Raw genomic sequence first — 144,179 nt, 5'->3', positions numbered from 1 at the left:
TGCTTTTCAGGCAGCACCCAGAAGGACTTTTTGCTCCAAATGCAAAACTTAATGCAGATCTTTTCCGGATACAAATGCAATATAAGCCAACATATCCAGTGATGTACGGAAATCTGTTTCGTAGAAACCCAATTTACAGATAAGAATTTCATTTCGTGTAGTCAGGAACTATTCAATAAGAAGTGGGGGCGAAAGAAATTGAAAGAATTAAAATAATTGCATTTAGCTATTTTCCTCCTCTCCAGATACCCCATCATCTAATCTCTTACATTTCTAATAAGCAGTGATCAGGCACCTAGTTTGCCCATAGCTGATATTCTATGGAAGAATTTCAGCTAACGGACAAATAGTAAATCTTCTATAATAAAGTCTTCAAAAATGTGATTTGATGTGTGTGGCCATAAAACACATTCTGTTTTTACAGAAAGAGGTGACGAAAATGTGTGTTTCACATCAGAATTAACCCCCTGACAGGTGGACTTTTGCAGGCAAAAATCAACCCACTCAAGTTTTCAGCCAAAGACTTTTGCCTGAAAGCTAACATTTCTGAGTTGCCTTTCTGGTAGAAGGAACATAAAAGCCTGAAGTACCCAGGAGTGTCACCAAGGAAGAAAAGCAAGAGCAAAACCCTGCAGACACTGCAGCAAATAGAACAGTGAATGGCAGGATCACACCTGGTGCGTGTCTTGGTTTGGCAGAAGGGGTGCAAAACCACAAAGTATGCAGGACTTTCACCAAGGGAAAAAGCAAGAGCAACACTTGGAAGATACTGCTGTGTATTTGATTTTCAGGGAAAGAGAAGAATGTGCAGCTTTGCCTTCTGAAAGAGCACTTTTCTTCCCAACTTTTTAGAACTATGAATGCACTCTTAAGTAAGGGGAGTAAGAGGAACATTAAACCTAAAGGCTGATTTAAGAAAGACATAATGTCCTTGTTAAACCACGACACATAACTTTCAGAAGGATGATTTTGGCATTACAATGTTTATAACAGCTTTTAAATGTAAGAATGGATAATGAGAAGTTCTTACTTCTCACTTTATGAAGAGAAGTGTATGAGGCTTATTGCAAAAAAAACCTCAGGAAGTTATACTTGTAGCCAGAGCAACCTACAACCTGTTAAACTTGCATGAGGTAAAAATCATAGCTTTTTCGCATCATTTGAAGGAAAGGAGCGATTTGTTACTGAAAGACTGATCACAGGCTGCATCTGGTATATGACTTGATTTTCTATGAGAAATCTTAACTTTTCAACTAAGTAAAAAATAAAAAGAAATGAATATTTTTGGTTTTGGGATGCTCAGAGTTTAATGAAATATTTAACATTTCCATTGTGAGCATATCTTCTCTCACAAAAAGAATATATTTATTTCAGTTTAAAAAAAAAATCCATTGCTATTAAAATACAGTCCCTTTAACATCACCACCACTGCCAGCAGCATCCATAGTCTTGGCAAAGAAGAAATCCCTATCCAGAAGACTGTCTTCAACCCTAAGAGCAAGAAGAACTCTTCTCCTCCCCCTGCTAGGTTTCCAGGAAGAAGGAAGGTTAAAAACCACCTCTGATGCGTTGGGCATGGAGGTATAGGAAGCTGCTATGGACTCACAGAAGTTAATTCTGTTGCCACAAAACCTCTTACTCAGCCCATTTGATTACTAATGTGAGAAGAGAAGGCTGCAACAGAAGAGAGCTCAAGGATACTTAGCTCGGGAGTTGGCTGCCATAGTGGTTATCATTTACCCTTTTGCAGGGTGATTGCAGTTGATCACTTGCCCACAAATGTGAGGGAACGTAAATCTGGAATTTGTGAATTCGTCGGCTGTGTTTTGACAGGAGAGAGGCTTTTGGCAGCCAGTTAGTGGAAATAAACTCTCTCTCCAGGGCTCAGAGCCATGTTGCAACTGCTGGAGTGTATTTATGCCCTCTCATCCACTCTTTCCAGAGAGGCTGTAGTTCAACCAGCTGCAGGGCTCTAAATCGGAAGTATTGTTTTAGCAAGAGGGAGAAGTCCTTCAGCTTGAGAGATGGAGCTGCCAAATAATTGTTTCTGAAAAGTTTGCTGTCTGGTTTTGAACATAGGCTCTTTTCAGGTACTGTAGGAGGATGTAGACACAAAACCTCAGTAATTGATGTTAGATCAGGTCTAATCCTTGATGTCATCAGTTTTGTTTCATGTGTGGGAACACTTCATCCTTTTGGTGAAAAAAACCCCACACATAAAAAACAAAGTACTTTTCACTTTAATTAAACCTATGATTACTGAACTACATCCTTAGTACTGCAGAGCAGTATCACTGATGAGGGAACATCAAAAGCTTGCCAAGCTCAAGCCAATTAGATAAGCACCCCAAGCATGGCTGCTAATCTGAACCACTTCAGAACTAGTTTTAACTACTTGAGACTGAAAATGAAGCTCAGGATTCATACAAACAGGTGGTCCCGTGTGAGTTCCCATACTTTTTGCTTCCAGGAAGAACAAAAATCCCAGAGGAGCTAGTCTTGCGCATTTTGGTATCTGTTTCCACTGAAAAATGAATATTACCTTAAAAAAAAAAAAAAAGATAGCTTGGCTCAATTTAAGTTTAAGTTTAAAATAAAGCTCTGTAGGGTGTGAAGCTCTGATGTCCTCGGGACTTGTTACAATAAGATATAAGATAGTGCCAATAAAGAACTTCAAGTATTCAAACTGCACTCTCTATAAGCCCAAAGAGAAACAAAGTAGAAAGGTGGAGTGGATTCAAAAGGATAAGCCTGGGACTGGTCTGAGCTGGCCTTAAAAAAGCAAAGATGCATTGATCTAAAGATAATTTCTAACTGTAGACTTTGAGTAGTTGGTCTGGGCCCCATAAAGGGGCTTAAGCCCATATGCAAACATTTTCTGTTGCTGTTTTAAATCTTCTGATGGGGCGAGCACCCCATGGATTGGGCTGTGACAAGTGGGCTGGCTTTCAAGGCTTAACGCTTGCCAGCAGGCTCTGGGTGAGGCCAGTACAGCTTGCTGCATGGTAAGGAAAGGTTTTCACACTTGACAACAGTATGTTATTTCTGGGTTTTATTACATGTTTATTCTCCAGGCTCAGCAACCTTTGGGTGGACTCATTGTGTCCCTGGGTAAGAAGGACCGCCTTGCACTCCCAGGCAGGCTGTTAGCTGCTGGCAGAAGAGAGGGACCCCCAAGCCACGGCTTACCCAGCAGATCGCAGCGTGGGGCAGGGGACTGGGGGAAGGGAAAGGCTGGGGAAGTGCGCAGGCAACGTTCTCCAGGCAGGCTTTAACATTTCAGCAGCTCTATGGAGCAGCTGCCCCCTTGTTTTTGTGCTGCTTGCTCAGCAGATCCCCATTTGTCCCTCCTTCTGGCTCTATGCCAAGAGCCATCATTTCTGCATGGCAGTGGGAGAGATGGACAGGGACAGACGTGCAGTTGTGCGAGCATGTGTGTGTGGTGCAGGTTGTGCTCCTTCTGGTGTGGGCTCTCACGCAGGAAAGCCCAACCTAGGATGCGTCTAAACACTCTGAGTGTGAGTGTCTGCGTCTAGCTGAAAGCACAAAAGCACACAAACGGCGGCACCCATTCAAACCAAAAACTGAGCTAGCCCAGTATCCCCTCCCTATCAGCGGCTGTAAGTGAAGTGAAGAATAAGAGCAGGATGAATGTACATGGCATTTGCCCCAGATACCCAAAATGGTACTCTCCCAATTTCAAGATATTTTCTGTCAGGAACTTCCTGAGATAGATGGGGTTTCTCCGTATTCACTAGCTTCCAAAGGCTTTCCCATCCACAAGCTTCTCCAATGCCCTCTGAACATATCGTGGCTCCTTGTAACTCTGTATTAACACCACCCCACCCTCCCTTGCCCTTGTGTTGGAGAAGACAGCAACTGACTGATTTCTGAGCATCCTCACCATGCCACTCTTCATGCTGTAGAGTAATTTCATTAAGTTGTCTCTTCCAGACTGGAGCATCCTGTCCTGGTAGAGTCATTGCCAGTACTGAAGCTCTCTGTAGCTGATCAGATATTGAAGCTGATCATACTTGTTGCTTTCCTCTGAACTTTCTCTGGTTTTGCTGTACCCTTTTTGAGATGAGAAGACCTGAACCGTACAGACTGTTCACAATATGGGTCAGTCATGAGTTTACACACTAGCATAATGTTCTTCCCTCTTTTGTTCTTTATTCCTATCGTACTAAGAGCTAATATTTTATTTGGTTTTTTTGACCACTACTGAGTGCTGAGCTGGCATATTCATGGAGCTGCCAAACAGGTCCCAAGATCTTGCTTCTGAGTACTAATGGTCAGTTCACAGCATGTAATTTTAGCTGTGAAATGGATTGTTTTTCTGCTCTATGTATCACTTTATATTTATCTACACTGCATCTCATTTACCATTTTATTGTCTAGTCACTTAAGTCTCATAAAGTACTACTAAAGTACGACTCATAAAGTTAGCCCTTGTCCTTAACAGCATAAATATTTTGCTGTTGCCAACAAACTTTCTCTCCTCTCTGTTCACTCCCTTTTCCAGGTTGCTTGTGAATACCCTGACAGCAAGGGTTGCTCTATGCAGCCCTGCAGAATTTCTCTAGTCCTTTCCTCTGTTTCCTATCTTCTAAATGTCTTTTTATCATGCAATGACTTTCCTTCTCATGATGTAGCTTCTTGATTCCCTTAAAAGCCTGTAGTGGGGAATCAAGGGACAAATTTGCTGAAAGCCTTTGGAAATCCAAGTAGACGATATCAGCTGAATTGCTCTTATCTGTATGTTCGCTGATCTCATCAAACAACTCCAATATGTGAAAATGGCAAAGGTCATGCTGACTCTTCCCAGGTAAATCAAATTTACTGAAGTGTCAATGAATTTGGTTCTTCATTACATTTTCTACTAATTTGCCTAGTACAGATTTCTGACTTTCAGGTCTGCTGTTTCTCACATCTCCCCTGGAACCTTTCTAAAAAAGTTGGCCTGGTATTTGAAAGTTGATAACCACTCTTTGCATATCAAGGGAGTTTTAAGCACAGAGCTATAATCTGCTATTAGTAATTTAGTGATTTCATCCTTGAGGTCCATTGAAACTCCTGGGTGATATTATCCAGGTTTTGGCAACCAGTCACTGTTCATTTCGCTACAGTTTTCCCAGACCTGGTTCCTGGACACAGCTATTTCAGACAGACTTGCTGATGAGGGTGACCCCATCCCAAGAAGGTTTCTGATATGGGAATCTACTCTTCTACAGTGAACAAAATGATGCAAAGGATTCATTTAGTTTCTTTAATAGCTTTATTTTCTCTGAGTGCTTCCTTCAAACTCTGGTAATCAACGGACTCCACAGATTTTCTGGCAGGCTTCCTGCTCCTGATGTGCAGGAAAAAAGATCTATTACGAGTTTTGATTCCTTTTGCTAGAAACTCATCAAACTCCTTTTTGGCTGTCTAATTGTTTTTGTACGTGTAATCTTCCAGAGTGTCTGTTACTTTCTAACTTATTCATTTGGATCCAACTTTAGCTGTTTGAAGGATTTGCAGTTAGTCTTTTAATAACCTCCCTTATCTTGCCGTCTTGCAAAGCTACCATGTACTGCCCATTTTCAAGCCTACTTGATGAATAATGTGCACTGGCCTTGTGCTTTCAGCACAGTCTCCTTTAGCAGACTGCTTGCCTGGAGGAAAGAATTAATTTTCTTTGTTGTCCCATTTTGCTTTTTTTTAAACAAAATTCCTTGTTTATATGTGTTTCTCCTTCAAGCCAGTTCCAGAATTGCCTCTTTTCTGATCAATATCCCTAACCAGTTCCTCCATGCAATCATTATTGACTGTTTCACGTTACATCCTTGTGCAGTATCTGGCCAATTTGCATGGAAAGAATTGAAGTCCGATGTTTGATATTGCCTTTCCTGCCTCTGGCATCTCAGAATTCCCCCATATACTGCAGCTGGTGTCAATATCCTGGCCGCAGAGGCTGTATCATACACAGTGTTCTTCCTGTGCTATAGCAATAACACTATATTCTTCCTATCTCAGTCGGGAATTTCAATCCACACAGATTTTATGTTTCTTACTGATGTGGTTAATCTGTTAATTTTATTGGTTGTAGCATGGCCTACTCTAAACTTGCTGAATATTGTATTACAGTGTCCCACTTACTGTCCTCTTTCCAGTGTATTTCTGATGTCTGTTATGTTGATGCCTTCACTCAGAGTACACATGCCTGTTCCTTTATCTTATTTCTCAGCCAGGCATTAAATGTTCTGCCTTTCTGCCTCTCTTTCCCTGGTAGCGCGTGGGTACCAGGAGCATTTCAGACACAGCTACTGTAGAAATCCTGGTTGTCAGCACCTCAGAGCTTCAGCTTTGCCTCTAGCACCTTGCATCACCTCTCTCCCACTCTCCCCTCTCCTTGCCTTGCCTTTCCTACAGTATTGGTATCCACATGGACTACAACCATCTGGTCCTCCCCAGCACTTCCTAGGAGCTGATCAAGGCTCCTCATGAAGTCCTCCCCCTTTCTGCTGTATGCTGTCTCCACACAGAGGCTGTGGCTCCCTAAACAGGCTTTCTTGTCTGAATGACCCCACTGACCTTGATTTCCTTCCCTGGCTTTGTCCAAGCATCATGCATACCTCCTGTGGACTGCAGGCTGCAGGTGCTGCAGGAGGGCACCTGTTCATGCCAGCATGGCAAAAGCTGCAGAAATACGAGCGGAGCCAAGTGCATCCCAATTCCGAAACTCAGATGCACCTGGGGCACTTTGAAGAGCCTGCAGGTACTTCTGTGGCATCTCTGTCAGTGGAGTAGCCCTCCATAGCAACACAACTGGGTAGCTGTGGCCCCTGAGGGGCTATTCCAGTATATAAAATTAAGCGGGTGCACAGGAATTTACAGGATTTGGGTCTGGACGTGAAAATTTAAGGCAGGGCCTTGCCTTCCTCTCTTCTGTTAATTAAGCAGAACAACTCCAGCAGCTCAAATAAACATGTGTGATTTTAATAAAATGCACAGTTACTGGGATAATAATGGCAAATGCCATGTAAATATTTTAAAGCATTTCTCTGACTCAGGATTTTTCCTGCATTCAATTTTCCCTGGCAGAGGGATGGGATGTCTGGGCAGGCTGATCATTACAGAAAGATTACTAAGGACGATTGAATGCTTTGCGTAAATTTTCATATGCAAACTCTGTGTAGAATGGGGGGGAGACATAAGGAAGTAGTAGGCAGTTTTGTAAACATCTTGTTCTTTATCATACATGGAGCTGCTCATTCTGGTAACATCTGAGATCAGTCTTAAACACGAGCTACAAGGCGAGTTGTTGATCCTGAAAGCTGTCGTAATTTGTGTTCATTTAATTAGCTCAGTGTTGGTGGTGTTGTCCTGTGTATGCTGCTGACCAAGCCACATAATCTCCTCCGTGGTTGTGCCGTAGCACTTTTAAGTCCTGTGATGAGATTCTGCAGAAAGCATTAACCTTCTTTGTCTGACCCTGACCCTTTTATTTGTGCTCCCCCTGGGCTTTCGTTCATCTCCTCTGCCAGTTCAATTAAGAAAGGAGAAAAAAAGTGCATTTTCATTGGCTAGTCTGCCAGCATATATGTGCCTGACGTGAGACATCTTATAAAGAAATGCTTATAAATGCAGTGAGAGCTTGAGTACTATGGGGTACATTTTAAAGACAGTGTTCAGAGGTTTAGCAGCCTGATTCCCACTGACATTAATGGCAGGCATGAGGCTAAATCATAGTGCATTGCGTTCAAAACCGACCCCAGAAGACATTTCCTGATGGGAAGGGGCACAGCCTAAGAAATAAAAGTTTACAAAACCAGAGAGCTGAAATAATTGGATAAAAACTAGGAGGCATAGGTGCAAAACTGAACAAGTTATGGTTGTGATAAGCTTGCGTGTAAGCAACAAATCCCTAAGACAAGCGGAGAAAAGAGAGAGTTTAATCACAGTGGCAATATTTATGTATTTTCACTCAGTGGAAAACGTTATAGGCTTGACCTCATTTTTATTTACCAGATTTCAAGATGTTGATGTCCTATGACAGTGAACACTGATTGACAGGCTGCAAAGCCAACAAGCTGCAGGGCACACAACTTCCCAGCAGGTGGCTTGGGCAGAGCAAACCAGGCTTGGGCTTTTGGGAAAAAAGGACTTAAAATAGCTACAAAAAAGCATCAGAGAGTTCATTCATGGCTTATTGATGCAACAGATCTCAGTTACATTTCAGGGACTGAGGCATAAGGTGAAAGACCCTTCCCAGCCCTAAGCACTGCCTCAATATTGCATGACCGTTTGGTCTAAAGTATTACGCTTTTTTCTATCTTTTATGATTTTTGAGTCAGCAACGTGATGCCGGTTTACATAGCTGAGCATCTAGTCTGCAAAATCTGGAAGACGAATTTGGCCTCTGCTTGGGGATTGGTGAGAGGGAACGGATCCTACAGAGACAGCAGGCAGAGGAGGATGGATTTTGTGGCATGCAGCTCAGCGAAACGAAAGGCATTAGCACGCACCCGCTGCGGGAGATCGCGTGAGCTGACACTGGGACAGCAGCTAAAGTGGCGGCTTCTTTGAGGCTGACAGTAATGTTTTCAAATGCTGTTGTAAATTAGCAGCTCAAGTATCTCAAGTTCCTTAGGTATTTCTCCCGAGTCACTTGGAAGGATTTTAAAATAGTACCGCCCTGGGTTTAGGGAGGCAGAGCCTGATGGAACAGCAAGACAGTTCAAGCAGGCAGGAGACTGGGTTTTTAAAACAAAGAAACACAAAATCCTTCCTTCCCTCTGTTCATCCCACCCACTTTTCTGAAATACCAGGTTGTTTTTATAATTTGTAGTTTACACCAAGCCACAAGAAGGGATTGCTAGCATAAAGCAAGCAAAATCCTAGGATTCAAAATATGAGCAAGTCACCATAAAAGTAATAAAGAGCCAAGGAGAGAAAATAATTTTTTGGAAAAGGGACAAAAGAATAATGAAGACCAGACCTAGCCTGCTAACATTTGTGACACTAGCTTACAAAGAAAAAGCATAATCATGTATAAAATAGGAAGCCAACAAGAAGTATGCAGAGAAGGACGTACAGAAGATTACCCGAAACTGCAGAGTTTCTCTCTTCCAGCCAGAATAATAAACGGAACAGATCAGCAATCCTGAGTAAGAGCAACACCTTGTACCAGCTCTGCACTGAAAGGAAGGCTGCATGTCGCAAAGTGGGGGAAATGCCTGCTAGACCATAAAACAAACAGTTGTTGCAGCCTTGAATGGTAAGAGCAGGAAAATGAAGTTGTTTGATGTGTTTCCTCTTCAGCAAGAGCCCGTGCTGCTCTTTCCTTCTCTAGTTATGCGCTTAGGTGGGAACGAGTGCAGGATTTATCTGTGATTTCACCTGATGCAATAACTGAGCTTCAAGGACAGTACTGCTCACACTTAAAGAAGAGTGTCTCTCATCAAGGGTGGGAATGTTTAGTAGACTATAAAAATATTCTTTTAAGTTGCAACCATAGAGGCATGATCATTACCATTATGCATAATGAAATGACTCTGGATCCTGCTCTATGTTTAGCAGTCAGAATCGGGGCATTAATGTTTTAGACAAAGATAGGATTTGACTTCTCTTCCCACAGTGGCTCCTCATTCCTCTCAACTGAGCAACCACAACATCCATATTCATATACTATTTTTTTCTCCAAAACAGTGCCCTTGGTCTTGCTTATTTCTGTGTGAAAACAGCTTGCAGTCTCCTAACAGCCCCACAAAATTTCCTACCCTAATTACAAGTGTGCTCTGGAAAGAAGCTCTGCCACAGCCACTATAAACAGCATCAAGGCAGAGCTGAGAAGCAAAAGCGACATACCTAAGCAGAAGGGAGACCTTTCTGGTCATAAAGTGTTTTTGGAGGCTCTGCCGAATCCAAGAGCAGTGCCTGATTTGACCTCTTATGTTAATAGCCTTAGCATTTACAGTCTTTTTCTGACACTGCTTTCTGGTGCATCTGCTGTAAGTGGTTATCTATTTAAATGAGCATTTTTTACTTGGAGTGGATTGGGTTTAGATCTTATGAAAAAAAAGCAGCTCTTTCAAAACAACAAGAAAAAACTCAGGAAAAAACCTCTGTGTGGCAGAAGTCCCAAAATTCATCTCTGAAAACACACAGAGATGCACTCTTTTGAAAGTGCCAGTTCTGTGAAATCCTTGGCAGTCCCTGCAGGGCACTGAGTGCCCTCAGTTCTCAGGATAGTGCTTGCAATTTAAAGCTGCTCAGGAGGCTGCAGGATCAAGCTACTAGCTGCTAAAAAGTATCCCCCACTTCTTGCCCATGCACATACCCGGCATGCCGATGCTGCAGTCATTAAAGAATTACAGGCTCTCACAGAAGGCATGATCTTATATCCTTGGGATTAAATCTGGTGCTTAGCCTTATTTTCCAAACAGAAAGATAAAACACCTCTGTAATAAAACAGATTAGCTGAGAAAATAAGGAGTTGCTAAAATAAGTGACAACGTAAACCAAAAATAAAGCAATGCAGAGCTCACTGGTGATATTTCTGCTTCTAGCTTCTACAGTGACACCAAGTGAGAAATTGCATCTGGTGATGACATCTGTGTATGTTCAGTGGTTATTTATTCCACTGAAGAAAAATTAGCCATATAATCATTCTGAAAACACTTTCTCATAAGCATGAAGATGTTGCTTTGCTTTCTAGGGATGAACAACTCAATTTTGCAGGGGTTGAGCAACGTCCTTCCTCGATGAGCTTACCTGATGCTAGCTGAGGGTGCCTAGCACATCACAGAAATGCATTTCACTCCCAAGCAGTGAAATCCTGACTCTTTTGAAGTTAATGGGAGTTTTGCCATCAATCTGGCTAAGATTTCATCCTAGGTCTATAAAACAGATCTGTCTGCTGTCTGCATACAGATTCTTTGACACTCTGCTGGCCTTGGCCACTGTTATGGTGTATATAAAACCATATTTTATAATGATGACAAGGAACACTTTTTTTTCAAGGAGCTCCAAGAAAATATAAACCTCCAAGAAGCCTGAGCCCATCTTCCATTCACAACCCTCTCTGAAGTGTGGAAAAATGAGGAGGAGAATGTTTGCCATGACTTAGACATGTGCCAGCCTGCTTTGATGTGCCTGCAGAGGGATTGGCCCAGTAATAGACAGGAACATATTAATCTGAATGTGTATAAACATAAACAATGCTCAGAAGCTACTGCCCAGTTTCATATCCTGCCCTCCCTCCTCCACATATTGAATTAGTGCATTAAATAATGGCATCTCTGTTTATTTAATAAATCTAAATTTCAATTAGAGACCACTAACAATTAGTCATACAGACTAGATATGACAGATGGGCCTCATCCATGGTTGATTAGACTAAAAAATGTTATGTGAGTCTATTTTTAAAATACTATCATTCTAATACCCTTGCTGCATGCAAATAGCTGAGAAGTCCATAACATATTAGTAAGAAATTTAGCTTCCTGATAATATTGCAATTTGCTCAGAATGTGGGGTTCATATTTTAAAAGAGTTCATTATTGTTTCTTCTTATCTTGGGTTCATTACTAAAAATTACGGCAGTGTTTGTGTAAAGAAATGTAGCACAGTGTGATAATTTAGTTAGTCTTATTTCTCTACATGGTCTTGATTTAAAACATCAAACCAGAAAAAATACCCAAGATAGACAAACACTTGCATGGATCATGGCAAGGGCATGCCTGAATCATGTAAGGGGTTTTATATCTGCCTTTGGCTCCTTTGGATGTTTGGTATTTTAAAATTCAGCCATGAATGGACAACTATTTAAAAATATCTCTGGTGATGAAAAGGATTCCCCCCTGCCTCCCAGCATGAAATGTTGTATGTGTTGTTCCCTTTGATATGCTCATGTAAACTCATGGAAACTAAATAAATAGAGGATTTTATGTTCCATCAAAAGGACTTTAACTAAGAGTTATATATTAAATATATAAAAATTGGTATATTTTTTATATATATATATATTTTTTTTTTTTTTTATAGCCTCTGAAACTCCCATCTAGTCCAACAGAAGTAGGGAAAAATTATCACAAAAATGTTACATAGAGTAGTATGTTTGAATGGCATTAGACTTCTGGCTTCTATTCTCTTGTCCTTTCAACCCTATTCACAAATGCTTCTTTTTGTAGCTGGCTAGCAAAACTGAATTATAATGCCATGCTACATGGAATGATTCTGACAGAAAGCAATCTTTCTCTAAAAAAAGCACCACTTTTAAAAAGTGATTTATCCGCTTTTCTTGAAACAATTTCAGGAAAAAAATCCTGTATTAAAGAAGACAAAAAGGATAGGAGAAAATCCTTTTGAGGAACACCATTGAGAAAATCAGGAAAGGGCATATCAGATAACACAAAACTACCCCAGAGAACCACTGACCTTGAAAGATTTAAGCTAAAATCAGAAAAATTAAGGAGAAAGGGACATTTTAATCTAAGATGTGAAAATAACCTAATTCAATTGCACTCCGTGTTTCATATTTATAGCATAAACCTTTGTCCTTTTCATTTATTTGTATCAGTGGCACTAAACCTTTAATATCTGGAGAGCCAGTTTGTCATCTGATAGAGTCTCCGACGGCTGTGAAAGATGAAATATAGACGGAATACAAATATCAGACCAGAACATTAGTCTCACAATATATATAGCACTTCTGCAACTCCAGCATGACAGAAAGGCCCATAAAGCAACTTAACTGGTCTCCCGAGGAGCCTTTCCATCCCGACAGGACCCCAGGTGACAGCTCTTGCCAAGGAGCAGCCAGGTGAGGAGGAGGAAGCACGATGTAAATGCTACTACAGGCCAGTGACCCCTTGCTGTTGCAACAGCCCCTTTATGTTTGACCATAACTGAGGTTCTTCCTGAGGCCGGTATCTTTATGGTACCCCTTGAGGACACCAAAAGAAAGGAATAAAGAGACAGTGGAAAGTCCCTCTCTCTTTTCTCTCTCTTGCATCTGGTACTGTGCCGAGCGCAGCTTAGCTACAGCGGTGGTAACAGGCTAGTATGTGTAACCCTATTCAGAAAAAAATCATGGCTGGTAATTCTGTTAAATCACTTTATCCCTGGGTAAAGCAAACATCAGAGCAGATTTTTGTATTCTTATTTTTACAGTTTGCTTACTTGGCTGACAAAATAAATAAAGTTTATATGCCTGTCTGTCCATCTGAGTCAACGTGGGTTTTCATGTTTAAGCTGGCTGCGTTCCCTGAAGTAAATGCCATGTTGCCATTAATCACTATGTGATGATGTGCACTAAAAACAGTGTCTGTGTATGTGGCAAGAGAAGAGCTGCATACTGCTCTGGAATCACATGCTGAATTCACTCGTTTGCATGGCTTACAAAAATCTCTTTTTCAGGAGGGAAAAAAATGCAGCATATGAAGGGAGCTCCAGGGGTGTTTCCAGGACAATGTCTAACTCAAGATTTGCTCAACATCCCTCAGAAGTTCTTCATTCTGCGTCAGCGGAAGAATTTGTGCTGTTACGTTACTGATGATTGTAAATTTTAACAAGTTTGAACCGGGGCTCCATGGGCGAAGGTTAACCCCTTGGAACTGCTGGGGCAGCTCTGGGCTGATCTGGGCTTGACACGCTCTGGTTAACTGGAGGTCCAGCACTGTACCAAGTTCCTGGTAAATAGCTGTTGTCTTGTTCACAGGGCAGAAAGCATCCATCTCTCTGCAAAGGGGAGAAAACATCTAGCTAAGGGGTATGTTGCCTGCAGTTTCTTGACACCTCTCAGCCCACCCGGGTTCTGGGAAGGGCTATTATTCTGGTCCGAAATAATATATTCCCCATCTGACCTCGAGAAATACCTGTCTGTCTGCACTCTCCTTGATGACAGACACCATAGGACCAGCTGCTCTTGCCTGGGAGGAGGTCCTCCTGCCTGGGAAGCCAGTGAGGTTGTGTGATGTGGGCCCTGCCTCCCTGGGAGGGACCTGGGGCTCGGTGAAGCTGCAGAGTGATCCGAGGAAATCCCAGGGGCTCCACGCCATGGGGGTCTCTCTCACATCTTGGTGCAGAGGTTGGAGCCGTTTTGCAATATTCTAGGTATAAGAGTTCCTGTTACCATTCTCCACTAGAGAGATATGTGCATCTTAAATTAGCAAATCTACGAAACAATGACTCGCACGTAAAAAGTAAGGTGATAAAATGATTGAGAAGGAAACCATTGTTACGCTCTTGAGTGGTGCTAAATTGGTTATAACAGATAAAACACTTTCTTTGGCTTGCAATTATAACAGAGAGAAAGCAGTGCTATACATATGTTTGAAATCTGAAAAGGTGATGAAACTCAAGTTTATTTTCTAGTTCCTATCCAAATACACAAGCAGGAAGGAAGATACAGAACTGCTGTTTTTTGCTGCAGACCATTGTTATTCCTGTGGGCAAGATATGGGAGATATATGATATCTATACAAGTTTAAACTATGGACTCTCCCTCAGACTGTACCCTATGGGGCTGAAAGATGGATCTTTTAAGGGATCCCCCTTTCACGCTTCTCCTCCATCTTCCTAGTCTTTCTCGCAGCCTGACCCTGTGGGGAGCACACAATCCAACTCAGGTATTTTTTTCTTCCATGGCAGCTCTGCAGAAGCAAAGAGAAGGCCCTGGGAGAGTTAATTCTGTGTCAAACAGCATTAGCCGTAGCTCTGATTTCCAGTCGGAAATCCCTGGGGTCGGCTGAGGACAGTGCTATAGACACGAATCCTGCCTCACTGATTACCCCAGGCCCACTGAAATACCTCGGGGCATCTTATTTTGTATCCAGCTGATGGAGAGACAGTGCTATGGAGGAATTATGGTCCCTGCCATTGCCCCAGATTATGTCAGGTTTTCATCCCTCCCACTCAAAGTCAGAGGGAACAGTTTGATACTGAGGCTTGTAGTACAGTACTTCAGCAACAGAAATCCAAGTGGTTTTCCTCCACATATTTTTTCTAATATTTCTTTGGGGTTTTTGCCATTATTAATATGTTGACATGTGAGCCAATTCATACAGAAACTTCTTCTGTATGAAGCTTCGTATCTCATACTCTATGAGCAGTAATGTCCCCACAAAGCTGCATGGCTGCATTAAAGTTTTTCTATGAAGGAAGCAGCTTGGATTTCCTACCATGACTCTCTCTTCTGTTAACATAGGCACTTCTGAAGATCTATTCCAGCAAACCCCCCCCCCCCAACATTTGCTGCAGAAGCAGCCAGGAATATAGACGTTTCTCTTCAGTCTGTGCTGGGGAATCTGCAGGGCTTTCCAAGCCCTTCCTCTGACACAGCCTCCAAGAGTTTTGCCACTTCAAGCACCTGTAGCTCCTGAAGCTCTCACTAGTTGATGGCAAAAGACATTTCATGGTCACCTGATAACCTTGTTTATATATGTACATTACTTTTAGAAGTGATTGACAGTTCAAGCTCAATCCAGCGTTTCTAACAGCAGCCTATTATGATTACTCTAACCACCCTGTTAAATCTCAGGCTTTTCTTAAATCCTGGGAACTGACAGCAATCTAAATACATGAACATTAACCTCAGGTCACTAGGGCTTAAGTTTTTACAATGCACAGGTCTTGCATTAAACATCACTAATTTTACTGGTAAATAGCAGCAAAACATAATCTGATTCTGTTTAATTGTAGTTATTATTCTTCTGGTTGGATATGGAACTTCCACAGTACCAAAAATACCATTTCTAACACTAATTTTACTAATGTAAAGCAGGGTGCCCCTATCTCTAAAAAACCAGCGTCTTGTGTCTGGTAGGAATTTTTCTACAGGAATGTATAATTTTTCCAAGGAAAAATGCCCACGTTCTCTGCTGGTTTAACTGTGGTGGAGTCACGTCATCAGGGAACTGCTAACATTTTTCCTCTGTAGGTCTTTATCTCCCCATCCCACAGAAATGCAATTACAATCACTTGTTCCTTCTGTTGTGTCAAGAATGGGCAATGGTTTCAAACCCATGGTGACCATGAGGTAAAATTCATGAGATCTTCAAAATAGGATTTAAATGCTATCTATCTAGTTCTCATCCTACCTGTTTACCCAGAAATATTTTCTGTCTTTCAAGACAGGAGTACAAAGGAATTGAAGTAATCATGGCAGTTCTGATTTAAAAATAAAATTAATTGGGAAATTGCTATTTCTCATTCCCTCTCAGGTATCTTGTTATGTAGACCTGGAAGTTTTTAACGTGGTATTTCAGAGAGATCTTACTTCTTCCTATACTAAAGTCTGTTTCTGAGTAATCTCAGCAATGTCCAATTCTATGGAAAAAATTTGTGATCTGCATTGGTGACACAAACAGCTTTGTAGTGTTCATTTCTTGTTATCTGCTGGAAACGGACAATTAAGTTGCCCTGACAATACCCAGGCACTTCTTTTCAGGAGCAGAAAATTGTAATCTTCCCACGAATTACTCAGTTTACCTTTCATCAAATAAGAAGGATTTTCACTTTTATTCTCTATTCTAAAATTCACACAGGATTCATCCTGCAAATGTCAGGTGCTTGATAACAAAAGCACATATTTACTCTGAAGCCAGAAGCAGCTGATATTTTACATGAGACTTGGAATCGTGAGAAAACTGTGATTCCTCTTTGACTGAGCTGTAAGTCAACTGGTTAGTAGCGTTTTTATTTGTAAATGGTTAGATATTTCCAGTAATTTATTTTGATCCTGGCTGTGTGTACATGAGAAGTACCACTGGCGATGTTCAGAGATAACATGCTGTGTTTTTCAGATTTCTTTCTTCTGGGTGATGAGAAGAGCATGGCTGAATGTGCCCTTTTGAATAGCACTTTTAGTTGTGTACCTTACTCCATTGACATCATACCCCACTAGCTGATGATGATCCAGGCACTAGCTACTGTCCTCATTTAATTTGGCAACTGTAAAAAATTGTGAAAAAACTGTTAAAGCAAACATTGTCAAAAGCAGCCTCTGACCTTGGGGTACGGTGCAGATCAGCACAAGTTTGGTAATGTGGGTCTCTGTCTGGAGAAACTGCTCTTTAGCCACCGGAGCACAGGCAGCTGTGATCTCCCCACCAACTTCCTACCATCTCCACAGGTGCAACTTGAATTAAATGATCCCTCTGTCTACTGTGACTCTTGAAAAGTAAGTATTAGCAAGAGCTGAATCTGGACCACAACCACATCCAGACGTGTTCAGCTGTAGATGCAGGTTCAAGAGTCTCAGTCTCAAGCTGAAAATACACATATACACACGCACGCATGCACTCGCACACATGCATTCACACACATACACACTTTCTTATTAGTGACATTTAGGACAAAATATTCTATATGATTATATATTCAATTGCATTTAAACTGCCATTCAGCAACTGGCTAGCTCATTGCCTTTGTTTCAAAGTCCTTGCTTGCACTCTGCTGCTGCTATTAGAGTATTGTCAACAAACTCAATTAAAACTTCAGATATGACATACTTACACTTTAATTTCCTCATTAAAATACTTTCCTTGATAGGAATCTAAAGTTAAAGGAAATTTCAAAGAGATTTATAGAGTTCTTAAGGGTTTTTTTTTAACAACTCAAACTAGTAACTTGTGTATGAATCTCCATTTCTCTTTAAGTAATTGCACTTGCTTGAATAAAAAATAATAAATAGAGCATAAATCCACTGCCACTAGAATGAATTTCATTAGCATGCTTAATGTTTACTGGAAATTTGTTTTTCATTAACATTAAATGATCAAAATTCTCTTGCTTGCTAGAGTTAGGTCCATGTTCTTTGAGGTGCTGATCAACTTTTTTGAAGTGCTGAGGGCTCTGACGTTCAGAAATTATTCAGCAGTAGAAGCACACCGCCCACAATACAGTTAGGCTCTTAGTTAAAAAAAATGCTTTTAAATTAAATGAAGAGCCACCCTCAACTTTCTATTTAGATTTTGACTCGGATCTTTTAATGGGTTTGCACATTGCTGTGAATGTAGCCAAATGACTCTATTAATGAATTTAATTCTATTTATGATTCTTGTACATATAAACTGTAAATTACATTATTTATATCTTTGTACACTTTCCAGTATAGGATTATTTCTGTAAACTCCCTGAAGTATCACACAGGGGAATTAGACCAGTTCTACCAGCTATACAGCATGCAACACCAGGCTGATTCAACGGAGAAGCAGCCCAGATCAGAGAAGGATATTTAGCGGCAAGCTGTGTAGTTCCTTTCTCCAGTGAGCAGTGAATTGGCATGTTTCTAGGCGTGCATTGAAAGAGGCATCTTTTAAACATTGTAATGTAGTGGCGAGAGTGCTAAGGAGTGTGATTTTATTTAAATATTTCTGTGATTAGGAAAAATGTGCATCTGAAATTTTGATAGAGAGCTCCTGGGTACCTTGCTCTGCAAACTTAAATAATTGCATAAGAGTCCAGATCTGTGAGCTGTTCTGTTTCGCTCAAATCCTGCACGGTGATTCTAATGGCCTTCATACAGATCATCAAATCTCTTCACAAAGACTCATCTGCTCAAGAATCGATGGCGTTATATATATTTGTGTGTTATGCCCTCACTTGTAGAATCATTTTAAATTTAGTGTTTGTAATGGTTAAATGGTTAAACTTAGTGTCTGCATTGGGGTTATCTGGTGAAAGCCAATGATGTCCACAGATGGCAAATACGTGTAAATATCTGTGTTCAGTATGTACGAGAAATGGGGGAATGCTACAGCAGTCAAATCAAAAGTAGATAAACCCCAGCTATATCACCATGACTCCACTGAAGTCAGTAGCAAAACTCCCATTGATCTCAGCAGAGATAGCGCTTTACTGGCCCTGCTGTAATAGCAAATTCATGTAGCACAGGGATCAAACATTTGAAAATAACACAGGCTGTAGGGGCCATCTCCTGAAACAGGCTGATTAAAATCAGGCAGATCAGAATATTCTCTGCCTCTTAAATCAGTCTGATTTTAATCAGCTGCTTTGGGGAGTTGCTCTGAGGATTTTTTTGTATGTGCCTAAGTGCTTTGCAGACTTAGGTCCCCCTGTACCAAAGACTGTAAAACACACTGAGTTTTACAAAGAGATGGAAGAAATAAACACATAATACTACTCCTCCATTGACTTTGGGAGAAGGAGAAATCACAATTTATCGAAAAACCCAAAGCATGCTTAATATCCCCTTAGCAGTTCAGCTGAAAAATGTGACCCTGGCAGCACTGGATGTTTTTCAGCTTTATTTTACTGCTTATTTCAGTGTAAGAATTAAAGCTAATGTAAGTCCATAAACTCAAGCAGCATAAACATGTAATTTAAATAGAACAGTCTACACTAATAAGACTCCTTTGTTTGAACTAACAAAAGAGGTATGCAAGGTAGCACATTTTTAGAAGTTAAGCCAGCCACATCTCCCTTACTATAGAGTGGGCACGAATGTCTCAAGGGGCGGTGGTACAGCAAAAGCAAACAAACAAACAAACACTTGGAAAGGAAACAGACTGAGCATCCAAAATAAAAAGAGTGCTGGTGTTCTCTACAGGAGTGTTTTCACTCTTATCCTTGCTACATAAACAACGTAAAACTCTTCAGCTAGCAAACAGTCAGAGCTTTAGAGGGACTTGGATGGCTTAGAGGATTGCTTTTGGGATACAGAAGCTTTCATCTCTACGTCATTGCTTCTGGCTCTCATCCAAAGTGGGTAGTGATCAAAAGCTGCTGTGTGATGAGACCTTCAATACTGCTCATGAAACAGGTGGAGGGTCTTGTGCCTGCTTACCTGCACCCGCAGCCCTCAGCTGAGACCTCCTTCAGCTTTGCTTGTAACACAGGCTTGGGGTCCCCAGCGGGGGCATGGGGTGCCTGTTCCCACCACCTCTCCACTAAGGATTTGTTCATGCCTGCAGAAGAGAGCTGCACCCACGGGATTCGCAGCAACGGGGGTACCAGAAGAGTGTGTGTACCACCGCACTGCATTGCTCCCAACCCTGGAGTCTGGTAACGGGCATGAGGAAAGAGATCCAGAAACACATGTCCGGATGGATGGGGCTTCAGGCAGCAACATGCAGAAGGCTGTCCTTCCTCTCACAAGTGCAAGCAATACCATCAGTTATGCTTCTCATTAGGCAGAAATAGCTAACAGGGGAGGGAAGGAAAGGAAACACAAACCTCCTGCTTAATGCTAGGACTATCTGCAATTATGGCCGAACTTCTGGCAGTCCTCAGTAGCATGGTTCTTGGATGAGATGTTAGGTTTCAGAGGGTATGCAACATTTTCTAAATCAGATACGATATACATAACTTTTTTTTTCTTGTGTCAGAAAAGCAAAGAGCAGAGCTATCTGCTGGGTTCTTCAAGCTATATGGAAACAAAGCTTATCTTGGTAAGAGAATGCAAAAAGTTCGAAGGACCAGGCCAGGCTGGAGAAGGAAACTGAGTTCCTCTGATCAAAAGAGAGTTGAAACTCTTGGTGTTGTCACCCTGAAAACTTACCGCTGGCAACTGTGAAATTGCTGCTATATCAACAGAGACACAAATACATGGTTTTAAAGGGAGTTACTATTTTAAGTACGAGAAAGTCTTTGAGGAAAAATAAATGAATGTGGGTTGACTCTGCTTTATAGACCAGATTTTGAGAAAACTTCATTTTACAACAAACAGAGCCCTCTGCATAAAAAAGAGGAGCTGGTTTCAGTCACATTATCTGCAAAGCTGTAAATCATCCTTTACATGGATTAAAAAAATGGTTCTCAGAATTACGATCTTATGAAATGACAGAAATGTTTGGTATTAATTACCTTATGAAGGAGCTGGAATTTATGCTAATACATACTCTTTGCCAAGTACGAATGCATTTGTTACAGGCTGTCACCCACTAATGTGGATGAACAAGAAGTGGAAGAGAAAAATCACCTGAACTACTGCCACTAAATAGGTACAAGAATCCCATGCAGGCCAATGATTTTTAAGTCTCATACGGAATTCATATGACTGATGAAACTGATGTATAGGGAGAAGACAGTTCCTTCTCAACCAGAAAAATATGTGAGGCCTCAGAGGATTAAGAGACACAGGAAAACAGAGCAGGAGTTAACCATAAGCGCTGTAAGGGAGGGAAGCTTAGCTAGCAGGCAGTCATGTGCAAAATAGCAACTTTAAGGTGGCAGCTGCTTTTCTCTCCCAGTCAGAAAAAGCAGCGCTGTGGGATGGGTTTGCATCAAACATGGAACTAAAATTGGAGCATCCCCAGGGGGCCGGGCAGCTGCACAAACCCAGCTCCTTCATTTATATCCTTGCTCCTGGAGGATGTGTCTCAGAGCCTCAGCAATGTGCTTGCGGTGTGCACCTGGCTTGCAAGACCGTTATCATCCACTACATTTTACCTGTCAAATCGGGCATTTTGTTTCTCTTCCCATCACATTTTAGCTCTGCTGGAAAGGGTAGAGTGGTGGCAAAAACTTGGCTCTTCACCTTTACAAGTTGGTGTGTGCATATAATCACTTGACTTGAGGAGCCGAGACTTCAGGAAAAGCACCAAATGTTTATATGCCCTGAGATAAAATTGTGAGATTTGGCAGCACTGCTGCTTGGAGTGCCAGCAGTTGGTGAGGAGGGCACACCCAGGCTTCTACTGATGCAGATTAGTGTACTTAAGATGACAAGTCTGATACAACCCCGAATTCAAGCTTCTTACCTAGAACACCCTCAAATCTGTTATCATGCTATGCCAAGGAAAGGGTGGCCTGGAGCCGCTGCGCAGCCTCCCAGCAGAGTTCCCCTGGGAGACAGATTTGTGGCAGAGCCAACATACACAGGGCAAGGTATAGGGGTGAAATTGGCCTCGTGGACTTTTTTATTTGCTCTGTTGTCCTCCTTATGGGATGAAAAGTGTGTTGCTTTTCAGACACCAGTGGCTTTTGGTGCTCAAGTTAAAAATTCTCTTATGAAAAGAGCAGATGGAAGTGGCTGATTGTCAGCAAATGGCACAATCATGGGCAGGAACTAGTCACAGGCAGGAGCTAGTCACAGGCCTGCAGAGTGGCTTTGGGAAGTGGGTCTGCTCAAGATAAGGCTTTCGGCTGCAGGCCCTAGCCAGGGGGGGCTCGGGATGTGGAACAGCTTAGAATCAGAGCCCCAGTCTGAGTGGAACTGGATAGCTCTTGAATTATAAATGCATTAAAAATACCAAGCATTTTTCAGAGTCGTATTTCAGAATTTTTAATCTATCAACACAGTAAAAGAGGTGAAGAAAGATTTTGCAAGGTGCAGGGTAAAACAGAGCAGAGAGTAATAAAATACTACTTGTAAACGAGCCCAGTTGGAATGAGAGGCTCTTTATGACAGCTTGCCGAGGCTGTAGTGTTTTGTAAAACTGTGTGATAAACTCCAAATAGCTTCTCTGCAAATCTCTGGAGGCAGAACTGAGCTAAGGCTGGCTGCTGTTGCTGCCACAGCTTTCAATGAATGAGCTCAAAATGGACCCTCTAGTGACAGCTCTGACAAAGAATAACAATCAGATGCTCTCAAAGACAACAACTTCAACATATATATTTTTGTAAGTATAAATGAACCTTAACGTGCTGGCTTCAAACGGAATGAAAAGCTCAAAGTTTTTAAGATGCGTAGTTGGACTATGAACAAAATAAAAGCGAACACAGATAGTGCTGCATTTTTTCTCCTCTTTAGTTTGCAAAGCACGATTCTCACTAGAATTGAGATGAGAACAGAATACAAAAATAGGTGGTGTTGGTGGGGGGAATGACTGGTTAAAGGTAGCTCTGCCATCACCTTCAGAAAGGAAATGTCAAGGGAGTCACCATCACCCAACAGTTCAGGGGAACTGACTCCAAGAGGGAGGGCCCTGATTTCATAACACCAATAAATTTTGCATTTGGAGACTGCATTGTGTCTTCTCTTCTGAGCAGAATAAACCAGGAGTGTCTGCCTCTGAAAAGCATCAGAAGCTTTTCAGCAATGGCGTGTGGTGCAGGTTAGGTGAATCTTCACACTTACAGTTCCATTGGCTCAAATAATGGTTGTACTGTGAGTTACAGTCAGTTTTAGCTGTGTGACTGTCAGGAGGACTCCCCTGGCACTGCAGTACCGGGAGCTCTTTCACAGCCACCGTGCAAGAATTAACATTTCTGTGGTGGAAGCAAGGTGTCCTTTTTGGATTCTGCTCAGGTGTAGCTGCTTGTGCAGTCTGAAGGAGCTACTGCTGTAGCCAAAGAAAAATTAAAACAAATCTGGCTTGGCTTATAAAAGGCTATGAGTATTAATGGCTTTTTCTCCAATTGCCAGGAAGTTTCAGTCTCTGATGTGATGAAGACAGAGTATGTACAGACTGGTGTTGTCATGCTATTTTTAAATGTTGGTGTGCTAGAGATTGTAGTCATTTGCCCTGGTCTTTTGGCAAACAAATCTGTAGGGAGCGTAAAAGTCACAATATTGTGAATAAAGTGATTGTTATTTTCAAGAGAGGAAAGGACAATTCTTAGGCATTAAGGCTATTAGTTTGGACAGTTATAAAAACAACACCACTTTATGGACCCGGGTCTCGGAAGTGCTGATTGTTCACAGCTGAGTAAAATCAATAGCCTCTACTCAGGATAACTTAAGTCTAGAACATACCAACATTCAGTGCAATTTAATACCCATTACCTATTAGCTTTTAATGACTGTATATATTTTGACAAAACTGCTAAGATATGTTGTTACAAATGGGAGATTCTTAACTGTGCCACACAGTGGAAAATAATCCACCCATAAAAGGAAAATTATATTAACACATGGCGCTAAGAGCAAACATATTTACAAACCAAAGCTGAGCAACAAACACATATACCAGATGTTACTGAGATATAGATAGTCTGAATTGCTCAGCTGAAGTAGCTGAAGTTCTGCAGAGGGATTTTTTTAGAGCATCTATTTCATGATGGATATCCTTGTTCTTGAGCAAGTTGTCATGGAAGTCAGAACATGGCAATTTTGAAGTTGTCTTTAAGATTCAGTGGTAAGTAAAAGTTTAATAACCTCAGATAAATTTTCCCCTTTTTCTTCCACATTTATTGTAAGAAAGGATCTTCAGCCATACTTATGATAACTTGTTATGAATGGAAATTTTGGAAAGGACTTCACTCTGTCAAATAACCACTTTCATCAAGAGGCAGGATTATCTGTGAAGTGACAGAGGAAGGCCTTCCTTCCCCGTTCTTCAGTCCAGAGCTAACTAGCTGTTTCCCTTGCCTAAATCTCCTTATCTTTTCAAGTCCCATGTTTCACAGTGGTTGAGGTAGTCAGAAGGTGCACCCACACTGTCATGTTCATTCAGGGCTGTGGCTGCACTTCCCCCAACACACATTCCCTTCTTGTCTACGGCTGTCCGTAATTTTGTCTCATGCTCTGCCTCCAGCTTGGAGAAAGCATCCTGGTTTCCTGGCAGGAAAATCCAAGTGTAGAGACAAGCCCGAGCTTTGAGCTCACAGGCCACAAGGATTCATCAAGCTCAAGCCACTTGGCTCTGGAGACTCAGCTCAGAAGCAGCAGAGCCATTTGCAGGGGTATTTGCCTTGTCTGTATCAGATAACTTCTTCAGATAACTTTTACCGCAAATCCTCCTTCTCAGCTTTCCTTCTTGCAGGCTGTTTCTGAGAATACCTCAATATTTCTTGTTGATGTTTGTTTCAACTCCATGATAACCAAGGTGAAAAATACCAGTTTTTATAAAAAAAAAAATAGTCCAGCCTCAGAAAGTGAGTCCCCAGACAATTCCTGCAGCATGTAAGATGGTTTTCCTGAGACATGAAGTGTTACTTCAGGCCAGCATAAATGCCTTGCATGTCCTCAGCAGCTGAGAGCTGCACTGATCTGTCCCTCAACATTGTACACCACACCTCAGTGGATGTGTAAAACTCCTCCAGTTTTCATACTTAACCAGGAAACAGCTAAAATTGTGAAATTTTATGATTGCGTTCCGCATGAGCTGGCAACAAGTCTGCAGCGGTTTGTCTAGATCAGCAATATATCCAGAGCCATTTTTTTTGTTCTCTGATAGTTTTTACCTTGCATCAAATGTTGTCTGGTTGTATTAAAGGTCCCACCAAAACTAGTAGTGATATTGTTCACAGAAAAGACCCGGCATTTTACTTATGACGGAAAAGTTTCTTGTTAGGATGAGAGAAGCCACAACTTTTACTGCTGTTTTCCTTCAACAGATCGATGAAATCCAGTAAATTTGCAGAATGCTCCTGGCGTGAATCAAGCACCGCACCAGCAAGATAGGCGTCTTGGGGTTCCTGTGCTTAAGATGGCTGCCCTGGGGATGCCCCTTCCTTGCTGAGCAGAGATTGTCAGCAAAAAGCCACTGCCCTCTGATTGCTGGGAGGCAGAGCATGGAGACAGGGAAGGTGGAAGTGCTGCAGGTGCTGTGGAGCTGGTATCTGTTAACTGGTGGAGTTACAACAACCCCTGAGGGTGGCCGCAAAAAAATGGATTAAAAAGAGGATCACTTGTAAAAACTGGGACAAGGCTGACGTTGGGGGACACTGGGACACGTTAACTAAGAACAGGCTGTCAAGGAAGTCAGTTAGCAGCTTTGACTTCTGACCTTCCTGCACAAATCCAAAGGTGGTTTTGGATGGCTTGCCAGCCAGGTAAAAGAAGCTGTCACTACTAAAAATATGCTATTATTTCTGCTGTAGCTTATCATACAATGTGTCTTCAGGGATTCAGCTGATGCTAGAATAGAATTGCACCAGAAGAGAAGAGGTTTATCTCTGAGGTGGATCTCAGTGTTGGTAATTTGCCATCCTTGAGCTGCAGTGCTGTCAGGATGGAGAACTGAGCCAGTACTGATATGGTTAGGAAGCCCTGAAGAAGCTAGGTTGTTTCTTAACCAACCCCCAGCATCAGTGTCCTCCAGCCTTAGTGGGGAGAGAAGCTCAGTGGGGAGTGACTCAGCCATGCTGCTTGGAGCAGTGAGCATTAGGGCTCAAATTCACCGTGCCAATTGGGTTCACACAGTCGTGTCCACACTGCAGTGCCTCATGTGCAGAGCTTGCTTCAGGCCCACATCAAACACATCCACGCAGCAGCTCAAGCTCTGCAGCTTCCTGTGCCCCTTTGCACTACCACAAAGATATGAGGGCATTTGTCACCTGATTTATCTGTCCCACGCACTTCTTGTCAGCCTCCAATACACTCAAGTGAGGAGTCCTCCACGTTGCATTCACTCTGCAAACACATTGCAGGTTACTGGTTGCCCTGCTGCTGACATGACATGTGATACCACAGCCAGGGCTCAGGAGAGTTTTCTCCCTGCCTGATAGTGCCACCAGCAGCCATTAGAGTCCTACAAGGAAAGGGGAGACTGTGATATGGTGTGTGTCTGTATAAGTTGGTGATAAAGGGCACTGCATGCATACGTTGTAGTCTCTATGCTCTCAAGCGTTGCTTTTTTCCAGATGCCTCAACCATCTCTTGCCCCTGCTGCTCCTAATTCCTCTTTCAGAGTCAGCCATTCCCTTGCCACTGTATCCCATGAAGTCTCCTTAAGCAGCTGTCCTCCCTTCCACACTCCCCTGCCCAGTACAATATACACTGGGCTTTAAAATCCTCCACGTATCCTGTCCTAAACCTTAAAATAACATTTCCCTGTCATGAAGAGCTACTGCAGTCTGGCAGTTTCCTTATCCCTGTGCCCCACACCCAGCCAGGCTTTTCTTCCCACACTGAGATAACCCCGTAATGCGTGTGCAACCTCCCTGGTATAGACCCTGCATCCACATGTCCTCAGGATGCTCAGCAGAAGTCCAGTGGAAGCAGATCACATTGCACCCCAGCTGGTGGCTGGGATAAATAATAAGAAAACCTTCAAGAAGTGAGACAGCATTCAGCTTCAACAGGCTGAATATATTTATTCCCTCAGGAACATTGTAAAATATGGCTAGTCTTGGCTTGCAGTAAGAACACAAGTAATTAGGAAATCTAGAGCCTATAAGTACATTACATGCTAGCACAGAAAGTGGCAGCAGCAAGATGTGACCAATGCAAGCTAACTAGCCTCTCTCAGGAGTCCGGAGAATAGAATGAATCACCGTGTGTTTGGAACCAATATAGATCAGCCCCTTTTACCCAGGCATCCAGGAAACACATTTAATTTTTTGGCCTAATTTAGCACAATATATATTCTGTTTTATAGCAGAACAAGTTAATTAATAGAACGTAAATAAGAACTCTTCCTTCTCCCCTGCAACACACCCATGCAGACAGCACTCCAAAATATATTCCTTGAGGTTTCTTATCCTCAAGCAGATGTCATTCTGAAGTGAATATGTCAGGCGTCCTCATCCTTCTGAGCAAAGCAAGAGGTGGCTAGCTGTTACATTTATATCTCCAGGAGTTCAGTTTACAATTCAAACACCCAAACAAAAACCCTCACAGTATTACAGCAATATTGTCAGTAAGACTAGGAGGACCTATAGCCCTTTCAAGCTGTACCCACCCCAGAATTGCTCCCCATATCCCCATGCATGCTTCTCCACACGCTGCCTGACCAAAGGAAAGCTGGGCAAAGGCAGATAGGGGGATGCTTTTGTGCCTCTACACTTGCTGTTTTCATTCCTCTGGGAGGTGGCTGAGGCAGGAGAGCATCCAGCAGGTAAGTGCAGGAGAGAGACATGGGAATACGGTTCTCAGACTGTGGCTACAGGTGTTCCTGGGAGGCTTCCCACCCAAGTGCTAATCTGCCATCTCCATTCCTCTGAGGTATGATGAGCTCAAAACTCACAGCTGTATTCTTATCACTGGTTTCTGCCTGAGGAGTCAGTTGTAATTCTCTGGAAGTATCAGTGATAAATCTGCCCCATTACTTCCATTTACTCTTTTGCCCTGGTGCTTCTCAGTCAGTATGGCTCAGAAATGTCGCCTCCCCAGAGCACTGCCAGCAGAAGTGGAGAGACGGACTGTGAGCGCGAGCACTGAGTCTGGCAAAGAACACATTGTGTAACAGATGACTCTAGGTTCTTTTACTTTGATGATCATAATAATACATTTTATTTATATAGCACCCATTTGCATGGCAATAACAGCAATATGTGTGCTTCAATGAAATGAGAGATGACAGCAAACAGATTAAAAACTACGATTCATCTTGAAATGAGGGAAAACAATCAAATGAATCACAGAGCCAAGCAATGGCAAATCATTATACTTAAAACAGCATAATAGCAAAACAAATGAAAAATACACTGTGTAACACTTTTTCCTTGTCTGACGGCAAATACTGAGTGACATTGCCAAGCTTATGCAGAAACAGAGCCCAGTTCACCATTTAAGTTTCATGGAGACTGTCAAAAAAGAAATTATTTAAGTGGGACTTCAGTCGTGCATTAGCTGTGTGCTAACCCCCAGTATACACATGGGTTTGGACCCTTGCAAAAAGTACTGTCTCCTAATCCTTGCATTATTCATCATGTCACAAGAATGAGAAAATGTGTTTTTCCAAACTTTAAGACCCTTCAAATTTAATGGATTTAAAATTGGACAATAATGGAGCAGACCCTATTAATATTCAAACTCCATTTTCTCATATGGAATTCATCAGCTTCCTCAGTGCTAATTAGTTTTCCTGAGGCTGTCAGTCGCAGGCAATATCAATACTCTAGCCATCTCTTTTGCCTTCTCCTCCCATCTCCTCACCCATATTCATTATTTTTATTATTCCTATCCTCCCCATCCCAGAGTGTCAAGCCTTCTCCACGTTCAAGTTTCTCCTAATGACTCATCTTCCTGTAAGGAACCAAAAAAGTGATACAACAGTCTATATACAAATGGAAGAATCTTAACTTCAAGACATGAAAGAATCTGATTTTTTTTCAAGTGGGAGGGTTATGCATCTGATGCCCCATCAGATGCTGGCTGGCTTGCAGGACCGGAGTAGTCTCTAGTTTAGTGAGAGAAAGCCTTCATTCATTCAAATTTTTAATAATTTGACTTCAGCTGCTCTGTGAAGCTCTCTTCATAGGAAAGCTAGTTTTTTCCCTAGAATGTGCAACTTTAGACTTGTATGTTTTTGTTTATTATGTTTTTCTACTGACAAAGCTCTTCCTTACTTATTTTGCTACATAAATATTTCAAATAAGTAGTGGAATATAAGGAATAGATATCCTCCTGGCAGGTGACAGGATCTGCCCCATCTTAAAGAGCAGCAGCGAAAGTAGCACTTCTGTCAACTTAGAAGAGACACACTGTAATTCAGATTAGCAAGGCTGCCCTTTGCTGGGCTAGTAAATGTACACATCTGGACATCATGAAAATGTATTAACACATGGACATGTTTTTACCTTGTTGGCAGCTGGCCAGCTACAGTTCAATCATGCTGCACCAAAGCTGATGGCAAAACTCTCCTTGACTTCATGTGTCAGAATGTTTAGTTCTGATTTTAATGTATATTCTCCCATTCCTTAGAGAGAAAAAACCATCAGCATGTTTCAGGATATTTTAGGAAAACAACGTAAGTGCCTTAAGCCCCTGGGTGCCCTCTGTTCCCTGTCACTCCGCTACTGTTAAATTAGGTTCTGACATACAATCAATGGAAAGATGTGGGAGCCAATAAATAAGTTGGGTAATTAAATCGAGGTATTGAAATGCCTGTCTTTCCCGAACTTGGCCCAGAGAGTGGGAGGCTGTACTCTGTGGTAAGTACCTGAGCTCCTCAATTTGGTGCGGGAGCAGAGGGTTTGCTTGGAAAGGATTTGCAGCAGCAAACAGAGAGCATGCAGGCAACTGGGACTAGCTGATAGGAAATGCTCTGGCCATGCACGAGTCTTTCACACCACATGCTTACATCCCTTGCCCAGGTGTCTCTAGCTGCTTTACAGGGACATGAGCAGCACTCAGTATTTTCCATTAAAATAAGAAAGAGGCACCAGGAAGAAACCAGCTTGTTGGGAGGAAAGTCTCAGATGAAAGACCCCAGCTAGAAAAGCTCACTGAAAAGTTGAGCTGAGTTCTCAGACAGGTTGTAGGAAGACTTATGTGGCTACTTTCAGCCAAGCTGAATTTAAGCCCAAGCTTGGCTGAACTTGGGGGTGCAGTCAGCTGGTACCTGGTCCCTCAGGGGCACAGAATGAGAGCTGCTCATTTGCAGATGTTTGTATGGACCAGGTACCTGCAAACTGTCAAACGCAAATAAAAGACGTTTGCAGTGCTGCTGCACAAACATGACTGCAGTGCTTCTCCCTGTCCAGCTGCACAAGCACTGAGCTGCTGCCATCTCACCTGAGAAGAACACTCTGATTTGGTGCAATCACCTTTTCCAGTATTTTGCAAATCCAGTGGAGCCATTTCCTGACGAGGTTCATCAGACCACTAGTTTGGAAAACATTGTTGAAGAATCCTGTAAGAAATATGACGTGACTAAGGTGGAATCTTAGTTTAAGCATTTTGTTGTGGGATTTTTCAAGCAGTTTCCAGCACAAAAGCAGTCACCATCTGCCTGCAAGCCCCTGCTGAGCCACAGAGGATTGTGCTTTGAGATGCCCTTCAGTAACGAGCCGCCACGTTAAGCAAGGGTTAACTGTTTAAATGATCAATTTAAACAAGACACAATTCGAGCTAACCTAATGATCATGCCCAGATCAAAACCATCATACGTAGTAGGGTTGAAGAAACAAAAGGAAGAGTGTGGTGTATGAGGATATTTGTAAGTCTTCTTGTTGATTGACATTAATTAACTTGCCAACTGGAGAAACTCACAATGAACCAACATCCTACAGAATTGCAATGTTCCACCCAAAGTGGGAATATACTTTGCTACTGAGCTGTCAAACACATATTTATAAGACACCACAACGTTAGAAAGTGGTTCTGCATTGTGAGGCAGTGCAGATACAAGCCATACATCTTGGCATGCAGTATTGTTTTTTTACTCATTTGGTTATTTTTATGTAGGCCACTTCTTGCCTTTATATTTGTCTTTCAAAAAGTAGTAAATACAGTAAAAAACTTGTATTAGAAAAAAATGTAAGGGACATCTTGGTATATGTGTTCGTAATAGCAACACTATTTGGTGCTACTGAAATGTATGAAGGATAGATACTGTTACTGCTCAAATGTGCTAGTTTAGGACAACACATTAGGGAATTAAAAGATAATGTTTTGACCATAAGAGGCGTTCTATATTTTCCTATTAAACCAACAAAAATGTTTTGAAAAACTTTAACAGGCTAATTTCAATATTAAATATAGACATTGTTCATTCCGTACTTTGCCCATTCTCTATTACCTGCCAAAATCTACACGCAGACTCACTTTAATGGAACATCTTTCTTAATAGCCTGTATTTTGACTCCTGAAAGAGGAGAGTCAATTGTATGTTATTAACATTCAGATTATTTTGGAATGAGCAAGATAATTACAGGCCAATCCTGCCTTCAGTTTCCTATCAACTTAAAAGTGCTGATTCTGATTTCCATTGGTACAAAGCAGTTCAAATAAAAAAATCTGGAGTAAAATACTTTTTAAATAGGAAAGAGTTTTTTGGTTGTTTTTTTTTTTACAGGAGCAGATGTATTTTGCATAAAACATCTCTTCTGGAAATGAATTTCCTGATCCCAAGAGATGAATGGAGTTTGAATCTCCTACTGAAACTGATGAAAGCTGGTGTGGTTAGGCCACTAGCAGAACTAGAAGTAGAAGATATAGAAAAAGAACAAGATGTAGAAGCATTTGGGTGCTGTCCATTCCATAATATCTACCTTGGACATTGCCTGTTTTCAACACTTGGTAAGAGTTGTTAAAAATTCAGAAGGATTAGATCCTTGTTTTGTCTGCCAAAGTTATTGGTGAAATTTGATAAAAGAAATTTGAAACATGGTAAAAACTATTTCAGGTTATTAATAAAAAAAGGTAAGAGAGAGATAATGTTTCTCATGTGCCATGTTCTTCATGTCTCAAAAGCTGCTAAGTGCTCTTCTCTCCTTCTAGGGTAGCTTTCAGCTCTCCAGAGTATAAATGAAGCATTCTCTTGTTGAGAACAGTGTACTGTTTTCTCAATTAATAACAGCTGTAAACACCCACATTTAATGACAACTGCAATTCATTTTCAGCTTCAAAACAGAATTTGTGATTTTCACTGTGAGAACAATGACAAGAATGTGAAGAGGATGAAAAATACAATCTATCTTGCCCATACATTTTTAATAAATGCAGCACATATTACAATGCACTATTTTTAAAGCTTTTTTGTCTGTGATGTTAAAGTGTGTAGGTACAAAATCCATCAAGATAATACGTTAATGTTTAACAGTTAGCACATCAAACTCTGTTCTGAATAAACAGAGAAGCTTTTTTACTAACTTGATTCCAATCTCTCCAACAGTTCTTTATACTGTCATAGCTTATTTACTCCACTCTATTTTTGAAGCACTAATGTAATCTTTTTTTAATGCACTAGAAAACTCAAAAGCATTGCCATATTTGTAAGTTATCACAGCATACCAGTTTGGGATCATTTATTGTTCTGTGTTTATTAAGAACTGATAAAGTACTAGGCACAAATATAGACAACTCTTTGCTGTAAAAGTTGATACACTAAAAAAAGAAAAAATGTACTGAGACCGCTACAGTAGCAGGTAAATTTAGAACATTTCTAAAGTAATCTGTTCTGGTTTAAGAGCTTTTTTCCCCCTCACAGTTGTGGCAACTCTTTCTGAGCTCTGATAACACTGCCTGAATTGTGACAGGAAGAGGAAATCTCGATGCGTTGGGTTGAAACTCCTGTCCTTGTTAGATATCCACAGAGAGGACATGCATATTTGAGAAGCTTCATGAGGTGTTAGTTGGCTGTTTTCCTTAGCTCATCCCTACCTGAGAAAGAGCCAAAGAGCTCATGGAGAAGGCCTTGCAGGAACTAAACTCTGAGGCAGTAAAAGCTCTTGGTGAGAAATGCATCAGCTCTCTCAGCTGAGACAACTGCAGAGAGCACCTCTGTTACCTATTTCCTATCACCTTGGAAGAACCAGAGCGACCCAACAGCAAAGCTCCATGGAAAGTCTGGAAAATTGTTCTGCAGAGAGTTTACCTATCCACTTGTCTATCCATATGTCTGTATATCCATAGCTCATGGCTGAAGTATTTATGTGCTGGTCTAGCAGGTTTATTGTGGGAGGTAGAGGTTGCAATGGTAGTCATTCAGGTGCCGACAAGTAGGCATTTGAAGTCCTTCAGAGGACACAAAGTATGTAAGACATCTGCATAGAAATGACAGTGAAGATGAAGAGAGATCTAGAAGAGGCTGGCACCTTCTGGAGTGACAGCTGGACACCATGCAGGCTCCCTGCAGTGTCAAAAATGTCTTAGTTTAGGCAACAGATTCCTACCCAGTATGACTCACATCTTTCCACAAAGTTCTCTGTCACTGGGGAGAAATGCCACAGTTTTCTGGTTCTCCCAACATGTATGGAACACAGTGTTCTCATCCATTTTTCAGGCTAAAAGCAGTCAATATGTTCTCAGTGAAATGCAGCTTGTTTCACTCCATAATATATTGCAGTAAGACACGACATGCCATGTTTTAATGGTCTATTAAAATGCACCTCATGTGCTTCAAGAAGCTCAAGGTTGTGTTACTTCAGCTACCCAAGAACTGTAGTAATAGCCAATTAATACATGGCTTATTGTATGCTATTCCTATAATAATATGGTTCTCTAATATTTATCAATGAACATCCATTTTAATGAAATATATTTCAATGAATTCGTATTTCTATTTAGGGAAAAATAGATTGCAATAAAAGGAGAGGGCTTCTAGTGCACTCTATAATGATTTTTTAAAGCTGTCATTTTAATCTAGTACACTGGAAATGTAAGTGATAATCACAGATCATATCTGTTGGGCTAAGATTTCTGTTAAAAATCAAACTCAAGTGTTTAGTTTAGATGATTGCGAATTTGCACCTGGTGATTAATACACTACTAAAAAGGTAGGATTTTTTTAACACTCCTTTTCCTTTATGCAGAGGAAAAAAGGTCATGCCACAGAAGATAGATGTACGAAACCATATGTTCCCTTCTGTTTCTGGGAGTGGAAGAGAGCAGACAGCTGCACATCCCAGCAACAGGATGGATCCCCAATAGGGATTGCCAACTCTATGTTGGCTTTTGGTTCAACACAGAAACACTTCTCTAACCCTGGAGGGATTAATTTATGCCATATCCCCTATGATGATTTGACATCCCTTTCTTTCTGAGGTAGGCCTTACCCCTGAGACTGTTGCTGTGAAGGACACAGCTCCTCTGTGAAGGGCTGTGTTTGCTGTAAGCGGCAGAGGTCAGCCTTCACCTTTGGGGAAAGACTGGGAACCTCAGATCCAAACTTCTAAGCACTTATTTCAAGTTTTTAACAGCTGATACCTGCATTTGGTGTTTGGCATTTTAAGCCTGATTTTGACATCAACTGCTTTGCATTTGGGGGATCCCAATTAATTTCCAGCTTCAGGAATGAGCCTATTAGCTGTCACACAACCTCAACTGCTGGCTTTACCAGTAGCGGCGTGAGGTACACCTGGAAATATGAGCTCTCACGAGCAACAGGACTGGTGATTTGAGAGTGGATGCATTTCCCCCAGAAGAAGCAATGAACTGAAAGTCTAGTCCTGGAGCCTGCACCCGGTGCTTAGTGGGCTGTATTCAGTCCTGTATTGGGACAAGACCAGTCGTGCCCAGCTCAAACAGCCACAAAGTCAGCATAGATAACCAGAAACAGCACAACTGTAGCCTCTGCAATGGTACCAGTGAGTACAGCATGCTTTTGAGATCGCATGATATGGAAGCAGCACATAGCTATGTATGCCTTTGCATGTATAGAGTGGTTGCACCTGGCCTTGCTACAAGTCACTTTTGCCCCGCCTTTGAGTGATGTCTTGCATTCTTCAGACACAGATAGGAATCTAGATAAGATATAAATTCAGAAACCTGATCCCTGGTTGTCATTAGAAGAAATCACATGGCCTTATGACCTGGCCAAATTTTGTGGACCACTTTCATAAATCCAACCTACAGCTGAATACTTTCTTTACTTCTTGGCTGAATTTTTTTTTTCTGAAACAGCTGTGCACTGTTAAATATCAATGGCATGTCCTCTTTCCTTCTCCCTTCCCCCCTCCAGATTCCAGCATTTGATTGGTAGACTAAATAGTATCTCTGCATAACACGTGTGTGAGTTTATAAAGTAATTTGGTCTCTCTTAGGCTGAAGTCCAATACACTACTAAGTTGTAGGTAGTTACCACTATTACCTAGCTTTGCTTTGAGTAGTCTTATGCCTGGGAAACTACTGCTGCCAACTTTCAATTTTGATTGAACTTGTATTTAATTTTTTTTTTTTTCATTTAATAAGAAATGAAAAGCCAGGTAGAAGGAAGTGCTATTAAAAGTCACTGGCAGTCTGTTAAAAAAAAAAGAAAAAGGATTTTTACCCTTCTCTGATAGAACTAGCTCAGCTGTGGATTTCAGACATTGCTGCTTCTAAATTTTGCTTTTAAAAATGCCCTAAACTTCACACCGTTTGATTTTTAGTAAAATTTTTAAGAAGCTGAAAGGAAGCTCTGTGGTGGGTACACAGCTTTTGAAAGGCATAAAAGTGCACCAGAACACCTAGGAGAGGGTCTGCTAAAATCTGAAGTAAAAAAAAAAAAGAGGACCCTATATGTAATGTTGCTGAAATCTAAGAAACATAATTTACTATTTTTAGTAGTTTTATTCATAGAAGTGCCTGGGGACCAACTAGAAGTGGAGTTTTAACAGATTAGGCACTGTTCAGGCACAGAATGAAGATAATCCTTGCCTTTTGGAGCTTAAATGTAAGAAAGACTGAAAAACAATAAGTAAAAGGGTATATAGTTGATAAATACTGTAAAAAAGGATAGTTCCTTTATATATGACAGCTTCTTTAAAATATATAATTACTTTGTGTAAAAGATCATAGATGATATCTTAATAATCCAGTGCAATGTAAAACACTGGGTAAATATAATTTCCATTTGGTTTATAAATTATTCTCGGTAAATGACAGAAAACTAGGAATGCAAAGGACCTCAAAAGTCAAACAGTCCCTGTCCCTGTCTCAAGGCAGGATGAACCATACCTGTGATACTCTGAAGGTTCTCAAAGACTGATGATGATGGAAATTCTGCCACATTTCCTAGGTAATGTACAAAATAACATCTTGCATGAGAGAGTTTAACCAATAACCAGAAATTCAGTCCTGCCAACAGCCTTTGTCCTGTGAGAAACACAAAGTAACTAGCCTGTACCTCCCCTTTGGCAGGTGCTGCCCCATGTTTAGTCAGCTTTGTTCTCAGTTGCCTCCTCTGCCAGAAACTTGTCTGAGGCAAAGGAAATGAGAGCTTTGTCTGTAGCTCCCACAGACAGATTTGTATTGTACAGCTCCACACATCTGTATTGTAACCATCCCCTTGCCTCAGAAGAAATTGCACAAAGAGGTTCAGGAGGCCCAATTTTCCCTGGCTTTCCAAAATACGCTCCACAGCAAAAGTAGTGTTTTGACTGAACATAAAACTCTGAAAAAAAGGATACCATTAGTCCTATAAGCTAACTTTTCTCAAATGATAAGCAATTTTGTAAAAGAAATTAACTGCAGGAACAAAAAATACAGGTTTTGGGTCTGTTTAGACCATGCAGTATAAGTAATTAGACTTTAAATGGAGACATTGTGTTACACATGCCTACAGCCAATTATTTTTTTTAAAGCCTGGTTTGCTGTAGTGGCCATAATTGGATTTCTTTCAAATACTTTTAGGACAAACGGGCTCAAATCTTAAAATTACATATTACGGTCTTAAAAGCATTTGAAAATTAAAGAGGAAAAGGAACCAGAAGTTAGGTAAGAACAATATTGGTGGAATAATTCCTTAACTACTCTTCCCATGATATCAGATTTATCTAAAATAAGAATTTGATCCCTAAATGTGGTTGTAAGTAAAATGAGTCCTTTGTAAAAAGTAAAATTCTCAATCAGCATTTATTTTCCCCTTTGTTCCCCTTTCCAATCCATGTACCTTTTTAAACTGCCTCATATTTTGTCTTCACTGTTTCTTATTTCCTCATTCAGGCAGAAAAGTGTCCTCTGATGCTGCTGTCATCTTTGCCAGACTGACTTATGGGTTTCTTTAAATGAATTTGCCATGGCAGATAGCAGGGAACAGGCAGCAATGTTTGCTACTGACAATGATTATCTTCTACTAGATTTTCACTGGAGACACAATTTTTTGCTGGCATCCCATTGAGCTGGAGACATGAACGGCAATGTATTTTATCTTGAAAAGATTTGCAGCCAAAGAGTTCAGGGAAGGAACTGTCTTTTTTCGCCAGAGCTACAACAGCAGCTTAGGGAAGAGAGCCTTGCAGTCCGAAGCTGCTAATACTGCTTATTTCTCTGTTGTAAGGGATGGCTCTTCCTGACCTTAGTGACTACTAATTTTGCATTGAAGCATGAGGATACAGAGTCTCTCTGGCAACACTTTTTGTTAGGTGGAGAACACTGTTAGGAAATGAGCAGAGTCTACTCCTGTAGGTCGCTGAGCCATGGCTTTTCTGATATGCTTAGGTTCACAAATTATTTGATTCCCTTGAGTTTATTTGAAGTTTTTAATTAAAATTCTCTGCATTCATATTCTGGTTTTATTGAATGTGACAAAGATTTCTTGGGACTTGATTTTTGTTTAAACTAGGGTCCCTTTACAGCCATCACGCAGTGTAAAAGAATTTTGAAGTGGGCGTAAATGACATCATTTTAACAATGTAAAGGAAACCTTAGGGAACATGAGAATGTCTGTATTCTATTTTTCTGGAATTTCATCTTTGTGTGTCTGAACTGAAGACAAGATGGTGAAATAGAGGATTTCTGCATTTTCTTTCAAGAAATTATTTTCAGATATGAGTACCTTGTCAAGAGACCTGGCAAGCATTACTTTCAGAATTTTGCCATGGCTTCTCTTTCACTCTGGGGACTTTATTCTCTGGGAAGGAGGCTATGGAGATGGAAAAAACTAAGAAATTTTCTGGTGGCCAATAAAGCTTCAAAACATGCAAGCCTTTTTCCTAAAGCTGTGCAGCCAAGAGTGCACGGTTGCTGAGGCCAAAAGGACAGCAAACCAGGGGGAGTATGGAACTACAGCCAACTTATTACAGCACAGCTGGGCAGTTGTAGCTTGGATGCTGGTCCATGCTCCCAGTATAATTTAAGATTTACCATTTAATTGGATAAACCATATATGCCAGAACTGCTTTCTCTCCCTGGAGTTACAGTTCCTTTTCCCTATGTTTTGTATACAAACTGTGAACTCATGGAGTCATTGAATCATTGAGTAATTCAGATAGGACGGGACCCCAGGAGGTCTCTAGTCCAACCTCATGGTCCAAGAAAGGACAGCTATGAGAGCACACCACATTGCTCAGGGCTTTACCCAGCTGCGTCTTGAAAACCTCCCCGGATGGAGACTGCACAACTTCTCTTGGCAAATGCTTCCGCTGCTTCCTAATGATGAAAAAATTTTCTTTATCTACAGCCTGAATTTCTCATGATTCCATCTATGACTTTTGTTTCTCATCCTTCAGTCATGTGTCACTGAGGAGCCTGGCTCCATCAGCCCAGTAACCTCCTCACAGGCACTGCCAGGCTGCTGTTATGTCCCCTTCAAAGCCATATCTTCTCCAGACTGAGCAAGCCCAGTTCCCTCAGCCTCTCCTCACTGGCCAAGTGCTCTAGCCCCCAACCATCTTGGCCCTCTGATGAACTTGCTTCAGTTTATTCAATGTCTTTCTTGTACTGGGGTTCCCCAAACTGTAGGCAGTATTTCAATGTGGTCTAACAAGTGCCAAGTAATGGGGGGCAATAATATACTGACTTTCCTCCTATATTAATAAAGCTTGGGTTGCTGTTGATCTTCTTTGCTGCCAGAGAACACCCCTGGCTCATGTTCAGCTTACTGTCTACCAACACCCCCGGGCCTTTTCAGAACAGCTGCTGCCCAGCCAGGCAGACACATTTCCCCCCAGCCTGGATCAGTGCAAGGGGTTAGTCCATTTCTGGTGCAGGACTCAGCATTTGTCCTTGCTGAATTTAATAAGGTTTCTTTTGGTCCATTCCTCCAGCATGTCAAGGTCTTTCTGGATGGCAGTCCTCCCCACCAGCATGTTAACTGAACCCCCAACCTGGTTTCATCTGCAGATCTGTTGAGCAACCATCACTCTGTCATCTCCTCCAGGTCATTGTTAAGGACGATAAACAGGACAGGTTCCAGGACAGACCCTTTGGTACTCCACTTGTTACTCTTGCTACTGGCCTCTGGGTAGAGCATGGTCCATTAACCACTGCCCTCTGGGCCAGACCATCCAATCCATCAGTCGTCTGCTCATCCAGACTGAAACGTGTAAACCTGGGTAAAAGGACATTGTGAGAGTCAGTGTCAAAAATCTTGCTAGTCTATTAAGTAGTCTATTAAGCTTTTTAAGCCTTGCTAAAATCTTTTCATCCACGGCTCTCCCCTCATCCACAAATCCAGTCATTTTACCACAGAAACACATTTGGGTTGGTAAGGCATGATTTACTCTTTGTAAATCCATGCTGACTTTTTCCAGTCACTTTCTACATATGCCTAGAAATGTGCTCCAAGAGGATTTGCTCCGGGATTTTCCCAGGAACCTAAGCGAGGCTGTCCCTCCTGTAGTTTCCCAAATCATCCTGTTGGCCTTTTCTGAAGATGGGTGCAATATTTGCCTCTCTTCAGTTGTCAGGGACCTCCTTTGATCTCTATGACTTTTCAAAGCTGGTAGAGAGCAGCCTTGTAAGGGCATCAGCCAGCCCTGTCAGCTGTCTCAGATGCAGCCCATCTGGTCCCATGGACTTGTATGAGCTGAGTAATCCCTGACAAGTAATCCCTGTCATGATTTTTATCCGCTGCTGGTACTTCTCCTCCTCCTTCCACAAAGACCTGGGAGGCCTTGTTGGTGAAGAACGAGGAAAAGAAGGCATTGAGCACCCAAAACATAGCTCTGTCTGTTGTCACTAAATCACCTACCCTATTCAGTAACAGACCCACATTTTCATTGCTCAGCTCTGTGGAACTTTTGTGTCTAACTCTGTATTCAGGAGGATACTGTAGACAGTAGATCCTTTACTGAACTTGTTACTGAGACCCGAGACGTAAAGAAAAATTTTATTTTTAATTCAACTTCATTTAGCTGAACCTTCTACAGCTCATGGCCACGCAGTCTAGTGAAATATATTCTTTATATAAGAAAGTTTAGCACTTTTGCACGTGTGAAGAAATCTTGAAATTATCTTTATGTAAGCTCCTGTCATGGTTTTAGATTTTCTTGTCACTTAACCCAAATTTCAAGATTGAGGTGAGGTTGTGTTTTGGGGTTTTTTTTCCCACTCTGAACAGTATCTGGGCTAAGAGTTGAGAATGCACATAGGTTGTGCACAGGGGAAAGAATAGGTCACCTGAAAATAATTAGTACATTTAAAATTAATATCTTTGAGATAGGGGTCAAAGAAATACCTACGCATTGTGTCTGAGGTATAGCTTATAGAAAGAGAGCCTGTAATATAGGTTTTCAAAGGATGTTGTTCTGCTATTGTGCTTCTTCCACTGCATAAGAAAAAAACCCCAACTCATAAAGAGTATCATCACATTCGTATACAGAACATAAATTTTGCAGAAAAAAAAGATAAATATTTTCAATTGCAGCTAATATCATTTCTCTGATGCACACACTGATGGAAAATAAAATTCAAGTATACACACAGAACACCTACAACAATATGTTCAGGCAATTAAAGAAAATGAACAGTACTTCCAAAACTAAATATTCCAAACACATGTCATTTCAGCTCCTAGCTAAGAGCTGATCATCATTTGGGACTATGTCTTTCTGTCTAAACCACTACTGAGAAGCAAATTCTGTAACATTACTGACCTAACCAGAGGGCAATGTGCACTTGCAACCTGCAACAGCTTAATCAATACCATTCCTGTGTTCAGTCAGTGACAGCTATTTTTGAAGTGGGCTACCAGTCACAGGTATAAGAGTTTTTGATGGATTTCAGACAGTAATGCACTTAGGTAATCAAGTTCAGAGGAATTTTTTTTTTTAACAAACCCAAGTATTGTAATTCTAAAACTGACAGCGAAGAGGAGCAGAAGCGGCATAAGAAAATAATGCTCTTTTCTCTATCTGGCCAAGTACAGCCTCTGTTCTCTGATAATGGTAAAAGCTTGTTGCTTTAGAATGCTGTACCTCTGCTCCCCAATAATAACCTTGCTAATTGTATAGTGTTGTATGTATGTAGTGGAAAGATTTTTCCTGACCCCGCAGGGAACTAGTGCTGTGAAGCATGAGATTTGATTAGCCTTATTATCTTAGCTTGCCCAGTTACCAATGTTGTAAGCTGCCATGAAATTATCCACCCCTTTTAAAAATAAAGTCATACTATTTGTCTTGATTATGTCCTCCTGTGGAGTTGAATTCCACGTGCAAACAGACCTCAGTGATGAAAATAGCATAGGAATTAGACGTATAGCCTTTTAACTCTGCAGCTACTGTCTCCTTTTATTCTTTCATATTGCCTTTCCATGTAAATCAACTTTCTCCTAACTATTGTGGTTTTGATCAGCCCTCCCTTCCCCCCAAAACCGCTGTTTTTATTTTACCTTCAATATTTGTAATCATCCATGTGATCTTTTAATGAGTTCCTCTGGGATAGTTTGGAAAACCATGGAATATCTTATAGACTTTGCTGTCTTTGCTGGATCTTTTTGAAAATCTTGAATGATGTTTTGTGTACAGACATGAAATCATACTGTATACCAAAAAACCCCTAGCTCATTTCTTTGGCACAAAGAACTTCATAAAAAAAAAAGAATCTCATTGGATGATGATGATCTTGGATGGTAAGCCAGTGGACACATAAACAAATTATTGTCACAAGATTCCCAAATAGTGATAAACACAGCAAAGAAGCTGATACTTTATTGTCTGTAATTTAACAGGTGAAGAAGACAGCATATTTTAGGGGTTATCAAGTAAAGAAGTAGTCTAGAGTTCCAGCTGTCTGAAGACTGATCATAACAACTGATTATCCAAGTTAGACACTGGTCAACTAAAGTACACAGAACCCTGGGCTTGCAGAGTATGCCAGCAATCAGCTTAAAACTTCATTTAAAAAACGTACTGTCTCAAAGTACTGAACATCAGTTCCCCACAACAATTAAATACAAAAAGGGGAACTAACTCAAAGAAGCTGCTCTTCTCTGGGTACATATGTTCATTTTGTCATTAAAATAGTCATCACAACAGTGACAGGAGAAATCAGAATTCAGACCCAGAATTCTGCAGAGCAGAAGACAAAGAAAATTTTGGCATAGTTGACACCAGCCAGTAGATCATTCCTCCAGTAATAAGCAAATGTGGCAGTGCTGGTGGTGATTACAGGTTTTGTTTTCCGCTGGTACACCCAGAACTGTAAGGGGACTGAAAACCACATCATCCTCCTTCCCACATTTTGCACACTGGAGTGTCTGCTCCTCTAACCCCTCTACATCAGGGTAGGAGCCCTAGCAAAACCAAAAGACCCTGGAGAAAGACCTTCTACCGCGTTACTTGTAGCACCAGCAGAAAAGTATCACATTAGTAACGCTAGTCTCTGCAGTTTTACAGGGAGGAGCATCAGACTTCACAGTAAAAGAAACCCTTTGCTTGAGCAAGATCCGTATTATCAAAGGCAGAGTTCAAATCTCTGAAGAGTCATGAACTCCAGTTCAAGTGAATACTAATCAATCAGCCCAAAAGTATGAGGGCTGGGGCTGACCTACCATACAGTCTTTATGCTCCCTGAATCCTGTGGCTAGACAGAGACTGAGATAATCCCTGGCATAAAGCAACTCGGCTTTGGCACTATTCTAACTTATGCCTGGCTGACCATGATCGCTAGCCAGAAATTGCTGGGGCATAAGTCAGCCCTGGCCAGGTCCCTGTCTTCTTTGCCCTAAACTGGGAACAGGGTGAGGCTTGGCTGAAGCACAGTAATTGCCCGTTAAATGGATAAGAGAGATTTACAGTCGTTTTGCACTGCAGGAATGATGCAAAGCTATCAGATTGAACTGCACCATCAGGGTCCTAATGACCATCCCTGGACGGGGGATTTCTGTTATGAGCGGCATGTGGATGTAAGTAATAAAAAGCCAAAAGGATATGATAATTCCTGCCACAGGGTAAACATCAATTTCTAAATTCTTCTCTAAAACAATATATCTCTGTTTCTTCCTTGACCCTAATGGGTCAAATGGTTTAAGCAGTGGGCAAGAAATGGTGTGTGAGCATTTGGGACATGTTCCCTAAAGGGCTTTAATAGCCAAATAGCAGCTGCAGAGGCCAGAATGGAAGACGTTCAAAAGGCTGTGGAGCAGTCAAAGTACTTTGTGTTTAGATATTTCTGTTACAGCCAGAAATGGGCTCTCATGTTTCACAGGTTTGGATTCAAACTTTGAGTTGAACTGTAATAAGGAACCTCTAAGTTTTGCAGTGAAGCCATTTTCTTTCATTGGCCATGAAGGTAAGGTCAGGATATCATGAAAGGTGCCAGCATAAATTGCTACAACCCTTTCTCCTTAATAGAATAATGTTCAGCCTCCTCAAACACAGGGACTGTAAGAGAAGAAGTCAACAAGATGTTGAGTTGTGAAATACAGGACGAGATGACAGTTATGCGTTTTGTGGCTCTGGTTCAAAAGATTTTCCATTAGAACATCAAAAAAAATAAACGAGGGGCAAAGGAGAGAGAAAGATCTGGAGTTATTTTTCGGGGAGTGAGGATTTTCTATGCCTGTCAGTTTTTCCGTTGTAGCTGCAGGGGTTTGAACACCGAAAGGGTGGTAGTTCATTACTTAGCTTAGACTCCCTCATGACGCGTTAAGTTTCCTTTCAGTTTAATAAGGAAAAGATAACTGCTTGTGAAGAACATTACCAAAAATATGCTCAATTTGGACTTTTTTACTGAGAAATTGCAGGAGGGATGTAAGCTTTGGACCCGGGGATGCATAATTCCACATGCTTGTGAAGGTCTCAGCACAGGGTAGCTGCTGTAATTTGAAGAGTAAGTAAAAATAATTCCTAAAAGAATTGTACATGCTGGTTTCCTAAGATGAGGACAGCAAGATCTTATTTACTTGATGCATCTCTATTGGTCAATCTGAGAAAGGTTTTTCGCCTGCTGGCTGGTGTTCCACAATTTCTTTAATTATGCCCATCATATATATCTTTTGATATCTTTGTTTGCATAAAAATCAGCTTATTTGTTATCTGGTATGAAAGCACAATCTGAACCTGTTAAAATGAAAATTGATACCTAGTGGATTTTCTGTTGAAACTCTACCCCCACATAGTTTTGGCTTTCCCTTCTCCCCAGTGGCTCCCAAAGCAAAAGCCAGTGGGAATTGCAGACAGCTTATTATTAAGGGTTACCATATGTCACACCAGGCTATCATGTATTCTTAAAACAGCATAATTAAGTAGATTACAGTCAAACTGTACACTTGGATTTAAAAATTTTTGGAAAAGTCAGTAAGAGAAAGAAAAAGTGAATGAACACAAGCTGAGGAATGAAGTATTGTTTAGGATATGAACATTTTCTTTTCTGGGCAACTTTTACCCTTAGATATATGATCCAGCTTTAGTGAGAATTGTGCGTGCGAGACTGACTTGATGTTTGCAACTCAAATGTCAGTAAGTCCAAGAGTATCCAAAGGCGAGAGTCTCTGCAAAATCAACCAGAAGCAAAAAGTGAAAGCTAGTCTATTATCACTGTTCAAGTAAACAGTGATCGGAAGCGCAGGAAAATCAGTTTTTCAGTGTTGTTTCCATCTCAGTGGTCTTGCATGTGATTAGTATCAGGGGAAATTTCCTCCACCTTCCCCTTTGAAATATTTGACTTATCCTTTGCCAGTGCTTCTCGCACTTGGTGACCGAACAGGCAGTGCCAAGTGAAACGCTGGCATGTTCCCTCCTGACTCGGACCGAGGAGAGCCCAGACCTGCCCTGGCAAACACCGACACCAAATCCAGTCAGGGAGTGCCGTGTGCTCCGTCGTCCACAGCATGGGGGGACACACACGCTCACACGCACACGCTTGCTCTCTCACACAGCACCGCTCTCCGTCACAAACGCGGTCGCCCTCACGCACACTTGCTTTGACACCCCCACACACACGTGCCCTCTCACACACACCAACTCCCTCCCTGACACACCCATACGCACTCTCCTTCACACGCGCACACAGATAGGTGCTCTCTCTCGCGCACACGCTCTGACACGCGCAGCCACACACATAGGCTCTCTCTCCGCACCCCCGCCGCACGCCCGGCTTCTCCCACACACGCTCTCGCACGCTCTCTCGCATACACTGACACACGCGCTCTCACACTCGCAGCCTCCCTCACGCGCACACTCGCGGGGGGCGGGGGGCGAGGCCCGGGCGGGCGGGGGGGGCGAGGCAGAGGCGCGCGCGCCCCCTCAGGCGCCCAGCCGTTTGCTCCGGGAGGCGGGGGAGGTGCTCGCGCGCCGTCGCCTCGGAGGCCGCGCGCGCGCAGGGGAGGCGGGAGGCGGGAGGCGGGAGGCGGGGGGCGGGGGAGGAGGAGCGCGAGCGCGTGCTACAGCCACGCCGGCGGCGCGCGCCGAGGCGGGCGCAGAGCGGCAGGGACGGCGGCGGCTGCGGAGCCGGTGGGGGAAGCGGCGGTACCGTTGGCTCGCGCTCTCCCTCCGCTAACCGCCAGCTCGCGCGCCCGAGTTCGTAGATGGGGCTGAGCGGCGCCCGCTGAGGAGGGGACGGGGAGCGGGAGCCGGTGCCAGCCGGTGAGTTGCGGTGCCGGCGAGGAGGTCGCGTGTGCAGGGGGGGAGGGCTCGTCCGCCCGCTTCTCCCTCCCTTCAAACCGGCGGGGAAATGGTGGTGGGAGGCGGGGTCCCGCGGCGATCCCGGCCGAGCCCCTTGCCCCGGGGCCGGGTGGCCGGAGCGGGGCGCCCTTTCCCGGTGGCTGGAGCTGAGGCGCCGCGTGTGCGTGTGGCGTGAGGGGGGAAGAGCCGCCCGCCCTCAGGTAGCGGTGCCGGGCGGGCCTTCAGGGGAGCGAACATGGCAGCGCCAGAGTCGGGGAGGAGGGATTTTTGCCCCCAGAGCGAGGATTAACCTTCCTCCTCTCGCCTCCGGATGCGTCCCTGGGAGACTCGGTCTTCATCAGCCGCTCCGGATTATCTACCCGCCCACCCTCCTTCCCCCACCCCCTTCCCGGTATTTTCTCTCCTCCTGGAGATTATCAGGTTTCCCGCCCCTCCCTCTCGGGGATCCTCCGCCTCCCCCCTCCTCCGAGGGGATTATCTCCCCCCTTCTCTGCCGGATTATCCCCCCGGTTCGCTGCCCCTCTCCCTCCCTCCCCGGTTATGCCCCTCCGCAGCCTCGCCTCTCAGGGATTATCTGCTTTCCCTTCGGGGTGATTCCTCCTCTCTTGATCTCTGCCCCGGCCTTTCCCTGCTTATTTTCCTCCCGAGGAAGTCATCCCTCCCCTTCCGTCTGCCTCTGACTGGGGAAAGGGGAGAAAATGTGGTTGTAATCGGGTGGGCAGGAGTTTCCAGTAGTGCTGTCATCTGCTTGGTCTCTGTACTAGTACTACGGGCAAGTGGATGTAGGTGATAGGAGAGGCACCAAGGATGTACAAAGCTTGTGGCAGAGTTCAGCCTGTGACATCGTGCTCCGTATGCAGGAAAATATCTGCACCCTTTCTGTGATGTTGCAGCTGTTGGTGGAGATGCCGGTGAAAGAGAGCCTATCTGGATCAATGCTTTATAAAGACATGCACATGCATGACTGGGTGGTGAATATCGCACATTAACTAGAAACTGCACTGAAAAAAAGCCAACAGCCTCCTAGTTTCTTTGAGGAAGGTACAACGTACAGTAGTAGCATTATAATATAAGTGGGAAGGTGCATGGATGACATTGCTGCTGTCCAGGGGTCAAAGCTGACTTGGATAGCTTCTGTCGTGGCTTTCAAGGCAGTTGGCTTAGGCTATTGCTCTGTGGTGAGGAGGAAGGAGGCAGGTATCTTTTGCTTAGGCTCTGATGCTGATGTGGTTCATTAACATCAACATGTTGGCAAAGGAAAAATGAGTTTGTTCCTAAAGAGGAGAGATAAGGTTTATCCCGTGTATTTGGCTCCTGTGTAGGTTAGACCATTATCTTCTCGTTGCTCCTGGCCTTACTGCACATGGGATCGCTGGAGGAGAGTTGCAGATCTTCTGACCATCTTGCAGCACAAGGCCTAGGATTATATCCATTAAACTTCCTGACTTGGCTTTGAGAGGAGGAGGGGCTGTGAGAAATTGTAGAGAGGCTGGGCAGCTATAAATAGATGTTGGACTAGAGGAGGCTTTGAACAAATCTTAGCATACTGCTTCTGAACAGATAGTGTCTGTTAAACTAGCTTGAGTTGACACTAGCATCATAACGTTTCCTTTTATTTCTGCTGAGGTGGTTGGCTTTTAACACTTTGACATGTGACTGGACCATGCAACATCTGTCACAAAATTCTTGAAAATGCCATAGAGAAAATTCTCATTTAAATAAAGTACTGATAATTGGAGTCTAGTTTGATCTCATTTTAATGTGATTTTTAAAGGACTATTCAGAGAAATCTCTAATTTCCTCTTCCCTCCCTTGAAATGTTTGGAATTGATGATCTTGCCCTCCTTATTTTGTTCTTGAAGTATTACACTGTACATATTACCTGAGATCCGTATTGCTGTGAAAAATCTGCAGTACTGAGGCATGGTGTCATAATACTGGTACCATTGTTAGTTTTTTATTTTCTCATCTTTTCTACAGGAGACATTTTACTACTTTCTTCACTGTTGGGTTTTGGGTGTGGGTGGGTGTGGGTGAGTGTTGGTGGTTTTTGTGTTTTTTTTATGGAACCTTCAGCATCTAACCAAAAGTGTGTATATTCAGCTTCTTTGAATTCTGGGTGCTTGCATTTGTTTCAGATCCTACGGATCACTGCTGTTTCAGCCTGTCTTGTCAAGAACTACTTAATATGGAAATTATTGACAAATATACTGTACCAGCTATGTGGAATGGTGGCTGTTCTGCTGCTATATTAGTGGGCTAACTGTGCATACTAAAAGTCTCTAAAATGATTGAAAAGCTGTTGCAACATATGTGCAATTGGACCTTTCTTGAACTACTTCTTGTTGCTTTTTTTTTTCTTTAAACAAATAATGGAAGCTATTAACTGAAATCATGGCTTAATCACATATGGTTTGGTTTTTTTAAAATAAAATAAAAATAAGAAAGGAGGTAGTGAAAACATGCCTGGCTAATATGAAGGAGTCTTAACAAAGGCTAATAGAGAGAGTGAATGTCTGCAAGAACCCTGACTTCTAGGACTTTTCTTATTTAAAGCATAAAGTTTTAATCTGATCTTTTTTTCTGAATGACCGTGTATGCAAACCTCAGGGAGGCAGAAAGGAACAGAAATCTAGGCAATATAACTTAATACTTTTGGCATTTTTTATTTGATGTTTAACAACAGTAAAAGCAGGAAAACCAAATAATCTACCAATAATTTGACAGGCTTTATTTTGAGCTGTTAAGGATGTGATCTGAGCATTGTCCTCAAACACTTGGCTTCTTCAGTCAGAATCAAGTTCCAGCCTGATATTAGGTCCTCGTGTTGGGTATTTCTACATGCAGAAACAAAGGTCCGTGGTCTGGGGAAAACTTTATGGTAGCATAAGGACAGGCAAAAGAGTCTTTAGCATGAGTCTCTTTGTACAGTCAGTCCCTGAATTATTCTGTTTTTCTAAATGTATTCATTTGTAGAAATTACTTACAGTTTGAATGTAATTTTATAAAAGTTTAGTGTCCTGCTTTAGAACCATGCTTTCTGCTATAGAAAGTGACTATCCCAGGCTCTTCTGAATGCCCTTTCATCCTCTGTGCAGGACACTCGTCTGTAGATCAGTGAATTTTTACTTATGCTGTAGAAAAGGCAGAGGGTTTTCTTTTTATTTAAGAGACAGGTATGCACTTGGGATTGTGATAATGTTTGTGGTAGTACTTTAGGTGTTGCTGTCTCCATCCAAATGTGGAATGAATTATACTGTCCTAAGATTTGAAGGGATAAAAAAATCATGTAAGTTTAAATAAAATGCCCTGTTGTCTTCTGTGTTTAAGGTAAAAATGGATAAAAATTGACTCATCCTGGTTTGAGGGAATTGACCGAGGTAGTGATCCCCCTACTAGATGAGGAAAGAGTATTTGCTGCAGGAGTACCACAAGATGGACAGATGGGTTCTCAACACTACATACACCTGAACTTGCTTTTTGCTGTTTATCTTTCTCTCTCTCTTTTCTTTTTTTTTTGAGCTGGCCTTGAATGAGATGTTCATGTTTGGTTTTTTGAGGAAAAGAGAGCCAACAGAGGAGTTGACGTGTAGGGAGAAACTCTTAACTCTTCTTAACAAGCCAAAAAAGTTACTGTTATCAGTATGAAGTGCACAGTATATGTTCTGTAAATTCAGTGCTGAGGCAAGCTGGAATGGGTTTGGCCTTGCATATGTGCTAAAAACCTGACTTTTTAGAAACATCCTGCAACTGGAATGGCACAGACACTATTGGAGTTGTTTGTGTGGAAATACAAAGTAGAATATAATGGCAGGGTTAAGAGCAAGTCTGTGAGGGGGTAAGTGGTTTTGCTGTCCTGCAGAATAGAAGCAGCTCATAAAGTGTCCTGGGGAAAAGTGAGTTTAGTTCAGGCTGACATGTGAGAGGCAGGCTGAAATACAGATGTGCTGGTCACAAATACTATTAGAGGAATATAATGGTTTGTTTTCATTGACAGGAAGGTGTCAATGTGACTTATTGCAGGATAAATAGTAGATGATGATTGTTTCAGAGCTTAAAACTGATCTAAGATTTTATTTAAGTGTGTGCTAGCTAGAAGGCAGTGCCAAATAGCTGGACCAGTAGGTGTTATTGGCTAGCTCAGTATACAGTTGTGACTAGTCTTTCTAATCCGAGTTCAACAAAATGTCAGAATAATAGTTCAGGTTTTGGGGGGAGGAGTTAACATAATTTTCAAGTTAACGTATTATCTGATTCCATGGTCATTATAACCATCTGCAGTTGGATCTCAGGTTATACTACAGCAAAACTGTTGTCTTTTGCAGAGGGATAAACAAAGCATTGTGATGTTAATGTGCTATCTTGTGGCTTAAAAATTGCTTTTTTCAGAATAAAGCAAGCCTGAATTACTTAGTTACGGCTCATGTCATTCTTACAAGAATAATGGAGGCAAAAAAGAGAAAAAGACAGGTTAGGAGAGGTGTTTTTCCATATCAAAATATGTACATTCCTATTTTGGGTTAATTAGAGTCTTTAAAATGATGGTAAGTAATTTCACAACCTGTATTAAATAATAAAACCAAAAATTTGAAAATGGGATGTTCTCTACTTAATGTTTAATTATTTTCAAGGTCTTTTTGGCTTAAAAAAAAAAAAAGGTGTTACATCTTGAGAATGCTTCATATTAGCAACTGTTCTGTGGGTTTTACACATCGGTTATTTAAAGAACTTGTTCCAATGTTAGTGTCCAGGTCTCATGAAAGCATGGTGGAAATTAGCAAGATATTGAAATTAGATTACTTCAGATTTACTGGCAACAAATGTTATTTAAGAAATTACTTGGATATGTTATTTAAGAGTATTGACTAGTTTTGCATTCTGACAAGCAGCTGTTTGAGAGTAGGAACCTCATGAAATCCATGCTGACTGCAGGTAATGTCAGTGGGTTTTGCAAACTTTTTTTGGGGGGGGGGACACCAATTCTTTGCATTTTACACAAAAATATTGCTCTTACAGCTTTCGCTTACCCAAATCTCAAAGGATCAAATTACTGTTTCAGTTAAATTAACTTCTCCAGTAGGTGGAGACAAAACTGTTGATTTCAAATAAGCGTAAGCCTTTACTTTTTGATTCTAAACATTTTGTCAAGATACTGTTGAAATAATGAAAATTAGGAGGTAAGAAAAACAGTTTAAATTTTTATTTTAAGATAGTTCATTTAAGCCTCTTTTGCTGAGACAGTGTTGGCATTCAAATATTATTTCTGTAGTAAGAGTGGCTACTCAAATAGTTTGGTTTCAGTTCTCTAATTAAGCTTCACCTCCACCCACTGGCCAAATGTGTGTTAGTGAAAAGTGAAAGTGATACCATTTTAAATATCTAAACACATGATGGAGGAAAGTAGATTGATGGTAAATAGACTGAGGGTAAAACTTTTTCTTAAGACTAATAACACAATGTAGGGGAGCACTCAAGTAAATCTCTAGGGGAATGGAAGAATGTATCAGCCATTCTGACATTGTTATTACATTCTTTGATAAAAAAAAATTGATTCCATGTTCATTCATTCATTACCAATGCTATGTTTGGAGATATGCATGTAGCTATCATGTGAGAGGTTTTGTATGTAAAACATCTCAACAACTTTTTATGTGACATTGATTTATTTTTTTAACAAGTCAGTGGGCCAGTTGGTAAGTCAGCCTTTACATATCTTCTTATTAAAATTCCACCCCATGCATTTCCTGATCCACTGTTGAAGTTTACAGAAGTCTTTTTGGCAAGATGAAACTGCTTATACAGCAGAAGTTCTGAAACTGGGAAGGCAAACTGCAGTCTAGTGAATGAAATGGGCGAAAAGTTTATTTCACCTTTCCAAGCAATTCTGGCTTGTACTGTGAACTATTGTGCTGTAGCAAAGCACAGTGTTGCTGGACAGAAATTGCTTGAATGATATTAAGTTTACCGTAGTCATACTGCTTCTCACAGCTTCCCTTGCATTTTTCAGGTCACTAGAGTGCAGGAGGAGGAGGTGTAATTAACAATTGAAAGTTCAGTTTATGCATTCATTGGTAAAGAACATGTAGGCAGGGAGAAATTGTTAAGTGAAACTTAATGTTTATAGAGTGTATGACTGTAAGGCAGTCATCTGAATGCAAATCATGCAGATATCCAGTCGCTTTTCCCAGATGTACTGGTACAGTTTTGCTGCTTACACTAGATTTGGTAAGCCATAGAAAAATGGGATGAGCAGTGCTTGATTTGGTCAGTTCTAATCACTGATCAGTGAAGCTCTTTTATACAGACTTAATCTATGTAGTATTTGAGCAACTTCCAGAAGCATGTTGCTTGATGTAATTGGCATTTGTCATACGTCATCTTCCCTCTGAGGACAAACTCTTTGTGTACATTATTACGTGTGATATTTAAAGGAATGTTCAAGTGAAGCTTATTTATGAAGTAAAACACCAGTGATATTTGGGCTGGCTCTGTGATTTTTGTTTCATTCTTTCGTAGCTTTCTGTGGGGTGGCCCACTTGCTGCATAGATAAAATTTAACCTTGGCATGAACCTGTCGTGTGAGAATTGTCCATCATTAGCTCTGTGATAATAGGTGTCTTGGCTTGAGTGATAAAATGGACGCGTACATTTGAGTCACTGTTCTTTGGGAAGCAAGATAAACTGGTAACTAGTGTTACTGGGTTTTAAACAGCACTTCTGTAACATTAGCTGGTTGCACAGAGGTAGTGACTGTGCTTGAGTTGCTCTGACTGATGGTTGAGAACCCTCATCCTTCTGCTGCTGCCTGCAGGGATCACATCCATTTCATGTTCCTGTTGCTAGAAGGGAGAAACGTTTGGGCAGTTTTGAGGACAGGCAATAAATACACAAAAAGAAACGTTAGGAAAGGGGTGGGAGAGCACTGAAGGGTTGGCAGTTGAACTGTCTCTTAAGTCTGACACATGATTAGGTCGGAAAAAAATCCATTCATCCCTCTGTCTGTGTGTCTTCCCCCCCCCCCCCCCCCCGCACCCCTTCCTCACCCCAGCTCCCAAGATGTAGGACTTAGGGATCAAGACATTGTTAGAAATTTTGCTATTGGAATGGGAGAGTAACTGGATGTGTACACTGGTGAGAAGAGCAAGAGGCTTTGGGTGGTGTTAAAAGCTGTAGAAAGGTGTTTTTATTTTATTATTTTCAAGTTCTGAGTGTGAAGTGTGAAAGCCTGCAGCAGAGCACCTGCGGTTTCTCAATAGAAATGTAGCTCGAACACTCCCTCTAGTGGTTACACTCTGACATCCACGTTGGGGAAGTGCTCAGGGGAGTCGGGAGTTACTGCTCTGGGTGGGTGACAGGAGGCAAGTATTTTTGTATGGGTGCCTGCTTGCTTAGCTGTGTACAGTGATAAATAAGCCGGTGCTGCTTAACAAGTAAGTAGCTAAATACATTAAAAAAAAAATCCACTGTAGCCAAAATTTGATACATTTAGAAATCTTGGTCTAGTAGTTGGATCAAAAAGTGAATCTCCCATCCAGTAGTCTATTGCTTGGGGAAGCTGCTGTAGTCTGTTTGCTGGGACTTTTTGTGCTGTCACCTGGAAGCATGCAAGTTTACTGTTGAACAGAATTTAGTAGCTATGAATTGAAGTGTACGCATTCAGCTGCCAAATCTTGGCAAATAGCTCTGCAAACAGCACAGACTAACTAAACAGCAGCAGAATGAAATCTGTAGTTCTTACCAAATTTACCATACAGTTCTCAGTCTTAGGTCAGATTCCATGCTATTACAGTTCAGGAAAGCTGTAAGCAGCAACAGTAAAACTGCTGAACAGGGGTCTTCAGAAGGAAGTACTTCATTGGTACTAATGAATAGGAAATGGAAAAGAGAAGGGCGGACTTTTCAGCAGCCAGACTCCTAATAAAGTGGAAGGTATCAAGATGTATTGTTGTAAGTCATTTGAAATTTCCAGGAGAAGTGAATGCTTCTTACCTGATTCCAAGCTTCTGGTATTGTTTCACTTTGTTTCTTTTTAACTGTTCAGAACTTGAGCTTCTGGCTCCTAGTAAAGTTCTTTTTTTGTAGACAAGACAAAAGGTTAGGCCTTGTTTGATCACACATCTTTTTTTCTCCATAAAGCCACCAAAACTATTTTGGGACAGTTTTGTATCACAGTGAGACTGTCAGAATGGTGCTGTTAGGTCTTGCTATTAACTGGAGATGTTGAATTAAAATGCTTTATGTGGACTGTTAAATAAGTTAGAGCTCATAAGAATATAGTGGTTTATTTTTTTAAAGTAATCTCATTTGTAAGGTACTGGCAAAAACCTATATAGAGAAACTTTCAGTGAAACCAGTAGGAATTTTCTCTTTAGAGTTATAAGGATTAGTTTAATTACAAATTTGGCAAGAAGTGCTTTTGCAAGAAGTTCGCTTTGCTACTTAGCTTAGAATGTATGGGCACTATATGGAAAAGTGGAACTGTATGTCCATTCATGTTTGACATCTGGTGTCCTACAGTCTTACCTGTTACACATATCTGTTTACCACCACCAAAAAAGACCATTACACAGAACGTGTACTTTTGTACACAAAATTCTTTTCTCAGTATTCATGCCATTATGAAGCTTTTGCACATTAAAAAAAAAAAAAAATCCCTTGGGCCTCCCCACCCCAGGCATAAGTGATTTTACTTTACAAATATAATTACCGTACTTCCAGAAGGTAATCTCTCTGGACAGCCATAGACTAGTTTGAATTAGATTACTCTGGTTTTTCCTCCAGGGTGAGTTAATACATTGAGTTTTATTTTTCTGTAATTACTTCAAAATTCAGATCACTTTTGATGCTTACTATTCTTCCTTATTACTAAACTGGGATAGCTAAGAATACTTGCATTTTAGAGGTTAACATTAACTTTTTTTTACGCGTAACTTCATTTTGGCCAGGTAGATAACTGTTCTACTCCTGGAGCTTAAGTAGTATTTACTTAGTCTCAGTTGTAGAGTTTCTTAATTTGGAAATACTGGAAATATTTACTTAATAAGCAGAGAGTAAGCACACCGAATCTTTCAGTTGTGACATTTAAGTAAGTCTAGCTAGAGCAACATTTTTGTTAAATCTGTTATTTCCAGAGTTCTGGGTTTGCAAACCTCTCAAGTAGTTTGGCAGTAAGCTGCGTGAATAAAACAAGTTACTACATTTTACCTCTATTACAAAATCTTGGGACAAAAAGCCAGTCAGTATGAAATAAACAGGGGAGCAGAGTTAGTCTTGGGAGATACTACAATTAAGAAATTGTTTTTCCCATTTTTCTTCATGAACTTCAGCAGGAAGGGCAATTCTCTGGATAGATGATTGTGAACCATGGTGGGACACTAAGTCCAAAATGCAAATGCTTTTATATAAATGTCCTGTTTCTATTTGGATTTTACTTACTTTACGAAGTAGTTATGCACTTAAGCATTAGATCAGAGAAATCTACAAGGATGAATTTGTAAGTGAACCTCATTGTTTGAGAATATAGTGCTGTTTTGAAATAGGCAGAAGGAAATTTTTGGTGTTTTGAGGTCTCAGGACACTAATTCCTGTTTGTGTTGAATACAAGACTAGCCGGGATATCTGTAGAGGCAGTTCATTTTAATTCTGTACTTGGCATCTGGTATCACAGTGCAGGAGCATTATATACTAATGCAAGATTTGTTTGTTAAATGCAACATTAATGGGTGAAACTTGTTACTTGCATTGTCAGTGAAGTCCTACAGCCTAGCTACATAACACTTGAGTCTATTACAAACCTGAAAGTATTTGGGTGCTCTTTAATATGGTAAGTTTTCAAATAATAAGAACTGTTGCTGGGTCAGACTGAAGGTCCATTTAACTCTGTATCCTTTTTCCAACATGCAACACAACTTCTGAAACCATTCAGAATCTATCAGGAGCTCCTGTGAACATTATCTCTGAGCAGATTTTCAAGAAGGCAGCAGACATGGATATCTCTTGATGAGAAGGAGCTGGTGCCAGAAAATTTAGTGTCTGGCTAGCATTAAATTCAGCTTGCAGAAAAAGGTAAAGAAACATAATCCCCAAGCGCCTAGACATCATTAACCAAAAGCTGGTGAAGAATTTCATTGTGCTAATCTGCAACAGTGGCAGAATCCAAAATTTAATGTGTTGTTCATGACTAAAATAACATCTTATGTAATTGCCCTGGGCCTGCACATTAACAGCTTCCAAAAAGATCTGACTGCTTTGCAGAGGGGGTTGCAAACTAAGACAGCAGAATGACTGATAATGCTAAAGGCATAAGACTGAAGGTCTTCAGAAAGTCTGTCCCCTTGTAGACAACAAAGATAACACATTTGCCACCCTTTCTCTTTTGTTGCTTTTCTACAAGTCATTAGGGAGCCTGTATAAATGCAAGAGGATGATCTAAAATGCGAGGCACAGGTGAGCAGCTGTGGGTATGGCTACCTGTAAGAAAAAGATTCCTACTCCCTAATATTGCACTGAAGAAAGACCCTGCATCAGGACCTTTCTCCTGTTTGATGTGATCATGCTCTGTCTTGAGATATTACCCATTTGAACTGAACGGGGTTGGTGAACTGAATGGGTTGGAGCTGGCAGTCAGTCCATTAAATGCTCTTTAAAAAAAATTATATTTTTTATTTTTGTTTGTATGTGTGTGTGTAACTGTATACATACATAAAAAGAGGGCATTTTTTATAAAGTGTAGTGTTTTATATATATGTGTGTTAAGAGCGTATGTGTTTATATACATACATACATATGCATCTTAGAAAATGGAACACTTGTGTATAAAGAAAAAGCCCAGCACCCGTAAGCTCTCTAGAAAAGTATAAAACCAAAATAAGCATGCATGATATTTTCCCCAGGTAATCTCCCAGAATCCAACTAATGTTTAACTTGAAGACTTTTTGAACCAAATGATGTTTGTGGGTTGTTGATGTAATTCATATTAGGTGCTTTTACTATTCAGGATGCTTCCATTTCAAAACTAGTCTCAACTGCTTCATGGACTAGTATTCATATATAAATGGCTACTCTGCACTGGCGATCTGTTTGATTAAACATGAGAAACTCTTATCCTTGGACTGGATTACTCTTTCTTTAAATAATTGACATGGATTTTCTCTGGAGTGCTTGATGACTGAGATGTGATTTGTGTATCATTGTAGCCTTCTGTGAAGATTGAGCCAGTACTGGTTCTTGTTTTGGTAATAGAGCTGGCGGTAAGTTTGCAGCAGATCAATGATTACCCATATATGTAGTTTAGGAAGCACGTCAGACTGGCCAGAATATCCACAGATTGTTCTTTGCTTGGCCATTGCTCCGTTCTGCCTAATGGTGTGTCCAGATAGAACAGCAGAAATAGATGTCTAGCCTCCAAGCACTGGAGCCTATATGCCTGTTTACATATTTACCTGCTCTCCAGAAATCTGACGGCTGCTGTGTGACATGTTCCTTCTGATCCCATCTTCCACACAGGCAGCCTGTGTAAGGTGGACCTGGCCTTGGCCAAGATCTTGGTGTGGCTTTAAAGGTTCTTCTACCCTAACTGTGGAGTTCTAATAAACACAGAAAGATACAGTGTGATGGGGCTAAATGAAAAACATTTTAATAGTTTGAATTTTGGGTTAGTTGGTCATAGAGTCCATTGAATTTACATGTCTGTGCTGATAATGCGTGGTCATCTGAAGCTAAAGGAAAGACTTCTGGATTAGCACTAGAAATACTGTTTCAGACTGACAGTATGGTATCCTGAGCTTGGAAAGAGATCTTCAACCAATCTGCGGAAATGCATAGATAATAAGGAAACAGTGATCTGTTTTAGATTGCTGTGATTAAAAAACATTCTTCCTAAAGTCCCTTTTAACATTGTCCTATATCTTTACTCGGAATTGGTTACAAACTGTAGCAACTGGCTCATCTTTCACTCACGTCAGTCATTCTACAGGTAGCTAGCGGTTTGTTATATTCAGTATCACTTGGGAAACACTTCCAAGTTTATGGTTTCCAGTGATTTTTAAGCTGCTGGGTTCAGCCTTCTGATGCAAGTAAGAAGGATGGAGTCAGGACTTCTAGACCATCCTGTGTTAACAGTGAGCAGGAGATGGATTTTGTTCAGTGAAATCAGCTTGATATAAGATCTTAGAATCCCAGCAGTGATTGCCATACAGAATAGAGGCATAGTGCTATAGAAATAGTTTCTGCTACCTGTTGGAAATGGGATGACAAAGACCCAGAGAGATGTAGAGAGCTCTTTCCTCTTTGCTTTTCAGTATTTCATCTTTTCACACTTGGTAAAAGTCGAGGTTCTTGTGTTTGATCCTTTCATCAGTCAGTTGAGGAGGTGATAAAGAAGCAGTGTCCCAATACAGTTTTCTAAAATGTTTTAAAAAAATATTTTTTCAAGGTGATTTTCTTAATACCTTTGAACAGGAAGTGTAGTTACTGGCAAACCCCTTGTTTGGAGTAAGTGGAATGTAGAAGTTCTCAGGCTTGACATAAGTTGGGAAGTGTATAAAAGTAAGAGCAGTTCCATTACCAAGAACTTGATCTCGGCTTTTTGAGGTGCTCTTTCTTCTTGGGATAAGATATTTTGATAGTGGTAGGTAAAACAAATAATTGGGGGGGGGGTGTAGTTTAGAAATAATGCAACAGTGGAGTTCAGAAAAAATTGACCAGCTTTTCTTATCCCAAGTTGCACCAGGAGGACAGGTCTTCCTTTAACTGTTGGTATGTCTTGCTCAGAGAAGTGACGATGGTATATCTAACTTCCATTCTCAAAAATAGCTATAGTTTGATCTTCTGATGTCTTGAAAGTGAGGCTTGACTAGACTTGTCTTTTGTCTTGCTGAAGAAGTAGATCCTTTGGAAGAAAATTGAGATAACGTACAGCATGCATATACTTCCTGTATAGAAATAGGAGAAAAAAGAGGAGTAAAGTTTACCAGCTGTACATTGAATACTGTCTGTTCAAGTGATGCCCAAAAATACTCTTGTGCGTCTGAAGATGTTGAATGCATCATAAATCTCATCTAGTATTATCTAGAATTACTATACTTGCTTATCTGTGACCAAAATTAGAATCCTGCTAAAGTTTTTATTAAGTAGTTTTTAGGGTTCACTGACAGCTTCAGACAGAGTTAACAGGATGAAGAAAGGCAAAAGAAGTGAAGAGTCATCAGGACTCTAGATCCTGACCATCTTTTAAAATAGAATTTAAACATGTTAGAAAGATCTCTAAATGTCTATAGCACAGATTGTTTTTAATCAAACTACTCATTCTTTTAATGGAGCTAAGCTGCCATTTTGGTTTAAGTCTCGACTCTGTTTTTTAAGCATTTGGGTATACTTAGGAAACAAGAGGAGTACTTTCTTGGGTGAATAGAAATAGGCACTGAATGGAAGGATAGTGGAAAAAATCTCGAGTGTATATGAGTATGAATAGCCTTTGTGAACCAAACGGGTCAATCAAGAGTTATACTGTGTGGTATTTCACAGTTTGTACTTAAGGAAATATATTCAAATACCTCTCATCAGCCTCTTTTGAGGGGATCTGAACATATAAACCTCAGAATGAGTCTTTCATTCAAGTAGGTCACTTCCTTCCTTTTTGCTCTTTTTCTCTGGCCTAATTCCCAGAAACAACTTTAACAGATGCCTTAACTTTGAAGTCACTGTGACTACTTACCTGCTTGCAGCTGAACATACACTTAAAAAATTTCAGTAATATTTTAGCAAATCCCACTTCTCTGTAAAATTGTCTAAAAAACATTTTTTTAAGACAGTAGGCTTAAAAAGGAGCACAATGAGTGGCAAGTTGAATGTACTTAGCTTTGGGTACCTCCTTCTCTTTCCCATGAAGGAAGGAGTAGTAAGCATAATGTCATCTTCCAGGTAGAGGTGCCAGACTGCATACATGAAGACAAGTGGAGCAGGTGGCCGTCCTGTTTAAACACTACGCCTTCCAGCATGGTGAAGGCGCTATCTTTTAGTGCTAGATTGTGTGCAAAAATGACAGGCCAGGTGTGGTTCCTGGGCCATTAGCTGGAATATGCTGTAAGCCATCTTAAAGGTTTTCCTTTTCCTTCTGAGCCACTCCTTTTGCTGTATCTAGTTTTTCTAACTTCATCATAATGTGTTGCCTACTTTCCAGCCATTTTTTGCCTTTTATTCAATACATTTCCAAATAATTCGCTATTAAGTGTTTAGGACTTTTAGAGCTCAAACAGAATTTTACTCTTGTTTCTGTGTTGGAGAGATGACCAGCTTCTCTGGGTATGGTGGGGTTTAAATTTTGGCTAAATGTTGTAAACATTGCTGTTGGGGTGTGTGTGCATGTGTGAGTGTTATGATGGCTGGTATAATCTGGAAATGTACAAAACAGATGACTGCAAAAAAACCATGAGAGTTAATCTGACACTAATATGATCTTGAATTTCTGCATCTCAGTGGTGATTAAACTTATTAAAATATATTTTCCACCCATCCCAAAAATACAATCCAACAAAAACCTTCAGAGGATTAAAATCAGCTAGTTCTTTTATAGAGGCATCTTTGTACAAGATGTCAGAAGTGCTGTGTCTGTAAGTTTGTTTGGGGTGCTCTTATTGTAGTGTGTGTCTTTTATGGAACCTATTTCTCTTTCTCAAAAATCATAGGACACTGTGTGTTGCATTGGCTTTGCTGTTAGCACTGTAGATTCAAGTAAAAATTTTTAGGGAAAGCAAGAATGTCACAGACGCAGTTACAGTGATATTTCCGTGCTTCAAATTTACAGTAGAGTCTTGCAGCTCTGCTGAACTAGCAAATTTGTGCTGTGCTATGTACTTCTCTTCTTGTCAGTCTTTGCATTGCTTTTCTGTATCTATCATACAGAAAAACCTGTATCCACCTGTTCTTAGAAAGCCCTATTACTGAAGAGCAAAACTGGTAGAATTACTTGACTGATTTATTTATTTTATTAAGCTTATTAAGATAGTCTTCCTGATACTTTAAATCAAGAGAGATCTGACATATGTACTCATACAGCATTGTGTGAGTGTTCCTTTCTTACAAAAAGATACCTGTTTAGGTTCAGGTATCTGCTTAGAACAAGAACTGTCTGCTGAGTGATGGACTTGGTTAAAGAAGAATTAGGAAAACCAACAGACAGTACTTTATCTGCAAGTCTTTGGTGAAAATCCTTTAGGGGAAGGGTTCTACAGTTTCCTGCTGTTAGTATTGTCCTCAGAATGGATGAAAATATTTTCCATTTTGTACTTAAGTTTAGACTCTTTCTTTTTCCATGTGTTATACTACTGAATATGGGCCATTGAATACTATTGGCTTTAAGATCAAATAACTGCCTTGGGAGTCTCATTTGACATTTGTCATACACAGCAATAGTATGTGGGTAATTGAACTCTGTTGTTTGTCTTGAGGCAGTTAGTGGATTTGGTAATGCTTAATTTTATTTGGACTCACTACCTGTAGGAACAGAGAAGACTGACACCTCATGAGTCTGAAGAGATGTAAAATCCATTGGTACAAAACTCAATTTATTGCCAATAGTGAAAATCTGAATTGCTGTTTCTGAATCATAGTTCACGTGCCCAATTTTAAGTTTGGATATCTGCATGTCCACTTGCTTCTTACGCTTCTTTCCCTTCTTGTAGTCAAGTATACAAGAGGAGTTACATGGAGCCAGAGTATGGGTTTACAGGTATTGTCAGAGCAAGAAAAGTGCAACAGGCACACGAGACCAGGAAATTACAAGGCTCCTTGGTGTACTCTGCTTAAACTTGTTCAATATGCTAACAATTCATTTACTAAGCACAGGAAAATCACAGTTTTAAGCACATGTGAAATTTACATAATTGCATTGTGAATTTCAAGTACTTAGAATCTATATAAAAAAATTACCATTAGACTATTTAATTCTCTACCTTTTCAGCCATAATTTAATCCTATGTTGAGCCAACGTGATACATGCTTGATCGTATCTTTTTCCTTCATAGCCCTTGATGTCCATTGTTCTGAACAGGGGGATGGTAATTAATTTGAGAAAAGAATTTTTAAATAGAGACTTGGCTTCTTTTTTGAACTACTGGCAGGAACTCATTCAAACCAGTCTCTCTGGTATTAAAAGACAAGTGTTGATTCCTTCAGTGTGAAAGTTGGTTTGTCTGGGTCTTAAAACTTATGCTGAGAAGTGATGTGGTATTTAAATCCTGACACTGTGTTTAGAAAAACAGAAACTCTGCCAGAGTTTTTGCAATTGAGAAAGCTTCTTTCATGGTTCAACTGCTTCAGTCATTGAAAACAAATTCCTTCTTATGGGATCAAGTGTCATTGCTGTTTGCTACCATGGCAAGTTTCTGTAGAGAAATACTTGGTGCCATCAGTAAGCTTGATTTATGGAAAGGATATTATATTAATGAAAATAAAAAGATACCTTTCCAAGCAGTATGCTATTATTGTTGTTAAGGTCTCTTCCAAACTGAGTATGCCAAAGGAATTTTCATCATGAAGATCTGGTGCTTCTAATGGACCTCTGTGTGCAGACTAACGCTAGTAGGTGGACCAGCAATCCAATGAGTGCTTGCCTGGCTGTGAACAGGCTGCTGGGCTTGTGCCTTTGTTAGTGTGCCATTGGACCTGTACAGGGACAGGTGTTCTGGCAGTCTAGCTGCATGTGGTTTACTTCATTTCCTCAAGCTATTTTCCCCTCCCAACTGGACCAAAAAGCAAGCTAAAGTCCAGCATGTTACCTTGCAGCTTTGCACATGCATGTAGCTGACATGTAGGATGCTTGTAGCTGAGATATCAGCATCGGTTGATTTAGGGAGGTGCAAGCCTGGACTGCTTAAAAATCTCAGCTGCTCTTTGAGTAGAGACAGACAACCAGATTCTGTCCTGAGTATAGGACTTGTTCTTGCACCACGTGACAAGTGGAATGTGTGCAGGTATGCTGGGGGCCGTGTTAACAGACAGGGTATCTGAAAAGTTGAAGCAGAATCAAGAGTTCATTTGGGGTTTGGGCATGTCTCCAGGAACAGTGTAGTGGAAAATGAAAGAAATATAGCTGATTATTTGAAAAACAGCTAAACAGGTTGATTTCCTTTCTATGAAGAGGAATTTACATTTTCTGAAAATGCATTCTTAGACTACGTTTTGTTTCAGACCTTTCAAAATTATGAGGAAGAATGTGGCCATTTAACTTAAGTGCTGAGTTTGCATGAGACAATGACCACTTCATCTATTTGATTCTTGTTACCTTGTGTACACTGTATGACCTGTCTGATGAGATAGTAGTTGTTTTCTCTGTTGCCAGTAGTTATGAATGTCATGAACAGTTTTTTGACCTTGTAACACCCAGAAAAAGTTCGGTATCTTAGTATTACGGAAGAAGACATCATTGCCCTTTTAAGTTCACTTGGCAACTTGAGGGTAACTTCATGTTAAATTATTCCACAATCTTAAAGCTAGTTGTGTCCAAAGAACCAATTTATCCAGGGTGCATTGCTCTGTTTTAATATATCTCTCAGGCCCAATGCTCTTCTGGTAAAGAGGAATTTAATGGGGAGTATAACAAGCAGAAACTACTATGTATGGGACTGACTGCTCTGAGAACTCATTTAGTGTGATGAGACAGACCTCTCAACTGCCATCCTGAAGATGGTTGGCAAAGCAATTACTCTTTTCCAGGTCAGGACCCAGACTTCATAAAACCTTCTTGTGGAAAAGCTGAAACATGGAATTATCTATCTATTGCAGTGGGATCTCACTGGGGATGGAGTAGAATCATGGTCCCTAACCTGCCATTTCTGATTGTACATGGGAGGACTTTAATAGGCTATTTTGAGAGTCCTCTCCACTTCTTTTCTGTTGATGGCGTTCGTAAGTAATTCTGACTACTGATACCCAAGTAACTGGGCCTCAAAACTCGTGCGAATCTGAGACGTTCCATTGTCAAAAACCAATGAGGTTCTTGGCTCAGTCAGGTACTGTTTGTACTAACATCTTCCTCTCTTCTCTTTTCCCACCCCTTTCTCTGAGACCCCTAAGCGGTGGTGGAAAGAATAGAACAAAGGACTTGGGTCAAAATCAAGAGAGTCTGTGGCTTTTGTTGTTTCACCATAAATGGGATTGAAGAGAGTTAGCATATGAGGACATGTATGAACTACTTTTAAGAAAGAGCAATTGCAGTTTGGAGTCTAGAAAGAAACAATCTTAAAATTTCTTTATTTCCCCTCTGTAGACTTTCTCATGTTTCAGATGCACTCAAAAAGCCAAGTTCCATCATGGCCTCATTTTTACAAGAAAACATGTTATAAAAGAGATCATGAAATATAAGTAAAAGTTGTAGTTTTAAACATTTCTACTTTTAGATATTACAGCAATTTACCTGTCTCAGAAAATTATAAAAAGCCTTGATAGACTGTATTCTTTGACTGAGTTTTGCAGTGGTGTGGTGTCCAAGAAGAAAAGTTCACCTGTCTGCATTTGCCAGAATTTCTTTTTTTTTTTTTTTTTTTGGGGGGGTGGGGGTGGGAATTGAACTGAAGATGTGCAGAACTTGGCTTGTGCAACAGTAATTGAGGGAGTGATTTGTGTAATGTGGGTGACTGGAAGTATGTACTTGAATAGTTACTGCTATCAAAGAAGAGAAATAAACTGAAGTGAGATGACTGCCTTCCACCTTCCACAGCAGTTATTAGGCTCTGCATGCTTTCATATCAACTGTTACGGGCTTGGTACAATAGCAGCAGATTATATCTGGGCATGTAACATGTTTCTAACTTCCCACTTAATCTTTAGTTCTGGTAGTAAGCTGTACTTTATTTAAGCACATTCTTTAGACACTGGGAATGAAGCCATCAATAGTTGTTGGAAGTAAGATTTTTGTTTATATATGAAGCTGATCATTATATTTCTGAGCATGAACTATATTCCCCTGTATTTTACTGTAGCCATTCCACCACTATGAAGTTTCAGTTATGTCCTTGAGCTTCTGTCATCTAGTATCCCTCTTTCCAAAGGAAGAGTTGAATGGAAAGATGTTTAAAATTCATTGTGTAATTAGAAAGCTTGTAACTATTTGGTCACAAGTTATTCACTGTAAGCCTTTACTTAAACGTTCTCTGGTTTTGCTTCAGTTGGGGTGACAGTACATGACTGAAAATTCAGAAGTTCTTAGGCAAAACTTAATGAAACCAAACGTGGTATTCTAAGGAAATAGAGTAGAAAATTTCAAACTTGTCAGTATGCATCACAGGCACAAGTGCAAAATAGCATTTTGAAGATACCTTTTTCAGTTTCTGTGCCTGTGTCCACCTTATAAAACATGGAACATTGTCATTCAGTGTTCACAGCACTAAGTTGGAAACTGACTTGAAAGTGAAGGTGGTGAACATTCAAAGTGGTAATTTCCTTAAAAATGTCTAGTTCTTAATGCAAGCTGTCCCAAGACCACTAGAAATAACTTTTTCCCCTGTTACTGTGCCCAGTTATTCTTAAATTGAAATTAAATTTCCCGCTTTTAAGCATTTGTGATCCTAAATAAATCCTGACAGCACATTGCAGGGAAGTAGTCTGGGAGGTGAAGCACATGACTAAGTGCAGTGTGACTTACTCCATGGAGTTTTTCAGTTCCCTTGAAAATCTGAGTGTCAAGGTGATCTTTTTATTCCTTTTCCAGGATTCTTGAACATACCCTTCAAAGGACTAAAGGAAGGTAACTGTTGAGGATAATGAATAGGTAATTGTGTAAATCTTGACTGCATTAAATTAAAAGAAAAATTTACAATAGAGTCTCTTAACAGGGAAGTGACTGAGATGCATTTTGGGCATTCATGCAGGTCAGATAAGCATTTGACATGCCATCATGTTTTGCCATCTCTGTATTAAAGTACAAATGTTTTATGTGGTATTTTTCACCGTTTAAAAACATCAGCAATGTTGTTCTGCAAACAAATTTGGAAAAGCCATTTTCTATCCACTACATCACTACTAACGTTCCAAATGTGTTTTGGTAAATTTTCTTTGTAGGTAAGGCTTTACCTTGCGCCCTTAAAATAAACAAGAACTGTGTCATATGACAAGGGTAGTAAAGAAAACTTTTTGGGGGTTGGGTTTTGGGTTTTTTTTTTTCTGTTGCAAGTCACCCTGAACTATAACATTTTTAATTTAGCAACCTGCTTTTACAGCTTCCTAATAAGTTTGTTTGGGCAGAGATAGGGAGTGCTTGCATGAGAGGGATTAGTTTAGTGGAAGTGGGAGCGTCAGAGTTTAGGAGTGAACTTCAAATGAAACTTCTGGAAAATGTACTAGGTGATCATGTAAAATTGAAAACTGAGGTCCTGGGCCAGAGGTAATTTCAGTTAAATTTTATAATTTTTGCAGTTTCACTTCTGTCTTAAATTTTTCACTTGCAAGTTGTGATGAAGAGGAAGACTTCAGTGAAATTAAGTAGACTCTGAATTAACTGAAAACTTCCCTATGGAAATTTTTCATGGTGGGTCTTTCTCCTTTTAGAGAAATGGGGTAGATATAATAATCATATAATAATCAAATATATTTCTATTTTAAATCAGAATCACTTTAATTTTTGATTAAAGAATGTGTTGAGATAGTCTAAATATTTTCTAAACTGCTTTATTTTGTGCTCTGAAAAGCTGTATTGCATTTCTGTTTTCTGCATATGAATTAACTGAGCAATTGCTTGTGCAGCAACTGTAATAGAACCCCAAATAAAAATCTTTTTATGTCTGCATTGATGCAGATCTAATTTAAATACTCCATTGTTTTAGGTTGGAAGGGATAATTCAACAAGTACTTCACAATAACAGAAATCTGAAACAGGGCATGCATGAAATTTTAATATATGGATGTGATGTATTAAAAGGACATAGGTGTAAGTTTTTTAAGTGGCTGCATCATAATGGGGCAATGAGATTTTAAAAGTGTTGCTTTTGGATGCTTTAATTTAAAAAAAGCATTCCGCTGTTGTTATAAAATAAGTCTGAGAATGTGTTAATACAGCCTTACTTCACTCGATATCAAAACTCTTCATCATACAATTCTTAATTGTTAGAATTCCTCAGTGTCTCCTACACTTAAAGCTGTAGAAGGAGGTAGAGTTAAAAGCAGCAGTAGTATCTGGATGAAAGGTGGTTTCTGGTGAAATTAATTGTCTAAGCATTTTCACTGAAGCAAAATGGATCAAAACCAAAGTGCCAAAAACTGATTTGAAGCCTAAAGTAATAGCAGTGGGACAAAATATACATGTAGTGTTTTGCACTTAAGGAAGAGGACACTTCGTTCAGCCACAAATTTAAGGTTTGGAGGAGACAGAGGTTCAAAATGATCTTATATATTCTTTTGTGACAGACCAGTAGGTTGAGCTGACAGTATGATGTAACTGAGAAGGTCAAAATAGATCTCATGATCTATCTGTATCACTAGAAAGGGAAGTATTAATGGTGTTGTGCAAGGCACCCATGAGACTCTTGTCTGATACACTTTGCACAATTCTGACTGTCCGTAGTGAAAAAAGGTGCAGACTGGAGGAAGTACAGGGGAATTATGCCAGTCTTGCTTCTTTCCCAATCAGTATAGGAGAGGAGAAATTGCCCTCTGTAGGGTGGAAAATTGCCCTCTTCAGGTTAGAAGAATGAAAACTGAGGCATTGTTTGCTAGATGTATAAAAATTGGGTTAAGAACAGGGAGCAGAAAGAATTGTTTAAGCTAAATTTCGTATTAACCAAGATTAAGGAAACACCCAGGTATCTGAAGTATGGATTTTTTTGAATGATTTCCTATTGATATTCTGTTGAGTGATCAGGTGGTTTCAGATGGAAGGATGCAAGCACCCCTGAGATGCAAACTCCAGTGGAACCAACAAGATCTCTAGTGATCAGATTCATCATGGGTCTTTGGAAGTGCACAGAGTTGTTACTTTGCTATGCAGTAGAGTATCCGATTTTGTGTATTAAAAGTACCTTGTCTTGTTTGCAGATGTACCCGAACCACATTACAAAATAGCTCTTTAAGTATTGTTCTGAGCCATGACATTTACACTGACAGTAGAGTGCCTTACAATCCTTGTGTATTTTAGCTTTCTTCTTTGAAAATATGACTGCTTAGTGTGCCTAGATGAAAGTGCGAATGGTTGAAGAAACATCATAGCAGAACTTGAACCTCTGGTTTTGTTGCTCCTGGGGTGCCTGTTCTTAGAAGTGGGGCACAACATACAACTCGAAGTTTCACAGCTCAACTTTATCCACTATGACAGTGTTGATTGGAAACCAGTAACAAGATGCAAGCACGTAACACTTAAAGTGGAATTCTCCTTTCCCTTTGGAAGGGTGTTCGCTATTTTCTCTTCAGATCTAAATTTAGTACTTGTGTGAAGAAGGGAACTGATTTGGGAAGATCTCTTCATTGATTTCTAATTGGCCTTAGGGTAATGTTATCAATGGGATAAAACTGTATAGATGTTTCTGCATGACTTCACCTCAACTTTTCCATCAAAATAAGTGGTACAATAAACTGAATTGATTTTTGTTACATGTAACTTGCTCCTGTGGGTATATAACTGTGGTCTTTACTTATGTTGTTAGTATTTTGTTAGTCAGTTACGCTGTCTTCAGGCTCTGTCACCCTACAACAGATAAATAATTTTGAGTCCTGTGGCAGAAATACAGAGGTACAAAGCTTTGATTCATTTGGAAGGGTGCCCATTATAGCTGAAAAATTAAGATCTAGAGAAAGGCGTACTTCAAAAGCTGTACTTACTTTGTTGCATCTGTTATGCTGGCATTTTGGACTTCATAAGTACTGGCATTGATTGCCTGTGTGACTGCAGAGAATACAAGTTTCTTCATCCAGCTGTTTCTTGCAGAATACCAGCGAAGATGATTGGTGTGATCCAGTAAGTTCAGCCTGTTGTATAAGTTGAGTGGAGTGCAGGATATGTCCTGAAACTTCTTGAATTTGTGCTGAAACTTCAGGTACAAAGTAGTATCTTAGACTGCATATCCACAGAATGCACTTTACCTTCATTTAAAAATCAGTTTTAAAATATCCTCTAGTACCCAAAGTACTAAAGTAGTTGAAGAACTAAGGGAGTACAGTCTTTGTTCACCAAAATTGAAACTTCTCCAGGGGCATATGCTAGTATTCATTTAAAGTACAGTAGTCTTTGTGTGACATCAATACATTCTTTCCTAACATCTGTAGCTGAAAAGTAAGAATACTGAAAAAAAAAAAAAGGAAATAATTCAGCCTTTTTAAAAAGCTTTTAGTTGACTTGCTTTTACACACTCCAGTTTGTGCTGTATGGTGGTTGAAGCTTTTGCATTGAATTCATTCTGTATTTTATTTCAAACGCAACTGCTGCTTGTAATTTGAGGCACAATACGGTTTTTAATTTCTCTCCTCTTGGAACACTTAGTTTTTTTCCTACAATGGAAGCTTTTGCATATACAGCCCTACTTATCTAGGCTATAGGTAGAGGCTTTCAAAAGTACAGAATATCTCCTTTTCTTTCCACTGACCTCAACTGGCTCCAACAGATTTAGGTTTCTGGATTACTTAAATGATTTTTAATAATTTCTTCAATGTCTGGAATATTTGGTCTTCCTATTTGTGTAACTTGGCAGGTGCAGAGAAATGCTTATGTTTTGAAGTTTTCTCAAAGATCTCCTCAAAGACTATTTGTTCCAAATGGCAACATATGAACGTTTGTCAGAGCAATGAGTAATGCAAATAGTCATCTAGAGCAAAAGCTTCATATATTTAGGGCAATGTGTAAAGTTTTCAGAAACTGTGGGAGTAAATTTATTTATTTGTTGGCAACTGGCAGTGGTGATGTTCAGATGTTCAGCAAAGATTTACCGTAGCTATTAAGTTTCTGATGAACAGTATTTAGAAGCTGTAAAACAGCATATTAGCAATTTAGTATAAATTCATAAAGTAATTATTTGGAGGCATAGGTCTGCTTTTTTTCTTTTTTTTTTAATGGTGTGAAAATTCTTATGTTTAGCTTAAAATGACCACTGATAGCATAGCTTTTTGAATGTTGCCTGAGTTGCCCTGGAGAAGTACAGACATCCATAACTGAGCTGATGGTGTTTATGGGTTTAAACTGGGGCCTTTTCTATTACAGAAAGAGGGAGATTTCTGTCTTTCAGTATAGTATCAATATGAGTTTACAGTATTTATTTAAAGGTAGTATTTACATGGTGTGAAAGAGTATATAGCAAAGTTCAAGAAGAGTAATAGTAGTGAGCAAAGCTTTCCAGCTGAATGAAGGATGCCAGGAAATAATTGCAAAATCACAGAATCATTGAGGTTGGAAGGGGCTTCTTCAGATCATCTGGCCCAACCTTCCTGCTCAAACAGGATCAACTGGAGCAGGTTGTCCAGGACTGTGTCCATTGGGTTTTGAGTATATCCAGGGATGAAGACTCCACAACTTTTGTGAGCAAACTGTTCTAGTGAGATGAGAGACAGATGACATAAATGGAATCAAGAGAAATTCAGGCTGTAGGTAAGGAAAACCTTTTTCATCATTAGGAGGTAGTGGAAGTGGTTGCCAAGAGAAGTTATGTAGTTTCCATCCTGGGAGACTTTCAAGACTTTAGTGGGTAAAGCCCTGAGCCATGTGGTGTGCTTACACAGCTATCCCTTCTTAGAGGATGAGGTTGGATTAGAGACCTCGTGGGCACCCTTGCCACTGAAGTTAAGCTTTCATAACTTGATCCTATTATTTTCCTGAATGTACCCCTGGGAGGAAAATGTTTACTTTTTGGTAATCATTTCTTTTAACCGATTACTCTCAAACAGTTGTACATGCTGTAATTCAGTAAGAAATGCTACTTTTTTAGTGGAGCATGAAAACTATGTAAGCAGAAGTATGGTAAAGTGAATTACCTTTTTAAATAATTACATCTTGTGAACATTTCAGAAGGCACCTTAAGGCCTCCTGCCTCTTCCAGTGTGGCACAAATACCATAATGAAGAAGCAAATTCATTAGGTGGCTCAGACTACAACAGAGGAATCACCATGCAGGTTTCTGCTGTCCTACCATTTGTTTACTGCAGAGAACTTTCAACTGTGAGTTTAGACCTGTACATTTAAACCATTATCTGAGAGGCTTCTCTCTGTCAGAGAAGACATATTCAGCATACTTATGTGTATGCATGTGTATGCTTCCTCAGTTAATCATCATTTGTGACTGAAGCTTGCATCAGTCTTTCTATAATTAAAAATGTCAGAAAACTTGGTAATATTTAACACCTGTATAGGCTTCAAAGCATCAAGCTTAGTTAGTGAGCATCCGGTTAAGTTAATTGCCTTCGTACTTTACAATTGAGATCTTTTTCTTTATGATCTTATAAGAAAGAGATGCCTAACACTATATCCTTAGTACTGGATTTTAGTGCATCTCTTACCAATATCTTACTGTTGGTCATGATACATATATTCAAATAAGACAACCTTTTAATTCAGCTGGTTTTGGAGATGTGATGCTTTGTTCCCTTTTTATCTTTGCTGAAATAATTTTAAAATAGTGCTTTTCTTTCCAAAAGATGCAGCTGTGAGGTCCATCTGTTCATCAGAAAATTTGTGCTTCATCTTTATTTAGACAAACATCACAGCCTGAAAGAAGTTATGGCTACAGGGTTTGGGATGGGGAAGGGTTGTTTGCTCTTCCCCATAGCTTTTGTGACCTTAAGAGCCATGAAAAATGGGCTTGTAAGATGTAGTTGAGCTAGGTTTGATAAGGGTAGGGACTGCTCGAGCTTCTATTTATAGTTATGCTAAAATAGCTCTATCTTGGCTTGCCAGGAGACTTGCAGAAAATGAAGTAAAAAAATTAGTAAACATTTGTAAGCATTTATGTTACTTTTTTTCAACATGCAAAAATTCAGTGAGTAGAATTTGAATATCCACAGGGGCATTCATTCTTATCAATTAGACTTTTCCTCCTTCCTTTACTAATTCACTGCCATATATGCTATTCATTTCTCTGATTCTGCAGTCAGTAAAGTGTGCATGCTGCAGACAACAACTTCCTTCATTAAGCAGTCTTACTGTCTTTCTAGGGGAGATACACTGGATTTACTGATTGAGGGGTCCTGTTTAGAAAATGTGCCTACATGATGTTACAGTGGACTGCTGCCCAAAAATAAGTACTTGAGTTAAGGTGGCTATCGATAAGGCTATAACTGCATTGGCCCAACACTCCCTGCTTGGCAATTATTTGTCAAATAGCCTGGATAAAACCCCACACTGAGGTAGATGTGAAGTCTGTGGATGCTTGAGAGCCCAAGTATCATTATACCCTACTACAATAAGCAATGTAGGCATACCTTGTATGGGATTATGTAACTAATTTGTAGCCTGGCGTAGAGGAGCAGAGGGGCTAAATTGCAATTGTACATCGCTTTTATAGCGCTTCTCTGGAGGTATTTCTAAATGTGATCTGTGCTCAGTGAATACAGTTGCTGGCTGTGAAAATGCAAACATAATGTTGTATGTGCTCACTGCATAATGCTTTCCCAGAGACTTCTATCTTAAAACCTGGTTTCTGAAATTTACTCTAACAGTAGCATCAGAGGGCTTTGTTAGTGTTTCATATATTCTTGGTCAATAGTCTGTTAGTGAATGAACTTGTTTGTACTAGCTCAAAATGTTAACTTGTTCATAGGTACTCCTTTTCTCAGGCCTAGGCTGCCAGAAATATTAAAATTTGTAGCTGGGGAGAGAAGTGGCCAATACAAAATAACTTTTTTTTTTTCCACTTCATGTTAAAGCATAAATCCTTTTTTTTGAAAACACAAATGCACAGCTGTCATTGGTTAAGGGCTGTATGAGTTACAAATGGATTTTCTTTTGTCTATGCTTATTGGGTGTCTTGCGAAACTTTTCTTTTGGATATATCCCTCTTGAAAAGGTTTTAAATCACACAAGAAATTGTTTCCAAATTTTATGTATGTGATGAGATTTTAATCTAACTTTCTAGACTTTGTGTGAAGCACCAGCCTCACCAATAGTCCTTGAGGTGTTTATTATACCTTCCTATCTAGATGAGTAGGTCATGTGGAAATAAATATGCATATGTTTATTTAAATATATTATACATAATTTTATTTTCATTCTTGGTAGTTTGTAAGCTTGGAGACTAATAAACTGAAATGGAGCTAAAAAATCTGTGCAAGGTATTCACTCTGGAAAGCTTTAATTTTCCCCAGTGAGTGACACATTTGTCTTCTGTCTGCAAATCTGGAAAATTTATTTAAATGTATGCTTCCTCTTTCCTTTACATAGAATTAATGTAGATAAGAATTAGGCACTGAAAGAAAGAGTAAAATCAAATTCGATAGAAGAGTCACAGTTGAGAGCTTGGTGAAAACCTGTCTTTTTCTTACAAGTACAAGAAGAGAAGAGTTATCGTAGTATCTTTTACTTCTATTTGATCTGAATTTACTAATGTAAGTATGTAGAGTACAGTATGTAGATTAAACCTTCAAAGCATCTTTTGGTTGTCTGAAGAGCTATATGTGAATTAGGAGGAGTTAATTCTGGTTAGTAAATTTTGCATTAGTAAGTGGGATTTCTGTATTCTTATGCCTCAGGATGCACACTGTTTGCCCCAGACATCAATTAACATGCCTTTCCTTCCCCCTTCCCTTTCCCTTTTTGAAATGGGGTTCAAATGACAAACTAGTTTCTCTGAGCATGGGGTCATATGCGTAGTGGGCTTAAATCGTTCAATGCATGTACACAGCAGACCAGTATGCTCCTGTTGAGTCTTGCTTGAGGCTTTAAACTTCTATGGTTATGAAGATGTTCTTTGAAAATTGACTGTGAAATTAATTCTATGTGTGTGTATGTTCTCTGTCAGCAAAGCCAGGGGCTGGAGTGGCGGGTGGCCCATTGTAATCTCATTTTCTCTTAGGAGTCCCAGCTCAGACTCAGTTCTGTTGTCACTTTTTCCTAAAAATACCTTTATTTCAACACATTGCCTCAACTGAGAGCCTGTTTCTGCTGCTCAGTTCCTCCTGTTCTGTCTGGAGGCTGTTGTCAATGTGTGTTTCTTGTAATGTGTGTGTTCCTAGATGGTTTTGTTAACCATTGTAGCCAACCATGCCTATCTCATGCTGTCCTCACAAAAGCAAATCCTTTTGTGTTGTGATAAGAATTTAAAATTTTACCCAGATGGGTCTTTGAAAATAGAAAAAGGCTTGTCTTCAGAGAGCGAAGGAGGTGCATGGTAGAGCTCTCAAAGATAGTTTCTCCTTACCAGTTTCCTCTAAAAGATGGGACGAGAGAGGCGAGAGAGACCCAATTAATTTTCCACTGAAGGAAAAGCACCAATTTGCTTTTCATTGGACAACAAAGTATTCAACAATAAGGAGCCAGGTTTATGCAGTTTGTTCACTGTAGTCCTTAGTTCTTGTATGCCTGACTTACATTTAAGTTCTACAGGTCTTCCCCCTTGCCTTCCCCCCAGTGAGTAACCTCTATCAACATTTCAAGGCAGATTTGCCAGAGAAGAGATGGGAGGCTCAAAAGGCAATTTTTGATAGGGTATTTAGATTTGGTGGTCTCTAAACTCCTTAGTTCCATCTGTTTCTTGCTTGATAGGACCTGGTCTTTTAAGTAAAACTTTCCTACATGAGTACTTGCATCTTCAGCTTTCATTCCTGCTGCTCAAAGATAAGATACTTTTCTAAAAGAGCTAAGGTGGCTTTGCCCCAGGAAAGAAAAAAAGTGAAATTGTTTTAAAGACTGCTACTTGAAATTCCATGTATATCTACATTATTCTGAAAGGTCATTATAATTAAGCCTGGAAACAACATATCTCCTGCTGTTTGTATTTTAATAAGATTTTTTCCTCTAGAAATGAATAGCCTGTTGAATAGATACATAAAAAGAGGGTCTATAATACATTCACCAAACTGTCTCCCACCACCACCACCAATTTGTATTTGGATAAATCAAATTGTTCGAAAGTACATGTATGAATATCTAAGGCATATGTAGGTCAATATGTATGTTGCTTAGACTTTCAAAGCTATTTTCACATGTGAGTAATATTAGCATATCACATTAAATGGGAACTACGTTTGAAGCTGGCCCATGACTTGCATAGTAAATGTAGAATACTGGAATTAAAGTGCTTAGTCTAGCCTGTTAGAAAAAGTACCCATGTATTGTCTATTCTTTTTAAATAAACCAGCTGACATAATTCCTGTTGGAAGATGCTTTTGATGACCTTTTGAAAAATAACATTTGGTCATGTTCTGAATTTTTTTGCCAGGTAAATGTAAAGCAGTGAAACATTGTGAAGCATATAAACGTTGCTCTAGTTTCTAGTTACCAGGTACTAGGTAACAGGTGCAAACACTTTGTTGAAGCTTCTTAAAGCTTTCTCTCATGCTAAAATTTTTTTACTTAACCTTGTAGCTGGTTAAAATAAAGGGGTACTTAACAGTATTATTTTTTTATTCAACTACTTAGAAAGATCTTCCCTTTTAAACTACTAGCTACACTGAGGCAATATAGAGGCCCACATTGTGTTCAAACATAAACAAACCAGGGTGAGTAACAGTGCCTTATCCCAACTTACTGGCGATTTGTTTTTCTGCCTGCCTTTTTGTTTTTCTTTCTAATATTAAGGCAGCATTATTTAATGCTAAGAAGACTGTTGCCATGATGGCTGTGCCATGAGAGGAGGCAACCATCAGATGCACAGCAATAGGGAGCTATTTCTGAAAACAGCTTGTTTTGGTTTTGATCACCTGGGATGCAAGTCTGCCTTTGTGAATTTTTTGAACTCTGCATGTTGATAAAGGTGTTTGCTGCTTTCCAAGAATGCTAAAATATACTTAAGCAGTTTTGATGCTAGAATTTGTGAAACCTTTATTAAATAAAATATTAATCTGAAAATACCCTGTCTAGCTGCACAAAGATTGAAAGTCATTCTTGTGAAGCTTAATGTTGCTCTCAACAGTTTCCCCTTGATGGTGAAGTTTTAATGTAGGGATTTTATTTTTTAATTTGATCATTCTAAGATAGAATTCTGAAGGTTACAGAAGAAACAGCTTATTAACATGGACAGATATAAGGAATGTCTTTATCATGCACACCTCTGTCAGCATCAAGTGCTGGAATTGCAACTGGTAGTTGAGATGCATGCTTTAACCTGAAGGAAGATTTATATTTTTACCCAGATTATTTATAAGAACAAAAGCACTAACCTGAAGTCCCTTAAAAACAATTTACATAACTGTTAAAAATGTAAAGAAGGCTTATTATTATAACACTTGCAGTATTTATGCAGCATCTAGTACCCTACATAAATTGGCTAGAAACATCTGTCTACTTCTGCAAATACTATAGCTTGCATGACTGCATTAAGAGTCACGAATCTGTAACTGGAATTGAGAAAACGTGAAACAAGGCAGTTTCATCTGCAGCTGAACTAGTCAAGATATAGGACATACCTAGTCTGACGAAGATGTGGACTGCTTACAGGTTGATTTGGTGACTTCTCTAACAGCACTTAGTCTATTATAAAGTAGAAATAATATTGCTTCAAAATCTGAAGGCATAAAGTAAGTGTCATTTTCCCTCCTACTCAAGGTTTTACAGAAGATTCACTTTTTGAAAGCGAGAAGTATGGTTAAAACATAGTTTTTAAAAGTGCAGTCTTTTGACATACACTGCTGTAGTTAAAAGGTGGCACACAAGATGATTTGATTGTTGAAAAGTCAGTTCCACTTGACAGAAAGAATGGCCAGAAAATTTTTTCTTGGGATGGAATTTTCTAGGAAGAATTGCAATTAGAAAGTAGGTGTTGAGAAATGCTGTTTGTTTTGTTACTGTGCAGTGTTTCATAATAGCTTTCATTATAAAGCAATGAACAAAGTTAAGGGTAAATTCCTGTGTGGGAGAAGGGGCATATAGGCTTTCTAATTCTCTTGATATATACTGCTATGCAACATGCGGAGCATTGGAGTACACAGGGGTTGTTCTAATGCTTTTTAGCTTGTTGCAGATCTCAGCAGAAGATTTTTTTCAGTATACCTGTGTATGTATCTGAGCATGTGCATATAACTCGCCAGGAGTTTAAAAGAATACAGTTAAAACCAAGAACAGTGTAGGTTATTCACTACTAAGATAATACTGCAAGGTAAGAATATTTAGTCATGTGTTGGAAAACAGGGAGAGAATGACCATTTACCTTGCAAAGGACATCATAACTGTCTCCAGTGATGCCCCCTTTTGTGCTCAGCCCAAGCTGGCACACGTTCTTTGCAAGCTCGGGGCTAGCTGATGTAATCCCAGCTAAGGGCTGCTGCACATGCGCCCAAATGTGCAAGAACTCTGTACTATGTGAACGTGTGTGAGGACTGAAAGCTTCCTCTGAAAGAGAGATTAAATGAAGAGAGTCATGAATGAGTTGCTTTTATGTATTTGGAAGATTATGCATACCTTATACATACTTTATACTTTTTTTTTTTTTTTTCAATCTTTAAGTAGTAGCAAATCTTGAAAGGAATGTGCAGGGCCTGGATTTAAGTTGATTGTGGTGATAAGGATTTGGATAGATCCTTTATTTCCATCTTTCAAACAAACAAAACAAAGTTCTTTTTCCATTCTGTCCACTTGCTCTCAGTAGATGTAGTTGGCTGCTTAACGTCTCTAAAGTTAATATTGTGTTTCCCAGAGCTTTTGCAAGTCTATTTTGGTCAGTACTTACTTTTTTTTTTTGTTTTGTCAGCAGCCATGCAGCAGGTCCTGGATAACCTGACTGATCTGCCAACATCGACAGGCGCTGAAGAAATAGACCTGATTTTTCTTAAAGGAATTATGGAAAACCCTATTGTAAGATCACTTGCTAAGGTATTTAAACTAGCTGCTCTGAGTAGAATCTGGAAATACTTTAACTCTTAAATTACTGTGTGAACACTGAGTATTGATTGAGGTATTAACAATGGCTTTTATGTACGGTACATCTTTAAAAGACTTCAAGGAGTTCTTGAAGGTGAAGATTTGGTATAATGTAATTTCTGTGCACGCTGATTTATTGTTATATGGAAGATTCTAGAGGAAGAAGAAAAATTCAGAGACTCCAGAAATAATGTGGTAACATTATTTATGAAGAAAATGTCAAAATACTTGAAATTAGAAGCAGTTGGTTTTAATATAGTCTTGTGACTACTGTTGTGTGCAAAACCCATATGCCTTCTGACTTTTAGCATTTTTGCCAAAGATGAAAAGTGAGAGCAATAACCTTCTTTCTCCCATGGTGTAAACAAGTTTTCTTTTTGTCTTTGGCTCAAAATGACTTTCTGATCAGCCCAGTGAAATATTCTCTCCCTGCCCTTTCCTGGATTCAGAGTAATGCTGGGACCTTTGATTTGTCAGCTCTCTGAGATATGGGCTAGCCTTAGGTTTGGTCTTGCATTATGAAAATGTTTTATTTATAGATGGTAGCAATCAATTATAAATATGTAAGGTGATATTTACAAAAAATCTTTGGACTCTGTAATTAAAATGTAGGTGATCTTACCAGTAGGAGATGCAGTCTATATTGCACAGCACTTACATTCTTTCTTAATCTTACTTCATAAAAATAAGCTCCTTTCATGAAGAAAAAACAGTTAACTTAAATGTACCTGTCTCTTTAATATGAATAGACATCTGAAAGCAATGCCCTCTGGGCAGGCATGAAATACTCTGTAAAGCTAAAGGATTGTTGTGCAGGGATTTTGCTCAGTATAAAAATCTGGAAAGGAAAACTTCTCATAAGAATTTATATAAGAATTTACTTCTGTTTAGCTATTCAGAAAAATTGGTTGTAAGCGGAAGACACTGCATAGTAATGAACTTAGAAATAACAAGTGTCTCATCTGCTAGTGAGATGACTGCAGAGGGAAAGATTTGTGTACTAAATTTACTAGAGTAAGTATAAGCATTTTCTTACTTAGAGTTGTTTCCAACTTCAGTATATGCCACCTAGGTCATCTTTAATTTAATATTTGTCATGAAGAAAATGTTCATTGCAAAGCATTTTTTTTCTTATCAAGAATTTGTGTTTTAATGGCCAATTACAATTATGTGGAATTTAATGACTAGCAGATGTAAAAAAAAGCTTGTAATGGAAACAGATTCTTAACTATAAACTTGCTTTATCTAGAATGCTGAAAGGTTTTAATTGTGGTCATATGGCATGACCACATTCATATTTTGTTTTGTAATTATTTCAGAATTAAACCCCAAAACTCAGTCCTAACCAGCAGAGCTAAATAAGGACAAGATCAAAACGACAACACATTTTGTGACATATACATAGTTCATATATATCCATTTGTCTCTAAAAATATGTAAAACTTGTTTTTCCTATTAGAAGAGCTAGTTTTAACAGAATACGCAATTCTCAGGAACCTGAGATGGTCAGATTATTTAAGCAGATTCATTTCAGACCAGGCCAGAAACATAAAAGTTTTTAATTTTCCTTTATTAGTCAGTTATTAAAGACTAATCATTATGTAAAGTATCCCAAAAAGGATAAAAAGAAACTTAAGGAAATGTGCCATGAGCCGTACAAGCTTATTTTTCTTTTCAGTCCTTAAAAAAAACGAAGGCAAGCAATAAGCATAGTAGTTAGTTTATAATATTTTGCAATGCAAAGTTTGGCTAATCTTTTAACATTGTGTTAATTTCATATTTTTTTTTCTGTCTAGAATAAAGGCATCAAGGTAGGAATTACAGATCTTTTTTGGAATAGGATTCTTTTACTGTACCCTTCCATTCTTCAGTGGGTGGTAGGGCAAAGGTGAAGTAACTGTAATTACTGTACAATATATTTTCCTGTCATTTACTGACATTTATAGAATCATAGAATAGTTTAGGTTGGAAGGGACCTCCAAAGATCATCTAGTCCAACCCACCTGCAATGAGCAAGGACATCTTCAACTAGAACAGGTTGTTCAGAGCCCCATCCAGCTTGGCCTTGAATGTTTCCAGGGATTAGGCATCTACCATGTCTCTGGGCAACCTGTTCCAGTGTTTCACCACCCTCAGCGTAAAAAAATTTCTTCCTTATATCTAGTCTAAATCTACCCTCTTTTAGTTTAAAACCATTACCCCTTGTCCTATCGCAAAAGGCCCTACTAAAAAGTTTGTCCCCATCTTTCTTACAAGCCCCCTTTAAGTATTGAAAAGCTCTCCCTGGGTTCTTCTCTTCTCCAGGCTGAACAACCCCAACTCTCTCAGCCTTTCCTCATAGGAGAGGTGTTCCATCCCTCTGATCATTTTTGTGGCACTCCTCTGGACCCACTCCCAACAGGTCCGTGTCTTTCCTGTGCTAAGGTTTATGTTCAATCCTAACTAGCCCTTAGAATTATTATGCTTTTTTGAAAACAGTTGTTGAAATTGGAACATGCATGATTACTCAGTTTTGCTACTGAGCTGTCTTACCAAAAATTTCTTCTCCTAGATTGTTAACTGTTCTTTTGAACCTCAAAACTTTACCTGCTTTTCTGCAGTCACGCTATTGCTTTTACTATTGTAGTATAGCCTACAGCATACTAGGTGAATGCCTAAGCCTGACCAAGGAAACATCGTAGGAGTGATCTATAAACACTTGAGTCCAGTATTTAGGATGTCAGATTGTTGGAGGCAAAAGCCTTACTATTTGAACATTTGGCAAGTATAATAAATATTGAATGAATTAAAAGACTCAATTCAGTATCACTATTTCTGAAATGATGAACTGAACTGAAAAAAAAAACACCTGCAATATCTAAGTTATGTAATACTTTTTTTTTTTTTTTAAATTATTCATACCACTCCATATCCTAGTACTCTCCAACACACTACAGGATCAGAGGTTGTTCACTGATAAACTTTCTGTTCCCCAGTGTATACATGGCCTTGATTTTGGGGTGAAGGGTGAGGATATTTGTATTTAGATTATACTCTGTGTTAGTGGTAGTATTTTAAATAAAATGAGTGAGAAAGAAAGTAACCCTTACTCTCTAATCTTATAAAGGTTTTGCAGTTGGAGTATGTTTAAAAGTCAACAGACTTGTGGTTTTACTTACTGTAAAAGTAGTAAACTTTAAAAGAAGGATATTGTTTACTGTTTGTATTATGTACAAAATAGCATTCCCTTATCAAGGAGAATGTGTGTAGGTGCCTAGCTTCCTATGACTTTGTAATCATGGTCATTTGGATTGTGTGTGTTGGTGTTGGGAAATGTTTGAAATGCCTTTCTCTATGTTGTTAGCCTTTCCAGTGTTTGATCATCAGTCCTGCAGAAATACCATTTTATAGATATGAAGCAGAATTTAATACTCAGATGATTTCAGGAAACAAAGTTTTCTGGTTTTAGCAAAATTTTATTTTAACATCTGTTTTAAAGCACTAATAAGAAAGTAGATGTGTGCACATACCTTCAAGTTATATATATGGGAAGTATAGATAGATGACTCCCAGATAGATCTGTTATTTCTTGTGGTTTTACATGCCAAAGCAATTGTTCTTTTTTGAACCTCTTGTTGCTATGGTGTTGTAAATAACTCTTAATTGAGTGAATTGAGAATTTTATAGTTATTTTGGGCCTCCTCTTATTCCCTAATTTTATGATACAGCACTACTGTAATAAATAAGTGAAGCATTCAGATTTATGAGATGTTACTCTTGCTGCTCAAAGCTCCTACCTTTCAATGAGTTTAAGTGTCTGCAGTGTTTAGGAAAGGATTATGTCTGCAGCAATAGCTCTAGAAAGAGATGAAAAGTTATCACAGAATCACAGAATGGCTGAGGTTGGAAGGGACCTCTGGAGGGCATCTGGTCCAATCCCCTGCTCAAGCAGGGTCACCTGGAGATGGTTGCCCAGGACCGTGTCCAGATGGCTTTTGAATATCTCCAAGGAGGGAAGCCCCAATCTCTCTGGGCAAACTGTGCCAGTGCTCAGTCACCCTCACAGTGGAGAAAGTGTTTCGTTATGTTTAGACAGAGCCTCCTGTGTTTCAGTTTGTGCCCATTGTTTCCTGTCCTATCACTGGGCATCACTGAAAAGAGCCTGGCTCCATCCTCCCTTGTACCTCCAAGGGTACAAGGTTTGTACCCTCCCTTCAGGTATTTATACACATTGATGAGATCCCCTCCACCCCTGCCAAGCCTTCTCAACTCCAGGTGTGCCTCACCAGTGCTTAGTAGAGCTCGGCCTTCGGAGGGAGGATCCGGGGAACTACAGGCCTGTCAGCCTGACCTCGGTACCGGGGAAGATTATGGAACAGTTTGTCTTGAAAGCACTCACATGGCAACTCCAGGATAAGAGGGGCATCAGGCCCAGTCAGCATGGGTTTACGAAAGGCAGGTCCTGCTTGACCAACCTGATCTCCTTCTATGACCAGGTGACCTGCCTAGTGGATGAGGGAAAGGCTGTCGATGTTATTTTCCTAGATTTCAGCAAGGCCTTTGACACTGTCTCTCATGGCATACTCCTTGAGAAGCTGGCGTCTCGTGGCCTGGATAAGTGCACTCTTCACTGGGTGAAAAACTGGCTGGATGGCCGAGCCCAGAGGGTAGTGGTGAATGGGGTGAAATCCAGTTGGCGGCGGGTCACAAGTGGTGTTCCCCAGGGCTCGGTGTTGGGCCCTGTTCTGTTTAATATCTTTATTGATGATTTGGATGAGGGGATCGAGTGCACCCTCAGCAAGTTTGCAGATGACACCAAGTTGGGAGGCAGGGTCGATCTGCTTGAGGGTAGGGAGGCTCTACAAAGAGATCTGGACAGGCTGGATCGATGGGCTGAGGCCAATCGTATGAAGTTCAACAAGGCCAAGTGCTGGGTCCCGCACTTCAGTCACGGCAACCCCATGCAATGCTACAGGCTTGGGGAAGAGTGGCTGGAAAGCTGCCCAGCAGAAAAAGACCTGAGGGTGCTGGTTGACAGCCGGCTGAATATGAGCCAGCAGTGTGCCCAGGTGGCCAAGAAGGCCAATTGCATCCTGGCCTGTATCAGAAATAGTGTGGCCAGCAGGAGCAGGGAGGTAATTGTTCCCCTGTACTCAGCACTGGTGAGGCCACACCTGGAGTACTGTGTTCAGTTTTGGGCTCCTCACTACAGGAAAGACATTGAGCTGCTAGAGCGTGTCCAGAGGAGAGCAACCAAGTTGGTGAGGGGCCTTGAGCACAAGTCTTATGAGGAGCGGCTGAGGGATCTGGGGCTGTTCAGTCTAGAAAAGAGGAGGCTGAGGGGAGATCTTATCGCTCTCTACAACTACCTGAAAGGGGGTTGTAGTGAGGTGGGTGTTGGTCTCTTCTGTCAGGTGTCTGGAGATAGGACAAGAGGAAATGGCCTCAAGTTGAGGCAAGGGAGATTTAGGTTAGATATTAGGAAAAATTTTTTCACTGAGAGGGTTGTCAAACATTGGAATGGGCTGCCCAGGGAAGTGGTTGAGTCACCATCCCTGGAGGTATTCAAAAAGCGCATAGACGGGGTACTCCATAACATGGTTTAGTGGGCATGGATGATGGTTGGACTCGATGATCTTGAAGGTCTTTTCCAACCGAAATGATTCTATGATTCCATGATTCTGGCAACACTCTTCTTAATGCTGCCCAGGATACTGTTAGCCACCTTTACTGCAGAGTTTTCTTTAGCGTTTCCTTTAGTTATGCAGACTTTCCTTTAGAATTTGCTGTTTGGAAGATTTTTGAATGAGAGGAGGCTGGGGTAGATGCTTCTCTTGTAGACTTTATTTTTTTCAGAGCAGATCCCATAGTTCCTTTTTTGTCCTTCTAGAAGGTGTACTTGTACGGGGTTCTGAAGCAGAAAAGATATGAGGCACTATACTGTTCAGAGGAATGTTTGTCTATATAGCATAGAGGTTATAGGAAATAAGGACATAGAAGCATCTCTGACAGGTGCTGCTTATAGTTTGTTGGGTCACATAGTTAAACATGCAAAATCCTTCAGCAGTTATAAAATATACAGATTATACTATATGTAATTTTTCTGGCTTTCCTGCTAAAGGGTGCATCAAGAAATTATTTAAAAGGCTTTTAAATTGGAACTACTTGAAAATTTATATTTACAGTATAGTCTCATGTATTTAATCTTACAGGCACATGAGCGACTGGAAGATTCTAAACTTGAGGCTGTCAGTGATAACAACCTGGAGCTGGTGAATGAAATTCTTGAAGACATCAGTCCCTTAGTAAATAAAGATGAAAATATTGCAGAATTGGTTGGAATACTCAAGGAGCCTCATTTTCAGGTACCACCTTTTTACTGTGCATTACCTACTTACTGTATCACTGTTGACATATGAATCTAGGAATAATAATGAAACAAAACCTGAACTGTAGCAAACTTTAATATGTAGGATTTTACTCCGAATGAAAGGTAAAGCAGAAGCCATGTGGGGGTTAAGAATGAGCGTGATTTTATTCTTTGGTATCACCTCAAGAATATCTTCACTCATATTAAAATCCACTGGAGTTTCTGTTATAGATCTTGGACAAATATTTACTTCCTATATGACTGGAGTTTCCATAACAATTCCCTGAAGACTTCATCCTTAGCATTTCCAGATGGTTTCAGTTCCTGATACTGACCATTCTGCATTTCGGTTCAGCTGTTGGCATTCATGCTCACGTGTAAGATGTAGTTTGTGGAGTGAATGAACGTGATTCTTCTATGATGCGATCTGCACTGCAGCTTAAATTGAGACTCTGCATCCCTCTCCTGTTGCTCGACTTAACATAAGTGAAGTTTTGACATACGCTTGTCAAAGGCAGATGTTTTTCCATAGCTGCCATTCTATTACCAGCTTCCGTACTGACTGTTGAAGATTAGGGTTTGTAAATCCTTGGTAGATTCTGGACTTTCTAGGCAGGCTTTAGCTGACTTTAGCACTTAGCTAGAGGTACCCTGTAGAAGAACATAAGCAAACCTTTTGCCACAGTATAAATGTGCTTCTTTTGGCGGTCAGGTATAGAGTCATAGACATTTTTGGTGTATATGCATTTAAACACGTTTTTCTGAATTTTCAGTTATACATTATACAAACATAGCAGTGAGGTGCATTACCGTTTAACATAAACAAACACCGGAAATGCTGTCAAGCTGTGTTGTGGCCTGCTGGAAGAGGGAACACTTTAAGAGCTCAGCTTTTGAGGTGGTAGCTATTCTGAGTGCTGACAGTTCCTCTGCCTGTTCTGAAGAGCAGTATGTTGGCCTCCCTTGTGCTCTTATTTGTCCAGAAGGGTGTCATAGCTAAGGGATCGAAGACTATGATTTTGAGGCTTACTGGTGAATAAACCTGCAAATTGGTCTTTGATCCCTTAGCAGAAATTGGTACTGGAAAAGGAGAGGATGAGTTTGGAGGAATTGGTAGTTAAACTGCAAAAAGATTGGAACCTGGGGCCAAATGGTGCAGTGACAGACCTAACAAAGATCCATTGTGTTAGATTGAGAAACAAAGCTGACAAGTTGAAGAGGATGAATCAGAAGATGAAAAGGATTTAAGTGAAGTGCTGGAGTAGACTGACTTTGAAAGGCACTGTAGCGTTGATCTCTGGAGAGAGATGGCAAAGACCAGAGACCAAGTGGACAAAGAATCTTTGTGGTGGAGACTGGAAATGGCCTCTAGGAGACTGAGATCAAATAAGAATTTTAATTAAGGTGAATAGCCAATACTAAGGCAAACCTAGCATTCGTTCCTGTTCAGTGGTCATATTTACAGAGAGGCACAACATGATGCTGGTGTCGGTTACTCCATTAGTTCAGGCTTAAGCAACTTACACATTTATTTTAAAAGTTCAAAAGTAGCTGGTGAACAAAAATGACTGGCCATCAGGCCAGTATGTATTGAAGAACCAGCTGGCACATGCAGTGCATAGAAAAGGCTATAGCAAGTCTTAGCAGACAGTTGCTGGAGAGCAGAAGACGTGAGTGGTAAGAGAGTTTGCCTTGAGAGAAGATGGAGGAGTTGAAAGTATTGCCCTGTTGGAGTGGTTAAACATGCAGAAGAATCACTTCTGCTGCTTTTGGAAGAACTTGTTCAGTTACTTTCACCTTTCCAAGAATTATGCAAGCCATTCATCCTAAATAGATTCTGCTGGCAATAAAACACTTAATCTGAAAAGCAGCCAATATTTTATTCTAATACCTTTAAAATGGCTAATCACACCTTTAAAATGTTTCATTTAGAAAAGTGATCTTAAGTTTCCTCCTAGACAGATCTTAATTTATAGGGTTATTTTTCCCACATATTCATGCTTCCTTACCAGCCCCACCGATTTCTCTAAGATCTTAAATGATTTCCTCACTTTTCTAGAACAGCCTTTAAAAATGTCTTCTTTTCACATGTACATTAGGGGCCTGTAGTCCATTTATTAAGTTCTAATATTTAAACAGTATTGTCAGAGAAGACTAGCACATATTTAGTGCATAAAAGAGGAACGGAAATATTTTAAGTACTTCTGAGGCCTTAAGTGTTAGGAAAGGAGTCCTGAATTCAGGACCATAGAGTTGTTCTGCTCTTGTGTATTTCCCCTCCCACCCCCCGCCCCCAATTTGTAAGTTAATTGTTTTATTGGATCACACTTGGGGGAATAGTTATCATATAGGGCAGGGAATGCTTCGTAACATGTATAGATTGTGCTGAGAATTTTTTTAAGAAAAACAAATTTTGCATTTGAACTTGGCTTCAGCACTGTAGAGACCCTTGGATGTTTAATGTTTCTTTGTTTATTGAATTTTGAATTACTTTTAAAATTTATTTTTACTTGTTAAATAAGTACAGTCACAGAAAACTACTGTAAAGAAGTCAATATGTTCTAAGTTTATGGATTACTTTATGACAGTATCTCGCACAAAAGGGCCATACTGCCTGCGACAGAACTGTATGTCCATTGCGCTCTATCTCTTGTGATACAGAGTTCTTCTAAATGCCTTGTTCTGGCAACATTGCCATTTTTGTCATGAGAACCTTTCTACAGTTATCCAGTCTTGGATAGTCAGCTGGTCCTGTTTACACATGCTGTATGGAGGAAACTTTGAACCATTTTATGGTTGTTGATTATTCAGTCCATGTTGTCTTGCAGGCTTTGGCAGTGGTTTTATAAGTGTTCCAGCACCAGTATGGGAAAGGTCAGATTCCAGGGGAGCTCTGGAGTTGCAGGAGGACAGGATATCACTTTTTCCGATACCATAAGAAAGAAACAAGTGAAGTTCGTGCAACTGTATTTCTCAGATCACTCAACCATATTACTGAAATAAGACATTAACTGAGTGACATAAAATGTTGGAGAGTAGTCTGGTAGTGGATACAGACACATGGCCCCTGTTGCCAGGTGGCTTCAGGTGTTCTTCAGGACTGTATGCTGTGACCTGGGTGGCTGGAAACAGTCTTGTAAAACTGGTATAGATTCTCGAGTTGCAGAATCGAGAGTTAGGTATGGGAAGGTAATAAGTTAACTATGGCTTGTTTTAAGGAAACCAATAAACTACTTTTCTTAAAGAAATGATTTTATAATTGTGGGCAGCAATGTACAGTCCCTGATAGTCACAGTTCTGTGACTCAGTCATCATGTAAATAGCAGGAAAAGGATTTTGTGATTGAGAGATGGTTAAGTAGTAGTTGAAAGAATTCATGCTTATCCATAAAACTGAGTGAATAAATAGGATCAGAATGTAGAATGGGATCAGATTTAAGAACTGAAGAATCTTACAGAGCATGTTAATTTGAAAATGATGACACAGACTGTTAGTTTAGCAGACTTTTTTAACTGTGGATCAGATTATAATCCATAAATTATATGACCGTTAAGGGCAGGGAGCTGTACAAGCATGGTTATGTGTAAGGCTCCATGAGAAATCTAGTGGTTTGTAGCCAGAAAGTTTGGGAACAATTTGTTCCAGCATGTAACCAAAAGAGAAAACTGGAAGTATCATACTGGTGTATCTACCTAGTTTTGTCAGTGGTAATGTGTTAAAATGTGTAGTTGATGCTAGTTGGTTTCATTTTGGAAATGTAGAAAGATCCAAAAATGTTGCTTGCAAACATTGGCAGAGAGAGATCTGTTCTCCTAGTTTCTGGATTGGATGTGTCTTGGATAATGAAGAATTAGAAATTGCTACCATCTGACAGCTGCTTCATTTAAATAAATGATTGTTTTTCCTATTTAATTTGATTTGGTTTATGTCCACAATATGAGAGCAGCCACAATAAGCAGCTGTCTTTACAGTCTTAATGGCAGGGGCAGAATAGGTGAATTACTACCTCCTCCTAACCTCAAGCTGAAGTATCAGCAGAGTCATCATGTGATGGGCAGATTAAAATGACTGTTCAGGTTTGTGACACTTTGAGGGCTTGCGTGTTGAGCTTAGCACTAAACTAATATGGTTGCACAACTTTTTAGGCTAGAGGTGGCTTACAGAAGGACGGAGCAGAGTGCATAGCAAAATTCTTAAATTTGCTTAAATGTTGCCTGCTCACCTGATCTGCTTTCTAGGAGTTTGATGTCTTCCTCTGGCATGTGCATGTCACTATCAGTGACAGTCCCTCTGGTGTCTTCTCTTTTTAGCTACTTATGCGACACCAGTCAGTGATCTGACTTAAGACTGTATCTCATCAGGTCACTGTTTGAAACAAAGCTATGTTGTTGTTGTTTGAGACCTAGTAGGCATCTCTTCTACTTGATTCTTTTCTTTTCTCTATCCGTCAGTGAGACTCTTTGCGCTATAGGATGCTTTATCTTGAACTACCATATATGGTGGCTATAGGGTGTCCCTTTTCCTCTTTAAGACAGAAAGTCTCCACTGTCTAATTTCACAAGTTTGATCTTGTTTTACCTGTATGTATTGTCTTATAAATCTTTTCTTTAAATCCTAAAGTATCTTTTATGAGAAAATCAAGTCTAAATTGCATTGTCTTCCAAAGATGATTATATTTATTTGGATCTCCTCCTTTTGCTTTGTATTTACATATGTGGACTGGTGAAAACACCATTAACTATGAGGTCTCAGCTGTTGTCTTCCAGAAAGTGAATTCTGTCAACTTGGATTCATTTGGTGCTAGAATCTTGCCTTGGCTTTATGCAAGCAGAAAGCACTCATTCTGTAGATTGCTAGAAATCTTTGCATACCTGTAATTATCCAAATTACTGTGCAGGAAAATTTTATTACATTAAACACGAGTATCTAATGATGAGTTATCTTCATTTTTGTGCAGTGGGTTGTTCGTTTACTTTAACCATTTGCTGGGATACTGTCTCATTAGGTGAAAGACTATTTTAGGTACTCCTTTTTCTATATTCTTCCCTACAAGATCACATATTCCTCCCAAATTCATTACATTTCTCCTATACTTCCTTAAGGAGAAGCATTTGTATTTACAAAAGAGAGCATATTTACTAAGACAGTAGGCTTATCAGTCCATGTGAGTACTTCTGTGTCAATTTTTGCTCCATTCCATGTGAAGTAAGAGTTTTATGATCTGGTCCCAAAAGGGCAGATTCAGTGGTTATTCAGCACTAAATCCTTTTGCAAATGGTTATTTCATGATTTAAAAAATGGCTTTTTCTGTTCCTTTGCAGTCACTCTTAGAAGCACATGATATTGTGGCTTCAAAATGTTACGATTCCCCTCCTTCTAGCCCAGAAGTCAATAATGCTTCAGTGAACAACCAGATTGTTCCAGTAGATGCTATTCGTATCCTTGGAATTCACAAAAGAGCAGGAGAACCACTGGTAAGTAATTGAAGATGAGTGTGTCTTTAATTTAAAGTACGAGTGAAAACGTTTGCACGTGCCCGATTTCTTGCATTGTTTCAATTATTTCCATTATTAAGTTGTGTAATTTAATGGGTGATAGGATCAGTATTGAGAGGTTGAAATAAGATATTTGTGTGTTCTCCGTCCTGTTCTCTCTAAGAAATTATTGGGATAGTGAATAGGCAGTCACTAGGCTGAATGACTTGCTAGCATAACTGACTAACACAACATCTGTTTGGTCCTGATACAAAATGACAGGATTGCATGCAATCAAGAACAATACAGTCATTGTTCAGTTGTATGAAAACCTTGTCTGAAAGCACTTTTGTGTTACCTGACGCTTATCAGTGTATTAGAAACTCTTACACTGTAGTAACTTACTGTCTGTTTTCATTGGGGTATACAGAATATCCCATAGCTGTATATTTTTGCTTGAGATAATGGTAAAATGGAATTGAAATTCAAACAGTGGTAAACTAGATATCACATACCTCTTTCAGGGTGTTACGTTTAGAGTTGAGAACAATGATCTGGTAATAGCACGAATTCTTCATGGCGGAATGATAGATCGACAAGGTCTTCTGCATGTAGGTGACATTATTAAAGAGGTGAATGGCCATGAGGTTGGAAACAATCCAAAAGAATTGCAGGAACTGCTGAAAAATATTAGTGGCAGTGTCACTCTGAAGATTCTCCCCAGCTACAGAGACACTGTTATTCCTCAACAGGTCAGTAGCACATTTCTAACAATTCTGTCAAAAGAACTTCTGCTTGGTACTTGATCGCATGAGATTATTTTAAGATTTTGGATTAGACATATTTTGATTATTTTGTATATTTAATGCTAGCAGGAAGGCTAAAATGTAGATACCTGTATTCTCCTTTAAGTACATTTTGGAAATGGGTTTATTCAGTAGATAATACCACACCTAATAAGCCTGCCTAAAAAAATATAATTAGTAATCTCAGATTGATAAGCATTTGTATACTACATATAAAGCATGTCTCTTTGACATCCAGTGACCTCTGATGACCTAGCCACAATCACACTAAACTGCGGTGAACTGCGTGTGTTTATAACACGACCAGTGTTCCAAGTAATCTGTTTCATAGAATTCAGAAACATACTGAATTCAACAGATGAGTTTGAATTCTGTGACTTAAGTAGAAACTTGGATGGTGGCTATTCCTTATTCTTTTGTTGTTGCTGTAGGCTGTTGATTTCTCTACTGCAGAAGTAACTTGTTGCTCTAAAGCAGTGCCTCTGAAACATCTCATGAGACACTCCTTCAGGTAGTGGGTCTTAATGCCCGTGACTATAATAGACTATGCTTACATTGAGTAGATGCTGAGGGAATGTGCTGTATTTGAGGCAGGTGCACTGCTTCCTTTGCTCCCAACCTGGTAGAAAAAAGTCAAAGATGTTTCCAGTCTACTGATGCAACTTACTGTTTCTTCCTCTGCATCAAATTTGAGTCTTAAGCAGTCACATATCTTGTTTGTTTTAAAACATTGAGTTCATAGCAAAATTCTTAAGATTCCACAAGCTTTGAATACAGTGCTCACATTCTGAGAATTTTTTATATTTTTAAGTAATTTAAAGTCAGAATACTAATTGAATTGTATATGCTGAAATGCAAAAATGAGTGTTTTGTAATACATTGTCCAAATAGAACAGCTGTTTTTTTATTTTTATCATGAAGCTCCTTCAGCCAAGGTTTGCACTGCTGATTATAGTACTCTCTCAGGTGGTATATGCCAGTTATTTCTATAGATTGTATTTTACTTGCCAAATGCAACTTTGATCATGTCAAACTTTTTATGCTGTAGGTAAAGACATTACTTCAGTTTGACAGATAAATTAGTAAGAGTGTATTTTATAATGTTTAAGCTTTGTAAATTTTTACACATTTCAGGTTTTTGTGAAGTGTCATTTTGACTATAATCCATATAATGACAACCTCATCCCATGCAAAGAAGCAGGTTTGAAATTTTCTAAAGGAGAAATTCTTCAGATTGTAAACCGTGAAGATCCAAATTGGTGGCAGGTTGGTAAAAAGATTAAAAAAATAAAATAAAAAAACGAAAAGTTTCACTAATTGCCTTAATAATAAACTCTTTAAATTATGATCTACTCCCATTTAACAGTAGATATAAGAAAAAATATTTACACTGCAATCCAATTTCAAGCTAATATCAAGATATTAACAATTGAAATACCGGAGAAAATTGAATGGTATAAATTGTGTATGTAACACTCATTTTGCTATTACTGCTATTTATTTGTCTTTGTTCTTGTATCATAAGCCTAGACATTCCAATACCAGTTTAAGTGGACACTTTCTAGGAGAAAGTCTTAGGTTGACTATGTTAATTGTGGTAAGCCTTCCCTGACAGCGACTGTGGAAGAAGTGGACCCCTTCCTGAGTGCTCACAGTTGAGGAGAGAGAGGGGGGAAATTAACCCTGTGGATTTGAAGAGGGGTGAGAATAGCTATTTGGAGAAGCTGTATCTTTTATTTCTACAGTGGTGGTCAATGTCTGTGAGCTGTAACATGCATGTTCATAATCAAAGTGTTTGGCACACTTTGAAATATTAACAGTTCATCCTGCTTTAAGGTTGTAGTTTTACATTCAGTCCTTCAGTAGAAATGTAATCCACTGCTTATGCTATTTTTATTTTTTCCAAAATGCTATACACACCATTAAACATCATCAGTGCCTTTCAAAGTGGGACGAGTAAACCTTTAAGGCACTTTTCTCAACTGAGATACTCGAAATTGCAAGTGGCAGTGGCAATCTAGGCAAAGAGTTTAGCATTATTAATTTCCCTTTCTACCCCTAAATTGCTCACCCTTTGCTAGACAACAAGCAATAGTGAGCCAAACGTTACTTGAGAGCAATATATATATATATGTATATGACTTCTTTAAAAGCAACAAAAATATTTGAATGTACATCGACAACTGTTGCTGAATTCTATTGCTTTTCAGTGACAGTAGTAACAGAAAGAAAGAGAATAAAAAGTGTGAGGGAAGGCAGAAAATTTATTACTGCGAAGTTAATTAGTTTCAGAAGTTAGATACTCCAAAACTCTGGACTAGTTTGACACTTAGCTTATATGCTGTCTTCTGTATTGCTTTTCAAATTCTCCAATTGTAACTTGTGGGGGCCCAGGGGAAATAAAACTTAAAACACTCCATCAGTGGCAAAACCGAAATGTGTTAAGTATAGCGTGTTGCAAGTATTGCTATGCAGATCATGCCACTGGGAAAGAAAGTTATTTTTTCCTTGTGCTTTCTAGAAATGCTAGAAAACTTGCTAACTGTAAAAAATCAGTTAGTCAGAGGTATGAGCATAGAAGTTGAAAAGCAAACAGTTCCTGTTAGCAAGAGACAGACCAACCAGTTAGGGAGAAGGAAAGTGTAACATTTTGTAATGATGTGTTTGTATGTGTTAAGCTTGCTGAGAATTGAGCTTGCCATGAAATTATTTTATAGAGAATCTTAGCCAAACTTTCATTACTAGGTGTCATGGTTTAACCCCAGCCAGCAACTAAGCACCATGCAGCCGCTCACTAGGAATAGTTAAGTTACTAAGATTTTTAAATCTGTAGTCACTTAAAGCAAAAAGCTTGAAGGCATGATTAGGCATGTGTTAATGGCATTCACTGTTTGCGAAATGACAGTTAATAAGCTGCACTGTAACCTGTTTGGAGCAGCTCAAGAATACAAAATAAGTGTACTGTGTACTAGAAAGTCTTGATTTTTGTCACTTGAGAGGTCAATGTCTAGAGCCATAGAATTCCATTTAGGGTTTTGATGCCAAAGGTTTATGGCTATAGGAGCTTACTAACTTGATGGGAACCAGTAATGAAACTTGCATCTATTTTATTTAAGTTTCCTGAATTTTAATACTCAATGGCAAGATGTTGTTATGTAAGACAGAATTTTAATATCCACATCTAAGTTTGAATTTCCAAGTTTCAGTAGTAAATGTATCAACACTCACCACTGAGAAACTCTGGCAGTGTGAAAGTCAGTCAACACCATGTCGATGAGAAAATGCTTCTCACAAGTTACCTATGATGATTTTTTTTTTTTTTTTTTTTTTTTTACCGCACCCAGGCTAGTCATGTCAAAGAAGGAGGAAGTGCAGGGCTTATTCCTAGCCAGTTTCTGGAAGAGAAGAGAAAGGCCTTTGTTAGGAGAGACTGGGACAACTCAGGTGAGATTTAATGAATTTCAGGAATAGATGTTGCTCTGACTCCACTTGTTTTGCTTTCCCTGCCTTCACAGATACTAGAAAACTGCTGTGTAAGAATACACAGAATATTGCAAAATGCTAATTATTATATTTTGGCTTTGACTTAAGGACAAAGGCTAAAGTCTATGCTTAGTCTTCATAGATACATGAATCAGTTTTGCCACGTGCTGATGAAAAGCTAAATGAGGTGGGAAAGGCATGAGAATTAGCTCTTTTTTTTAAATTATGTTTTTATAGTATGCACTGAAGGTTAATAAATTAATTCTGTTTGATGGATTTTTCTGCCGCTTTTTACAAAGCGTTCTAGGAAAATTAATTTTTTCTTTGTGTTCAGTTCTTACTATAACCGTTTGATGTGTATGAAAATAGATGTGATCTCCTGCCCTATAATATATAAAATTCTAAAATAGTCCTTGTAAATTTAATTAATCTAAACTTGCATAAGTTCATGTAAATAAGCTTCAAAAAAACCCGTTTAACACAAATCATGAGTCGGTCTCAATTTTTATTTCTAGGGCCTTTCTGCGGAACAATAAGCAGCAAAAAAAAGAAAAAGATGATGTATCTCACTACAAGAAATGCAGGTATCTCTTAATATTACATATGAGTCAAAGTTCTTTAGGCATCTAAACTTACAGTCTAGCGTATCTGAAGCTGAAAGATTTGCAGTAAAATATTTGATTATAAATTTGATAGATCAGACAGTTTTTGTGGTTTAAAAGCAATAGTGACCAGTGAAGATATGATCATGCTGAGTACATCTTTTGATATGTGGAAGTCAGAGAAGAACTATGTGTTAAAAAGAGGAAAAAAAATGAAAGCTTTGTTGCCAGCAGGTTGAGGTATGTGATCCTTCCCCTCTGCTCAGCACTGGTGAGGCCACACCTGAAGTGTACTGGGCTCCTCCCCAGTGCAAGAGAGGCATGGACGTACGAATATGATGAAGGGACTGGAGCGTCCCTCCTATGAGGGAAGGCTGAAAGAGCTGGGACTGTTCAGCCTAGTGAAGAGACGACTCGGGGGATCTCATCAATGTGTATAAATACCTGAAGGGAGGGTGCAAACAGGACGGATCCAGGGTCTTTTCAGAGGACCCCAGTGACAGGACCAGAGGCAACACACAACAACACAGGAGGTTCCCTTTCAACATCAGGAACACTTTTTCCACTGTGAGGGTGACTGAACACTGGCACAGTTTGCCCAGAGAGGTTGTGGAGTCTTCTTTCTTGGAGATAATTGAAAAGCTGTCTGGACATGGTCCTGGGCAACCCTCTCCAGGTGTCCCTGCTTGAGCATCGGGGTTGGACCAGATGCCCTCCAGAGGTACCTTCCAGCCTCAACCATGCAGTGATTCTGTGAAAGCTCACTAATTGTTAATCACAGTTTTCACATTCTGATCAATCTCGGATTTTCTCCTTGGAAGTAAAGGTAGTAATCTGACCGTATGCTGCCCATGAAGGGGTAACTATTTTATTACCATACCAATTTAAAACAAGAAAGCTTGTATCAGACTTAATGCCCTTTGACTACTATTTATATTCACATGTGGTCTGTTGATACATAGCAGGACTGCTTAATTTTTTTTCTTACAGTACTGACTGTGTATTAACTGTTGCATTTGTACATTTTTCAATATAGAATTTGATCGTCATGAAATCCAGATCTATGAGGAAGTAGCCAAAATGCCTCCTTTTCAGAGGAAAACACTGGTCTTAATTGGGGCCCAAGGAGTGGGGCGAAGAAGTTTGAAGAACAGGTTTATAGTACTGAATCCCACTAGGTTTGGAACTACAGTGCCATGTAAGTTGTCAGCATTCCTATTGTAATATCATACTTCGAGTCTCTGATTATCTGGAAAATACCTGATGTTTATCCCTGTGATTCAGGGTAGGAGTAATTTTGTCAGAGTATAAAAATTGCATAGAGTGGGAAAACAAAAGATTCTTCATCTTCTCAGACAACTGAACTAACATATGATGACAGTGAAAATATTTGTAAGTAGCAGTTAAATGTTACCGATGCTGCAGAAAAACAATTTTTGTATGTGCAGTATTTCAGTCGCTAGGTTTCTTCAGTGCCAGTCACCATCAGTTACTGAGGGGATTCTAGAAGTTCCTAGTAGTCTTCTGTAACGAACAGCCAGTGGAGTTTCTCAGGTCTGCTGTTTAGTTTTCCATCTGTAGAAGCACCCTAGGCATTATAAATTGTTACTTTAGTATGAGAAATGTAGGGAAAAGCAACAAACTTCCAATGAAACTAAAGTGTTTGTGATGTCCAAGATTTGTATGACAGTGAGATGGTTTAATACATCTAGCCTCAAGCCCATGATCTTTCTTTTTTTCTCTCTATCAACTTCAGAAAAAGACCCTCCTCCCTTACTGAAGTATTGTTCTCTTGCCTTCCTTCCAGATAGTTACTTTGCTCATTCACAAGCTCTTTATTTTTTTTAACTGCCCCCTCCTGTTTGACTGCTGACCAGAGAAGTCCACCCTAGCTAGATTACTATTCTCCTCCTGCCACCTGCTTTTTAGAATTTCAAAAACAGTGTCTTCCCTTCTATTTTCAGTGGGCAAGAAGTAGATCTGATAATAGATAGGGGAGGAGAGACAGGTCTGACAGATAAATTGTACAACACGAGAGAACCAGTCTCTCTCATTTGTTGAATCTCTTAACACCAAAACTGGCCAGGGCACTAAGAATTGGTATGTGTGACTGATAACAAGGTTGACTTCTCAGTGTTACTTTTTTAAAGAAATCTTCCTCTGGGAATCTCATTATTTTATATTGGCAAAATAACAATAAACTTTTTATTACTTCTAAAATTCTTTATTCCCTCTTAAAAAAGCCCTCAAAATTACTGGTTTCTCTAAAATGCTATATAGATGCTTAAATATATAAAGTAATGCAACACAGTATTAAAATGCTTTTACTTGGAGCTCTTGAACACCCTTCAAAGGCATAAAAATTGACTTTTCCCATCTAGCAATCTGACAATCTAATCATGGACATGCAGTACATAGTTTATTGTATACAGAATCTCCTCTCTACTTTGTATTTATATTATAAGTAGGATAATCAGTAATCTTAGTTGGCCTCAGTTTCTTTGATTAGAAGAAGATTCTCCTGGTTATTCACAGTTGAATACGTGTGGGGTTTTTTGGTTGGCTTTTTTTTTTTTTTTTTTTAAATGTCTGAAATCGATCCATTTTTCTATGGGGAGAAGCATGTCCTTGGTGTTGAGTTCTAATCTAGCAAATGGTGCTGTGTTTTTCCTTCAGTGTGGATAGCTGAACTGTTAAGTCATCTTCTGGCTGTAAACTGTTAAAGCTCATTCTCCAAAATTTATTTCAAACTGATATGGTTTTGGGGGCGGGGGGTATTGTATTAACCATTATAGTTTCGATCTTTCTGTAGAATCTTGGCTAAAACTAGATGTTCTAGTAGTATGTTTATTGCTAACAGCTTCAGAAGATCATTTCTCCTGGGACTTGAGTTTCTGTAATAACGAAGTTGATAGGAATTACTGGAAGGGGGAGGATGCTTTTCACTTGTATCACCAAGTGGTGACAGGGCATGATACAGCTGTTGCCAAAGGGATCCATTTTCACTTTCTTGCTTAAATAATGGCTGTACTGTCCAGTATAGCCAATACCCAAGATAGCTGCTAATGTTTTACTTAAATGTTGGCTTTAATCTCTCTGCAGTGAATCTACCTTGCTTTAAACAGTAAGTTGTCCTGGAAAGCAGCATTAGCTGGCCTCCACTAACATTCTGCTTATGGCAGCTGGGCTTCTTCTGATATTTAAGCTAACTTCCTTTATAGCTAGCTCAGGTAATTCTACCTGAATAACAGGGCAAACACAGTGAGTAAAGTATGTGCTAAGGTTTGGGGGGCGGGGCAGGGCAGATGTTGGCGTGTACTCAGTTATTTTCAGAAGTACATTTGGCATTTGAGAGTTAACTTCCATTTGATTTCCAAGTCACTTAAATAATTATTTTATTAAGTGAATAATTAAAAAGATGACATGAATGAGTATTGTATATGGTGTGAAGGAGTAATACAAAGGAAATAAGCAAATGGGTGGGTAAGTAACATATAGGAAAGAATAGAAATAAAAGGAACAGGAGGGGCTGTGCTCAGTTTTGAAACTTACACTAGAATAATTAATTAATCTGGATATGGAACAATTATAATTGTATATTAATGTGTATTATACTCTCCCTAACTTAATAGGCAGTCCAGTCTCATATTTGTATGCCAAATACAAAAAGAAAGCATTCAATTTTTATTTTAAATTTTTTGTTTAGTTACTTCACGAAAGCCAAGGGATGATGAAAAGGATGGGCAAGCATACAGATTTGTGTCACGGGCTGAAATGGAGATGGATATTAAAGCTGGCAGATATTTAGAGCATGGAGAATATGAAGGAAATCTTTATGGCACCAAAATTGATTCCATCCTTGAAGTTGTTCAGACAGGAAGGACCTGCATCTTGGACGTGAATCCACAGGTATATAATTTCTGATGTTAGACTACAAGTGTAGGAGTATGATTTTAAATTTGAAGGCTTCTTATCTGGTTTACAATATCAACTGGATTCTTACGTTTGTGGCACTTAGTTGGAATGAATTAGAAAGACGGAAAAAACCCCACTTAGATTCCGTATGGAAGAGGAGTCTTGTAGAGTAGTAAATAATCTTTTCAGCCAAGGAAAGAGTGATGTTGAGCATTTCAAAAGGCAGTGTAGGAGTTTGTAAAATAGAAATAAGAATCTTCATTTACGTGTTTCTGCCTATTGTAACAGACTAGTTTGCAGTGCCCCTTAAGTAATGGGGACATATGATGAGTCATTCTCAAATGTAGGGTTTGCTTTTTTTTTCTTTTTCTTCGCTTCTAGGCCCTGAAAATACTGAGGACTTCAGAATTCATGCCCTATGTAGTGTTTATTGCTGCTCCAGAGTTGGAGACTTTGCGTGCCATGCACAAGGCTGTGGTAGATGCTGGAATTACAACCAAACTTCTCACTGTAAGCAGATTATTTCATGTTTAGCTTGCTTTGAACAGGATGTTCTTAGATTTTTTTTTTTTTTTTTTACCTTTCATTTTAGATGGAATTTGTTCTGAAATTAATGACCCAAAGAAAAGTTAGGCAAGAGTTTTGCTGATTACTTAGTAGAAGTTAACCAAATACTATGTATAAGGCAGATTGCTGCTTAAAAATAGACCACTTACAGAGAAGTGCTGATTACAAAAATTACTTGTAATTTGTTCTTTGGGAAGTGTCACCTCTTGATTATTTGCAGCAAATGGTAGATATTTGATGGTGGGAATTGTTCGTTTATGTAAATGTCTTTCCTTCACTTTTCCCATCTCTCCCTCCAAAAAGTTTTGTTCAAGTTTGTCTTATAATATAGGTGTGCTTTAGAAATGCAGTCTCTAATTCTTAGGAAAGATATTGCAGCCTGTGTAAAAAAACCCCAACCGACAACAGAATGCAAGCAGGCCTTGTTTCCACTGCTGCAGCAGCACATGCTGCACTGAGAGTGGCTGGGAGCTGTGAGAATAAGAAGTGTTGAATAGCTTCTCTTCCCCTTAAGTTCCTTGGATTTGTCATGTAAAGCAAAGTGGCACATTTTATTCATTAGATCTTCTCTCCTTTTCTGAGACGGTGTGTAGCAGAGGGAAATGAGACATGCTTCCTCCAGCACAACAAATAATAAATATTCTGTAGGGGCATGAACTTTCCCAGCTGCAGGAGCAAAGCAAAAAAGCCAGATTGAGCAGTTAAGAAAACTATCCTCTGTCTTCAGCAGGACAACTTCCCCATCTGAGAAAAGCCATGGTTTGCTGACAACTCAACAATGACAGTGCTGCAGCTTAGATAGTAGCAATACCTTGTCTAATGCTGATGGGGCTTTCAAAGCAATAAAATGGGGGGTGGGTTAACTTCCACTAAATGAATATGGGATTTTTAGTCATCTTCTTTTCTTTTCAAACCTGTGAGATCCCATTCTCTTAACCATGTGAGAGACTGTCCTGTCCTAGTCATGGATTCTGGTTATTATAGATTCTAGTATCTCTGTGGGTGCTCTGCCTTTCCTCCTCTCTGCCCCAAATGACCCTGAATTTTGTGATGCATATACAAGAAGGCAAGGTTAAAACTGTCCAGACAAGTATAAAAATTATTTCCTGCACTTCCTAATATTTGATTCCCTAAGGGACATCCTTGCCTATGTTTTATTTGTCCTTATGAATAATAAAGAGGATAGTTACATTTAAAATATACATTTATATATCTTTATGAATTCAAAATCATATCTGTGCACATATATATAAAGAGTATGATTTCCCATTTCATATTCTTGTACTTCCTGAACAAATGAAAAACAAATACCATTTAAAATATTGTTCTGCTTGCTAGTGGGTCTGTCTACATTATTTCTAGCATCCTAAGCCACTCCATTGCAAAAATTCTGGCTCTTGTGATACGTTTGCTTGTCTCCTTCATTTACTGTGAAGGAAAGGCTACTCACAAACTTACTTTTTCATTTTGGCTTTTGTATTTACAACTGTATCAGGACTTGAAAATATTAAAATAAATATTGTCAAGGGGACAAATCTTATAACCGCTTAGAAAAAAATTGCTTTTGTGCAAAAGCAGAGAGGAATTTTCTAAGAATGTAGGACTAATGAAACATAAAAAAATGCTCAGTGGCAGCACTTCATGAAGGCTTAATAATGCAGGAATATAAATTTCCTGCATATTTTGCAGCTTATGTCAGAACTAAAGTAATGCAGCAGTAGTTTATGAATGAGGAACTGATGTCAGGTGAGCAAGGCTGAAATGTAGCCTCTAAAAGCAATAAAGTATTCTAGAGCTTTATTCTACTAGAAATGTATCTTGCATTGTCTTTTATTTCATACCAATTTAAATTCCTGGATTTTTTGATGCTTTCTGTGGAAACAAAAAAGGGCACAAATATATTTACATAACTGATTGACTCAGTCATTTCTAAAGCATTAATTTGATTCTGATTGGATTGTCAGTTGCACATACAAAATGATTAACTGCCCGTTGTGCATACCAGCCCAAGTTAACGTGCTTCTATTGACTTTCTTAAAAATTGCAAGATTTGAAAACATTTGGTTGCCATATTTAACATTATTGGCACAGCTCGTAACTTTTTCAGCTCTTTCAGTGCATTTTGGCTGAAGTTCTGTGTGGATTTACTATAAATGAAAACTTTCATTATTTTTTAAATATATTCAGTATATAGCTTTAAATAGTCAGTTGCAGTATGTAATGAAGGGATACTTCTTCTGTATTTATAAGGATTTGCCAAGTTTTATGTTCTTAGTAATCTTTAAATTCTCTTCAACAGGACACTGATTTGAAAAAAACAGTGGATGAAAGTGCACGGATCCAGAGAGCATACAACCACTATTTTGATCTGACCATTGTAAATGACAACCTAGACAAAGCCTTTGAGAAGCTACAGACTGCTATCGAGAGACTGAGGCTGGAACCACAGTGGGTCCCAATTAGCTGGGTATATTGAGATTTCTCAAGAGGAGCTTAAGTAACAAATAAAATCAACTGCAGCAAATGTGCTAATGTGACGTTGTGTAGATACCGACGATAACCTATGGCACCTGTGCATTTTTACTCTGTATATTCAAAAGTACACTATTCTGAATTTTTATAAAAATGTCGAAGGGAAAGTGTACTTAAATATGTAATTTATTTTAATTTTTCTAACTTTTTACAGATAACCTTTCTATTCATATCACATGAAGGAAATGCGTTTAAGCATTTTTATATGTTTTGATTTAGTACCTTTGCCTTTTTCATCTAAGAAACTTTCAGTCATTCACTTCAACATTTACATCTTGGTCTTACATTTTCACTGTGATTAAAAAAAGGATACTTGAAACAATTTTTGTAAAACTTGTTAACGTCAGTGTTTAACTGGTCAAAAGTCTATAGCTCTTATTAGGAAAGAACACTAATTTCTTTGGGGTTTTTTTCTTCCTTAAAAAAATAGTAATTTCATGGGAGCAGAATTTTAAATACTAAAAGCAGCAACCAACACACAGCTCCATTGCTGCAGCTTCTTTCGGCTTAATGTTGGTGCATTCTTGATGTTTCACAAATTCTTGATGTCTCTTGATCTAGACAACTGTTGTATAGGTTCCCTTATACATGTCTCTTAAATAACGTAAAGCAATACTTTGCAAGCTGCTTATTAGGCTGTTCTCGGGAGCCAACCTGTTAGCCCATTATGGCTGAAATACTGACATTAGAAAGCTTGTACGCAAGGTAATTCAGTGCAATTTGAATAATGGTGAAGTAGCCTGAGAGAGAACCTGATAACGTGGAGCCTTGTAGAGTGACGCTTAAGGTTTAGGACTATTTATTCACACTTGTGAAAACACATTGCTTTAAAAAAAAAAAAAAAAAGGCATTTTCTTTTCTTAGGATATTGTTCAATATTTGTACAGTGATCTGTGGCTTAATTTCCTGTGAAATCTAGCTGGGTTCTATATTATCTTTTTGAATATTTGTGTGTGATCAACTGCTGTATTTTTAGGAGTGTGATGTAATGGAATTTCTGTGCTTTTTGTTGCATTGTTTTTAGTTGTATTTTTCATTAGATAGCTTGTGAATTGGAAGCTTACTTCTAAAAAGCAATGTTGTTTATACCTTTTTGTTTTACAACATATTTCCTTTTGTTTAGTGACAGTTCTCCCCTTAGTAGGCTCATTGATATAATTTGTATTAGGTTCAAGTTAATTGATCAAAACTTATGCTGATGTAAATTTCTGCTTAACAAGAACAAAATGAAAATACAGCTTGTCACTAAGACTAGCTCTTTTTATGACCATATTTTATATTATAATGTCAGCTGTTGTATATAGTAACATTCACCATCACTTACCAGGTTAGGTATCTAAACTGAAGTCATCTATTTGTTTAATTTCTCTTCCATCTGGTGACAGGCACCTGGCTTCTGAATTCTTTTTCAACACCAAAGTGTGACACAGAATGCTATCAAAAGGCAAGTTCCTCAGAAGTATTTCTGAAGGAAAAGAGGCTTAGACACTGTAAAACAGTATTGCTTCCTGGGGCTCTTAAAGATTTTATGTGCACAAGGAAAAGGAAAATGGAGTTGGTGCAGTATAGGAAAAGTGTAAGTCTCAAAAAAACCCTCAAAACACCTGTATACTACAGATGATTTTTACAAAGCCTATAAAGTTGGTTGTTCTGGGGGAAAAGGGGCAGGGGGAGCTTGAGATCCCAGTGTATGTGGAAAATATTAGTTGAAACTGTGTATAGCGCAGGTCATCTTTGTGGCTCTTAATACTGAGATTTCAGTCTTTTAGAGGGAATCTGAAATTCTCAAAGTAAAATTTGTACCACTACTTTTATTGTTACACTTTCCAGGATGTGTTTTCTCTGGTTTTGTTTAAGTTTGGCAGAACTTTTAAATGTGGCACCAGCACGAGACTTTTATTTTCCTTTCCCAGGAGACATGTTCTGTGATCCTATTGCTCAGAGGCTGCTTTGAGAAATGGATCGTGTTGAATGTAGCAGCAGTGATAGCAGAGCCATTGCTTGACTATTTTAATGATTTGCTATTGGCACTATATGCTGAACGTGACTAAACTGTGTTTCTATACTGTGTAATAGGAGACCTACATATGCTGTAAATAAGATGTGCTATCTGGACAGATATGATGCCTTTTCATTATCAGTTAGAAAATACTCTTATTTGTGATGCCAAAAGTGGGCCGAGCTCACTCTTCCCTAATGAATGGAATGAGAAGATTCTTCAGTTTCCACACCATAGTACTTTATATTGCAAATATCACTTATTTCCATCTTTTTTTCCATAAATTTACTTAACCAAATGAAACACACAAAACACGGGCACCAAGGTTTAGTCAGGAAAACCTCTCTGCTCCTTCTGTTTCCATCCCAGGGAGAATACTGTCCTCCCTAGTGAGCAATCCCCAAACAGCCATGTATTTGCTAAAGCCTAAAGCTTTAGCTTTTGCTACAGGTACACATAGCTTTTTTAAATCAAGCAGTTAGCACAGTGGAGCCTAGTGGCTGACCATTTGGTGGTGTTAATGTAGATGCTAATGAAAGTACAATTCTGAAGCAATAAGAGAAGATGGCTTGCTTAGGTTGCATGCAAAGATCACAGGTTTTAATTGGATGTCCACCTGCAGGTTGTAAGGGGAAAAAAAACCAACCCAAACCCAAACACCACACTCCTTGCATCTATTTGTTAAATCTTGAAAATTGAGAGTTCAGATTGGCAGGTCTATAATGTTGGGAGGGGAGAGGGGTTGTTTTGTTTTTTAGCAAAATCAGGTTTTCATCAGATATCCTGCTTAGTTTGTCACTACCTGGTAGGATGACTAGAATGAGAATGACAGTTACTTCTTTTTCTATAAAAAGAGCATTCCTGGAGATTCTTAGAATGATGGTGCCATTTCAGTTATATACACAGCAGTGAAAGTCTCTACCTGTCAGGGTATGCTAGATCAGATGTTAGATAAGAGACCTGTATATTGTGCAATTAGGGAAGAAAGACACTATGAAAGGCTAGTTTTGAGCAAGTGAAAATATTTCATGTAACAGCTGTTTGAAGTATTTTGGAGGAGTTAAAATAACTAGGATTTCATGTATATCATTCTGTACTAAACACTCATTTTCCAGATACTAACAGGAAAACTTTTTACATTGACTGTTAATGATAACAATAGGTGTGTCTGAGCGAGGTGAAGATGCTGCTAAATGTTTGATATGTGGTATGTATCACAAGATAAATATTTAAGTAGTTTAGAAAAGTAAATTATCAAATAGTTGTCTGTGTATATGTATGTATGTGGATGGTAAAACAAAAAATGCTCACCTCTGCTATCACATTACTAAGCTACCATGACTTAATCCAGAAATGTGCATGTGAGACTTTAAACTGGTACACTTCTCTACCTGGTTTATTGTGTTTACTAATGTATATTTTTCTAAATATACAGATATTTCAATCTAAAAATTCTATATTTATCTGTAATTTCTATCTGTTTTGGACAGTGCATGAGGTGCTGTAAAATTCTGTACATATAGAGACTTATAGAAGAAACACTGTAGTTGCCCTGTGAATGAAAAGTTGTACATAAAAGTACAGTCAGTATGCCAAGACCCATAAGTTATTTCCTTAAATGCACCAAAAATTCCCTTAAGTGTGCACCAGTCTCAACATTCATGTAAATACTTTGGTGCATATGTACCCAAGTGATTACCTTGCTGTCTCTAAATGTTACACTAGCAGGTCTACTTTACGTTCTACATCATGTGACAAGATGCAGTCAATTAAAAGTTTAGTGGGATAAATATAATGGGATATGTCATCTTGCATAGATTTATAAAGGCCTTTCAAAATGTTCTGCAAATATAAAACGAAGGTAAAATTGCAGCAGAATCGCAGACCAACGCAGGCAAGGGAAATTGAATTTATAACCAATGCAGTATCCTTAACTTGTGCCGTGTTCTCAGATCAGTGCAGCTCTGTGTACTTAGTTGTACAAAAGCTTTGTGGACAAGGATGGAAGATCAGCTCATCATTTTTGAATTTGTGTTTATATAAACTGTCACATCTTGGATAGGCTCAAAATGTGACACGATTTTCCCAATCCTCTATCCTCACAACTCTAACTCATTGCATCTTCTAAAATCATACCTAAATGACTTGCTGTACAAATTGCCTGCAGCTCAGTGTTCAGGAAGTCATCTGGGGTTTGTTTGGTTTTGCTTTGTTTTGTTTTGAAGAGGGTGATTCAGATAAGAAACAGGAAACTTTTTTCTCTTCGAAACACAGAAAATTCCTGGCTAGGTACCCTTTGGAGCCAAGCTTGCCTCTCTGCTATGCTTAAGGACCAGTGGAGAATGATCAAGTAGAGCACCACTCCAGAAATGAGATGAGCTATAACTGTGAACATAAACAAATTCAAACTTCCTTTACCTATTCCTTGGTTTCCCATCCAGGCTTCCTCTGTCTGGCTTCATCATTCAGACTGAACGTTGAGGCAGATGCTGTTTCTCAGTCTAGCTATAGCGCCTATGGCAGTCAGTCGATTCCCCCTCGCTCATTGCGCCTGTAGGTACAGCTTCAAGACAAACTACAGGTGGAGGTCTGTTGCATCCATCATGCAAATGCGTATAGAGTGTTTGTTTCATGCTGGGTGTCTTGGCTCACCCAAGTTCTGAAGAGTTGAAGTACCGTAGTGTTGTTGCCAAACTTCATACTACTTTTGCAAAAGTGGTGAGACCAATTTATTGATGCCTAGGTAGTGGTTATTGCATACCAAGACTTGTAGTCTCCTGGGCCTCTTGCCTTAAATACCCCTCCAGCTGTCAGTCCCTCCCTACACAAAACCTCTCCTGGGCCCTTAAAAGGATTTCTGTAGTTAAAGGCACTGCCATTTGCTTTCTCTGATGGACTGTCATTATGAAAGGTGGTGAAGTCCTGGCCCTTTTTTTTTTTTCTCCTGGGTTTCCTTTTTTGGCCTACCCTTCTTGGTTTTCATGTGTGTTTAACGAGCTTACTGATGGGAATTGTCTGGGATTCTCAGCTTGTGTCCTGTAGAGGAAACAGTGGTCAACAGAAACATTGGTATATAAGACTGGTGTAACTTACTGGTTTTAGTCCCAAGAGAGATTTAAAAAAAAAAAAAAAAAAAAAAAAGAGTGAAAACACTTGTAAAATAACCAATTTTCAGAGGCAGCTTTGGCTTCCAGACATAAGAAAAGTACACTTGTGCACACACGCGCACACACACACACACACAAAAAAAAAAAACGGGTACTTCAGACAGTATCTGCTAATTTACCTGAATTCTCCATGCTGGAATACTATTCCACAAACTGTCACATTTTAAACTGCTGAATTCTTAGTTCATTTGCTGGTACTGCAGCTGGAATTTACCTGTACAGGCTTAAAAACAAACTCCAGCTTGGTGAAGGCTGTTAAGCAGTTTCACCTCCAAACAGAATTTTTTTTCTTTCAGCAGGGTCTCAGCAATATATTTATATTTTATAGGATAAATTACACTTGAAGTAAATGTGAATTTTGTTCTCAATATTTTTAACCCTTTCTAGTGCTAGTTGGGTATGGAGTTCCTTTTGCTGCTAAGGCAGGGGTTGGTTGTGGAACACTTATTGACCAACCTGCAAGGCTAACATAGTTAAAGTAGTCCTGGAAACACTTTCTCCCATTTATCCTTTTCCTTTTAATGTCATTAGCTCCATGTTAATGTTGTCCCTCCAAGTTTGCCTGTCTTCACAGCTGATCCAGGTATTACTCCCTAAGTAGTCAACCTTACCTAGAGTACAGTAAACCCTCTTCCAAAAACCCAAGTAACTTTTCTGTCATTTGATCTCTTACAGGATACATAGTGTAGAGCAGAATGAATGGCACTGCTCTGTATTCTGGGGGTGGCAGCAAAATTGTTGGCTGCAAAAACAAATTTTTTTTGACTGATTTTTGTTGGTTTAGGTCTTTCTTGTACACAATTATATATGGTGATAACTGTTGAAATGTATTTCTCCCCCTTTGAAAATGCATGTTGAACATTCCTTCCCCTCCCTCATCATATATTGCCTGTGTGTAACATCTGTGTGCTGTGGTATAAGAAGGGGGACAGCTTCCTTAGGTTTTAAGTACAAAAAAGTTTGCCACTCTCCCACCCCAAACTGGGGTAAGAACTGTAAAATCTTGGTTAAGTGTTTGGATTTAAATATGTATCAGAAGTCTGTCACCGTGCATTTCCTTACCTTGCTTCTTCTCACAATTGTTTTTGCCCACTGGAAGCTCTTGTGTTTGGGTTTTTTTTTTTTCTTCTACAGCATATTAAATTAAACTGGATTTGACATCTGTAAAACTTTAAAAACTGCTCTCCTGTAAAAAAAATACTCTTTCTTCAGCTGAAAACATCCTACAGAAAAAAAAAAAAAATCTTAACTATTAGCTAAACTTTCTAATGTAAACCTGCAATTGATTTAGTACCTAATTGTTTGAATACAATACTGTAGAGCAGGCCTAGGAGATGGGACTTGTTAGCATTCTGACTTCATACTGATAAAGTCAGCTAATACATAGGACATTTTTAAATCGCGACTTGTTTTCTAAAACCCCCCTTTTTCACAGCTAATATTTTCACAATAAACACAGCCAAACATAAAAATGTTAATGTACAAATTGTGAAATTCTGTTAATTCCCAACAAAATATTTTTGTATATAATAAAAATTTAATATTGAAAAAATGTAATTAGCTGTTTTCTGATTTTTTTTTTGTCATAGTTTGAATTTTAGCCAAATAAGCTATCAAGAAGCTATCTGTGCACATCTGCCTTTTATCTTTACCTAATCCTTTACTGCTGAAAATTGGCTCCACATAACACTTTGTTTCCTGCTAGTACACTGATGTGTTGGCGTGCTGGTACCAAATATTACACTGACCCACTTGTCTGCACAGATCGGGCTTTGCACTGTGTGCTGCTTTGGTGTTGTGGTTTTTTTTAAGTGTAGCAGGCTTCACAGGTACACACACACTGCTTGTATAGCGTGTTTGGGTCTCATTTAGTGCTCAAAGTTCAGAAAAGCAACTTTTCACTTGGTCTTGGTTAGCTTGATATTCTTGAATGCACCAAATCCCCATTCAACATATAGAGCTCTTGGGGCCTCTTCAATCATCCTATAAATGTCATCATTGCTGAATTTGGGGTCCTTATTTTCTGAGCACTGCGGCATTAAGGGAGTCATTCTCCTGGGCCTGCACTGTAATTAGCCAGCATGCAAAAGCCTAAGGGACTCCAGCCTGCAGCTTGTATTAGGTGAGCGCTGGTTACTGACGGCAAGGCTGAGCCCGCTGCCCTCTGGAGCTCTTTCTTTGAAAAAGGCTGCGGACCTCGTCTTCCCTGGTCCTGATCTGATCCTGAATTGCAAAAGTGCGGTTTCTTCCCCCTTCCTCCTGGGGAGTGTGGAAGTATAGCAAAGGGAAGCAACATTCTGAGGAGGGGTATCAGGGTGTGAAATCAAACTGTTTATGAGACAAGCTCCAACCTTCTCTAAAAGACCCTACAGCCCTTTTACCACCTCCATTTTCTAGGGAAGACCCCATCTAACCTTGAAAAAGCATTTTCTGTACGAGACCAGCCTGTCACAGGAAATCGCTGTTTTATCTAAGATGTAGTGGATGCACATCCAGCTCTTCTGAAGTGGATTCTGAATTAATTTGGATCAGTGCAGCTTAGGCTGGGTCCCTGAAGAGGCTATCCTCATTTAGCTTAGGGAAGGACAGGACAAGAGTTACTTGGAGAGAGACATATTGCTCCTGCTGTTCCCTCGGATCTTCATATCCCCAGTCTGAGCTATTTTTCATATTAGTGTGTGTAAGGATCCTGCTTTCAAGAGCATGGAAGAAGGAACTGGAGGGAAAGTGATGAACAGATAACCTGCCTTAGTGCGTCTTTTTTCTGCCACTTGCGCTGCTCGCTCAGTTCTAAAAACGCCACCCTACGCTACCTGCTGGTCTAGAGGTGCTTGCGGTCACAGAAGTGCTGCCAAATGGAGGGAAGCTGGGAAACCCCTCCACAAAGAGCACATAAAAGGACAAAGCCAAGACTGAAGTGCAACTGCTGCCTTCTGCAGACACTGATCAATCCTAAAAGTATGGCAGCAGATGAGGCGAGGAGCCAAGAGACCCAAGCAACCTTCACGACTAGCAGCAAGTCTGGGGTCTCTGGGGCACACCACTGCTTGCCCAAGCGTCTCTCATGTTGTGAGTCCGAGGCTGCCCTGACTCCTGCCCCTGTTCCCCTGAGCAGAGGCCCTGGTGCTGCTGCCCCCGCCACCCCTCCCTTCCAGGCACCTGCCCCCTCCGCTGCTCCCCCACCTCAGGCACGGGGCAGGGGCGCGAGTCCCGCACAGGAGGTGGGGTATCACATGTAAGCGCAGCCCGCAGTGGTGGTGCCTCATGCAACGCCTCCCCGAGTTCCCATCTGTCTAAGGGCCACAAGCAGCAGGACTCTGTAACACAGAGTACAGTGCCTTCACCCTCCTCGGCTGTAGTTACTGCCAGTCAAGCTGTGAGGCTGCTAGGCCTCCCCAGTACCATAAACACCGCCAGCCCCTCAGGTGCCCTCAGCTTGGCTCTGTCAGCAACCTTTATACTCCTCAGCCTCATCGTGTTCTGTGGATTTAGCTGAAGCAAAAGACTAATGTACATCTGAAAACAAAACAGCAGGAAACAAACAAAACCTTTTCTTTTTTTTAATTATGTTTCTGTAGAACACCTAGCATTTAGGGTTTTTTTTTTTTCCCCTCTTTAAACAAATCCCCTCTCCTACATATATGACACAGCATGCACAACCTGAAAGCAGTTATGCAATATAGTGCACATAAAGCTTACACCAAAACTCTGTGAGGAAGACCAGAGCACATGGACAGTGGCACTACATGGATGCCCACATACCCACTTGCCATCTGTGTGCACCACCTTTCAAGGCCAAGGGCATGACTGGAATCCCAAAAAGAAGAACAATGGAAATTACATGCATGAGGTTATAAGTTATTCTATTGTTTTGACATACCATTTAATAGGAAGTTTTGATAAATTAGTTAGTTACAGAGGCAACTTTTGAGTAGTGATTGGCAAAAGAAGACTCTCCCATTTACAAACACGCATCACTCCCAGAAGCAGAGTAACATGCTTCCATCCTCCTAAAGGACATCTCCGTATACACCAGCGCAACATTCAGGCAACACCATCAGCTTCATTTAACAGATGAGACGCAGGAATGCCAACAGCTCAGTGTGCAAGGCTATCCTGCACTCTCAGAGTATGGAAAGGTACCGCGGTGCTTTTTTGCAAAGTCCACTTCCTCGGGGAAAGCTTAACTGACATGAGTTTTTAAAGACCTCTTAGACAATCTGCTCAAGACCATGTGGGAATATAGCAGAAAACTGAACCCAGGACTCCCACCCACTAGCTAACCTGCAGGGCCTGGTTACTGATTATGCCCCTCACACACACACAGGTGCCTGATTACCACCCCCCCCCCTTCCAGGTGCCTGCTTGTTTGTCTGTCAGCCATCTCACAATCTTATCTGAAAGCGCTGGTATTCCACTTACCTGGAATGTCATCTTCCCAAGCCCACATTTACAGTGATCTCTGCTGCATTTCTGTCCCATCCACATGATTACAAAAAATTACGATGAAAAAAAGGCAAAATAGTTCAAAGCACAAAGTGCTTTACTAACACTTTGCTGTTAGTCAAAGAAACAAGCCAAACATCTGCACTTAAAATGTCGTATGGGTAAAATGATCATTTTTGTGGAGTACAGCAGGGACATTTCACGTGCACACACCAAAAGGCCTCACCATACCTCAAAGAGAAGGTTCAGAATGCAATTTAAACAGCTGAAACTTGCTAAGGTGAGTAAAAACTGATTAGAAAACAGAAATGCTGTACAGAGGCATAAATCCCTAAGGTGGTCTTAGTTTTTGAAAAAGAGGTTTATTTATTTCCTGCAGTGTGCAGTTCACATCCATAAAGCCAAACTACACTTAATAAATTAAAACCTAATCAAGTACCTCTGAGAGTCCTCCATTCCACTTGCTCCAGAGTGAAGGCATTCTGCATATCAAGTCTTAAATGAGCAAAACATCTACTGCGTTGCAGAACCCTGGATTTCCACAGCCTGCTTGTTTGCTTGCTTACAAAAAGCAGTTTGTACTTTGCAGTTTTCTCCCACACATAATAATGCAAGCAATCAGGCTTCTACTGCCCTGCAGATCTAACAACTACCAGAACAGCTATGTTTAATTTCTGTTGGACTTGTCTTTTTTAATTCTTCCCCTTCGTCCCTTACTGATGTATTTTCCACTGCAGACATACACACCTTAGTGAAACTGCAGAGCAGCAGCACATCTGATGGCAGTGCAGAGTGCTCACCCCAGGCATGCAGAGTCCACCCTGACCTCCGTAACCCCTGGCTGGACTGCCATAAGTACTCAGCTGAGTGGCTCTGCTGCGAGCTCAAACATACCAACACTACGCTGCAGAGCTACAGAAGAAAGAACAGGCTAGAGCAATAACTGGATCCTCAGCAAAGCTCCTATACATTCCCACCTAAAGCATAAAATCCGTACAATGCAACATAAAGAACAAGCGGGAAGAATCTAGGTTCTTTCACAGTTAGAGCTTTTACAGAAGACTCTGTCATTTCGAAATTAATGTTTGATGAAGCAAACAGCCTTTGCACGACATCAAATCTTCCACTGTCAGTGAGAGTAGCCACCAAAGGACTGCTCAGCGCCACAGTGCCATTGGCTGAAGCGATGTTAGGCTGTATTTATGAGAGAGAGCAAAAGACAGAGACATTAAAAAGGTTTTCCAAGTAGTGCTGTTCCTGCCATCACATAGCTCAGTTCCTTCTTACAACACCACCAGAGAGCTTACAAGGCAGTGGCAAAAGGGCAGGATTCCTGTTACTATTAGCCTTGACAAGTACGATGTACTCATCCAGAACTCCATGGCCCCCTTTAAGGAGAAACATCTCTCCTACTGCATCCTTTCCTCCAGTCCAACTTCTCTCCTGCAGATCACACTAAACTCTCTTACTCTGAGCTTGCCCCTACGCATTTAAAGGTTTTTACTATTACTTTTGTCAGTGAGCTTAAAAAGCTTTAAAAAAGCCCTGCCCCATTCCTTCACCGGTTTCAATGAATGGCCTCAGAATTTTGGAACTTCAGAATTTGCCAAGGCCCAAGCACTTCTGCTATCAAAGTAAAATTTCTGTTTCCCAAGGGCAGGTGATTACTGTTACTGAGGCTTTAAAATGAGCTAGTGAGACTATTAGTAAATTAAAATTTGAGCTTAAGTTACAATTTTCTTTTGCCCACAGCCCATGAAATCTCCCAAATACAGAAACATTTTAAAAGTTAGGTATCCACCTGCAGTAAATTACCTGCATCGTTTGCCACTGTCAGACTCTGACCTTGCCTAAGCAATGCCTACAGCTGAAATTTGCACTGGAGCTTGACATCTTCTTTATTGGATGAGAAACAAAATAAGGCAGAGAACACAGTCATTAACTACTGCTGGGGCCCACACGCTACACAGTCACATTTTGATTACTCACCAAACAACACAATGCTGGAACAACCTGAAGATCACAGCAGGCACGCAGCAGGGCAAGAGTGTAATCAGACAGCTCTGTAAAGGAAACATTAAAAGGGAAAGATAGTTTCCAGCGAACACTGCACGAGGCTGGCTGCTGGAAAGGGGACTTCTTTTAACAGTGAGCTTTGTTACGGGGTTCTGCTGAGCAAAGACAGACAAGCTGCATTTTTGAGGCCCATCTGCAGGTACAGCACCTCATGAAATGGACACTGGAGACCAAAGTGATTCAATGCTGAAGACAGCTGTCACAAGTGCTCTGCTAGATGTTTGGAAGAGGCTGATCCAGCCCTTTTCTGCCCGCTTCCCAGAGTGCAGAATAAAATGGGATAGGCAATGGGTACAAGCCCCACATTGACTATCCCTACCCTTGAAAAAAGGCAGCTTGTAGGAAAGGGGATGTCCTCCCCATCATTCTCAGCTCCTCCCCAACTATCTCCCCAGTGTTTCACTCCGAGTCTGCAGGCTGGATGAATGATTTAGGCCTTGAATAAAACAAGAACCTCTGCTCTCAAAATCTATACGAGATGCTGACTTCAGCAAAAACACAATTTGAGATGAATGACATAGCTGAGACTGCCTTGGGGCAGGGAGACGGACTAAATGATCCCTGTGGTACCCTTCAACTTTGTAACTCAATTCCTAATAGAAGCAACAGGCATAAAACAGCTTTTGATTCTTGATCCAGCTACATTTATGCCTGGACATTAGCAGTAGACATTATGTCCCAAGCTAGGTGATAATGCTCCACACTCAATTAACCGCACCCTGCTGTTAATAGCATCTGACAAGTGTTACCACATCAGCAGGTTTCTGTTTTCGATTTCTTTTCTGTCTCTGCAAATGAGTTAAACTTTCCTACCTGGGTACTGTGTGTATATGGATGCACGCTGGCATTTTGCTGCACAGTGCCACATCTAACTAACACCACGCTGCACTTCCCTTCGTTATCTTAATGTCAGGAAATTCTTTGTATATAAAGAGAGAGGAGAGAAAGCCAGGAAGGAGTCTGTCTTGGACTTTGCAGGTAGCTTTTAATTAACACTGTGGTGCCAACTAGATTACGAGCATGGCATTTGTTTGACATTTATGTTTAATCTCCTTTTTCAGCAGCTGCAAAACAACCCTCTAATTGCAGTGTCTCTATGTTAAATTCATTTTTGCTAAATGTAGTTTGCACCTCAACAATAAATGCTGTTACACTGAAGACAACACCTAATTTGTAATTCTCAGCATTTAGGCAGGAAGAACTCTGGTATGGAATAAGAACAGAGATTAGCTTGCCAAACTGGAAATGCCCACACTCAGCAGAAAGTATAGTTGAGCAATCTTGGGGAAATGTGTATTTTACAAGCAAAATTCGTCAGTGATTGAGGGCTGAATTTAATACACAGCCAGGAATGCTAAGCATGGTATACGAAACCCATAAAAAGGAACAGAACAAATTATGTTCACTTGGCTCACCAACTGCTCAAAAAGAGCCATAAATGCTTTAACATAGAAGGAGCTTCTAAAAGGAAAATTTAAAAAAGGGCTCTTTTCTTCATTCACAACATACCAGAGATAGCACTGATAAGGAGGTGAGCAGCTGAGAAGAGTTCTTCATCCTGAGGCTGATATTTCTGCAACAGGGGCTCACTCTGTAAACTGCACCCTAAGAGCTGCAAGAAATCAAGGAGGTCTTGTTGTTGTGCAGGTTTTAACCCCTTCAGATCTGGCTTGTCTCCTGTGCAGATATCATCTAACTGGAAGCAAAAGAATAAGTAAAACTTCTTGAAAAGAGAAAAGTTCAAGCAAAAGAGAATGCTATCTCTATCCTGAAATGACTTTCAGGAAGCAGGCAAAAGTTTCTTCATCTTACCACATCCTCCAGGGCAGTTGCCATTTCTTCATGGAGCAAGAATTCACAAAGGGTTTTATATAAAGCTTTTTGCTTGTCTTCCGGCAGCTTCACAAAGGGCTGGAACCGAGTCTTCAACTGTGACAGATCTTTCCCAAGAAAGCAGTAAAAAGTAAAACTAAGTATTTCTACACAAATTCCAGTAAGAACAGTTAGCATTTTTGCTATGTGTTTCATAAGCTCATTTATCACCACATCTTGACATCCTAACTACCATCAGCACAAGCTATAATGCAAGGCTGAAATACATCTGATGATATTTCCCAAATGAGCCAATGAAGCATCAATAAATATTCTAAGACAGAAGAACAGCTACCAAGGATCAACGTTTGGTGTTCAGTATTTTTCGTATTTTAGAAGTCAGTATTTTAACGTTAACTGAACTAACTATATATTAAGTTTCTCACTTGAAAGTTCATCACCAGAGAATGTTCATTTATAAGGCAGAATGAAGAGTTCTGCTCATAACCTTACTTCTTAATATGTGGGTTAATAGGAATTACAAAGTCAACGGTGTAAGTCCCCACATAGAATTAAAAGTTCCTATGGCAATGCTAAATTGTTATTGTCCTCGTATTTCATCAGGTGCATCAAAGAATTACATCCCTTCACCCCTGACCTTAAAAGACTTATTACAAAAATCAGGACAAAAATCTCTTCTTGACTGAAATACTGAATCCATTACAATACATACAACTGAAGCAGAAGACTGTTCACTACACTTCCTTCTCCACAATTCAACTATGACACTAAACCAAAGCGTTTTATGACATCAAATTACCACTTTGCTGAAAGAAAATAAGTTTTCAAGTCAATAATGCCAACTGGAAGGCTGGAATGTGTTTTTCCACATTCCAAAAATATGGGCATGCAAGCATTCTTAACCTTCTTTAAAAGAAATTTCCCTTCATGTCACTCTGGTCAAGAAACATGCTCTCTTTAAACATGCCTTTTATATCTAAAAATTACTTCATTGGAAAAAAAGAAAAAGCCCAGCCACAGGCAGATTTTTTTTGTACCTCAGGCAATCATATGACTGACTATACAAATAACAGAAGAGGAAACCTACTTCAAATTGCTTTAGTAGAAACAGTTTTTTAAATTTTTTTTTCCAAGAGACAGTCCAGGTTAATTAAAAGAAACCTCCAAGCTTTTTAAGCAAGAAAGGCACAAAAGCATGTCAAGCTAAAACAAAACCCAAAACAGTAGCATACCATTCTTTCACAAATAAGTGGGTTTTATATACACATGGAGACATGGTTATTCCTTTCAAACAAGTCTACATTGGAGAATGACAGAATTTATTTCAGGACAACAAATATCTATTGTGGTCACAGTTAGTCTATTGAACAGCCATCAACAAAGGGTGAAATTTAGAGATAACAAAAGTCATGTTCATTGTTAGAACAAGCTGTAGGAACTACCAAGAACTGATGAAAAGTGTATTCTGAGGCCTTCATTTGTTTTCCTCTTTTTCATTCCTCTGGTGACAATCCTGCCCCTTCCTTCCACATCCCCACAATAAATAAGTTGTGCCTGGCTCATTATACCAACTTGCAAACTTCCATTTAAATCACATTTTAATTTTGTCAGCCTTAGTTGATACCAAAGATTCCTATAAAGCTTCTCAGAAAATAATGAGGCTAACTGAAGGCAGGGGAGATGTCTTTGTAATTTTTGAGACTTAAAATAACCTTTAAGTGAGAAGCTTTACTGAGAGTATTTTCCGGATCATGAAAAAGTATTTTCAGTGACCCTTTCTGAATGAAAGCATAGATCATCACTAACCTTATGGATTGTAACAGAACTGGCATAAAACCCTAATTTTGTAAGATCATTTTTATGACAAAGGGATTCAGGACGTTCCTAAGGAACAGTCCACCACATATACCAATTGCAGAAGTAAATTTTTCTATTCTTTCAGTGCATTCCCCTAAGAGTTCCTGGTAAGAGCTATTAAAATGAACTAACATAATTTCTTATGTATTATTGTACCAGATTATTTCCTCCTATCATGTTGCTTAACTCATTGTAATGTAATAATGTAAAGCATTTCTGGTAATACCTTGTTTCAGTACACTTAAAGAAGCATCACTGGGAATGAGGTTTTTAGCCCCAGAGTACATCTCATTATCAACAGCATCTGGCTGATAGAGAAACGAAGCATCTCTGATTAGTGCTAAGTGGGGATAAGTTGAGCCTTCTGTGCTTTCTTTTTCAAAACCTCCTTGCTGTTCATCTAGCAGACAGAATTCTGTAATAAGAAATTAAATTAAAAAAAAATAATAAAGTACACAAGCAATTACCTAATAAGATGCTAGCTTATATTATCTAGTGTTCTCGCATATGATTTCTCCGTGTCTCATCTCTTCTAGATGGAAAGAATGCCAATGGTTGCTATGTATGTGAATTACTGAGCATTACTGCAGCCCTGATGTCTGGTACAGTGTGCACAGACAAAGGTCCTGTGGTGCAGCTAGCAACTACAAAATGTGACACCAGCTCCTGTAAATTAAAAGTAATGCTGACAGCAAATACATGAAAACTTGTCACCGACACCATAAACCTGAATGCTGCATACAAGAGATTCAGGTGTGAATTCTTCACACTTTCTACCAATTAAGAGATGTGCTGTAACGTGGGCTACAGGATCCACCCACGATGGAGACACATGAAAGCACTTTCTGAGATTCGTAAGAGCTCTAAGAGTCTCTCACAGAGCTCCTTCTGGTCCTGGCACTGATAGACTCCTCTTTCTCAGCCAAGCCACAGGTGCACCCTCAAGTTCTCCAGATGAGTAGGAGATAGGAGGTTTTTCAAAGTCTCTAAAGGACTTCACCCAGCCATGTTCATTAACAGAATCACTCTACAATATCTATCGCCTCTTTGCAATAACTTTATGGAGAAAATAACACACCCTCACTGGATTACCCTTTCTGCCTCAATCTTCATGACAAGCACCAGCCTACCTCACCCAAACAGGACTGTAGACTTCCCGCCACTCCAATCCGCCCAACTCGATGAAGCTAAGGGACTCCTGGAAGGTACACAGGGAGCCTCTGTAAGAGTTACGCTGAGAAATCTGGAATATCAAGTTCTGTGCTCACGTGTCCAATATTGTGCCCCAAAGATGCAGAATACAATCGAAGCCCTAAGTATTATTTTGATCATCTTTTATTGGCTCAAATGCAATTATTTTGATCGTCTTTTCTTGGCTCAAACGCAAGATTTGAAACTGTACCCCTGGCACTCTGCAGCAGGTCTGAGGAGAATGCAGGCAGGCTAGCAAGAGGACCTCGATTTTAAAGTAATACCTGACAGCAAAGGGAAAAAAAAACCCCAACTAATCAAGCACAGTGCTCACATGTACCAGGCACAAAACCTAAATATAACCTTCCTGCAGTTGTGAGAGTCTGTCTCACCAAATTAAGGACATTCAAAGCAGATGAGAAAGCATGGAGAGCACTCCATCAGCAAAAAGCTCTTTCAAAGGGAGAGCAGACAAAGAAATCTCTGCCACAAAGACAGACAGACAACAGAGACCTTTACGCCTGCATAACCCTTCACAGAGTGAGCTACAGAGGAGCAGAAAGCGATTAACACAAATTCAAGAACTTCCCAAAGCAACAAGACTCCAGACAGCAGCTAAGGCACCAGAAGGCCAACACGCTCACGTTACTTTCATTGGTAATAATGCTTTCACAGGAACCCTGAAGGAGGAAGATACTGCTAATACACTATCTGCCCTCCTAAGGCAGAATGATGCTAATAAGGGAAATCAATATACAGCAAGTGTTTTCAAGTTTAAAGAGATACAGACCCTGCTGTTAAATCTTGTAATAGGACTCAATTCAGAGGAAAATACAGAACTCTGAAAGTTTTGTATTAATAGCACTATTAATTAGTTTTGTATCTCATTAATTTTATCATACTCTTTTAAAAAAAAGAGAAGGGAAAATAAGTGAATGAAAGTATATACATAATGGTGTGATATTTTCTGTATTGAATTCTATTACATCCATCGATGACAAACCTCCAATAGTACAGTTAGATCTTGTTAGTTATTCAGAAACACTAACAAAAATGGAAGAAAACCAGAGATGATCAAGGAAAACAATCAAAGACAAAGAGACTCCTTTGCATGGAGAAGCTGAAAAGTTTGGGACTGTTTAATTTACAGATATTTAACAGGAAGCAAGTCACACATATATAGCAATGAACAGAACAAAGCAAATCAGCTGGGTGCTACTATACCTCCTGTTTTGTAAAGCAAGAAAAAGAGGACTCGCAGTGAAACTTTAAACACACAAAACTGCAAAGCCTTTAACAGGAACAGCTTTTAGATGTACTGGAAAATTAGCCTGTAGAAATCAAACAGAATAATTACAAGAAAACATTATAGTAAAGGGATCAGAAAAGGTTTAGACTTTTTTTCTTTTTTTTTTTATTTATAAAAATGTCCAAGCATGTCCCGTCACACTAGCCAGAACATTTTAAAGAAAGTTTATATACCTTTCTTCCTTACAGAATAACTCAAGCACTATCAGTGGCAAAGAAAAACAAAACAAAACAAAACAAATTACATGCACCCTATTCTGTAATTATCTGTGAAGAGAATCCCATTCTGTTACACCTGCTAGTGGTCACTTTCAGTCTCATGTGAAAGAACTACATCAATCTCTGGATTTAACTTCAAAGGCTATTTTTATTTCCATAAACAGACACTGATCACTGCTCAGACATTAAGACGCTGAAGGTTACGCTCCACCATACTTAATCTTGCTGGCAAATCCCTAATTTTGTTAGTTCCTCCACTTCATCTTCTCAATGACACACAGTGAAGATAGCACAAATTAAAAATAAGAGGCAAGACATAGGTTGTTTGAGATAAAACATGAAACAAGCTGTGCTGGTTTTGAAGCTTAAAAGACATTAAATATGAAAAAAAAAGTGGAAAAAGAAGCAGAAGTGGAAAAAGCAGAGAAATACAGATCATTAACAAGACCCACGTATTATCAGCTAGCAGGACACATGAATTTCCATCTAGAAGTCACATAAGTAGGCTATCAGCTATACACCTATGTAGTCAGACAGCCTTAATTGCACCTGCTTACTCTGAATTACAGTTCTGTTACGACCATGAAGTCAATGCCCTCTGCTATATCTCTGTGTTCAGTCTACGTCAGAGCAATTCCACATTTCAGAAATTTTTTTACAGGTTACATGATATTTACTTATATTCCTGAACCTACAGTCTTCCTTAATATCAGAAGTGAGTTCAAGGATAATGATGGAGAGTATCTTCTGCATTTCTTATCCAAATAAAGTGCATCCTGTATTCAAATCTCAACTGCACTTCAATTATTTCTTCAAGGTATCTCCTGTTTCTCTCCACATCAGTCCTTTCCAACTTCCAGCTCTACACAGTCCATCTGATTTCCTTCCTTCTTGCATAACATCCCCTGAAACCTCCTTTAGGTCAGAGAGTTTAACTGAGGACAGACAAAGAAAAACCCAAGTGATTCTGCAGAGCAGAGTTACTACTCCCCTCAAAGCCGATTTCAACATTTTTTTTTAATTTGACACCTGAAAGTATTCAACCTGTAGTAAGTAAAACGTGACCAGAAAACATGACAAAGACATTTCTGCAATCATTCTGAGAACAATCTCTATATGAAAGCGTAAAATAGACAGAAAAAGTTTAAATTCCAGTCCTATACTTTATGAATAATTCTTTTCTTAGCATGACCATTGTCTAAACATTCCTGGTTGACCATTGATTTATATTCAGTTCACTATCCCTGCCAATAGGTGAAGGCAATAGCACGGGCTGAGGGCCAGCTAGCTAGAAGCAAAATTGCAGAAAAAGACCTGGACAACAAATTCAAGAGATCAGCAGCGTGTCCTTGCAGCTATTGAAGTTTGCTGCATGTTGGGCTGTACTGACAAGAGTGTAGCTAGCAGATCGATGAAAGTGATTTTTCAATTTGGCAGACTGCATTCAGAGTGCTGTGTCCAGTTTTGGACTCCCCAGTACAAGACAGACGTTCACATACTGGAGCAATCTAGCAAACAGCCACCAAGACCGCTGGGGGCTGGAGAACATCATGTATGAGAAGAGGCTGAGAGACTGGGTTTGTCCAGCCTGGAAAAAATACTGCTAAGGGAGAACCATACTGCTATCTACAACTACCCAATGGAAGCATGAAGAGAAGACAGAGCAAGACTCTTCTGTATGATGATAGGACAAAAGGCAAGATACACAAATTAAAGAAAGGGAAATTCTCATTACATAGTAAGGAAAAAATAAAGTTCACCATGATGGTAGTCAAACATGAGAACAGGCTGCCCAGAGAGGTGATGGAATCTCTGTCTCAGGAGATAATCAAAACTTGAATAGACTAGGATACAAGCAATCTGATCTAACTCTGAACTTAGATCAAACTTCAAAAGTTGGTCCTGCCTTGAGCTGGGGCTTGAGCTAGATGACCTCCTGTGGTCCCCTGAAACCTAAGTTATTCTGAGTTTATGATTTATTCAAACAAGTGAAAAAGCATTACTAAATCAGAAGAGCAGCATTTCACAGCACAAATAACTAACAAGGCAATGGAGACCATACAACATCATCACCTTCATACACAAGGAAATGCAAAAATCATTGCCCAACAGACACCTGTCCACAGTTGAACTGCGTGCCACAGAAAATGAGCTTTCTACTTACCAAACTGGCCACTGTGCTTTATAAACAGTTCAATTACACCGTAGGCAATAGTGGTTGCAGGAGGAATTTCAAGGATCACACTAGAATCCTTCATCATACTTCCAGTTTCACTCACTGAAACCTAGAGGACAGATTTATTCACCGTTTATCCAATTCAGATATTGTGTAGCTTAAACACAGAATTAATTAAGGGGAAAAAATACAGAGAAAGAATGTGCTTTTTTCTCCATGATGTCCAAGTAAAGAACATGTTACGTTTGACATCTATGAAAGTAACTAGATGAGCAGCGAGGTAGAAGCTCAATGCCAAGGGGAGCTCTCAAACTCTTTGCTACCCTGTCCTAGTACAAAGTTGAGCTCCAGGTACAGCTTTTGCCACACATGAAACACTGTGTCACTAGGAAATGGGCACCCACTTCAGTATCCTGTCCTGCCCTCTTCTATCCTGACACCCCTTTTGCCCAGCTGGAGACTGGTACCAGGAAGGCGGCACTTGCACAGGGAGTTGTTGAACTGCAACTCCCAGATTTCTGCTACTGGAGACACCCTGTACACAGAAGTGATTCATCTGCAGCTTTAAAAAAAACAGAATGAATGAGCATATGTTCTGACTTTGGTAATTCCTTCTCAATTCATCAGCAATTTTTCAGATATCCTCATAATGCAGTTAATCTCTACTCCTATAATCGAAAACAAATAGCTTCTCAATAAATATTAAAACTCAGTAGACACCGCAAACATTTTTGATGAATGATTACTTGGCTTTTCAAATAAATTTGTCTCAGCAATGCTTTTTGCTCTTCCAACTTTCACTGAATTGTTATATGTTTGTTTTATGTTTTGCAGTAGGCAGGAATCTACATAGAAACTGAATCACAATTTGACAGTATTGATAGAAACCACATTCCAGGCTCACGCTAAAAGTTGCCATCTTTTGCCAGTGAGGCAAAGGAAAAAACATTTTACCTTTCTGAAGTTTCACAACTAAGCAGTGCAGCGAGTTCAACATGTTAAGGAAGCATGAAAAATGCTCTGAAGTCTATTTGGAGAAATCATAATTTCTTCTCAGATAATCTGCAAATGTTCTATTCCTTGCAGATTTTTAATAACTTTTACCTTTACTATTTTTGTACTGCATCCCATCACACCACTGATTTTTTCTTCTGTCTGGATATGTTCAGATATCGTACACTTCTGAGTTGTTATTATCCTTTCTCTCAAGATGCACAGCACTTCACGTTTTCTTTCTATTACTTGTTGCAGTAAACTACTGTTTAGATTTATTGTTCTGAAAAAGAAAAGATGCCATTAACAACATAAATACTAGACTTGAGAAAAAACATTTTCTTAATTGCTTGAAGAAGCTTTTATTGTAAAAGTAACAATGGTTTCTGTATGAGCAATCTCCTCAATTATTATGTCCTCTTTTGTTATTTGGTAGCAGTAAGTATCTGTATTCCACAGTAAGTCCCAACACACATACTGAATTCTTGATTCCTTACTCTGAGCAAAAACAGCAGTTGTCTGGCTACTTTCTAAGCAAAAAATGCAAGGGAGAACTAAAGACAACTTTAAGCTTCCAGTGTAGTATGAAAACAACCAGCCAGGCTCACGGACACTGGACTGAATCCTCTGCTACCGTGAACCCACACTGATATTAACATGGCCATGGCAGGGAATGCTGGCTAACCATTCTCTTCAGAGTCTCACATTAGCACAAACAGTGCCGGTAAGTCAATGGGTCACATCCTGTAGTCTTTACTCAGAATAATTATTTCAACCCCAAAAGCTACCAGGGAGTACAAACAAAGGACCTGCGCTCATGGTCCATATTATGAACTCCCTGCAGCCTAGTATACTACTGCATACATTATGCATGCACACACACAATAAAAATACCCATAATAGCTTAATAAGCATGTAATATAATAGTATTGTCCACATATCACAAAGCTCTGCTTAGAAAGAGTGAAGTTGCAGTCAAGCTACTGGAGGTTAGGAAATATATAGCAAGCAGTCTTCCAGTCTGGTTAGTTTCTCTCTTTGTAATGAAGCCCCACTTTTCCTTACAATAGCTCTCGTTTTCTTCTCTCTTACTTGACCAACCAGATCAAGTGCCATTTCTTCCCCTTCCTTCTCATTCATCTCAGCTTTGTCCCACCGCCAGCCAGCTCACCATCCCCACTTCATGTGATTTCTCTGCCATCTTCTACCCTCAGATGACACCAACTGTTGATGGCTCCCAGCCTTCGTCTCCCTTCCTTCTCACAGCTCATTGTTACCACTTTGCAGCTATCTGGCCAAACTTAGTCTCATTTATCTCCTTGTCACCATTCAGTCCTGTCATCCCTGTCTTCGTACATCCTTCTACCTGTCACAGGTGTGCCATCAGGTGCTTCTTAACAGGGGAGGTGATGTGAGGCCCAAGTGCTGATGTCCAGACTCACCCTGGACTAGGACAGCTTGAGGCAACCACCACTAGGAATGCTGGTTTGGCCTCCAAAGGCCCATGTGCAGGAAAAAGAGTGCCCTGACAAGCTGGTGCCAAATTCTAAGTCACAAGAATTTCTCCTTGAGGGATGAACTAAGAGAGTGACGCCTCAATTCCAACCCTCACAGCTTGCTAAGGATCTGTTTCAGTGTTCACTTAAACCCCGAACTGGCTGAGTGGGATCAGCACTGACCAAGTACTTCAAAGGGCTGGACGAGAAAACATAGAAAAGATTTCATGGATTTTGGGACTGAAGAAGATTACTGAACAAAACACCCACTATAAACTCCTGTGTTATTCATCAGTATAACCTCACAATTTATAATTAATGATGAGGACTGTCACAGTGAAAAGAAAAATTAGCTGTGGAAGGGACCTCAAATCTCTAGCCCATGCCTCCAACTTAACAAGTCATCCTTACTCCACAACATAATTCAGCATGCGTTTAAATGCTGCTGGAGATATTTCTAGTTAGGTTTTTCTTAGAATGAGCAGAAGAAAAAGTAAACTCCCAGTAACAATAAGAGAGGATTATTTCCTAAGAAAAGATGACAAAATTCACTACCTTGTCTTCTGGGGTGTTAACAGACTTTCTGGTAACAGTTAAAGCAAATTCTTAACTGTATTTAATTTATTAAAATGTGTCAATTATATTATACTTTTGCAAAATACTCATTGGAGGCCCTCAGATGAGATGTCGTATTTTCTATGAACAGATAACTCTAGCAAGACAGTTGGAAGATTAAAAGATTGCTATCCCTGGCTAAAGTTATTCAGTCTTTTCTCCTCCCTTTTACTGTAAATGGCTATTCATGGGGCTAAATGGCAATTCCCCAAAAATATGACAGAAAGACATGTCTGACTCTGCTTTATTTAAATCGAGATATCTCCACTTTTAATTAAAAAGTTTTAGATTTATTAGATTCTGGAGTTTCGGATTTATGCAGTCTGTATAAGTCTGAAGTCAGCTTGGTTCTTTATTAAATTAAAAATATCCTGAGGCAATTTTTGATCTTTGGAGAGTTACATGCTTATATGAAAGTTCAATCAGTTGGAATGCACTGTCTGAAATCTTAAAGTTGATTGTTTAAACAAGGGAAAGAAAATACCTCTGAAGCAATGCAGCAGTCACTAGAAAAGCACTCCCAAACATTCCTGAGTTTATTAATATAATTTTTTTCCTTTTGATGCAAAGCCATGCCGTATGCTTGGAATGCCATGAATCTTTGGATTAGGCAAAAATTGAAGAAATGTCAAGCAATCACAAACACCACTGCTCTTAGAAGTGTCTGCCAAACCAGAGCTATTAGTTATCACAATAACAGACCATCAAGCCTATCATATACTTCACAATAATTATTTATGATTCTGAAGAGGTGTGCTAAGCATCTTCAAAATACAAATTAATGCACTAAGAACTTGCAATTTTAACATTCAACCTAAGAAGCCACAGGGGAAGAAATACAATGAAGAAGCACAAAAGCAATTTGTCATTTGCTTTCATATGACGGGTTTTTTGCCTGCTTTAGAGGATGACAAACTCACTGGATATCCCCAAAAGTTTGAACAAAAGAAAAAAACAATCAAAGATAGAAAAATACAGATTAAAGAGAGATTTGCTGTTTCTGAATGAGCATTAACATAAGAAGCATACAGAATATAATTTAACTCTATACAAATGAATGACCAAAATAATTCAAGAGACCTTTTCTTCCATTTACTTCTACAGTATTCTGTCTGAGGTGGGACTGGCTCAGTCCCCCTCATGCTCCTAGCTTCAAGGTTTAGATGCAGAACTAACAGCAGAGTGGCAGAGCAAAAGAAGACACAGGTAAACTTGGAAAGAGGCATAGCGAAGAAATTTCTGAGGCAGTGCTGGATGAGCTACACAGTGACACTAACACCACAGGGGCACAGAGCTACCTGCTTTGATCCCTGATGTAGCGCTCCTGCAGGCACTGTGTCTCGGAGGTAACTTGGGGTCCTCTGCACAGAGCTGCACTGTGTGGCACAGACACAGCCACTATCTCAGCCCCAAGATTCAAGTGACTTCAGTGGGTTGTGTTCAACGGTAAAGCCAGCAGAAATGCTCTCCTCTTCCCACTAAGTTTAGTGAGTACTGGATTCAGAGCTTTAAAACACATACCCTTACCAACAGCTACAAATACCTTTCCTTTTAGGACAGCACAGTTAAATGCTCTCCTCCTCTAGACTTCTGACGCTGACCTTTCTATCATAAAACCCCTTAAACTCTAGGGTTGTGTGTGGGCACATCACAAGTTATTACTGGGGAGCAGCCTGTGGAAGGCAAAACATTCTGCTCTTCTCAGGGACTCAGACAGGAGACAACATGAGATAAGCAAATACCCAGCTTATCTAAATTATCATTGAAAACAGTCATCGAAAGCAAAATGAAACAGGGTTAAAGTTTGACAATCAGAGCAGGGCTTAAAGTATTGCAGGGCAATGGCTGCTAAATCTATGAGTGTATTTTTGCAAGAGCTGAACTCATTTGCTAGTATAACACTCTGAATATCAAGAATATATCTGAATAACAAGAGATGGCTGAGTTAAATCCCTGAGAATACATGTATGCAGGCACACAAACTGCATCGCATTTTTTTGTTTTACAGGTCACATTTCAGACCTTTTATTTCTGTTCTACAGCCATCACTCTTACCATCTCTTTCACCATCTATTATACAGGAGCCCTCAGCAATCTTGTGTGACCTGTATCAGCATACTCCTTTCCACCTTGAGAAGCTGAGCTGAAGTACTCTAAAGTAATACTATATAAAATACAATGAGATGTTGGTTTGCTAAGTCCCATTATCAACACAGACAGTATGAGCCTGTATAAATAAATATCATTTAAAAGATAAGGATTATGGGGTTTTGTTTGACTGTTTGTTCTGCTTAAATAATGTTCCCGAGGTCAATGATTTACTATGTTGGAAGCTCAATAGGTCAAGCATGAACAGAAAAGAATTTCTTTGGGTTTTGGTCTCACTCCCTCCACATTTAATTGGGTTAAACACTTCCAACTCTCCTATAATGCAAAGGCTTCCTTCACTTTTATTCAACCTTTTTCTTCTTGCATGAGGAAAGCAGTGGAGAATAGAGAGGCACAGAGGCAATTTGCTGCAGACTGGAAGCAGAAAAGAAGGGAGGAAGGCAGAAACCAATTGAAGGCAAGAGAAAACTGACAACACCTGGCAATAGAGCAGGCTCTCGCAGTTAAAGGAGAAAGCAGGAGCCTGCTCTAAACACCGCAGCTGAGACTGAGGGTCTTTCCTTCAGGCACAGAATCTCTGACCAGACCGTCCACAAAGGAGGGGGACTAGGACCATGTTTCCATCAAATCCTGTTTAGTCTTCTCAGTAACCCACCTCGCAAATCCTCAAAGCAAGGTGCTTCCCAATTTACTACGAATACCAAAAAGAACGATTACTGCTGTGAGTACTCTCCATCCTCACGTTGAAGTCGGCACTGTTGCCTGCCTGCAAAAAATTTCACCAGTCCAAACTACCCATGAGTGAAAAACCTTTACAGTCCTGCACTGGGCAATGCTCTCTCAACATACCTCCTCTCCCAGCTGTAGAGACATGGGTGGCCCACTCTCACACCCTCACCCAAATGCAACTTCATCCATAACATCCATATGACTGACTTCAAAACCTCTCTCGCTGCTCAGCCAGAATTCCTCAGCTTGTTCAGTCTTCTCCATTTATAATGTGCAATAGTCTGACGTCTTCCATACAAATGTTGCTTGTTGCACAGTGAGAGCCTTCACCCAGCTTTGTTCCTTCTCTAATAGAGACCTCTAGATGAGTGCCATGGAGTAAAATCTACCAGACCTCACCGCCACTTTCCACCAAGCACAGATGCATAATATTTCTTTTGTTAATCCGTTTCACATATAACCTCTCTGACCTACTTCTTACAGTCATACCGGAACACAGTATCTCCTATAGTCAGCTTACTGATAGCATTTCACAATTTTCCCTACAGAATAACCTGACAATTACTTCATGGAACATCTTCCAAGAATACCAGAGACTTTTGAGAGTGCAAGTGACAGACGATTCCTCTATTTTCTATTCAGCATCCTCCTTATTTTCTAAATCACAGACACACGCAATTGATTTCATTCAATCCTGTCTCATAACATTCTGTGACTTTGTATTACCCACGTAGCACCTTTGGTAGAAAACTGAATGGTTTTCATAGAATGGTTTGGGTTGGAAGGAACCTTAAAGATCATCTAGTTCCAATGCCCCTGCCATGGGCAGGGACACCTTCAGCTAGACCAGGTTGCTCAAATCCCCATCCAACCTGGCCTTGAACACTTCCAGGGATGGGGCATCCACACCTTCTCTGGGCAACCTGTTCCAGTGCCTCACCACCCTCACAGTAAAGAGTTTCTTCCTTATATCTAATCTAAATGTATCCTCTTTCAGTTTAAAACCATTACCCCTTGTCCTACCACTACACTCCCTGATAAAGAGTTCCTCCCCATCTTTCCTGTAGGGCCCCTTTAAGTACTGGAAGGCTGCTATAAGGTCTCCCTGGAGCCTTCTCTTTTCCAGGCTGAACAACCTCAACTCTCTCAGCCTGTCCTCATAAGGGAGGACCTCCAGCCCCCTGATCATCTTCATGGCCCTCCTCTGGACCCACTCGAGCAGGTCCATGTCTTTCTCACGCTGGGGGCCCCAGAGCTGAACGCAGACTCCAGGTGGGGTCTCACAAGAGTGGAGTAGAGGGGGAGAATCACCTCCCTCGACCTGCTAGCCACGCTTCTTTTGATGCAGCCCAGAATGCGATTGGCTTTCTGGGCTGTGAGTACAAATTGCTGGCTCATACTCAGTTTTTCATCTACTAATACCCCCGAGGCCTTCTCCACAGGGCTGCTCTCAAGCCACTCATCGCCCAGCCTGTATCTGTGCTTGGGATTGCCCCAAGCCATGTGCAGGACTTTGAACTTGGCCTTGTTGAACTTCACGAGGTCCACAAGGGCCCACCTCTGAAGCCTGTCAAGGTCCCTCTGGATGCCATCCCTTCCCTCCAGCCTGTTGACTGCACCACACAGCTTGGCGTCGTTGGCAAACTTGCTGAGGGTGCACTCAATCCCACTGTCCATGTTGCTGACAAAGATGTTAAACAGTGCCGGTCCCAATACCGACCCCTGAGGAACACCACTTGTCACTGCTCTCCACTCGGACATCAAGCCATTGACCAAAACTCTTTGCATGCGACCATCCAGCCCATTCCTTATCCACCGAGTGGTCCATCTGTCAAATCTATGTCTCTCCAATTTAGAGACAAGGAAGTCATGCGGGACAGTGTCAAACACTTTACACAAGTCCAGGTAGATGATGTCCATTGCTCTTCCCTTATCCACCAATGCTGTAACCCTGTCATAAAAGGCCACCAAATTTGTCGGGCACCATTTGCCCTTCATGAAGCCATGCTGGCTGTCACCAGTCACCTCCTTATTTTCCATGTGCCCCAGCACAGTTTCCAGGAGGATCCCCTCCATGATCTTGCCGGGCACAGCGGTGAGACTGACTGGCCTGTAGTTCCCTGTATCTTCCTTTTTTCCCTTTTTAAAAATGGGCGTTATGTTTCCCCTTTTCCAGTCAGTGGGAACTTCCCCGGACTGCCACAGCTTCTCAAATATGATGAATAGTGGCTTAGCCACTTCATCCGCCAGTTCCCTCAGGACCCATGGATGCATCTCATCAGGTCCCATGGACTTGTGCACCTTCAGGCTCCTTAGATGGTCTCAGACCTGATCTTCTCCTACAGTGGGCAGTTCTTCATTCTCCCAGTCCCTGCCTGTGCCTTCTGCCACTTGGGCGGTGCGGCTGGAGCACTTGCCAGTAAAGACTGAGGCAAAAAAGTCATTGAGTACCTCAGCCTTCTCAATGTCCTGGGTAACCAGGCCTCCCGTTTCCTTCCAGAGAGGGCCCACATTTTCCCTAGTCTTCCTTTTATCACCAACATACCTATAGAAGATTTTCTTGTTGCCCTTGATGTCCCTGGCCAGTCCTCCTCCCTATTTTGTGTCATCAGCAAACTTGCTGAGGGTACACTCATTGACCCCATCACCAAGATCCCTAATGAAGACGTTAAACAGGACTGGACCTGGTATTGCCCCTGGGGTACACCATTAGTCACTGGCCTTCAACTAGACTTTGTACCACTGCTCAATACCCTCTGGGCCCAGCCATTCAGCCAGTTTTCAGTCCACCTCACTGCCTGCTCATCCAGCCCATACTTCATCAGCTTCTCTATGAGGATCTTATGGCAGACAGTATTGAAAGCCTTAAAATAAAAGATGGAATATACTCTTAAATCCATAGCAATCTCACTGAGTTAAAGGCACAGGACTCTGACCTGAAATCAGTATGTTACAGTACTCTGAATTAGCAAGGACAATGTAATAAGAAAAACAAGAATAATGTAAAATAAAATATGCTGAGTTTATATATCTAAAAGTATCATTTAACTTTATTTTTATATTGCATTATTATATTAATAAGCGTGTTCTGCGTTTACAATGTCATTGCTTCTGCAAATCAGAAAGGATCTCATCCCGCATCCTTCAGCTGTCATCCCTTTTCAGAAAAGGATGCCAATGCGGCATCTGGAATCTAATTAAAAGATCAGTAGGATTCTCCTTCAGAAGGTTCACATAAGTAGTGACAGAAAACCGATTTGCTGCCACTCAGCACTTCCAGCCTGCTAAATCTTGAGGACTCACATGACTTAGTTTAGAAGGCGTATCAGCTTTGACTTTTTTAGTTTTCTGCTATTTATCTGCAACTTTGACTTAAACAGCCTAATACAAGAACAACATTTTAAAATGCAATTTAATTAGGCTATATATGTAGAAATAATAAATGAAACAATAATTGATCAAACAAGCACAAGCAACGTACGTCATTAGATGAAATCAAGAAGCTGACTCTCATCTCACAAGGACTGACAGGTAAACATCCTCTTAGTACCGTAATGCTTTGCATCCAAAAATCACTAACTTGTAGGCACCAGCACTCCTGAATGCTGAATTCCTGAATTCCACACAATGCTCCATGAACGAGACAAAAGCTAGGAGCTTGGACACAATCCATCATAAATCACAGAATATTTATGAACAACTTGAATTTCATTTGTAAGGCACTGCCACAATTTCCAGTGAGCCTCAGCATTATGCTGAAGAAAAAAAATAAAAATTCTGCTATCCTTATCATTTTCAGTGACCTGGCAGAAGCAAGACTGACTGGATATCAACTACACACTTTGCATCATAAGCCTTAATAAGGTATGAGCATCTTTTCTATGAACTAAGAACTAGCTCCTTGTATAAAGCTGCACACACATTAACCTCATTTACAGTTATATTCAGATCGGTGTAGAGCTATTGATTTTCCACACTCAAAAGAAGATAATATATTTTTAAGTATTTAGTTACATTCAGGATTATAACCCGAAGACGTGCTGAAGTAAATCTGATTTGCTATGGGAGGATTATTTGTTTGAACAGAGCAGGTAACTTACTGCAGAAAACTAAGTAAAAACTTACTGATCTAAACAGAAGTTACTCTAGTTTGTTTTTCTGTAGGAGTCTATCTAGTGTTAGAAACAAGATTCTAAATATTGACTGACACTACTTTCTGATACTAGATGCATACTTATTTTACAGGACTGGTACACACATTTAACCCAGTATTTTCTGCTTTTACTAAGGCATTTAATACAAAGATAGCAAGGCGCCTTATTAGAATAAGTTTGTTGACTTGTGAATGCTCACAATAAAAAGAACAGCAGCCATTTGTTCCTGTAAAAATGGATAATTGATTATTTCTAGAACATCAGTGTATCTAAAGCAAATTTACACTGCTTCTGGCAACTTTTGCACAAAACCCTATCATCTTTATCTTCAGAGCATCAGCAAAGGCTATTAAAATGCATTACATCACCTGCTACAGATCTAGGGTACAATGCTGTCACAAACAAACCACCCTCATCTCCCACAAGTCAGGACCTGCAACACAGAGTAGACCCCTGACTTGTCAGCTGGTTGCCAAGTAGGCTTTGGTCCGGGAATGTCTTATTGCAAGATTAAATAAATCTGATTTCAGAGTAGGACACGAAGTGTTGCATATCTTGTAAAATTAAGATTATAGTTCCCCTCAGCTATTACAGCGTATAACAGTAAGCAATAGATCTATAAACTATATTTTGTTCAACTAGTAGAACATGCATTGACCATGCTTGCTCACCTTTGCTATTCCTCCAAATAATCCAATTTTCTAGCACAGTCACTCACACACATAAAAAAAAATTATAAAGCCTGCTTACAAGAACATTAGTAGTTCTGAATTCAGTTTCCATAGCATTTGCCCCAGTAACATAGAGAAACCAAAGCATTTTTTTTCCAGATTGTTACCTCAGTACAGTCCCCCAAAGAAGGGAGGATTTGGCTCTTGTTCCACGTGGTAATTCATGCAAATATGCAAGATGAAATTGCAGAGAGATGTTTTTAAAATGAAAGGGAAAGGTTTGACCATCAAGCTTTCAAAATCTGGAATTTTTTGTTTTTGTAGATATGATTTATCACCTGAAAATGAGAGCTTACAATAAAAATAATTCTAAAACTATGGCAACACTACAGAATCAATTGTTCAGTGATCACAGCTGGCCCAAGTCTTTTCAGCTCAGTAATCTTTCCTGGCCATTACAATGCCCACATTAAAAGCATACCTGTCCTTGACGTCTTTCATAAGCTGCTGCAAGTCAATCTCCTGCTTCCTCAGGTTTCCAAATGAGGACTGGTTTTCCACACAGCCCTTCCCTCTAGCTCCCAGGCTGATCTTTCCAAATGAAGTTTCAATACTTCCTTGAACAAAATCTTCAAACTTCCCCATATATTTTGCAAAGTCAGACTCCACAATTACTAGGAAAGCAATGAAAGTAATTTCTACCTGTGAAGAGAAGTGCTGAAATGGTCCTGAAATGATTGGAAAAACAGAAACTTACAGAAAATATGACAGGTTAGAGAAGGCAAGGAACAGTATTGAGCAGGTAAATAATGAAATTTACAGCTCTGCAACTGTTACTTCTGCTTTCTCCAAATTTTCATCAGCTTCACTCTGCTATCTTTTATATTTTGCCATTTTAGGAAAACATAAGGTCATTGAAACGCTGAGCTCAGATGCTATGGAAGATTTATAAAGAATGATTGAAACTTATTTCAGCTACAAAGAAAAACTACAAAACAGACCTGCTTGTACAATAGGGTGAATATTTTGCCATTATCTTGACATATCTCATTATAGGGCTGTTCCAGAGCTCACTGAAAACCAACGGAAGCATCTAATTGGCTTAAAACAACTCTGAATCTTATACATCTATAAACCAAAGAACTGACTCAGAATCAGCTAATCTTCCAAGCCAGCTACAATTAACATCTAAATTTAGGGACATCTATTTTCCTGTATGGAACTGTGACGTGCCCAGAAATATGGGATTCCAGATTGTCAATCCTAAAACCTGGTTAGGACTGCTGCAGCTGGATGATGAAAGAAGTATGAGGGTCAACCATTTTTAACAGTCTGCACAAGAAGAAAGGAAGCAGTGGTAAAACTTGCTTGGCCTTGCCAGTGCAAGCATTCCCTGGGCTACTGTCACCAACAAGACACTGTTTATCCAGTGCTTTTTGACCACTATAGTTTCACGCTACTATCACATACTGGAATCCCCCCCCAAAAATTCTAGGGGAGCTCCTGTGGCTGCAGACAGCACTGTTATTAAACAGTAGGACTGTACGTCTTGACAACCTTCAGCACTCAATTTCAGTTGTCTATCTAGGCAAAACTTTTTTTTTTTTAAACAAACATTTATTACTGGTTATAGTTAAATGAATAGTCAAGTGAGGAAAGATCCACTCATCTCATTTCCATGGATGGAGAATACTTCAGAGCATTCCTCTGAAAGGAGCTCTCTAGTAACACAATTGAGAATAACAAGAAAAAAGATTAGGCTTTGCATTCTTTTTGTCTGCAATAATAGTGCTGCCCAAGTATGGGTTTACCTGGTTTTATTGGTTTGTCTTCAGTAAGCACATCACTCAGGGTGACTGTCAAGAAATGATACTTGGGCTTCTGCCAGCACCAGAATTTCTTCCTCTTTGTAACTAAGCTCAGAAGCTGCAGCTTGTCTGAGGCGTTCAAGTGGGAGACAGGGATCAAGTCACCTCCACTGTCAGTTTCTCTCACAAAATTCTTTGTTGCTTTTGCAAACATCTTGGGGAATCAATTAAAGCCTGAACGAATACATCTGTTTTTCAACAGCTGCAGCTGGAAAGTATAAATATTTACATTGTCACTTTAAGAAGTTCTTCATAGTATTGGTATTAATGCAGGAACAGCTAGTGTTTTCACCCCATCTTCTCCACTCTGAGCTGGGAATCATGACAGTTCAAACCACTTATCCCAATGCAAAAAAGTTTTCACAGTAACAGACAAAATAATTTTAGTTAAAATTTTAAATGAGCAACAGTGAATAAGCAAAGAATGACGTGCTGCAAACATGATATGCAAGGCTGAAACATTACAATAATAATGCATGAAATTTATGATCATGTAGATAACGAAGAAAGAAAATAAATGTGTGAGAAAATAAATATTCCAATCTACAGCTGAGAAGTTCCTTCAAGGAACAATCACAGCTAATTAATCTGTTTGGGAGGAAAAAACTTACACAGCTTACCTGAAATTCTAAGAAAAAGCATCTACCAATGAGCACCCAGCAGAGACTGGCTGGGATGAGGAAAGCACTGGTACAACAGCAGAGGATTTCTGCCTCCCCACAGAATGCTTCTTTTATCACCTAACATAAAATTATCTTATTCCATGTAAGGTAATTGGGTATTATTCACAAAATTATCTTGATCTTTTTAATAGTGAGTAAATACATATAGGGTTAATAACAATTATTTTATAAAAAGCAACAAGTATTTCTGCTGGCAACTTTGTGACTAAGTTTGCTTCTGAACTATACCTCTGGAAAGGCCCAGTTATTTTTTTTCTTTCTGAACCTTTTTACCTTCGATGTTTTCCAATTTTCTGTTTTCCATTAGCATAACTACAGCTAAATTGAACATATGTTATTTGCAACTGTTATTCATACGTGCTAAACAGCTACTTACATTACTTTATGCTAGCTTTTAAATGTCTTAAATTAAAAAATATTGGCATCTCTTATTGTGTAAGGTTTTTCTTTATCTCAAGCAATGCATTTTGCTGTTATTTACAAGGAACTTTCTCAATAAGGGAAACTGGCTAAACTCACAGGAGAAATGGTAAAAATGACCATTCACAAGTGTTAAACAGAATTCTAATAAATTAATTTTTGATCTTTTTAAAAAAATCTAATATTTTTAAGGTTTTCAACTCTGTGTTACTTGATCTAACAACATTTCCAGAATTAAATCAGGTTTTTAAAGTCGGCACCATTCCTTTGAATTCCCCAGCTGGCACTGACTGGGAAGTTCAACTAAAATCATAAGATGTCTTAGCCGGGTATCCACACATTCATGATTAACTACCTGTCTTGCTCCACAGAGATGTTAGATTTCTCATTTACAAATACAGGCCAGAATAAGTTAGAACAGACTTCAAACAAAAACTGATATTGCAGTGGGCACTCAGGATTATTGAGAGAAAAGGGAAAACTGAATAAAGATATTAGTGGTTGGACCACAGGCTCCATGTTTTAGTATCAGATGGAAGACAGAGGAAAAAAAAAGCCTTTTAGCAGATGGGAACTTTCCATTAGCTTTTCCCAAATCCCATTTCAGATAATATTTCACACAGTATTTAACCAATTCATGTTGAGATATCTACCTCCTCATGAAACTCCTATGGCCTACTCTTAGTTCTCTATGTAAGCAAGTAAAGGGTGTTTCCCAGCAATGCCTGCATGGAAAGGATTTGAACAACGTCAAAGTCGCATAACATTTTACTGAAGAGTCTCTGGGGACTTTAGTTGTAATTGTGGCTGCAAGAAACCTGCAGCACAGCCCCAGCTATATGCACTGGGAGTACTTCCACTGACTTTCTTGTTCTCTGACCTTTTCCTAAACTCTGAACTGAGATTGATTTTTTGCATTCTTAAATTTCTCCTCCTTAATTTCCCTGGTTTTAATCTCAGTGAGAACACTTTAACAGAATAAGCAATGCGGCTCCACTGCAGCAGAAAAAAAAAAAAAATCAAAACAAACAAACCAACCCCCCAACAGCCCAAAAAACTAGTTTTCTTTTTCCCTGGGACTTCTTTTGCACGACACTGTATTTCACAACCAACCAGATGACTGATATGTAATGGAAGGGACCATCAAGAAAATTCTCATTGCCTGCATTAGCTGCTTTTCCCCAGCATAACCCTCTTCAAACATTTCTGTGCTTTACATGACTGTTCACTCATTCTGATCCCACTCCTACATAACCAACTCACATAGGCATAGTCTCCAAAAAGAAAAAGGCCCACCAATTTCTGAGGAGTTTATCACAAGACAAATTGCAAAAACCAGTTCCTATGATTTGGCATTATTACACACTCACTAAATCTCATGAGAACCATTAACACCGTTCTATAAAACTCCCGATTCATGGTGGTTTGTCTTCACTCTCTGTCACCACACTTTTGACTAGCAAAAAAGGACATCCAGGAAAGACCACAGAGTGCTTATGAGGACTGCTGAGACTCACCAGGCAGGAGAGACAGGACTGTCTTCAGACTCAGAATGAAAACTTCAGCATCTCGTACACTTTGGTGTGCTGTGAACGTCTTTGCAGGGAGCACATTTGCTGGTGCAGCTGTATCTGCAAAGCAAGAATATTCTATCTAAATTCCTGTTCATGTCTCTTCGGATATAGTGCCTTTAACACAAATTCTAAAATGCACCCAAATATCTTGTTTCACTAGTTCACAAAACAAAGACATAGAGCAATTGAATATGCCCTTAGCCAACATCAGGGAGTTAATACAGCTACCAGGATCAATGGCATCCTGACTGAATGGACATGGAGTGGTTACGGACACAGCATTGAGAGAACTCTGCCTTTGGAGTTTCTTCCTCTGGAAATTTTGCTAGAGTTGTGCTTGGTTTGGTAGAATTAAAAGGGAAGGTATCAAAGCTGGTAGGAAGAGCCTGCCAGAGTGAATTCAGTCTTGCAGATTGATAGCTAGGCATGAAAGCAGAAAAGGAAGGAGTACCTTCCTTGCCTACCGAGAAATTTAAAATTAGCTGAACCTGGGCTACAGGACGACTATTCAATGAAGAGGATGAGATGAAGTGGAGATATTTACAGTAACTTCATTGTTTACTTAAACAAACAAATCTTACCCTGCTTCTTTCCTTTATCACAGCTCCCTAACTCAATACAGTGAGACATTAGCTCCTAAGAAACATTTTATGAATAATCAGTGTTTACCTTTGTCGGCACAAAAGCAAGTTCTCAACAGTTGCCCAATATTTCTTACATTCTGTGTACACACACACTGACCTTTACAAAAGATACAAAAAAAGCTTTTTTTTTTCCACTTAACATAAGATTACCTAGCACACTGGGCACACTACACAGGGAATTTGGGAAGAGGGTGACAACTGGATTGCCAAATGTCAGCACATCCCTTGCCAATCCAAGCAGTAAGGAAATACAACCCCTGAAGGCCACAGACAACCACGCAGGAGCCGCGGTGTCAGAAGAGCTGCTAGGCATTAACTCCGCTGTGCAGCAGCAGTAACGGCCTTTGAATCCTAATGAAGTCGGAGTTTACGCCGAAAGGCAACTAAAGTGTGGAAGTGATGACAAGCAGAACGTGTGTTTTATTACAAAACCTTATCGTTATTTTCACCTCCTTTCTAGATAATCTAAATTAAAAAACACCCAAAAAAGCTAACACGCAAAGCCTAGCAGGGATGTTCACACAAGGAATTTCAGTCCTTGAACACACGCAGTCCCCGAAAACACATCCAGTGTATTTTAGCCCTGGATGTAGTCCTCTTCTGTGCGTCGGGGACTTCACGGCATGTGCCTCCGAAGACTTGACGCCACACAAAACCACAGCGGCTCAAGGCACCCAACAGGGACGCGGGACCCTGACCCGGGGCCGGCGGCTGCCACCCTGCGGGGCGGAGGTGCGAGGGCCTGCGGCGGGAGCTGCACGTTTCGGGAGCGGGACCAAGCTGTCCTTCTCCTTGGTGAGCAAGCCACCGGCCACCTCACCGCGACCTGCGCTGAGGCGGCTCTGGCACGCGTCCGAGCGCGGGGATCCCCCTCAAACGCTCCTGCGGCCCCCGCTTAACCCCCTCTCAAAACCACCACACGAGAACCGCAGCCATTCGGCCGCGTTCCCCCCCTCCGCCCCGCGAAGCGAAGGGCGCACACGGGCAGGCTAGCAGGGAAGGAAAGCGGAGCGCTGGCAGCCAGCGAGGCGGCCGCAGCGGCTCCTCCTGAGCGTGTGGCAGGGTCGGGTGGGGCGGCGGGGGTCACACGGCGCGCCGAGGCCCCGCTGCGCCTGCCCCCGCCAGCCGGCGGGACGCGGGGGGGGCTCAGCCCGCCGCCGGGAACGAAGGAGCGGCGGCGGCCGGGGCCACTCAGCAGGCGCTGGGGAGGGGGAGGCGGACGCGGCCTTCCCCCACCGCCTACCCCAGGCCCGCTCCCGTACTCACGGCTCTCCCGGCGATCCCCGCCGCCGGGCCCCGGGGATGCGGCGAGCTCCGGCCGCGGGGCGTGCCGAGCCGCGCCGCGCGCCGAGGCGAGGTGCCGAGGGCGAAGCCCCCACAGCAGAGGGGGTTTCTTGCCGGCGCTACGGCGCGGCGAGGGGCGAGGCGGGAGGAGCGCAAGCGCCGCCCGGGTGCGCAGGCCGAGCGGGGAGGGCGCGGTGGCCGCGCCTCGGGGCGCCGGTCGAGGCGCCGCCGCCATGTTGCGGCGCAGGGCCGCCGCCCCAGCACATGCCAGGCGGGCCGGGCTGCGGCTGGCAGAGGCCGAGGCGCTGCCGTCCTCCTCCGAAATCCCGGGGCGGTTTCTGCCTCCCTCGCCATCCCTCCCGCCTGCCTGCACCGGGCCTGGCTCATCCGCCCCGGGGGTTGAAAGTCCCGCCGTGAGGCAGGCGACGGGCGGCCTGGGCTGCTGGCCGTGGCGGGCACGGCACGGTGCTGGGGGCAGCTGTCCGGCACAGGCGGCCAGCTGGAGGTCTCTGCGTGGGGCTGCCCTGTGCGGTGGTGCGGCCCTGCGAGGGGCTGAGATGGAGGGCTCGATTGTTCCCCTTGGCTCAGCCCCGGGGTGGGACAGCTGGTTTTGCATGGTTTCTTCCCATCAAATGACACAGGCGGCTTCTTTTCCCTGCTGGTAATTGCCTGACGGTGATATCGTGCGACACAATTAAAAAGGAAATTTTTGTGGCATCTTCCCAAATCTGGCTCGGATCGCCCATGGTCGGAAATGCAGAGGGGCGGTGCCCTGCGTGAAAAAACCTGCTGGAAGCAACAGCCCTGCCACGTTTTTGGCTGTGGGTTGCAGCTTTAGGGTTGGCACTGTTGGCCTTGCGAAGTCACAGCGGTCCAAATGGGAGCTTACAAGCCAAGGTCCCCAGTCCAGGGACCTTGAACAGCAGCACTGCGGAAAATGAGAAATGTGGTCAATGGAGCACACGGGGCAGGTTCATGAACCACAGCATGAAAAGCTGAGCCCTGACACTTTTATCTCAGCCCTCTGAAAACAATGCAACGCCAGAATAAAACAACTTGGTTGGTTATGATGCCTAAGGACTGATCCAGTGGGAAACAGATGAGTCTGCAGAAACCCAAGGAGTAGCTTTTCAAGATAATAAACATCAAAGAAATCTTTTTCAAGTGAACCGTGCCACAGGCCAGGTACTTCCCTTGTGGTTTGAAGAGAGAGCATTTGAGGCTGTGGGGTATAGTCACAAGTGTCACATCACCAGGTCTTAATGGAGTAACACCCGGACTTCAGAACAAAGGGAAGTTGAAAGTTGCATGTACTTAAATGAACAGTCTTGGGTGAGAGGTAGCAGTTAATGCATATAGCTAAAGTAGCATCCAGTTCTTCCCTTCTGTTTAACTACATACATTATCCAAAACTTCCAGTTAATTTCAGCAGATTTTAATCCTTCGCCCCTTTCTGATTCCCTCAGGTGACGTCCTTAGTGAATCAATGATAAATAGATTTCCCTTCTGGGGTTGCACCTGCTTACAGAAATTTGAACAAATAGCCTGAATGGAACTAAGTAAGTATCTGCATCTGTGATAATTTACTTTTTATGGACTAATAAAAAAAAATATATAAAGCTCCATTCTTAGAGCCTCACCTTGAGAAAAAGCACCCATACATCCTCAGGAGATCTCTTTTTAGGATCAGCATCAAGCTGCATTATCGCTAGCTCCAGTAATAATCTCCCACAGTGGCCAGTAATAGCGCCCGTTTCATCAGCTATCGTGTTTTTCCAGGGAGTGGCAATGTGTGATTCATTTCAAATGCAAGTGTCTGCTAAAGCATAGTTTGAGAAACCAAGCCAGGAAGTTGCACTGAACCACATTACCATGGAAATATTCACTGGGGAGGAAGGACACAAAAAACCCCCAGTGAAACCTGCTAGCCATTTTAAGGATGTTACCAGCAGTTGCACGCACACCAAATAAAGGGTGCCCACACCAGGAATATTACCATCTTTTTGAGAAGAAACTTTGAGCAGAAATCTACCCACTTGAAAGGCACAAGCCAACGTAGGATAGTTTTCAGATGCTTCTCATTAATTAGAAGAGGCAGAAACATAGGTCTGGGTGCTAGCAAACAGTTTTGGGGCTATGCAGCAATTAACTTAGAGGCTTCAAAGACTGTTATCAAAACTGGCTGCAAACAGGAGACATTTAGGATCAAACTCTCACCTTTAGCCTTCAGTATTCATGGAAATGCTCTTCAGGTGTACTGCACAGTCAAAACACAGCACACGGTTACTTCATGACCGACTGGGATGCCAGCAGGGAGAACATTGTATCAGAGAAATACACATTGTGAGTGTGGTCTGCATTGGGATCTGTCTGCCACGCAGTCCATCTCCTGAGCTGAGGCATGAAATGCAGCACTTCTGCATGAGAAGATCCTCTTGCAGAAAGAGCAGGGGGAGAAAAACGGAAACTTCTGCCTCTGGGACAAACTGCTTTTCGTATGGGACAAGATTTAGCTACCTCATTTAAGTAAATAAGTGAAGTGAGACAATCCACACGAGAACTTCACAGCCACAACTGAAAAAATGAGTAATGCACATAATAAGTGAGTAATCACACAAAAGATAGTACTCTGAAAGGGAAAAAAAACCCCAACACAATCGTTGTATGCTCTTTGAACACCTCTGTGTGAAATTCCTCAGGCATATTAAGAAAAGAAATAATTGAGCAGGCCACCACAAGATGTCAGCATTGCAGAATGGTTATTCCTACCAGGTACGGAAAAGGTCTTTGTATCGTATAAGCGTTTGGCATTAGGTTGGGTTGGGGGGGGGGGGGGGTTTGGTTGGGTTTTTTTTTTTTGTTTGTATGATGGCATAGTCTGGCCTTATTTTTTGAACCATTGACATTAGGATGTAAGTCCAAAATTGGCTGCAAAGGGGAATTTCTTAAATGGCTATTTTTTTTTGTCTCTATCTTAAAAACTTTTCTAAGTGCTTTCACGGGGGCAGTATTAACAGCAGTACTAATGGTATATAATGCCCTGTAGCCATCAATGAGTTGTTTCAGGCTGCATCCAGCCTGGCTAGAAAGTGCTCACTGAAATTCGGCCTGTGCATTGACGTGTCAGAAGGTTGTCCAAAGCTCTCTGTTGCTGCATGCTAGGCTTTTTTTAAACCCTCACACTGGCTGGAGAAGGGTCTGCTGGCTTCAGTTCTGTGGAGGAAATGGGAAGAAAGTGTGAAACTATTTTGGGCTTCTATTTAGAAAAGAAGGGTACTTAGGGTAGCAAATCTTTTTAAAGGTGTCCAGCAACATAAGCCAAATCACCAGCAAAAGAATGAACTTCTTTTTCCCCCCATTTCCTTTTTCAAGAATAAAAGATCTGAGCAGCATTTTTTTTTTTCTCTTCCTTTCTTTCAAATCAACAAACCAGCCTCATTTATATTTCATATTAAGATTCATCTCCTGTTTTGGTGGGATGCTCTGTAGTTTTCGCCTATACCATTCAGTCTTCCAAAACATTTCCTGTTGCAAACAACAGCTTTTTTGCTCTTCCTCTGGTACGGCTGTCATCAGCCCAGCCACACTGCCAGCAGCTAGCAACAGGCTTAGCAAACAGCATGTTACTGTGCCCTGCTTAGGGGAAACCAGTGGGAGGGTGCAGTAAGCCAGGAGGGACTGTGTGTGTTCAAAGCAGCCAGAAAGCCATTCTGCTCCATTTTCCTACCTGTTTATGTGAGCTTCTGTCCATTCGGCTCTTAATGGTGGCAATGGGAAGGTGACATCTTTATCCATCTGAAGATTTTGCCTGTGAGATGAGTTTGGCCACTATTTTGAGGCTATCTTTTATTGTCAGGTTCATCTCTGCTACCTTTAGGGACCAATAGGAGGAAAAAAGAGTTCACTTCTGGATCTTTTAGTCCCTTGGAAGGACAACTGGAGAGTGCCACACTGAGATGCAGGAGGTGGCACATGTGTTCAGTATAACTCAGTCAGATCTCGGTGCCTCGAGTATTGATGTTGGCATGGGGGGAAACAGTACTATATCTACCTTTCTGTAGTACATGTGCTGTGGCACAGGGCTCCCCTCTGTCACTGTAAAAGCTCCCTTATCCCTGCAGTGACAGTGTTTTAGGGTAGCTGTAACTTTCTAAAGATCTACCTATGAAAACCTTGTGATTATTTGATTTTCCCATGATTTTAAGAAAATTGCAGAAAGGGTAGGCTAGGATCATGTCTAATAGATTGTGGTTACCTAAGGAGTCATTTAGTGATATCTCTAAGAATAACAGGGAGGACAATTTGCATGAAGCTGCATGAACTAAGTGCTTCTAACTTTAAATTGTAGTTAGATGGCAGCTACAGAACTTTATTTCTTTTACAATAATGATAAAAGAAGACTTAGGAATAGATAATGTTTCTTGCATGTCTCAAAAGTCTTTTCCCATAATAGTTTATTATGAACCATCTGGTCTCATTAATGTTTTATCAAAAACCATCTGGCTGCTATATTGTTCAAGCTATTTAAGTAGTAGGACTTCCTCATAAATTAGCCAAAAGGAATGGCTATCAAACTACTGTGTAGGAGCCCCAAACATTTATGTAGTTATTTTAAAAGCATATTATTCCACATTAAATTACAGAAGTCTAAATAATACATCAGTAATAAAATCTGAAATGAAGCTTATTCCCTATGCTTCTTAATTTTTCTTCTCTTTTTACATCTTTGGTTCTTGGCCAGTTGGAACAGGACCTACAAAGTCAAATGATGAACTGTATTAAAATAGCAAATATTAGGGGTTTTTTTTTTCAATAAAACATTGCAAACAGAGGATACCTGTCACTGAGCCTCCAAAAAATGAGGCCTTTCATCATTGTGTCTCTGCACACATACACATTTCAGACTGTAAGCACTCCGGCAGGGTTCTTTAAAATATAACTGTACAGCACATGGCACTATTTAAAGTACAGCTGTAC

General features: G+C 40.2%; 2 protein-coding genes across 10 annotated transcripts; one reads left to right on the top strand and one right to left on the bottom strand.

Annotated features, from left to right (window-relative positions):
- The first annotated feature begins 45,732 nt into the window (after positions 1 to 45,732).
- Positions 45,733 to 105,069, top strand: PALS2 (protein associated with LIN7 2, MAGUK p55 family member). Of its 2 annotated transcripts, none has more exons than XM_052799950.1 (12): positions 45,733 to 45,948; positions 77,796 to 77,914; positions 84,154 to 84,306; positions 89,633 to 89,785; positions 90,310 to 90,537; positions 91,726 to 91,857; positions 93,936 to 94,035; positions 94,590 to 94,658; positions 95,713 to 95,874; positions 98,383 to 98,585; positions 98,973 to 99,101; positions 101,458 to 105,069. In XM_052799950.1, the coding sequence occupies exons 2-12, from the start codon at positions 77,798 to 77,800 to the stop codon at positions 101,632 to 101,634; spliced, it is 1,623 nt and encodes a 540-aa protein (XP_052655910.1). In that variant the 5' UTR covers positions 45,733 to 45,948; positions 77,796 to 77,797; the 3' UTR covers positions 101,635 to 105,069. The 2 variants fall into 2 exon arrangements, with proteins under 2 accessions (XP_052655910.1, XP_052655917.1); XM_052799957.1 differs by having other exon boundaries at positions 77,793 to 77,914.
- Positions 105,070 to 110,700: 5,631 nt separating this feature from the next.
- On the bottom strand, positions 110,701 to 139,313 carry GSDME (gasdermin E). 8 transcript variants are annotated; one of them, XM_052799874.1, is made up of 12 exons: positions 139,185 to 139,313; positions 137,218 to 137,331; positions 135,218 to 135,337; positions 134,541 to 134,805; positions 133,211 to 133,403; positions 123,067 to 123,238; positions 121,951 to 122,071; positions 117,295 to 117,483; positions 115,191 to 115,318; positions 114,888 to 115,074; positions 113,292 to 113,365; positions 110,701 to 112,496 (listed from the first exon to the last, which is right to left on the bottom strand). In XM_052799874.1, exons 4-12 carry the CDS (start codon positions 134,749 to 134,751, stop codon positions 112,266 to 112,268), a joined length of 1,506 nt encoding a protein of 501 aa, XP_052655834.1. In that variant the 5' UTR covers positions 134,752 to 134,805; positions 135,218 to 135,337; positions 137,218 to 137,331; positions 139,185 to 139,313; the 3' UTR covers positions 110,701 to 112,265. The 8 variants fall into 8 exon arrangements, with proteins under 8 accessions (XP_052655834.1, XP_052655899.1, XP_052655854.1 ...); XM_052799939.1 differs by having other exon boundaries at positions 114,888 to 114,990; XM_052799894.1 differs by having other exon boundaries at positions 134,541 to 134,799.
- Between the last annotated feature and the right edge of the window lie 4,866 nt (positions 139,314 to 144,179).

This window comes from Harpia harpyja, chromosome 1, assembly GCF_026419915.1.
Source record: "Harpia harpyja isolate bHarHar1 chromosome 1, bHarHar1 primary haplotype, whole genome shotgun sequence".
Taxonomy (NCBI): Eukaryota; Metazoa; Chordata; class Aves; order Accipitriformes; family Accipitridae; genus Harpia; species Harpia harpyja.
The sequence above is the reverse complement of the archived record's forward strand: the minus strand, read 5'-3'. Positions and strand labels throughout refer to the sequence as shown.

What these genes read in the sequence shown, in the direction of transcription:
- GSDME (XM_052799914.1), bottom strand. Translation starts at nt 134,751, where the DNA reads ATGTTTGCAAAAGCAACAAAGAATTTTGTGAGAGAAACTGACAGTGGA. An exon ending in GCAGTACAAAAATAGTAAAG is followed by an intron (nt 122,072 to 123,066) that starts GTAAAAGTTATT and finishes TCTGTCCTCTAG; the next exon opens with GTTTCAGTGAGTGAAACTGG. An exon ending in CCTTATCAGTGCTATCTCTG is followed by an intron (nt 113,366 to 114,887) that starts GTATGTTGTGAA and finishes TTTCCTTTACAG; the next exon opens with AGCTGTCTGATTACACTCTT.
- PALS2 (XM_052799950.1), top strand. Translation starts at nt 77,798, where the DNA reads ATGCAGCAGGTCCTGGATAACCTGACTGATCTGCCAACATCGACAGGC. An exon ending in AAGATCCAAATTGGTGGCAG is followed by an intron (nt 91,858 to 93,935) that starts GTTGGTAAAAAG and finishes TACCGCACCCAG; the next exon opens with GCTAGTCATGTCAAAGAAGG. An exon ending in GTTTGGAACTACAGTGCCAT is followed by an intron (nt 95,875 to 98,382) that starts GTAAGTTGTCAG and finishes TTTTTTGTTTAG; the next exon opens with TTACTTCACGAAAGCCAAGG.